We start from the raw sequence: 143,673 nt of genomic DNA, 5'->3' as shown, positions 1-143,673 counted from the left end.
CAGTATGGAAAGGGATGCACAGCGATTTTAAAAAAAATTAAATCCCTATAATGACTGTCTGAGGGTGGGACCATGTGGTAAACAGGCATCTCACTCTCCCAAAGGTCAAGAGAAGGTCAACAGGAGAAGCAGTTGTGTGGCCGAGTTCCTCCAACATGGGAGAGACAACTCACCTCAGAAATGGGAGGCAGCTAATAATGGACTGGCTATTTCAGTATCCTTCCTGGTTAACAGAAATGGGTTGAACAATCCAAAGGTGGGAGTGAACTGAGTGATCATTAAAAAAGCCAGGTCACCACGATAGGAATCGTGGATTTCAGGAAAGGTACGGAGCTGTTTGGCTGTTATCTGGGACAAAAGTCTAAAGGGTAAAGGATGACTGGCATTAAGATACCATATACAAAACATGCTGGTAGACTTTCCTGATGCAGCAGCCACCTGGAAAGCTTTGTCTGAAATGCCCTGCAGACCCTGGAGATGAGTTTGGTACAGACAGGCGCAACCCCGCTTCAGATGTGGCACAAACTCAAGGGTGGGGAGCAGTTCCTTGGCAGCAGCAGACCAGAAGGACCCAGCTGTGAACAGGGTACTGAGGATGTCCAGTGGCAAATTTGGCCTTCAGCAAGAATGACCAAACTCTAAACAGACTTGTGCTATGTTATGGGCTCTCTGGATTTGTTTGTGTTTTGGGATTCCAGCACGTTGTACTTCGAGTGTTTCATGTCCGCAGGAATGTGAACAGCATTAAAATCAAGATTAGGGTGATTGATACGGTGCTGTTTGTTTGCTAACCTGGTTCCAAAAGGTTATTCCGCTTTGTAGCGTGCTCTGAGTTATAAATGAAAGTATCCTGATGTCTGGGTCTGCTCTGAAACGTTCACAGTGAAGCCAAAGGTTCACAGTGCCCTGAGCAGTGCTGATGTTCTGGCCTTTGTGCATTCTGGGGAGACAAGGGATATTATCTTGCCATAATGATATTAATACTAATGAAAAATAAGAGATTTGAAAGAGATCTCATGTAATTACCAAAGCCCTGTGATTCAGCCAGCTTTGTTGTCTTGCAGCCCTCTTGCACTCTAAGTACGTTCTGTTAGCTACTGCTAGAGGTTCCTTTTACTGTTACAAAGCTGGAGCATGAAGAGAAGTATGTGCCATGTCCAGCTTTTCCTGTTCAGGGAGTAATTTTTTCCATGACGTCTAATCTTTTTCTTTTGCTGAACTGTCAGCAAAGCCAGACCACTTTGGCTTGGCATTTTGCCCACATCCACCTACATATTTTTCTTAACAGCAAACAAACTAATTAAATGCCTTTATCTTATGAGGCATTCCTTTCTCTCAGGTAGTTACTGATTAAAAAAAATAAATAAAACTTCTCACTATTTTGAGAAAACAAGAGATGAGTCAGTGTGTTCACAGTCTGGTTTATTATTAAATAACAAGCCAGGATCAAAAAAAAAGAGCAGGGTGGAAAAAAAATGTTAGTGCTGTCATACTGTGTTTGTGGCCAGTGAAAAAAGATTGTTCTCACTCCAGTGAGCATTTCCAATATCTGTTAAAATTCATGAGCAATACATTTGCACATGAAGGTGGACAGGGGTACATAAATGAGGCAGAGGTACCTCTCATGTGAAAGATTATTGTAATAAAATGTAAATTTTATAAACCGAAGTTGATATTGCTTCGTGTTCAATAGCCCTTTCAGTAATGCCAGCTGGAAGTGGAAAGGCAATTATTCAGAATCAACAGAGGTTCTCCAACTCTGATAGATAACAGTGACCTTAAAAAGGAGACAAAGCTTCAATTAGTAACTTTAAAAAATTGTACATTTTTGAAGTGAATTAATTGGGAATGGAAAAATTCAGACAGGTCATCTAAGCCAACATCTGCTTGTGGAGCATGGAGGGATAGTAGGATGTGTTCTCTGGAATTTGTAGCTCCCAAGCAATTCCCCTGATGATTTGGATAAATTCCCTGGATATATCTTGCCTAGTGGGTGCTGTGACACATCTGTGCTGCAGAACAGCACAGGACAGCAAGGGAGCCAGAGCAAGGGACACAAAGCCTGGCTGGGTGGTGCCATGGGAGCAGTGGGGCTTGTTCTGAGATGGTTTCTCGTGCCAGGACTGAAGAGCAAAGGTGGTGATGATGAGGGCAGGTGGCTCTGGTGTTAACCTGAACTGGTCCTTGTGGACCTCCTGGGCTTGAGTGAAAAAGTGCCACTGTCTGAGCGCTGACTGCAGCACTCTGATCAACCCAAGGCACCAGCCAGGCAGCGAGTGCTGAACATGTTGATAATCTGCCAGGACAGCAGCCACTGTAATGCTCTAAGCTAAAGTGAAAACAACAATAAAGAGGTCTTCAGTTGTCTCCTTCCCTAATATTAAGCCCAGTTCTAGGCTTGCCTGTGTTTGTCTGGAGAACAATTTGTGCCCCAAGTCAAACCAGGAGACGCTTGCTGCTATTACCAGCAGCCCTCATCCTACCTTGGGAGGTGTTGCAAAATGTGTAAATCAGCTTAGCTTTTCATCCCTTGGTTTTCTTAATCAGGCCTTCAACTCCAGCCTTTGATGCAGGCTTTACTCACAACAGACCTATTAAGTTATTTGCTCCTGCTATTGTATATCCAGGAGATCCACACATGCCCCACAGTTACATAGAAGCCATCCAGACTGACACCAGTGTTTATGCAAATCTCCAGGATTTATCGTTTGGCATAGACTTTTGGGATAAAGTGCCAACCCTGTATTTAAAAACTACCATGCCATGGAGCAGCATCCCAGCCCCAGAAAAAAAAAAAAAAAAAAAGCAGGAGCTATTGGCTTCCAGTGGCACCATCTCTAATCCCAGCCTCCCAGCCCTGAGTGATTCAGAAGCAGACTGAGATCTCCCATGCATGGTTTTGATCCCTAATCCTGCCCAGTCTCCTCCTTTGATATGCAGCAGATGGCTGCTGTTTTCCAAGGGGTGATTAGGAGACACCAGATGTTGGAGGTTTGGTAGCACTGGGCAAAGTGGAGTCAGTGTGGCCTGAAAATGGAGCTGGGAAGGCCCCATGGGTGGAGCTGATGGTGAGTTTGGCCAGACAGTGATGGTGAGGAAGGCTAAACAACCCTGACACCAGCTCCCATCCTGCCTTCCCACTGGGCCAATTACAGCAGGAAAACAGGCTCTGCCGACCCAAGCATTAAGTGTGTGCCTGTAGACACAAATGTGGGAGTCCCTGCCTCATCCCAAAATAGCCCAAAAGTCATTGGTTCATTTTAATGCCAGCCCTCCTCCTGCTTGTGAGCTCTGTGGATCATTTGGTCTCCACCAACCCTGCTGTTCCTAATCTTGGCCCTCATCTTAGCACAGGACATCTGGGAGCTCATTCTTGTGAAAACACTAATCCCTTGAGGACGCTGCGCAGGCTCTCATCCCAGGCTCCTGGATTTACCTCATGGTAAAACAGGAAACTCCTCAGCTCCTGTTGAATGAAGTCCTGGCCCTGCCCTGAGCTTTCTGGGGCGTTTCCACTGCCTTTGGGCTTAGATTAGCACTGGTGCCCATGTGGGTGGGGGTTTGAGGCTCCTGTGTCTGAGGGACCATGTGGAAAACTAAGGGACTAAAGAGTTGCACAGTATGTTTGTGTGCCTGCAAGGCCAAACAAGCAAAAGCAAGGGTGTCATCCTGAGGAAAAACATTGATCTGTGATTTGTTCAGGTGTGTTTTGAAAAAAAAACATCGCAGAAAGGATGGTTAGGGCTTGGTTTGGCATGGGCTGAAGATCTCTTGGGCTTCATGTCCTGCTCTGCTGTGTCCTGATGGACATTTAAAACTAGGATGGCTACCCTGTGGTTGGAGAGTCCTCATTCATTTTGTGCCAACTCAGGGCCTGTAAGTGAGAATATCACCCCATCATTAGGGCTCAGGCTGCTCACAAAGCTGTAATTTCTGTTCGGTTCTTGTAGTCCTGTAAAACTGAAGAGTCAGCATCACCTGGGGCAAAAGGGTCATAAGTCACTTAGGTTCAGCTCAACGTCACTGGATTAGAGTGTGGAGAGCAGAGGTTGAGGAGTTTGATATAACATGAGCATCTGCAGGGCCTGTCTGGCTAAGATAAGGGCTGATTTATGTGGAGGCAAATTATCTTTGATTGGTTCAGAAGGCAGATGAGATTTCTTTGTAAGGCTGAAACAAGTCAGTGCCTCCTGGAGTAATCCAGTGTCGATTACTCTGGGCCAGATTCAACTCATTGTGTGTGTGTATATATATTATATATACACTGAACAGGTATTATGGTTTGCACCTCATGAAAAGCAAACTACAGCGTAAAAGCAGATGGGGTTGTGGTCTAGGCTTAAGACAAGGGGCAAGATGGGCACTGGTCTCAGAAAAGCAGAATATTTCCTCATTGTGAGGAGAAGTGAGTGGCAAACTTGGCAGATCACTGGTGCCAGGAATGCTGAATCAAATACTTTCATTTAGGACAAATGGATGTTGAGTGTTACTGGAAAGGCTGGAATAAGTTATTTGTTTCTAGGATGACCACTGGCTTGCAATCATCTTCTAGGTAACGGTGCTCAGGTTATTTCTTTTGATCACAAAGGAAGCTTCTAGCAGCTTCTCATAGAAGCCACCCCCATAGCCCACCCCCATCCTCCAAAATGCTACCATGAAAACTCAATACACCCAAAAGATCATCTGACATATGCCTCCAGCTCTGAGCCTTCCCTACACCCAGGAACCTTCAGCCAATAACTTCAACCTTTCAGAGACTTTCCTCCATGCCTCATTTTCTCAGCTCATCTTCTGCAAGGCAGCCCTAAGCCCCAGCCCTAACACAGGAGACCAGTGAAGCACTGTCAGCTCAGGGTGGATTACACAATTACCCCTGGAGACAGCAGCACTTACTGGAGGTCTCTAGTCCTTGCTTTTCGCAGAGTGTTAGACTCAGCTCTTTGGTTCCTTCTGGACTTGTGTCCATAGGCATAACCCAACCCCAGTGTCAGCCCAGGAGCCTGGGCAGCTCAACCCAAACTTGAACAATCAGCTTTGCCAGCAATCTCTCACAAGCAGCGCTCTCGCCAGGAGGACCCATCAGAGGAGATACCTGGCTCTGCTACTCCTACATGCCTCAGCCTCCCTCAAAACGCAGGCATGAGCCCAGTGCTCCATTTCCACACCAAAACTCTCTCCTAGTTCCAGTGATACCCTGAGGTTTGTCCCAGGAGCTTCTCATCACTGTGGCTGTTTTAACAACAAAGTGGAGGCAGCCTGGGTGGGATTTGGCTTTCCTTCCTTCGGCCAGCCCAGTTCTCCTGGGCTCACCTGGGCTGTCTGCTCTCCTTCTCTGGTCAGTGCTGGGCACTCAACTTACCCAGAGGCACAGCCCCATGACTGAGAAAGGTGGGATGAATAAATACACTGTGTTTTCCTCATTTTCTCTTCACTCGTTGCTGGGGGAGATTTGGCACACTTGTAGGGACACCTGAAGCTGGGTGTGCTGCATTCCAGCTGGCTATGAAAATTTATGTTAAATGAGCAACCTAAACAACAGTTATTGAGCACTGCTGAGCAGCCTTATTTGCCCTGGTTTAATAGACTCTGACTTGGTCACTTATTTCCAGCCCTTGCAAATGTGTGTTTTGGGTCCTCTGTTGGTGCTCTCAATAATTATTGGTAAGTATGTTACCTGCTGTGGTCTGAGTATAGCCCCTGACCGGGGATGTGTGGGAGGAGACCCTGTGCTGCTGCCTGGTCCTGCTGTGGGAGGACTCCGAGTCCTTGGTGATGCTGAGACCCTTGGTGCCATGGATTTCAGCTCTGTGGAGCTGGCATTCTGTGCTTAGGCCGTGGGCTGAGCCTTTCCTTGGGATCCCTGTCACTTCTGGAACAGCCTCTGAGACCACACATCCGTGTTCATCCAGCACGTGCTGAGCAGGAATGCATGGCACGAGGAGGCCAGGGAGAGATGCAGCAGTCTGAGGAAAACAAAACAAACCCCAAACCTCCTTTTTTGTTAGGAGCTGTCAGAAAAACACCTGGTGGAGAGCTGATTGCAGCTGTTATCTGACACCAGGTGATATGGTGCTGTCTGGGGTGGGGTCTGCAGAGAACAACTTTGGTACAGGAACATTAAAGATGTAATGGCTGGTTCAAACAATGGGAGTCAAGGGAAATAAAAGAGGAGGAGGAAACTGAAGATAGGCTGTGTTGGAGGCAGCAAAGCTCTGCTGGGTTACCTGCTGCAGGTGTTGAGCTGTAATGGCAAAGTATCAAAAGGAAAAATTAAGAGTTGTGTAATTAATACCCTATGAATAATGCAAATAGGTGCCCTCACAAGTAGTTGTATAACTGATTCTGTTACAGGGATGCTGCATATTTCCACAAGTACTTTTCATTTCCAGCTCTCTTCTTTATGTTCTTCCTCTTCCTCCACATTTCTGTTGCAGGAGCTGGCTTTCTTTTCACTGACTTCCTAAGTTTGCCATGTCTGTCCTCATTTTGCTGCTGATAGGGAGAGATCCTTAATAACTCAGCCCAGCTAAGATAGGAGGAAGTGAAAGGAGGAACCCTCCATTGTTAGTGGCAGGGAGAGAGAGAAAAAACCTGTAGTGACTGTGCTGGGTGACAGACAGGCCGAGTTACAGAGGATGTTGGCAGCTGTACTCCCAAAAAAACAATGGAACAGCTTCTCCAGGGAAGCAGACACCTGCTGTCTCCAGCCTCTGGAGATCACAGTGCAGCCCTGCAGGATATAGATGGGAGGAAAAATCTGCACTGGAGGGGGCTGAAATACGTGGCTGTCCTTTGTATTCATTTCTCTCCCTCCCCCCCCCCTGCCCTGTGAGTCACTGAGGATTCACCTTTCAACTCTGGATGCATTAATTCACCACAACTCAAAGGGCAGGGCCCAGAAGAGGAGCAGGAGATGAGGAGAGGCTTAAGCACCCTTCCAGAGGCAGCTGGCAAACCTAAGGAAAGGAAGGGCAGGCTGGACCCTCAGCATGTGTGGTGACTGCAGGCACAGCTACGTGCCTGGGAGGAACAGCTGGGTCACCCTGCAGTGACAACACCCCTGCAAGTGCAGCTTCAAGGGACACCAAACGTGGGCATCTAGGGCTTAAGGTCTGGTGGGTGAAATTTTCAGCCAAGGGTGAGTTGAAAGAAAGACAGGACAGATACATTTGCAGCTTAATGACCTTTTTCAGACAAGGCATCAGCACTTAATGAAGCCTAGGTACAAAGCAGGCACTAGGCTAGAGCAGCCATTCCTTGGAGAGCCTCATAACTTCTTATTTGCATGTATGTTAGAAAATATCTCACCTGGATGTGAGCATTGTGGTGAGGAAATCTTCCTGTCCCAGGTTCTTTTAATGGCTTGATTGAAGGATGGGATGTCAAATAGCACTAAATTTAATCCATGGTTAAAGGATTATTACTTGGCTCCTCAACAACAACATATTCTGTGGAAACCTGTGGTGATCTTATGTGTGTCACAATATACTATTTATATCCTTATTAGGTATTAATCGTGTCACAACTTGGATCCGCAGACAAACTCTGCTGGCATCAGAGGTGTTGGTGCTGACATCTTAACTTCCCTGCTGTCGTCCAAATGCCTTTTGGGCAAAACTGGAGGATTGGATTAGTTGTTCAGGAAGAGCTTTAAGGAGTTAAAAGCACTGGAGGGGGAGCCAAACCCAAAAGCTGAGGCTGGCTCTGGCCTTCTGGCAGGTTTCTCCAGCAGCAGCAATGACTTCCCTCTTCCATTTCACTCAAATCTTATGGTCTTTTGGGGAGCAGCAGAGCTGCCCCCAAAGCCCCAGCATCTCTCAAGAGCTGGGCTGTGCCTCTCCCAAAACAGTCCTCTCCAGAAATTAAACTTTCTGCAGAGCTGAGGTGCTGGGGCTCACTCTCCCTGCACGACACCCAGTGCCTTGCCCAGGAGTGAATCTTCTCTGCACCTGGGTCTGCTCCTGCCACTTGTTGCTGGCACAGGAGCTTTGGTATCTTATCAAGGAAGATAATTGAAGCCTCTCAGGAGACCTTCGAGGAAGCCATAATCCTCTGGCATGACAGTGTGGCTGGTGAGGAGTGGCCAGGGCTTGGCACAGAGCCCCTGGCACTCACCAGGCATCGGAAGGGGGGAAGGGGACGTTTTTAGCTGAGGGATATAAACCTAACTTTGCTGGGAGCCTTGATCCACTTGGCTGGAAGTTTTTGCCCATTATACCTTGGTCTCTGGTGAATTTTGTTAATCTGGGATACGTTCAGGGCCTTAGAGCAAACCTAGGGAAACAAACAGAGCTTGAGAAAACAGCAGAAGGGCAGGAAGAGGCTTGGTAAAAAGCAGTGTAGCTCTGCAACTGACCACTTTGTGGGTGCACATGTATGTCTGCAATGGAGCTAAGAAATACTTGGTACATACCTTCTTTATGGGCCAAAAAATGACCTTTAGAGGAGCAGCGGGTATTAAAATATGGTGGAGAAGGCAGCTGGGGGACAAAGGGAGGAGTCATAGAATGGTTTGGGTTGGAAGGGACCTTAAAGATCATCCAGTTCCAACCCCACTGCCATGGGCAGGGACACCTTCCCCTGGACCAGGTTGCTCCCAGCCCCATCCAGCCTGGCATAAATAAACCACAATAAACCACTGCAAAGAGATGAGGCCAACAGTAAGTAAGTTACTTGCAGCTCCTTTAGTTTTTGGTGATGCCAGAGCAGCATCACCACGTACCATTTTGGACCCAAGTCCTTGCAGCTGGGTTTGGATTTAGTTTGTTGGGATAGGATGGGGTTGGAGCTGTTGTCAACAAGTAGCGTTGTAGAGGAATCAGGAGGAGTTTGTATCCTGCCTCATGTGACTGCTAGAGAGACGATAAAGATACTTTCTCTGCGACAAGAGGAGGTAGAAGCTGAATCCAAAGGCAGGATGTCTTTAGACAGATCAAATAAGTGCTTTCAAGGTTTTTTTTATGTGTGTGTGTATACATATGTGCACACACATATATTTATGTGTCTGAATATGTGTAACAATACATATGTATCTACAAATACTTTCTGAAATGGTAACTGAAGAACAGTGTAGGATTCTGGAAACATTCAAATATTTACTATAGATCAAGTGGACACTGTGATAAGTGACTGGGATATGGAAGGCGTTTTCCCTATGAGCACTGTACTTCCTAACTGCTTAGAGAGGAATTATGCTTTGATTTTTCACTGGTCTTTTAACACAAAGGCAAAACTGAATTTGAGGAATGCTGGTCTGACCCAGACTGCGCTTTCTGGGTTGGGAACAACCATACCAGCCTCCATGGCTAAGGAAGTGGATGTTTTTTCCTCTTGCTTTTGCAGATGGAATTTGATTTCTTTCTGACAGCAGCAGCATCCCACGGGAGTGGATCACGGGATTGTGGCAGAGCTGTGATGTGTCTAACTCGAACCTTTGGCAGCCTTGAGGGACACACCCTGAGGCAGCTTTTAGCCATGTGGATGCTCTGATAGACCTCAGGGAGATGGGATGGAGTAGCTTAAGGGGAGAGCTGCAAACTGCTGTAGGACTGAGCAGTTGGTGGGATCAGGTCAGCGAAGCATTGTGCAAGCAGAGATGAGTTACTGCTGTCTCCTTTCTCGTGTTTTAGTCTGGTCCTGAAAGCAAAGAGTGACGGCCCTGCCTGTGAGCAGCTTTTGCTGGGGGGAGTTTGGTGGATGTAGTGATCTGAGAGCTCCCTGCCTTGAGAAGTGGCTAATTTTCAGTGCAAAAATAAGAAATGAGCGTTGCGTGAGTGAGTGCGTGTGCCCAGGTGTGCGGGCGGAGAGCGGGCACGTGTGTGCCTGTGCAGGGAGGGGCAGGTGCACCCGGCTGTCCCTGTGAGGGCAGTGAGGAAAGAGCCACGTTAAAAAGCTGGAATGGCTGGAGATCCCATCCCTATTGTCTCCTACCTCGCCCAGCCTCACCCTGTGCTGTGTCCCTGTTGATTCCTCACAAAGAGCTCAGATGCAGTGGATCGATGGGTTGGGTCCTTCCCTGGGAAGTCCCACTGCCTTGTTGTGACCCTCGTGCCAACCTGTGACACTGGGAGAGCCCTGCCTGCAAGCTCACAGAGGGGACCGAGTAGTGGCATGCACTGGGGGCCCTTGTGGCACACCTCAGAGCAGAGTTCTGGGAATTTTACATGGAAACAACATGACTTTAGGCCTTTTTCTGGATGCTGTAGAGCACTGGCTGGAGCAGGGTGCTGCGGTGTGGGGCAGGAGGGAGCAGGGGAGGTGGCATTTGAAGGAGCGGTTCCAGATGTCTGCAGGCGTCAAGCACAATGCTGGCCAAGTCCCATAGGTCAGCGTCCCTCTGGTTTTAATGGGAGTCAGATGCATAAAATCCCTTGGAAACAGGTTGCTGTTGTTAAAGGAATGACAGCCTGCCCTGGAGCAACTTTTCTTGGCTTGCTTCAGGCTAGAGAGACGGTCAGCACAGTCCTGAAAATACTTTGGACAGAACAATCCCTTTCCAAGGGTGAGCTGTGCCATTGGGGACTGCATCCTCTGCCTGACCCCAAGCCAGCCCTGCTTCACCACTGCCCTTCGGCTGCCAGCATCCATCCACCCCAGTGGGGGAAAAAAGGGAACCTCCTCTAGGCACACGCCTCTGCCAGCAGGGAGAAGCCGGTGTATTCCTCCTCATTTGTTGGCCTTTTAGTTTATTTTTACTTTTAACTCCTCCAGGAAGGAGCAAACTAATTGAGAGGTAAGGGAAGCTCAGAGGGAGGAGGGGGATGCCTCAGCTTCCCCAGTGGCCCAGGCTGGTTCTGAGCCACGATGACTCCCCAGCCCTTTCTCTTTGCTGGGTGCGCTTGCCAGCACAGCTCGTTAGCAACAGCCATCACCATCGGGCTTCACCCTGGCTCAAGTGGCTGTTTTGGTTACTAATGAGGAGGAATGAATGGATAAAGTCCAGTGGCATCTGCAACGCCGCCTCCCTGCCAAAAAGCTGGAGCTGGAGCCACCTGTGGCGTGGTGCTTGCCGGCACACGCCGAGCCGGCTGCCGCCCTGGGCACAGGGCTGCTGCAGAGCTGCCTCGTCCTGGCAGGCCTTTGGGGAGGAAACACAGGCTGCTGTGCTGAAAGCGTGTCTGGGGCTGTGTCCTTGGCACGGCCGTGGGGATGCCGGGAGCAGTTCTGCAGCTCTCTCTTTCCCCAAAGCTGGCAGAGACAAGGATGGGGAGTGACCCCCTCAGTTTCCAACTCTGCAAAGATTTTTGCTTTGCAAAGGAACCAGAGCTGGGATGTTTTTGGCAGAGAAAACACTGCCCTAGTGAAAGGGAGGGAGGTGCAAGCTGTGGGTTGTACCTGTGGCCAGAGAGCTTGTCTGCATCAGCACTGGCTGCCCTGGTTTGCTGCACTAAAGCAAACTTCTTCCTTGGGAACTGGTGCAGTCAGAAATGTGTCAGGAGCCCAAGGGATGAGGAGAGAGCAGAGATGATCCTGAGAGCAGTGTGGCTTCATGAGCAATGGAGCAGTACCACCTTTCTTTAATATATCACCGTCAGAATCTGGATTTATGTCAAGACCTGGGGAATAAAGGCTTTTCTGCTTTGGGAAGTCGGTGTTCAGGCTAAGTTAATCTCAGGGCATCCAGCATGTTCTTCAAGCTGGGATGGCTAGTCTGCTAAATAGATTTTAAATTTTTTTTTTTTTTTTTTTTTAAAGGAAGATGTAGATTTTTGTGAGCTGCAGAGACTGGCGGAGGTTAGGCTGAAGTCAGCCTTTATATTCACCACAAATGTCTAGACTTTGATTTTGTAAATGCCTAAACCCCACTGCACGTGTGCTTTTGGATGTAGCTGCTGTGATAGAAGTTTCCAATGTTGGTTATAATTGTGGCCTGCTAAACCTCCTACAACGCCCCTAGCTAAGCATCTTTGCAAAAGCAAGGCAATGCTGGGGCAAAGCCAGCCTCACTGGGGGTTTTAAAACACATGGCAGACATCAGTAATTCAGCACAGGACTTGGCATGTTTTGCCTGTTAGTGGACTAAGAAAAGCAACCCTATTTAAATAGATAAAAGGGAAATGTATTGGATCCGGTCCCTGTTGAGGCAGGGTCAGGGCATGAACTCATGTGAAAACTGGCTCTGCCAGGGTTTATTTCCTCTGATCCGATCAGGCAATGGAGACTGGGATGGGGGAGACTCGTCAGGCAAATTTCTCTCCTTATGCATGTTCTGAGTTGGCCCGTGGCCCTTATTCCTGTCACGGTCAAGGGTTACTCTGTGCCCCTGGGGCAGAGCAAACGGGCTCCTGCCTGCTTTTTCAGGGGAGAGTGCAGAGCATCTTTCCCCTTCTCGTTGCCACAGCTGTAGTATTAGTCTTACACTTCTGCATGTTTCTACTCGAGTCTCTTAGACAAGGTGTTTCTGTGTAGATCACAAGTTGCTCTTTGTTAGCTTTTAAATGGTCTTAGTTCTACATCACTGCAGAGCAAAGCCTGAAAGCCTCTCCCACAGTATGTCAAAGACACCAGGTAAATAAGCTAGTGGTAGCACTGATTTTAAATCCTCTTCTTCCTCAAGTGCCTGTTCAGTGTTTCTCTATATGCTCAGGACATCTCTGGTGCAGCAGTGAGGGTTTTCCAGCTTAGCTGGGTGTCATTCCAGCCTCTCCAGGGTGACAGTGTCCCCAGGGCACAGCCTCCCCACCCTGCTCTCCATCACAGCTCGCTGCCCTCCCGGCCCCGTGTCTCACTGCCGACAGCCCCTGACGCTCAGCCCGACGTGTTGGGATCTGCCTGTGCCACCTCCCTGGAAAGGGCTTCCTGTGCTCTTACCCTGCCCTGCTTAATCAGCGCTCGCTCTGAGGTGTGAGTCTCTCCCTGGCTTGGGTCTACAACAGTGGTGGACATGGCAATGATGGGTAAATGCTTGGACTCGATGGTCTTGGAGAGCTTTTCCAGCCTAAACAATTCTGTGATTCTCTAGGAGTGCCTGTGTTCGGCATTTTTCCACAGCCCTGGATTAAAGAGTGTCCCAGAAGCATGGAGGGGGAGGCAGTGGAGCAGTGCTGTGAATGATGCATCCCTCTCCAGTACCAAACTGGTGTGGCCGAAGTGGTCACAGGCTTCATGCAGAGACCTGGGTGCACTTGCAGGTGGTTTTGGCCAAAGAGCAAGACAGGCAAAGTGCAGCTGGGCATCTTCCCTCAACCCCCTACCCCCAGGACTGGTGTCTAAAGAACCTACTGCTCTGCCTTCCTTGCTTGTGTGGGTGTCCTTCAAAGAAACATATCAAAAGTCAAGGAAGGGGGGGAAAGGCTGGATTCTCCCTCCGCAAGGCATAGGGACAATGGGCTCTGCTCAACAGCTGAGCCCACAGACAACCAGGGAGGTAACACAGGTTTGCACCCCATGAGCACTTTGGCACCTGAAGGCTTTGCCTGGGATTTTTGGAGACAACCATGAACTGGTCTGCACCTTATGCCACCCAGCTGGGGTTAAAGGAGTGTGGAGGAGAGGAAATACCCCCTCCTCCAGTCCTCTCTGCTAAGGGAGGCCTTGCAGAGCAGCTCCCACATGCCTTGTTTTTCTTGCAAGCCTGATGTTGAGTGGAGCCAAGGTGGTGCAAGAGAGGAGAGGAGGCAGGAATGAAAGGGCTGAGGTTTGCCTCGGGGCCTCTTTGCAATCACCCAGCAATTCTCTCCCCTCTCCGCCACCGCCGAGCAGCGTGTTTGAACCGCAGGCTTGTCGAGTCCTCTCGAGGCCTGTACAAACACGGCACTGAGCAGCAGGTAAATAAAGCTGCCTGGTGCTGGGAACAAACTGCTGCAGAGACAGGTAATGCAGCAGGGGCTGTGCTCTCTCTCCCCCGGGGGCAGAGGCTGGGATGGAGGAGTGAGGAATGGGGATGGTGTGAGGCACCTTCCCCGCTGCTGGGGCTCCTGCACAGGGAGACGGCACCAGCGGGCGCTGGCAGGAACCCAGACTATGCCACCGGAGCTGTGCAGGCAGAAAAACCACACCTAGAGATGAAAAGGTGAAGGTGATGGTCACGAACATCATTTCACTGTATCTTTTTTTCTTACGTTTCTCCCTGGGCTGAAATAGCCACCTGGGGCCACAGTCAGAAGCCCTAAGGGGGCAGATGAGCACAGTGTCTGCAGAAACCCCGCAAGCAACCTCTGCCTGATTTTGGAGGTCAGCAGGAAGAGCTGATGTTCATCTTTCAGCCCTCTCTACTGCAAGGGAGCAGGTGGGGACCTGGAGCAGGCCTGGTGTCACACCACCTCAAACCCACCTCCCAAGCCTACAGGGTTTTTTTTAAAGAACACACCTTAGATCGGAAAGAGACAAAGAAATGCCTGAAAGCTTTAGGTCAACAGCCAGAGACTTCAGCTAAGTCAGACAAGTGCACATATGACTAGAAAAGTCGGAGACCTTCACAAAACACCAATTCCTAATTGCTGCATTAGTGCCAGTTTAGCACCCCCACTCACCTCTCCTGCCCCCAAGGAAGGCTGGTTCACAGGGAAAAATACTCCAATACTGGCAGCATGTCATTGCAATCCTTTGGGGTTTTTTTGTCTAGTGCCAGCTGTGTTGCCTTCTTTGTAATGCATAGCTGGTGCCTGCTATTGTGAAAGACAGCATGGAAATAGAGACTCATGAGTGTGGCCTCATGTTTAATTAGAAGCTAATGTACTATTATTATTAGGCACTGAAGGAATGTACTGGTGAAGCAGTGTTTGAGCTGTTTTAAAAGCATTTTATAAGTGTACTTTCCCCTTCCCTTGCTGGTGTGAACCACCTTTATTAGGAGGTGCAAGACTGCTGTTACCTGGCCTTGCAGCTCTTTTGCAGTTCGGGCAAGTACTGGAATTTAAGTGTCCTTAATCTCACTGTTCAGGAGACTCTGAAATGGAAGGGAATGCCAAATGTTTAAGCTTGAGAGACCAAGTGGTCTGTGGTTGAATTTGCTATACTGAGACACTGATTAAGCACAGCTTAATGAAACATGGCCACCTTATTGGTCTCCAAAGACATGGAAGGAAGCAGTAGGAAAATGACAGGTTTTTCTTTTTGCTGAAGAAGTTTCACTGTCAGCACCTTTAGGAGCTTACTGGGATTGCCATGCTCTAAGAGAGGTATTATTTGTAGCCACCATGTAGTGGCATGAGTGTGGCTTCACCATCTACTTTTTAACACTATTTCATTCTCCAGGAACAGCTACAGCAGAAGAGGAAACCATCTCAGTTGTACATCGTTGTGTTACAGGCATGAAGGTCAGGTTATGTGAGGCTTTATTCTACATTCTTATTCCGTAAATAACAAACCCCCCATTCCTTCAAGCTCCTTACTTTCTGTAAAGCTGCAGGGAATGCAAAAATGAGGGCAGCTTTACATGTCAACAATTTGGGCTTCAACATCATTCAAGGCAAGGCTGGATGGAGCTCTGAGCAACTTGATCGAGTGGAAGGTGTCCCTGCCCAGGTCAGGGGGTCTTTAAGGTCCCTTCTAACCCAGGCCACTGTATGACCACTAAACAGTTGTGTTCTGCTGCTGCTGGTCAATGGGTTTTTAGTTGCTTTATCGACTCCAAAATACAGACAAGTTGTGGAACATGATCTTTTATTAATAACAGGCCACATTTGTACTTCGAAAGGAGTGAAATTAAAAGGTGTATTAAAACATACCCACTCTAAGCAATCTATTTTCTTCAGTAGAAAAAAAAGCATACAACAGGTAGAAATCCTATATACACAGTATATCAGTTCTAGTCATCAGCCCCTCCAAACAGTGTTCTGCAAATTGGTACAACGGTGTTAGAACAGACCATCCAGTTCCAGTTCAGTATGAATTTCAGCTTTTGACTTGTTCATTTAAGACAAACCACTAAGTACCAAGTCCAGTTTACTGATCTCAGGATACATACAAGGTAGTACTGTACATGAAGACAGCAGTGTTAGGCTTTTACTTCTGCTTATTATTTTTGGAATCCTTCCTTGTTATTAAGTCTGCCTCATAAACTTTGAGTACATGGAAATCTGTAATCAATGTCTCTATTAAAAAATGTAGCAGAAACCTGATTAACTGTACCTTAAACAGCCCTTTCCTCAACTCCTGCATTTATTTCAAGCAGATTGGTGTTGTACTCTATACACTGGAGGCTTTCAGCCCAAAATATCAATCACTGCAATGAACCACGAATCTATGCCATCTTTTTTTCATTTTGTTTTGAGGAAAATAAAAAAAAAGCATAATGTTAGTTCTTAAATTAGTTTGGCAAATTAAAAAAAAAAAAAGCAGGGGGAATGCAGAAATTGCATCCTTCTCTCACAACGTCCTTGGGAGGGGAATGTCTGGATCCATGCAGGGCTGGCAGGCATAGAATGAATGACACAGACCACGGCGTGGCAGACTCCAGCTCTTGGCCTTGCGCCTGGCCTCAGTCAAACACCTCAGTCCAGCAGCTGCCACCGCTGGTCAGTGCACCCCTGCACAACTGGAGAAGGCCCTGAAGAGCCGAGCTCCAGCAGCCTCCTCACACCAGGTAAAAAGGCACCACTCGGCACCTTCTGATTAAGTGTCACTTAACAACGCGGTAAGTGAGCTATTCCTGCTCTGCTGAGCAGGCGGGAGCAGGGTCTGACATCTGGCTCTCGGCATGTCAGTGTGAGCCCCGTGCTTCAGGAGAACCTCCACTGTTTTCGCGTACCCCCCTCGCGCAGCCAGGTGGAGAGCTGTGAACCCCTCACTGTCAGAAATATTGATATTTTCTGCACTGACAAGTTCTTCTACTACTTCAGAGTGCCCGTTTTCTGCCGCAAGGTGTAATGCTGTCCTACTTAAAGGGCCTTTGGCTAGAACACTGGCCCTTTCATCCACCAGCAGCTTTGTTGTGGCTAAGTGGCCGCTGCGAGATGCCAAGTGCAGGGCCGTGTATCCTTCTGCCGTGGCAGCCTCGATGTCTGCCCCGTGCTTGAGGAGCAGCCTGGAGGTGCTGGTGTGGCCAGTTTCAGCAGCTATGTGGAGAGCAGTCTGCAGGAGCCCGTTCCGGACGTTGACGTCCGACTCCAGGTCGATGAGGAGGCGGGCGACGCGGTAGTGACCCCGCTGGGCGGCCAGGTGGAGCGAGGTCCTTCCGTCCACGGTCTGCACGTTGACGTCGGCGCCGCGCTGCTTGGCCAGCAGCTTCACGATGGGGAGGTGGCCTTGCCAGGCAGCGTAGTGAAGGGGCACCCAGTCGTCCTTTCCCTTGATGTTCACGTTGACGCCTCTTCTCAGCAGGATCCGCACGATGTTCTCCTGGCCGTACTGGCAGGCTATGTGGATGGGGGATCTGCCCTCAAAATCCACCTCGTTCAAGGATGCGTTCTTATCAAGCAGCATTTTGGTGCTGAAATCATCCCCATTTTGGGCAGCAAAGTGAAGAGCAGTCCACTGGTCCTCATCTTTGGCGTTGACGTTGATTTTCCTGGCCATAATCAGCTCCACAATGCTTTTAAATTTCTTCTCAATGGCTATGTGAAGAGGAGTGGACCCTTTCTTGTTGGTGAGGTTAGGGTTAGCATTGTACAGCAGGAGCCACTTGACACATTCTTCTTGACCTGCTTCAACAGCCAAGTGCAGAAGACTGGAGTTCCCATCTAAAACAATGTCAACATCTTGAGGCTGGAGGATCTTCATCAGCTTGCTGGTATCTCCAGATAAAATTGCCTCCGTTAGCTTCCTCTTCTGTATGTCTGTAGTACCAATATCTAAATGGATAGAAGGAAGAAAAAGATTTTTGAGGGTGGTGAAACACTGGAACAGGTTACCCAGAGAGGTGGTGGATGCCCCATCCCTGGAAACATTTAGCTTCATCTAGTTGAAGGTGTCTCTGCTCATTAAAGGTCCATTCCAACCCAAACTGTTCTAAGATTCTATGGAAAAGACAGCATCACAATTCTGATACTCGTCACACCTTACCTGTCCGTGTCTTAGGCAATGAGCTGCCTGCAGAGCAATCCATCCCCCCACCCCACAGGAATCCCAGAACATTTTCAGGTCAGATCTGGGCCCCCATTAACTCTGTTTCTTGTGGCATGAAGACTGAAGGATGTTGTGGTTGATCTCCCTGCACTAACCATTTTTTACCTAACTGGAAAACAAATGTCTGGGGTTTGCAGCACTGGACTGAAAAGTGAGGGGCTCTTTATTACAGTGGTCATTGGGGCTGCTGAGAGGGTGGCTTGAGTCCTCTCAAAAGCTAAGGTGCTCAGGTTTAGGCTTAGTATAACTGAAAAAGCCACAAACTCAGCTGACCTGACTGGGCAGTGGCTTTAATGCCATGTCAAGTGGGATGCTGGACTAGTAACTAGTCACCTCCCTTCCAACCAACCTCTACATGACTGATTCTGTAATTGCTTTAATGGGAGTTTATTCCTTTACAAAAGTAAATGGGATTTACTATTTCTCATTAGATCATATTTGGGAACCACACAATTTTTTTAATTTTTATTTTTTCCTTTTAAATAACTACCTCCAGTAAACAAATTTGTAGTGCTGACAGCAAGAGAAAGCAAGGCTAACAGTAATTTCCAGAATGTTATTCTACTCTCCAAACCATTGACTCCCATGCCCCAGTCCAAACAACTACAAAGGAAAACCTGACCATTACCTGAACTCTCCCTTTCAAAAGAAAGGGAAAGAGAGCCTCTGGATGAGAAAGCTGAATCTACAGATGAAACTCCTGAAAGGCGCTTGTCACTGGAGGCAAGTTTGGACTCAGAAGAGCTGCGGCTGAGATCCTCAGGGCCTTCCATAGTCTGTGAAATCCCTGAATCCAACTGGGACAACAACTCAGAGAGACTGTAATCCTTAACTGATGGTAGAGCAGGCTGCTGTTTCTTCTGGGACAGTGCACAAATCCCCTTCAAGAGAAGCACACAAGCATTTTAGAAAGGTCAGCAAACAAAACTGAGCACGAGACCCTACAGAAGAAACATAAATTTGTCAGTCTGCAGGTAGCCTTTAAACATTGTTTGTATCAAATGAAACCTATGAAAAAGGTCACAGATTTTTCAGAAGAAGGAGGGCAGCTTTCATCAGTACTCACAGAGCCACTAAAGCCACGTGGCTCTTCTGTCTACAGTGGTTTTTAAGATCGGTCACACCCACATAGTTCCAGCCTTTATCTCCTAACTGTCCTGCTCTCCCTCCACCGAATAAGATGCACTTGGAATTGGTTCTGCCCTGAGGTTTTCCTGAGCTGGTCCATGCACCTGCTGTCATTTGTGCATTCCAGTCCTTTACCAAGAGTCGCTTCTACCAGGCAAGATCGTGCTCAAAAGCAGCAAAGAGAAGGTTGCTTAGGACCTTCCAGGTCATAAGAGCAGCCTATTCCTCCCAAAACCCAGCAAGTTCGAACAAGAAGTGAAAGAGAAAATACCTCAGGCTGCTGTTCTGGGGCATTCTTGGTGTCCAGGTCCTGAGTTATCATCTCTTTTGTTTCATCTTCTGGCTTTTCACAAAGGGCCTCTGTTTCTGAAGTGATTTCTTTGGAGAAAACAAGAGGTGGTTTTAGTGCTCGTTTTTTTTAGAAGACTTTCTGAGATGCCCTGTTGCCTGTCTCTATCAACAGGACTTAAAAAAGCTCTGAGATACTGTGGGAGAAAGGTGCCAATCCTGACCATTCCATCTAGCAGCTCATCAGTGGGCACAAGTGTGCAGCCAAGCCAAGGGTACCCAGGGCTGCCCAAACAATTCATTTTCAGTCACACCAGACTGGTGTTACACAGGGGCCACACTGAATTCATAGCAGGTGCTTTGGGCAAGTTCAAGCCTTTAGCTGGCAGAGAAGTGACTGTACAAACTGTTTCCTTACAAGAGAACAATTCTGTTTCTCAACATACAACAGTAAAAATTTAGAGAGCCAGGTCCTTCAATGTTTTGGTACACTGCAAACCACACCAACTCCAGCTTGGCCTATACCCCAACACACACAATCAGAAATAAACATAATTTCTGGCTAAATGGACCAACTGGTTCAGTACAAGGTTTATTCTTGGCGTGTTTACATAACACCGTCATGGTCAGACATGTCCTCAGATAATCCCTTCCTCCACAAATGAGTAAGTGGCCTGTATCATTGTCTCCACCACACAATGTGCTCTATTTATTCTGTCACAGAGCTTCTCAGCGTTTACCCCAAGGATTAACAGAGTCCTGAGCAATAACATGACTCATAGAAGAATAAATGGGCAGCCAAGTTACAAGGAAATCTTACCTTGAAATGTTGGCCGTTCACCAGGATCATCTTGCCAACATTTTTGCATCAGTTTGATCAAGTTATTACATGAATGAGGTCTGGATTTGGAAACAGCAGGTAGCTCTGGGCGGTGGCCTTTAACTACTTTTACCATAATATGTAAAATGTTGTTTTCCTCTGTGAAGCAAAAGCACACAAATTTAGATGTTCCAGCAAAAGGAATCACTTCTCTTTTTTCTAAGAGCATTAGGCTGAAAATTTGTTTTCACACCCTCTTTTCTAGATTTCTTATCAATAGGGGAAAACAATTTTTGGTTGTCCCCTCCAAGGAGGTATTTTTCAATGCAGTAACACCTGCTTCTCATATATCACTTAAAAACAATTTTCAGCGAGTGCCTGTGTTCTTTTCCCACCCATTAAAGATAAAGAACAAAAGGGAAAAAAACCACCTCAAACAATTCTTTGCTACCTCTCTTTGGATTTTCCTATCTGCTGTAAGAAAACAGAACCTTAAGTTTTATTTAGACCAGCTACCTGAACTATTCATAGAGGTGAAGGAAGAACACAAATCAAGAGGTGCAGTAATGCAGCTCCTGACTGTAAATCAACCACTGGGCTGAACGGAATCTCTCACTGGGAGAGAAATTAATAGTAGACTGGAACTTGTTGGGACATGTTTGCTATACATAGGCCAGTCACAGACACAGGAAAGCCATAAAGAATAAATAGCTGCCTGTTGAGCGGTGCATTTACTGCAGGGTGGAACAGGGCTTATTCTCACAGACAGCTTTTTTTGTTTTAAAGGAACAAATCTGTACCCACAATCTACAAATAAACTACAGAACCTCTCTACAGAGAAGCTGTTTCTGAACAACAGCAGTTGCCTGCCAAGCAGGCTTTGCCAACACATCAGAAGTCTGTGCAGGCCACACACTGATCTGGAGCTGTGCAGCAAACTCCAGTAGAAGCAAAAATGTGCAGACAAGGGCTCCTGAAGCAATACAGGTTCTGACTTCATGATGTAAGACAAAGGAAGACTTAAGCTTGTGATCAGAATTTGAGAGTTTAAAAGTGCTTACCACATAAGATTGTCAGAATTTGGAGGTCATGCACAAAATCTGGGGCTGGTGGGGCAGGAAGCATGCTTATCAATGGGAAAAAGGAAAAAAATCCAAGATAACACACAACTTACCTGCAAAAGGCTTCTTCTGCGTAAGAACTCCCCAAACCACAATGGAAAAGCTACAAAAAAAAAAAAAAAAAAAAAGGCAAAAACTTTATTTCCAGGAGTTTTTTTAAATAAAACTAAAAAATTCACAGAAGTGTAATTTGTTTTCCTTGTCCCTCCACTTTTGCATCTAAATTCAGCTGATGAGCACACACACACAGAGAAAGATGCAACCAAGAACCATGATTTCAAAGTCTAGCTTTGGCAGGGAGGTACCTGAGGCAGCAAACACAGGGACTTGCTGGAGGCTGCCAAGTTCTTGGTAGCATTTACCAACCACTCCACATCAGCACTGACAAAATCAGAGAAAGCATTACAGTGGATTTAATTTAATGCTTCTACCCTGCAAGATAACTTTAAAGGAATCCATTTAATTTAGAATAAGAGATATCTCTTTAATCTACAACTGTAATTTCCTTTTCCTAATAATTTTGCCATGAAAGAAGAGCCAAAGACCTAGTGATGAAATCCAATGAAGATAACTCAGAATTTTGTCACAGACTCAAAAAGTAGGTCAGGATGTACCTTTAGAAGGGAAATTAAAGGTGGGCAGAGTGCCTCCCATTGCCAGTTGCTAACAAGTAATTTCAAGACCCAAGATCACCTGCAGTTTTTCTAAATGCCTCTACCCTGCAAAGACTTTGCAAAAACAAAAGCTAAAGTGACACATTGCAAGATGAGGCTCAAACCAGATTTAGGGGTTTCATGCTTAAAAAAAGTAAGGACGGACTCATTTTACAGGGTTACTAAAAGAGTATTCAGGTGTTTTCACAGTTCACTGACCTGTACACATCATGTTTGGTGTCAAAACACCTGTTTTTCTCCTTGATGCGCTCTGGAGGAAGGTAGGCAATAGTGCCACACAAGCCATCCATGCTGATGTCATGGGAATGGGACAAACCATTGCACTTTGCAAGCCCAAAGTCAGAAATCTGCAGGAAAAAAAAAAAAAAAAGGAGGAGGAAGAGGGTGAGAAAAGTGCATGGTACCATTAGACTTTCAAGGTGTTCACAAAATACTTTCTGCACAGAACAAGACGCAACCCAACACATACAGTGAAGTGCTGTTCAGAAATATTAAGCCAATAAAACATCTCTGGAAGCATAATGCCCTGGTAGGCTTTTCTTTATGGTTAAGCTAAAAGAAGAAGAAGAAAAAAAAATAAAGGCAAGCAGTTTTTGCAAGCAGCAGCATGCCAGCCCATTACATAGCAAACACAACAAACAGTCAAGACAATTTATTGTAATTTAAACCAGTTGAATTTAGTTACTGCAAACTACTTTAATGCAATTATTGGCCCTGCCACCCCCTTTCCCTATGTAACCTCACGTTGTACGATGTGTTTAAATGTCCTGGCTCTCCAATGAACTCTGGAGAATCACTCTTTCAGGTATCACTGTTGAACTGACCATGCCAACAAGGACCAAGCCCAACAGCAGAGCCACCAAGTGCTACAAAAACCCAAATGGAAACACACACACACACATACACACACACCAAAAACCCATACAGGGAACTCTTTTTGGCAGCCAGGAGATACAGCAAGTTGGTGCAGTGACGCAGTGAGCACAGCTGAAATGAGCACAAGTGACAGCAAGTTTATAAAAAGGACACACCTCCACTTTAATATGAAGTGTCAAGCAAATATGCATTCATTTGCTCTCAAAGGCATACCAATCATCGAGCAAACAGATAGGCCAGGAATTTCCTTTGTCTTACTTATTTCCCACTGGACAAAAATGTCTATTATGCCCAAGTGGAAATTTCAAGAAAAGTCAAGTCTTTTTGGACCACTGAGCTCACTGATTTTAGTCTACATGTTAGATAAGATACCCCCTCCCCCTAACTTATACATTCCTTTTATCTAATAAATACTCAGGTTTTTCAATGACTCATTCCCCTTTTGATCTTCACAGCTTCTCCTTTGAGAAAGTTTTCCCTCAAAACAACAAGCATAATTAAAAAAAGCTTTTCTTTTTTTTTTTTTTAAATAGGCTCCGACTTTACACTTTGAGAAGTTTCTCTCTAAAGATACCACAAAACTAGTTGCAACATGTGTCCATTACTGGAAAGGGAGAAAACTGCTGCCAGCTTCAGCCTCCTGGAGAACAGGCAGGTTATGCAGCCATGCAAGGAATCTCCCTTTGCCATAAAACAAACAAAGCAACCCACACAGCTTCAGCAAGAACGTCTCCCATGGACAAAGAGCTCAGCAGTGGCATTCTGAGAAGCTGGAGAAGTCCTGCATTCTAGAACACAGGTATGTCTGACCTGTTGTGCATCTGTATCTTTAATCTGTAGGGTAGCGTGGGAATGACTTGAGAACAAAAAAAACCAAAAAAACAACAAAAAAAAAAAAAAAACCAAAAAAAAAAGGGGGGGCGGAAAAAAGGGAAAAAAGCAAAGTCATCTGGAGGAATAGTTTCTCATCCCTGTAGAGCTACACTCTCAGAGAGGGACTGCTGGACTCCTCAGCAAGCCAAGCACTGGAGCCCAGGAAAGCAGCCAAGTAGTCAAGAAACCCCCATCCACAAGCCAGGTCACCATGGGAAGAGCCAAACTGACCACCCCAGGAAATGCTGCATGAGTCTGGGGTGCTTGGTGCTCCACAGGAGAACAAAAGCACAACCCCAGCATCACACCAGGCTGTGGTGTCAGGTTATATACGATAATATATAAATAAATGAACCGAACGCTGCAAGTCTGAACGGATCCGGTGAAGCACTGCTCTCCTTTGATTAATGTGAAGCACAGGCTTGTATACACCTCAAGAAACCCAGGCATAATTAAAGCCACACACCTCCCTCTTTGTCTAAACAATGCCGTGTTTCCTACTGCGTGTGTTAAGAAATAAAGATGAAATGCAGACAGCAGGGTGACACTCCTGTGTTCGGAGCCACCAGCTACGGTGTGTGAATCTAAGGCTGGGGGCCAAGGCAGAGCTGAGAGCTCTACACAGAAAAAGTCACCCTACAAACTAAGAAACAGCTAAAGTACACAGCATACACCCTCCCTGGCCTAGCAGGAGCTTCACCTTGTGGAACTGTCCCAACCTAGTATGAAGGATTGGGTGTTATGCCAATTAATAAAAAAATCACCTGTAGAGCAGGGCTTCGATCATATCAAATTCTGCAGTAGAAAGCACTGGAAACTGAGGAATTGTTATCTTGCAGGCTGCAACAAAATAGTGAGATTCTGCAGACAGCTTTTCTGGCTTTTGCTAGCTCCTCTAGGGTGAATTTTCCACACTGCACGGTGTATTTAGTCATGCAAGTTCTTTAAACACCAGTGGGAACTGCGCAGTGGGTGGAAGATACAGCCATTTCACTTGCCTGTTTTGCCTTTAAATTGCTTGCCAGGCACCTCATTCTGCAACACCCTTGCTGGGGAAGGCAGTGGAAGCAGAGCACCCCTTCCCCACTCCTTCCTCCACATCCTTGCTGGTCCTTGCAGCCCACCCCGGGCTCTGCCCTTCCCCACCATCCGAGGGAATCTGTAATCTCGCTCCTCACATCAGTTATTCCAGGTGGGTCCCACGGCGCTTCAAAAGCGCCCGTGGTATGAGCAGGGGAGACATGGAGGCGACAGACTGCTCCATGCAAAACCCGTGGTGGGGAGGTAGGAAGAAGAGAAAGCAGCCTTGGCCAAAGCCCACGCAGACAGTGGGATGGTTCATGTTCAGGCAGCTCTGCTCGCTCAAGGGCTGCACGAGAACAAACACGTGAGCGCCGAGCAGGGACGGGAGCTGCGCGTGTTTTCCTGCCCGCTTCCAGCAACACTCACTTTACTGAAGGATCCCAAGATCTGAAGATTTGTATTTATTTATTTAGTTTTAGGTTTAGTTTAGTTTGTTTTTAACTCATGCGTGCAAGACTTTCTCTGCTCCTGCCTTTTGTGGATTTTTCCACTCCAGTCCGTACAAAAACATTCACTCGCAAAGTTTTAGATGCTTTGAGAATTTTTTGGTGATTTTTTCTCTTTGAAAACCAGAAAATACGCTCACATAACTACAGTTACCACAGTCAGCTATTCCCAAGCACTGCAGGAACAAAATGAGTGCTTGGAAAGTGCTTTTTTTTTTACTGATCACTCCTGACAGACTGCCCTGAACTCTGCACTAAGCTCCTGATGCTTTATGTCATTTTTCTGCAAGCAAAACTGAAGAATGCACTGCAGTGGACTCAGGGACGGAGTTCACCAAAAGGTTTTCTGCATCAAATCCATTGGATTAATTTTTAATCACTGCTGGAACATCCAGTATTTGTCTCTGTACAAAGTCTCTGCACTGGGATATTGAGTGCCCCCACATTTGTCTATGGGGTATTCGGGTGTCTGGCGGTGGGGGAAGTTTCCCTTGTTTGTTTTTTCTGGGGGTAGGGGAAAAAGGCTTTTACATTTTTGTTAAGAAATGCCTGCAATTTTTAAGAAATTTGCACAGGTGACAGATTTGGACTACTAAAATTTATGACTAAAAATTAATTCCAAATACCAACACAATCTGCACTTTAAATCTATGTCTTTACTTCAGTGATTATGAACGCACTTCACTTAGCTTCTAACAAGAATCTTTCTGAAACAGACTCTATTTCCATCCTTTTCCAACCTGCCCTGAAACTTTTAACTCCTCCAAACCCGTTTCAGGTGGGACATTTGTGACGCTCTTTTCAGAAGCAGCACAAACCAAAGCCAAACATCCATTTTAATCCATCGTGAATCTGCATTACTGTAACAGGGATGGTTTTGTTCCCTCCCCTGTGCCACCACAATTAGATCAATCAGAGAATTGATCAAGGTGCAAACCAGCTTTGTTGGCTGGGATTAAAGAGCCATGCATCAACAGCCCTGCATGGAAACCTTGATCAGGAAGGGTGGCAAACAGGCAGAAGGGATACACAAAACAAAGGCTCCTCATCTGTAATAACAAGAGAGCAATTGCTGCTGATAAAAACGTGGCTGTGCTACCTACACCAGGCAGTCTAATAAAAAGAGACAACTGCTCTTTACCAGCCTGGCCTCTGGGTATTACTGGGACCTACAGTTAACAACCTACATGAAGAAGCTTTCTGATCATCAAATTTGCCATCTGACTAGGCAGCTTCTAACTGCATGCTCAGAAATTGTGCAGCCGAAACAAATGAAAGTGAAGCCCATGGAGGCAACCTATCTATCCAGACCATCAGCACAGTACAACACAGCAGCAAACTTCACACTGGTTTAAATTGGAGGACTGGGGAGGGGAGAAAAGCAACTACAGTGAGCTTAAAGCAGTGCACAGCTGAGAGCAGCTCGTTCTGCTTCAAGTTGTTTAAAACCAAAATCTGGGAGATGAAAAATAACTGGTCAGGCTTGTCTGTGTGTGCATGAACCCACACATATATGCATGTGTGTCTGAGTGTGTATGTGTACAAATATATATGGCAAGATGAGGAGCTGCAAAAAAAACCCAACAAACTCAGGCTGGATAGTGGGAGAAACAAGAACTTAAAAATAATGTTTCTGCCCAAAAGTATTAAGTGGCAAGTTGGTTTAATTTTAAACACCTGAGCAAAAATAACACTCTTGACCATGAGATATTGGAAGACAGAAAACCTGTGAAGCAGCAACAGAGATCACGAGGGCATGGAAGCTGGCAACAAGCTGGGCATGAGATTTCTGCACGTGGTGGGGTGTTTATTCTCCTACCAAGGGCCCTGGAGAGAGATCACATCGCAGCAGGGAAGGAGCAGAGTCACGGCCCACAGGGCAGCGCTGGAATGTGGCATTGCTTCCCCTGTGCCAGCGATTGCCACATCACAGTAGCTCAGGGGACACATCCAGAATGTGTGTGGAGGGCAGGAGAGCTGAAGAACGACCTCAAAAGATGTGGTCCAGCTGAGCAAAGAAATACATGTTGGACAGCATGTAAATATTGAAAGATTGAATATAAGGAACACTGGAGAAAGGAGCAAGGGAGGCTCTTGTTGGTACAAATAGAAGTAAAACATTGACATGAAGGAAGAAAAAGCAGGCTGATCCCTGCTAGCAAAGCCTGCCTGGGTATGGAATAATCCTGCCAAGGAAAGCAAAGCGTTTAAGGCAAACAAGAGGGAGCAGGACATGGCAGGGAAGGCAAGGGAGCTCCCACCACCAACTCACAAGGGAGGATGGATGCAACCATCTTCCAAAAACCAGCAAAGCTTTACCTTCCACTGCACTATTACCCACAAATATTTCAAATCCCCAGAGAATCCCCCAACATGCCTTTCCACAGAGTTAATATCTGTCTATCTATATCCCTGTTCAGGCCAATCCCATCCTCCTAATTATCCTCCCAAGAACAAAATTCAGCACACGCTTATGTAATGCACAGGCTTTATGATATGGAGGCACCCACTTGATGATAAGTTCTGTACAGCAGCGCTGCCTTAGTCACCAGCCTTGCTGAGGGCTTTACAGTGAGCATGGTGCTCATAAAAGGAGCAGGGTGTGTTTGCATTTAACTGCAGGATGGCACAGCAGCATTTCTAATGCTCTCCACTGGAAGACTGTTTCCTGGCTCAAGGGCAAACAGTTTATAAAAGTCCTCCCTACCTCCAAACTCTTCTTTCACAGTCTGCAACATCTTTTCACTCACCTTAGGACTCTATTAGGGACAGGTCACCTACTAAATTAATGCCAACATTTAAAAACACTTCAATCAGCAGCTCCATTAGCCTTCCAGCAAGAAAATGCACATTAAATCAAGCTGCAGGGTCTGAAATTTAATTATAAATTTCACGTCACACCAAAAGAAGGTTTGGGGCCACATTTTTAAAGTGAAGGCACCTCACAGAATATGTTCATCTCTTATTTTGCATACAGGTTCTTGCATCTGCTTTCCTTCCTGGAGGGGTTTCCAAGATGCCTGTGGATGTAGAAGACTGCTGGCTGGAAAAGGTTTGGATTAGACCATTTCATCCTGAACTCCATGGAAAGGATCTGAAGACCTTCATGTGTTTCCTACAGTTCAGAGATGTCAGCAGTGACCTCACCAGAGACTTATTTATTTTTTTACATTTTGCACTTTGCCCCCTTGTGTTACATCACCACCCAGATATAGGCAGAACATCAGGCACTTCAACCTCCTGAAACAGTGAGAAAAACACAGCCTTCCTATCTTGGCTCATGGATGAGTCAAGAATTAGGAATTTAAGAAGTTATGCAAGCAAGCCCGAACTTTTAAGTAAATAAATACTTAGCAAAGGCCTCTGAGCACTAGTGTGTGAGAACAGACTTTGAATAGCTCAAATCCTGATGTTCCAGTCATAATAGCATGACCCCCTGTAGATGCCTCCTACCTCAGAAAGAAAATCCTTCTAAGAAATTAATCACTAAGAGGCCTAGTAAAAAATCTGAGACCATCACAGGTGTGATTTCATTAGTGGCACACTCCTCTTATGGTTCCAACCCTCTCATGACATCAGGAGATTTGTCTTTGTTTAATGAAAACTTCATGTTTAGAATGGTGCAGGCAAGACCAAAGCCACTTGATCAGCAAGGGGGCCAGGAAAACAGGGAGCAGATGGACATGGCACTGCTAAAAAAAAAATAATTGAACACTAAAAAAAAAAAACAGGGAAAAAACTTTATTTCAGTCTCCTTCCTCTCTAAAAAGGAAGTTGAGAAAGCAAGTCCAGCTCTCAGAACAGAACCTCCAGCAGAGAAGGCTAACAAGTTTGCCAGCTTACTCTGGAAATGGATAATGAAAAGAATTTCATGCTGTTACAGCCACAAAAAAATTCCTTTCAGTGACCTCTGGTATGCATGAACCGTCAGGACAGAGATACTTCCTCAGTGCACATGCCCTGAGCAAATGGAAATGAGTTGCCTCTGGGAAGGTTTCTCCAGACTCCAGCTGTAAATGAGATCTCTGCATTTAGTGGTGCAGACAAAGACCTAGAAGGAGGCAACCACGGGAACTGTGAAGTGGCAAAGATGATTTAGAGGTTCACGCCTCTTTTCTCTCCCTGTTCTCACCTGCCTCACGACCCTACTGCAACAAAATTTGGAGCAGGACCCATTAGGTCTCAAAACCAGAGTTCATTACATCCTTTTAATATTTCAGGAAGGTTCTCACAAGTTCCCTAACCGTACCTCTATTTATGTACCAAAGTGGTGCATAAACCAGGTGGATTTATTTAAGGGCTCTATTTGGGTGGATTTTAATTTGGGAATCAGAGGGGTTGGGTCAGTGGGCACTTCTCTAATTCTAAAGGAATGCTGCTGGTTTCTCTCAGGCTTTTTGCATCTGGCAGGAGCCGTGGTGGAATGTCCAAAGGTGGGTCCCTAGCACAGAGTGTCCGATGCGTACCTTGACGTGGTAGTGGGCATCCAGCAGGATGTTTGCAGGCTTGAGGTCCAGGTGGAGCAGTGGAGGGGACATGCAGTGCAGGAAGTTCATCCCCACCGCTGTCTCGTGGATGATGCGGAAGCGCAGTTCCCAGGGCAGAGGCTCGGAAGCCAGGAGCTTTTCCAGAGACCCCGTCTCCATGTATTCCATGACCAAGCCGACCGGCTCTTTGCAGATGCCATACACAGGAAGGATGTAGCGGAACTTTGCCATTTCCATCTTCCTGGCTTCTTCCAGTAACTCCATGCGCTCCCTGGGTGGAAGAGAATGGGACATGAGGGATGGAGCAGCTGTTTCTCCTCACGCCAAACACGCACAGAACATTTCTTATAAAACCAAACACCACATTTCACCATCATCCCCTGACTGACCCACGCTGCCCCTCGCCAGCCTGCATTCCAGGTGTATTTCCACATTTAGTAACGTTGGGTTTTATGCTTCCAATGGTAGGCAGCTCCCAGCTGCAGGACCGCAGGGGAGTCCTACACTCCCCCAGTGCGAACACCCCGAGTGCGAAGCCCATCTATGTCCCTGCTTTGATGTTTAAGCTGTGCTGTTCAGAAGGAGGATGATACACCTAGAGCCCAGGTTTACCACTGCTGTAGCTCCTTGGGCTGAAGTCATTAACTTTTTGTGAGTCATAAGGCTGTGCTAATCAGAAGAGAGGCCGGACAGCATCGCTTCAGCAACCCTGTTGGTGCATCCTGAGTGTACACAGACCCAAACCTTGGGAGAGGAATCCTTGGGACCCACCATTTAGGGAAGCAAACTGCCTGCTGTAGCCAGGAAGACACAACAAAAGCCTCCCCAAAACACGGACTTGACAACTCCTCTCCAGCAGGTGCCAAAAACTCCCAGCACACCACTGTCAGTGATGTAACAGGCCCAGTCCCGGCAGCTGTAATGAGCACCCCGGGTGGTTTACAGGTCACTTCAGCCTGACCCTGCACAGGGTTAAGTGTTACTCAGTCTGAGCTGCAGCCTCCCAGGTCAAGACCCTTAATTGCTGTGCCTCTCTTCTGCACCTCCCTCACATGCTTCTGCAACAGCCCACAAGGACTCAAGTGGCATAGAGGAAACAAGGGTCCTCTCCCCGGGCTGGCTGTGCCCACTGAGAGGGGCCACATGTGATGGTTTAAAGAACCTTCAATCTGTAAAAACTGCATTATTGGTGATGATGGACTCTGCCCAGAGCAGCTTTGGGCCACGGGCACTGACACATCACTATTGCTGTCATAGATTCACAAAAGAGGGCACAGGGAGGTCAGACAGGTAATATTTCCTGAGCAGACCCTCTCTTATTACACAACAGCTCCTGCAATGTACCCAAAGATGTGCACACTATCTAATGGACAAGAGTACCTGAAGTAATAGGACCAAGTCTGTGCCCTGTGCCACTAACAAGGGATGCCAGTTACCACAGTGGGAGCCTTGTGGCAGAACCTCAGCTCCATCAAACTGTTTTGGTTTTTAAATTTTAAATCCAAAGCCAGCTAGAAGCACTGTCCACTTCTAAAAAGAGAAAACACCCAATCCAGCCTTCACACAGCTAAGTCTTTTCTTCCCGTGTGTCCCCCACTGCCTGGATGACCTGGGAGAAGCTGAAACGCAGCTTATGAGGGACCCTCAGATTTCGGGAGCTGTCATTTGGCCCTCAGACTCGGCAGTAGGACACTCCCCAAGGCTGGCAGTGTGCTCTGCTGCCTGCTGCTCACCTGCTGTGGCAGCCTGCAATAACCTGGTGCAGGTAACATTTCCCACCAGGGCCAAGCCAGCAGCAGCAAACCTATTTCAGAGGCAAGACCAGGCTGAAAGATGGTTTTAAAGAGGGACAGACATGCTGAGAGAGGAAAAAAAAAATAGATAAGGGAAATCTTTCCTATTAACCATGTTGGCTCCTGTTGCTCCCTACAGCAACTTTCTTGTGAAATTGCCTTTGCAGACAAGTACCCAGTTTGCTCCTTGGCACGCTGGAAGGGAGCGCCCATGAATAACACAACCAACTCCTTGCCCCCGAGCCACACGCATAGCCGGCATAATTCACCGGGCTGAGCGCTGGAGTCGGGGATGTAAAACACCCGTCTGAGCCCTCCCAGGCAGAGCAAGAACGCAGCAGCAGCCAGCGCCTAACAAGAACCACTGACTCCTCGGGATGGGGTTCCAGGGCTAACAACAGCCTCAGAGAGCATCACCAAAAACACAGACTGGCTGCAAGAAATGGGGCGTTTTCTACAAAACCAGAATTTTCCGTTTCAATAAAATAATTTTTTTTTAAAAAAGCTCCCTTTCTGCTTGAACCAGCTCCAGTGAACTGAGTGAAATAACAGACTAACAGGCGAGTGCCCTCTATCTAATTTGCCTGATTAAATAAAGCCCCCGTGCAACAATTACCACCCTGAGCACTTTCCCATACCCAGAGCATTCAAAACTGAATCAGCCAGAGGCCTGGTACAGCCGAGGGAGGCTCGCCGGCTTTCAAACAGCTTTCAAAAAGGCCCCTGCCACCTTTTGAGAACAGAAAAGGAGAGAAGACAAAAGAAATCAAGAGAGCCAAAGCAGTCATTAGCCAAGTGCTGGAGCGCGCTTGCATTAATCGTATTAACACAAACAGCTCGTTAAAGCAAGATCTCCTCCATCAGGCAAAGATCAAAGGTCTCTCCCTTCCCTCTCCCCTCACAAGATGCCACCGGCGCTGGGCGCAGCCCGAGGTGTTCTCGGTGCGCCCATCGCCTCGATACGCGAGTGCTGATGCTGCAGCGAAGGGTGCTGCAGGGATGGAGCCTCCAGCTCGCATGGAACAGATCAAGCATGGCACGGGAGGGGCTGCGTTGTGCTGCTCGGCTGCTCCGGTGCTTAGGAATTATTCTGCACTATCCAAGCAAAGCTCCTGGTGGGGTTTCTCAGTGGAGAGCCATAGGTTTAGCCTCTGATATGATAGCTTCTTATTTACTGAAAGGGTCAGAATTATCTTCTCTAGGCACCTCGGCTCCGCTCCCCTCTCCCTCCAGTACTATATCCTAACTTTATGGTAATAAAGGAAAAAGGAAAAGGGGAAAGAGGGGAGAGAAGAAGGGAGAAGAGGGAGGAGAAGGGAGGGAAGAGGGGGGAGAAAGAGCGGGGAGACGAGGGGAAAAAGGGGGGAAAGGGGAAAAGGGGGGGAAAGGAGAGGAAAAGAGGGGAAAAGGAGGGGAGAAAAAAGAGAAAAAAGAGAAAAAAGAGAAAAAAGAGAAAAAAGAGAAAAAAGAGAAAAAAGAGAAAAAAGAGAAAAAAGAGAAAAAAGAGAAAAAAGAGAAAAAAGAGAAAAAAGAGAAAAAAGAGAAAAAAGAGAAAAAAGAGAAAAAAGAGAAAAAAGAGAAAAAAGAGAAAAAGGAGAAAAAGGAGAAAAAAGAGAAGAGAAAAGAAAAAGGGAAAAGGGAAAAGGGAAAAGGGAAAAAGGAAAAAGGAAAAAGGAAAAAAAAAGAAAAAAAAAGAAAAAAGAAAAAAATTTAAAAAAGAAAAAAATAAAAAAATTTAAAAAAAAGAAAAAAGAAAAAATGAAAAAAAGAAAATGAGTGTACACACAGGACAGCTGGGGTCATGTAAATCACAGGGTGCACACACCTTCTCCTGTAAGAGTACCAGAAGACAGGGGCCCACACATCAAGAGCTCCAGCACTGGGTCCAGTGCCAAAGAGCATCTCTGTCAGAGAAGTCAGCACAGATCAGCCGTTTGCAAGCAACCAGAAATATTACATGAATGGGAGACCTCCAAACAGCTGTCTGTTTCCACTCCAAGTCAGACCCCGAACAGATAGGGCTGCATTCCTTGGATTCTCCTGCAGAGACAAGGGCCTTGCCCACTGCCCCCGTCCCCAGGGCCCAACCCTTGTCCCACAAACCCTGCCACAAGAACAGCAGGAATTACGACTGTACCTGCATTTGCATGCACCCAATCTTTATGCCCTAGAGATAACACTGCTGTAAAACTACAACCTTAGACTCACCAGGCAGTCCTTGCAGTTTTATATTCCCCCACCACTACCACCACATTTCCCTAATGGAGTCTGAGAGCAGTTAGAGTTGCTCCAGAGAAACTCAAAATTTGTCATGGGGCCATTTGTGTGAGCCACCTCCAGACACAGAGCAGCCAGGCTTCTCCCAGCCCAGGGGAGATCCAGCCCTGCTCTCCAGTCAGGAATTCAGGCTTCCTCTTCACAAACTGCTGGTGGTGCAGATGGAGGTCCACAAAATTACACCACCCTTGAATTTCCTCAGAAACTCTTTTCATCTGCATCATGACAGAGGTTTTAAGAGCATGCAGTGGCCTCTGTTCTGCAGGGTACGTTTTTAACAACTTCCACACTGCTGACTCTCAGAGAAGAATGTGAATATGAGAAGACATGAAAAACCACTGTATGGTCAGGGCAGAATATGCTGGGGCAGGGGGAAGGGAAGAAAACCCCTTTTTCAGGTTAACAGATGTCAGCCCTGCTAACAGATTTCTGCAGTGCAGCTCTGGTACCAGAGGATTACAGGCTAACCCCGACAGCCAGGCTCACCCCTACTCTTTTAAGGAGCACAAGGTGAATCTTAGGTTCTCCCTACACAGAAAAGACGTTCATTCACCTTCACCACCTAAATAAATGTCCACTAACAGCGAGGCATTCCTAAAACCTCCTAAATGTCTAAGTCCTGCTCCATTCCCAAATCCAGGATGTGCAGAGGGAGACATATGTAGGGCTTTGCTCTTTTTTTTTTTCCCTAATCAGGAATTTTTTTCCACCTCCACACCCTGTCGTCACCCCCATGGCCAACGCCTCCAGCAAAGAGCCCTCTCCAGGAAATGTTACATCCCTACGATCTGCACGTTTACGTTCAGCAGAAGAAATCCACACAGGATTCTCTCTCTCCCAGCTTGCCACGCTTTTTCTCCAGACCACACTTCCATTCTGGCCCACACGGGTAAAGAGAAAAGACTTCACCCTCTCCACTGCACGTCCTGGGGGAGAGGCTCCTGCACCTTTCCGTCACACACTCTTTTGTTTGGATTCACATTGAATCTCCCATCTTGAGAGCATCCTGAATCCCATGTGGGAAACGAGATCTCAGGAGCCAGGAAAGCAGGAGCAAATAAGGTGTTAGGAATGGAATTTGGCTGGATCGTCTGAGAGGGCTTGGGCTTAAAGATAGAAAACACTTCTGGCTCTACATTCAGTTTTTCTTCTGCTTGAGGCCACTTGGCTCTATGATGTGATAATTGCCGAGGGAATTACTCCAAATCTCTCACTGTCTGCAGAAACACCGAAAGAGAGACTACACAGAGTATTACCACCACCAAGCCATTACAAACAGGGTTTTAATGTGGTACCAAATAAATACATCAGAAAAAGCCTCTGTGCTTTTCAGTTAATGTTTCTGATACCACTGGCAAGTCTTCTTACTCTTCACAGGGTTCCAAGAAACAGCTAGTCCAGTTAATCTCCTGGATTAACAACCTAATTACACAGGCTTGTTGCAACCTGCCAGCTAAAGAGGCAGTGTTTGATTCTGTCTGTGCCCCCCACCCACCCCACCATTTGAATAGCACAAGTTTATTAGAAAAGTTTTGGGTGAAAAGCAACCAACTTCTGAAACGGGGTTGGTAGAGCAGCCCAAGAACCAAAGGAGAAATAAAAAAGAAAATAAAAAAATCAGTGTAGATTTATTTTGCAGGAGCAGCTCTTTCAAAGGCCAGGGATACTCTAATTTCTTATCAATGCTCTCCTCAAGCATCTGAAGCACAAATTCTGCAGTAAATAAATTACTATTTCAAGAAGCAGTTTATTAAAATCAATGAGAAGCTGCGGGAGCCCCATGCCCTCAAGGTTCTCCAATTCTAAAGGCATTTTTTGCTTCCTGAGCTGCATGTTTGTATGGTCTTCCCGTATTTGCACACCTCATAGCCACGGAGGGACAGCTGGCTCTCTACTGCACATGGAATATATTGAGATTTGATAGCAAATCTCAAAATTAATTGTTCATATTAAAATAGGCAACAGCATCCTTTGTCTCAGAGCAAAAATCAACTTTCTGAGTAAATTTTTAGATGTACACTGCAAATGAAAAGTATTACAAATGTTCTAGCTTATTTTTAAGACATGTTTTAATCTTAACTTCAAAATTAATCAGGGACAGTACTATTTTGATCAATAACCATCAAACCTGAAATCTCCTTTGAGGTTTTAGTAGTAGGAGGGCTTGCAGGTTAGCACAATAAAACTCACTCTGCAACTTAAAGGTCTTTTCCATTTTATTCACAGGCAGCACAGTTACCCTATGCATATAGTAAACTCTCCTTCCGCAAAGGACATTTAATTTCATTTACTATACTCCATAAGCCATGCCTACTGCAAAGTCAGAAATTCAGATAATGGAAAAGATGCTGCACTACCCCAGAAATCCTGCAGAAGATGGGTTTACAAATAGTTTTAATCTTATCTCCCTCCTTCTGCAGGAAAGGCAACAACGGGAAACCTTTTGTGACTGAGCCAATCCACGTCTCAATAACTGAGCTGCAGAATCGGCTTGTGAGCTGGCAGAGATCCCAAAGATCAAGTGGAGCTGGGAAAGCTCCATCAACATGACTTGTGCATATACACCTCCCTCTGCACAGAGGCTGAGCTGCTGGAAGCCACTACTGTCCCTACAACACAAGGATGTTTCTAAAGATGCATCTGACAGCCTTATTCTCCTAGGAAAGGAGACCTGCCCTCGATAGCCCCCACCCCTGGAGGTGTTCAAGGCCAGCGTGGACGGGGCTTGGAGCAACCTGGTCTAGTGGAAGGTGTCCCTGCCCATCGCAGCGAGCTGAACGGGGTGATCTTTAAAGTCTTTTCCAACCCAAACCGGTCTATGATTCTGTGATCACACACAGACAGCGTGAGCACAGCACAGCCCATCGTCCTCACCAAGGACTACCACGAGTGACACAGGCCGAGGGGCCGGGGAGTCCCACCGTGGGCCACCTTTTCCTGCAATCCAGCACAGCTGCACACTGGAGCCCCGAGCGAGGACTCACCCCGAGCAGCCGGACACACAGAGAAGCGCTGTGGCTGAACTGGAGCCGGACACATTTCCCAGCACGTCTCCCTTCAGCACCCGCTCCCTCAAGACACCGAACCCGCGGCTCCAGCGCCCACACCCCAACGCCCCCCAGCCCGAGCCCGCTGCCACCACACGTATCGCGACTACTACACATGCGAGCCAAAGGCCTGGCTCTTCCCAAGCCCCTGCATCCCCTTTCCACTCCTCCTCCTGCCCGTCCCGTCCCGGACTGCGCCCTGTGCCTGTGGGGCCGCAGCGGGCCCGCTGTGTCAGTGCAAGCCGACACAGGCACAGCCGGGGCTGGCAGGGCAGAAATGCCTTCCGAATGGCTGCGAGGGAACAGGCAGGACACAGGGAACATTTCACGGCATCTGTTGTTGCTGTTGGTTGTGAGACGGGCAGGGCTGCACACAGGGAGCTCTCAGTCGCTCCGCGGCTCCCCGGCTGCGCATCCGCGGGGCGACTGAGGGCTCGGAGTGCCTCTGTGGGAAGAGTCCCTTGTCCCCCCATTGCCCTTGTCCCCCCCTTACTTCTCATCCACATGGAGGCTGGGCGAACACTTGATGGCGAGCCAGGTCTTCCAGTGGAGGTGCCGCACCTTATACACCTGCCCAAACCCCCCCGAGCCGATCTTCTCCCAGCTGCTGAACTCGCTCTCCTCGAAGGTTTTCAGCAGCCCCATGGCCCAGGGGGAGCCGCCGTCCCTCGCCATCGCCGCTGCTGCGCCCGGACACCGCCCGGCTCCGCGGAGCGCAGCGCTGCCGCTGCCGCCCCGTCCGCCCGCCCAGGTGAGTCAGGTGTGCCGGGGGGGACCGGGCTGGCGTCACTTCCTGGGCCGGGCGAGTGGGTGGGTTTTGCACAGGTCCCTTTTCTCTGCCGGGACAGGCGAGCTGGGCAGTTGCCGGGTTCCAGCTGCCCCGGGGTGACGCTCGCGTCCAGAGCTTCCCCCGGCCAAAGCGCTGGGGCGGGAGGGGAGCGCCGCGCACGCTGCTGAGCTCTGACAAACAAGCTGTGACAAACAAGCTGTTAAATAAAGGAGAGGGAAGCACCAGCCATCGTATTCCTGCCTTTTCTTTTTCCCCTGCCCAGGGAACCGCAGCAGGCCCCCGTCCCTCCGTCCCTTGACCTGTGCATCCCGGCCCGGTGTGTGGGACTCCGGCCAGCCCGCCCCAGGCTGCTGTCTGTCCAGCCACGCTCTGAAGCAACAATTTTTAGGCTCCGGGAAGCTATTGCCGAGAACTGACACGTCTCTGGGTTTTAGGTGCCTGTGGGACTAGAAGCTTTGATGATCCCAGCGCTAGATTTCCTGGATCCTTTTGTGGATCTAATTGCAGGGACCACAGGACTCCCAGAATCGTTCTGTTTGGAAAAGACCTCCAAGATCATCAACCTCTGACCAATCTCCACCTCGTCAACTAAACCGTAGCACTAAGTGCCATATCCAGTTTTGTGAACACCTCCAGGGATGGGGACTCCAGCCCCTCCCTGGGTACTCCTTCCAATGCCTGACCACCCTTTCAGTGAAGAAATTCTTCCTAATTCCCACCTGAACCTCCCCTGGTGCAGCTTGAGGCTGTGGCCTTTCATCCTGTCCCTTGTTCCCTGGGAGCAGAGCCTGACCCCCCTGGCTGCCCCCTCCAGTCAGGGAGTTGTAGAGAGTGAGAAGGTCCCCCCTGAGCCTCCTTTGCTCCTGACTAAACACTCTCACCTCCTTCAGCCACCCCTTACAGGACTGACTCTCTGGATCCTTCGCCATCTCCTTTGCTCTTCCCTGGACACACCTCAGTATCTTTCCTGCATTTAGGGGCCCAGCACTGGACACAGCATTTGAAGTGTGGCCTCAACAGTGCCCAGCACAGAGGGACAATCTCTGCCCTGGTCTTGCTGGTCACACTATTTTTGATACAGGCCAGGTGCCATTGCCTTTCTCGGCCACCTGAGCACACCTGGGCTCATGTCCAGCCATGACTCAGACCAATGGATACGGGGTCTCACTCTGTCACTGAGATGCTGCACTTGGAAGGAAGGAGCCTGCACCCTTTGGTATGTAACAGGATGGTGAAGAGATTGCTCTGATCTGCATCGCGACCTTCACACCTATCACAGGTCTGAAGGTTAGTAAAGCTCGTCTTTGTTTGTTACACTGAGTATCAGACTCGAGGTGATTGTTCTAGGCAGCCAGTGTGTGTCATTTAATCTGGCAGGTTGGGCAATAGATAGAGGACAATGTGTTTTAAAGCCAGGATAATAGCTGTTCTTTGCAAAGATCCGTTTAAAAAAGAGTCTACAGAGACATTTAATTACTTTCAAAAGACACAGGACATGAAGCCTGTTCTCAAAGCTTTATTCCACATGGATTTCTTCCTGCTTAATTTACTCTGGATTAAACTAAACAATGGCTTACTCTGAATGAGAACATCTATGTATAAATAAATCAGGAATAAGAAATCGCTGTGTGTAGAGACAAGCTCATGGGTCACCTCTATGACCCAACAATACACCTTGATCTGGTCATCTTCTCCTGGATATCATCCTGACTTGTTCCTTGCTTTTTTTTGGGATTCAGCTCTCAGTGGATCAGCCTGGAGAGTGTGCCATGCTCTCAAGGAGCTCTGCTTAAACTGAAGTGATTTGGAGAACCAGGGGCCTGGACTTTTCGAAGAGTGCATGACTTTATTCCAAATAGCACACCAGATATTTAATTCCTCTAATGATGCATTGTCACTCAAACTCCTGTTTCACTGGGAAGATGGTGAAAGTTAAGCAAGACAAAAACCAGCTTGCACTTAGCTGGCAGTTAAGTTTAACCAGAAAGTAAAACGTGTATCTTCTGCCTCCACTGTGATTTGAGAATTAATTCAACAAACACCAAGTAAGAAAGGAGTCAGAGCTCATGACAGAACACGGAAAGAGCTCATCTGAGAGAATTTCAATTGCTTAAGTGCTTTCAAAAGGGCTAGGCCTAAATAAAATTCACATTTAAGGTGCTTAGAGGACTGGCTTCCCAGGCTCTGAGCTTTTTCTTGAAGAAGTGTAGGAAGGCTAGGAAAGGACACCAGATGAGCTTGTCTTCAAGAGGCAGAAAAAGAAGCCAGCAAGTGAATTCCAGAGCAGTCAAGTCACTGAATAAAAATAAATAAATAAATAGATAAATAAAATAAAAATTAAAAATATCTTAATAGTTGGCCAGGCTGACAACAGTCAGTACTAGGTTTATTGAGAACAAATCTTGTGCAACCAACCTGATTTCTCTTTTTGTGGCAAGGTAACCAGTCTCGTGTAATTCCTTCTCTCCTCTGCCTGTATGTTAGCAGGGGCACAGCAGAGAAACTCTTCTTACTCTGCATTGGTGTCTTGCAGTATTTCCCGGTCCTTTCAGAGAACAGGATTCAATCCAGTGCTTCAGCCTGGTCTTTTTAGAATGAAATGTTTCTAAAGGGTTGCTTGGCATGAGTGAACTCAACCAACCTGGTGCTTCAGAAGGTCTCAGGGCAGCTTTGTCCTGTATGTTAGAGCTAAACTATTTTGCTTTTACATTCTGTGAGCAGACAGCAGCTGGCAACGAGGTAACAGCTTTAAAGTTGATATAAAACAGCACTAATTTGCAAAACGATTAAACAAAAATCCATCTATTTGACCACTCTGCAAATATTTAGCTATGTTTGGCTTTTTACACGCAGATGGTGCAATAGTGCAGCTGGATTAAGCCAACCCAAAGCTCTGAAGGAGGCTGCTGTCCCCTTCTTGTGCTCGTACTCACACGGCTGTATTTGCATTCACGTGGTTGAACGGTAACTGAATCAGCTCAGTGATCTCACTGAAAAAAAACTCCCTTGGTTAGTTTTTAGACAGATCAGAAAGCTGGCCTGCCTTACCAGGTGCTCCTTAATGTCAACAGCAAGGGAGGCGAGTGGGCTGGAAGGAAACTGCCTCCGGAAGAAGGTGATGAAAGGGACACGGTTGCACATTGGAGAAGATGCTGGAGTTCCTTGCTGGTCTCACTTAAAGCACCCTCACGAACCGTGGAGAAGTGTGGTGTGGAGATGGAAATGAGCAGTAGGAAGAAGGTGGGAATTCTGAAACCAACTTTTACTGAAGGAAGTATTTTAAAAAGCAAGGTGCAGATAATCCTTCTGAAGTCAATGACACACTGGACTGGACTGCTCTGGGCACATGTGTGAATTTTTGTGAGTTCAGAGCTGAAGGTAATGGCAGCTCTGCCTGCTAAGCACCCCAGGAATTCGTTCTTTATAAATTGATTTGAATGCACAGAAGTTAAGCCAGGAATTAAAAGGCAGTTTGGGGACCACGCTTGGGCCTTCAGCAGAGTGGTTCTAGTGCTCGCCATAGCTGAACAAATGAGAACACAGTTTAATAAAAACCTTGTGGCTTCCTTGTAAAGATGAGAACTCTTCTTTAGAGGCAGAGAACTGAGGCACATCATCATTTGCTGGAGATCACATAAGCTCCTTGCTGTAGACAGTAACAGAACAAACTCTGTATTTGATGTGATCTAGAAAGAAAATTACTGGTTTGGGGCTTTAGGTAGGCTTTGCAGATTGCTTTTAACATGCCTTATTTCATGGAATTATATGCTAAAAACCATATCAGGGCAACCACTCCTCTCCCAGACACTACACTTTAAAGCTTGTGCAAAATAACAGCACTGCTTAGTGAACCAGCTTTGAGATTCTTTTTTCCCAGAGACAAACACTGTGCTTTTTCACTACGGCTTTATAGAAACTACTGAACTCTCTTTGCTAACATTCTTCCTCTGTAAGAATAATTAAAAAGCCCTGCATTCAGGAACCTAATTGAGAAGTATTAAACAACCCAAATTTTTACATGCACCTTGTTATCAGCTCTGTATATGATGGCAGAGACCCTGTACAATGTGAAAAAGTACTAATTAAAAAAAAAAAAAAAGATTAATCACATTTGCGTTAGCAGCAAATGACTAGCACGGTTGTTTGTGTGGTATTCGGGAGAAGAATGCCTAGTTTTACATTTTAATTCTTAAACCTTCTGAGAACAGCAAATACGTTCTGCATGATTTCCCCCAGCTCGGTCTCGCTCTGCTCCTCGGCAGCCGCGCTCATTTTTCGGGTACATTTTTTCCCCGCTGCCGGCTGCGCTGCAGGGCACCACCTCCGAGGGCACGGCCAGAAGGGCTCTTTGCCAGCACGGCGAGCTCCTCCTGCCTCCACAGAGCCCAGGGCTGGGCTGGTCGCACCGAAATCCCCAGGGATCCCGTGCCAGAGCCGCAGCCAGACACCGCGCTGGTTTTCCATCCTGCGCCAGCTCCTTATCTGATGCTCCGGCTCCACGAGAACCGGTCCCGGCTGACTCACGGCCACCTCAGCCCACGAGCTGGTTTTCAGGCTGGATCCCACAAATCCCGGCAAACGATGCCTCGTTTGTGGCAGAGCCGCTTTCTCCTGGGAGGCACGGGGTGAAGTGTGCGTGGGACAAAGGGATTTGCGAGCCACAAGCCCCGTGTGCGCTCCGAGCGCTCCGGCCGCAGGCGCTCCCTGCCCTCAGCGACAGCGCTCAGCCCTTGCTGCGGAGAAATCGGCTTCAGAATCACTTCGAAAGTTAAGCACAACCAAAGTTCTACTTTTCAAACCCCAAATGGGTTCACGCACAGTTGGTTCAGCACCAAAAAAAAAAAAAAAAAAAAAAAAAAAGGTATCAAAATCAGGGGGGAAAAAAAATTAAAAAAGGCTCTGCTTGTCACCAAAATGCTTTCAGCTTGATCTTTTATTTTGTACATTCACAGCAGCATCTTGGGGTGCTAATAATCTTAATTTATTAAATATTTAAATTAATATTTTAATATATAATATTAAATATGGTTAAAATCGTAACGAAATACTATTAAGATCTCAACATGAGATTATTAAAATTTTAACGTAAGATTATTAAAAAATTCGCCATCAAATCTGAAAAACCCCTGAAAAAAACCTGAAATTCTTCTTTGCTAACTACTGTTTCTACTAGATACACGGGTGTTAGCAAAACCTCTATATACAAACTAATACAAAACTGTAAGTTACTACTGACTAAAAAAAAAAAATGGATGTAACTTCTATCTTTGCAAACCCCTTGTGTGAATGCAAACTCTGTAAATAATAATGACATAAACCAGGTACTTAAGCAACAACAGAATAAAACTCTAGAGTGTCATTTAGCAGCATAACCAAGAGCAATTATTTAAAAAAAAATTTCAAAAACAGTTCTTCACGAATAAGTTATCATCCCATTCGGTCTGACCCCACAGTTAATTTTACCTTACAAAATGTAAGTGGTGGGAATTTAGGACTTGCAGGTCATATTCTTGCCCAGCAAGTGCAGCTCCACAGCACAAGTACAAATCAAATAAATGCCGTGTTTTAATCTGCCCTGTGAAGCCCTGAATGGCCTTGGTGTAAATTAACCTTGCTACCTGCAGTGCAGCCTGCACCAAAGGCAGCGACCTCCCCATCAGGCATGGGGAGTAAAATGTGGAATATTGGATTAGAGACTTCAGGTAAGCCGTTGTAAAAACCTGGAAAAGGCTCCTGTGTGTTCTGGCTGACTAATACTTTCCATTATAAAAGACTCTTTCTTTGGGAAGCGTTAACACCTCTGCTGCTTGTTGCAGGCCTTTGATATTTAGCAGGGGAAATCCCAGAGGCTATAGTGGTACCAATCCATTGCCCAGAGAAACGTGAGTCAGTTTTACCTGAGCTGTAAAGTATTAAAAATGCTGCCTCCCTGATTCATGCACTAAAGCAGATTAAAATCAGGCTGACACCCACATGTGTCTGGCCTTCCCCCTCTGCACAGACGGCTCAAGTGCTCTTGAAACATCATTTTACAGCCCAGCACATTTAATAAGATTCAAACCTGAGCACAGAGATCTCAGCTGCCTGCAAAGCAGGAGCTTTTAAGACAGGAACAGCCATGGGGGGGGGAGATTTTTACACCTGACCCTTTTATTCTGACTATATTTGCAACGGAGCTTTTAAATTCCTTTGCAATATTTCCATTGTAGCAAGAAAGTCTCTCTAATAGCTCCTGAAGTGTTTTTGAAGTCACTCAATAAAGCTAAGAAACCTGCCAAAATTTTTGTATTCTTATCTACATTTCACAAACTATTAGCTAATTTCTAATAAATAACATCATGGGCTAATAAAAAAATGGGACTTTTTACCTACCAACTCAAACTCTTGTGCATTGGCTCAGCATTTTCCCCGTGGACTGTATTTTTTTAATAAATAACTGAACACATGCATATGCTATATGAAAATACAGAACTTAAAAGTTTCTTCTCAAAAAGGGTACAAATGACCTTACTGTATGTGCATAACGTTGTGTGGATCTTGCATCTATTCTCCGACCACATCCGAATAATTTTACAAGAAAGCTGAGAAAACACAGTGTTATATACGAAATTTGACAAGGATAAAAGAGAAAACTTTGAAACTTGCTTTGTTTAAGGAAGCAAGCCTCTTCCAAAGAGTAAAAAACTTGATTATTTTTCATAGTAAAAATCCAATAAAAGACTGTTTTTCTAGAAATCTACCTGAATTCCCAAGCGCAGTTGCATTTCTACCAAGTTTTCCACCACGTTGATTGGTGTTGATTGGTGCTGATTGGTGCTGAGTGGTGTTGTTGATTGGTGTTGATTGGTGCTAATTGGTGTTGCTCATCAATTTCAGAAGTAAAACACGTTCCCAGCAAAGCTTGAAGGTCAACACAAACTGTCTCTGGCAGAGAAATGTTTGTTTCTACCAGGACATTTTCTCCAGTAGCTGGTGATGGGAGCTGGAGCTTGTTCAAGTGTCCCCTCTTGTCTTCCAAAACTATTTTGACTTGGTCAAGATTTATTTGTCACCATCTAGAGATCCTGACCCAAACCCTTGGCTGCATCCAAACGCTGATGTCTTTCATTGTCATCTTTCTGTCTGAGGGGAAAAAAAAGTTGAAAATAGTGAAAACATAAACTACAAACGTAGCATTTGCAGCAGAAAATAAGAGTAACATCTAATTAGATTGCCAAAACTGATAATGTCAGCAATTAAAAGATGAATTGTGGTGTTGTTTACTATGTGGCACTCAAACAAAAGGCACTCTCTGGGATGGAACACCTGCCAAGAGGGTTCCAGTAAGTAGATTTCATCAAATAAGCAGCATGTAAGAGAAAATAGGAGATACATATTCATAATAATATTTAATTTGTTGGATTTTCCGAAATGGAGGGAACAGCTTGTTAATGCTACAGAAGCTGTTCATATATTTCTATACTCTCTTTGGTGGCTACAATTTGCAGGGTTAAAAAATCGGTTCCAACAACACAGGTGACAAGATTTTCACAGCTGTAAAAGCTACAAAAGCGAAAAATGCTTTTATTTCCTTGGTTGAACCATTTTAAATTTCACTATCATGATGGAAAACCTAATGTAAAGTAGTAAATTGTTTCACACTCAGAATGTCTAAAACAGAACCTGAATTAAGAAAACATTAAATTAATTATCTGGATCGCTAAAAGAGAATGTTTTAGAAAAAAGTACTTTATGATCTGATCAAGAATCTGCTGGCAACATACCTGAAATGAGAATGGCTGCTGAGTTTGTGAACTTCTTGAAGATGTCAGGTCAGTGAGTAACTCCAGGAGAAATGTTTTGACAGGTATGGAGTTTATATTTCAGAATTACTCTTGGAAAGAAAGATTGTTAAAATCATGGGAGGTTTGCACGTATATATGGCAAAAATTAATCCCCTGTTGAAAAGGGGAAAACCACACTAAGTAACTGAAGAACTCTTGGAGTAGCTTCCTAAAATATTTCCAGTTTGTGGTTATTAGAACTTGTCTGATTAAGGAACCCCAGTGAAGGTGGAAATTCTCTGCACTGGCCATCAGTACTGCAGATCTCCAAGAGCAGGGTGACAGCAGATCCCACTAAAATACATTCATTTTACAGTGCAGCAGTGATCACAGCTCAGGAAGCTGAAGAAACAGGCAGCAAGCATGCATGAATTATAGCAGCCCAAAGTGAATTTTAATGTGTGACCACACTCACATGATTAAAAGTTTCCCTATTTTCAGGTAACATATTAGTTCTAAGCATGGAGCTCCAATACAGAAAGGTGATGTTGGATTTTAATCCCTGAAATACTTTGCTGTTGAGATTAGAATTGGCATGTGGGGTTTTTTCCCCTCAAAAAAAAAAAGGAGGTGGGAGGAGGTTGGCCAGAGTTCAAGACTCTGAGAATGCAACTGCATGTATCTTACAGAAAGCACTCAAAAGGAACAATCAGGTATTTGCATAATACTTGCAAGAGTCCCAGGAATGTGTGTAAATAAATGCTTGATTTGATGAAAAATAAAATATTTCATTAACTCACACGGAACCAAATGCACATAGATTTGAAACTTTAGTCTCATTTACAGAAATCTATTTTATCCTGCTGTTTAAAATACTCACCACATGCTCTCTCTTGCAGTGCTGTCTCGAAGTTCGTGAAGTCCATGAAATAAAACCACATCCTTCAACATCACAGCTGTAGGCACCTGAATCACTGTGTGTTTCAACATGTTTATGTAGATCAGAGGCACTCTTAGAACTGAAAACAAGGTAAAACAAATAACAGATATAATAGGACAGAGGAATAGCCTTGTGGTTAATGTTTAGGACTGGGAGGTAGAAATTTTTGGCTCTGACAATGACAAGTGAAAGCGGGATATGTGTAAATTGCTTCTCTGCCTCAGTTTTTCCACCTGTGGAAAGGGGATAGTACAGACGCCTCTTTGATGTGCTCTTAATTTCTTTTTCCATTCCCTCTTTCTTCCCACACATCCATACCATGCCCAAATCCACGTTATTTTTCCACAACCATCACCCTTTCTTTATGTTCACATAGACAAAATTCTTGTCCATTACCACTCATCCTCTCTGGTCTAGAAATTCCAATTATTTCCTTCTATCCCCACACAATGTGAACTCAAAAATACTTAAAATATTGATGCATTTTACCCCATTTCCAGCACCCAAAGGCTAAGCTTCTCATCTTCTCAGGGAAAGTTAAAAATAATTTGCCAGTGCTGATATGTGCAACTTGGTTTGTCACATCTCCATGCCATGAGCCTCAAATTTTGTCACCTGCTGTCACAGAGGAGACAAAGGAATTACGGTGGGGAAAAAAAAAAAAACACATTTTTTCAGTTCTGTATCACAGCTTCACCAAGATACTTTCTTCTACATGACAAGAAAAAATGAAAATACCATATTAAAACTGACATATTATAATACAGTTGGGAATAAAATACACAGAGAAAGAATGAGATCAAAATGAAATGCAGATCCAATAAAGAGGGTAGTGAAATAATGGTCGATTTGCAGCGTTTCAGGTTACTTCCAAAAAAACAGATGGAAAGATGTAGAGGATCATGTTTCACCCTCCAGGCCGTCACAAAAATGATGATTATTGTTTTGCCCTTGGCACTTTCAGATGGTTTTTAAGAGGTGGACGTTGTCTGGAGGCCTCCTGACAGACAAGCACTGGCAAATTGCTTTTGGTGTTTGAGGCATTACCACGCTCACAAAGGTGGCAGGAAGAGTGTCCATCCTTTGCCTCCCCCTTCCACGGTGGGATCCATTTCCTCGAGGCACAGCCCTGCTCAGGGCTTGTGAGATATGGGATTGCTCTGACTCTGGAGCTGGGAGAACCTCTGGCAGAGGGGCAGGCAGGGCTGGAAGGACGTGCCCTGATTGTGTGTGTGAATCAGCAACCCATAAAGAATGCTTGAATTTGGATAAAAACTGGGGTTTTTAGGAGTTTGAAACCATGCATTGTTTTATGATCAGCCCACTGCTTTACAAATGTCCTGAGGAAAACAGTCAAGTTGTCTCAAAAAAAAATATAATCCATAGCAGCTACTCCAGGATCACTCCCTGCACAGGTATTTTTCCTCATAGTTTGTCTCAGGCCAGGAATTTTGTTCTTGTTTTCTCCCTAACATAAATAGCTTCATGCGGAAAACCCGTCTGGAATAACTTAATCTGCAAAACTGTGTCAGTGAATTTAACAGGCTCTTGGAACGGGAGTATCCACGTTTACTTAGTTGTCTGCCATGTAAATGTGTCTATGCAGGGAGGGATTTCAGAATATCTACAGCATTTGCATTCACATCACAGCTTATTTCAGAATAATTTCTTACAGGTAAGCAAGCTCTTTAAAAGAGAATTTCAGTATTTATCAGCAAGCTGTTACGCAATACGCCGGGGTAGGAATATGGGAATGTCACGTCTGCACTGGCATTCTGCATCAACATGCAGACATGTGTGCTGCCAGAATTGCTAAAGAAAGCTGAATCATGAACCAGGGACGTAACAGGCTTCCAGATCTGAATGGATTTAGGTTGTGCCTGAGCAGCTGGACCCTGGGATGCCTCCCAGCTCCCTCAGCCAAGTTCACTTACACAGGTTCACATCAGCCTTGTTCCTACTCAAGCCTTGAGATTTTCCCTGGCTGTGCAAGCAGGACACAGGCAGAGTTATCAGGGGACAAGGACAGCCAGGCACATTGTACAATTCACAGAGTTTTAAGTGCAGCCAGCGTACTGAGAAACAAATAGTTCAGTTAGCCAGGTGCTTTATTTAATATATCAGATCTATCTTAATCTGCTACGCTTTAATTAAAAAAAAACCAAAAAAACAACCAAACAAACCAAACAGCGTATTCAAACAGCTTCACGAGTTAATAAAACAGGAATAAAAATCTCAGTTTGGATTTATTTCCAATTTCTTTCCAAAAGCACCCTGAGTCTAATCTAATGAAATGCAGAGTTGCTAAGCATCAACGTGTGGAGTTGTAGTCAGTGAAAAATCACATTTCCTTAAGAATGCAACTAGAAAGCAGACTCTTCCCCGACTGAGCAAGTCTGCACAAAGCCACTCGTGTGTTTATACAACCTGAATGTTCCCAGGTCTGGCTGCATGGCTGGAATATTCCCATTCCCAAGGCAGAGACCCAGCCGCGCCTCTGCATTTCCTGTGTGTCCGACAGCAGTATCACAGGTTTCCTCGTGCTTAGATGCACCAGGATTCTTTCCCAGACAGTCATCGCTGCCGTAGTCGGCCTTGTGGGAATCTCTGGGGACCCGAGGGAGGTTGTGGTTAGGTCAGGGAAGGACTGGGCTATGTGAGTGAGGCTGATGATGTGCTGCAGGGCTGCAGCCCAAGCTGAAACACACCTTGGGCTTTCACCCAGCCCTGGGTCGTGAAAGCAAATAAACAGAGGTGCAAGAGGAGAATAAACATCTGCATGGGAGCCACTGCAAAAGAGAAAAGCCCCCTAAACTTTTTGGTTTGAAGGCACAAAGGATGGAATTTCCATGCCTCAGAGGCACAGGCAGTAAAGCTCTTACTTTTCCAGCATTTGTAACACAGCTGACCTAGGTTCAGATATCAATTTTCTTAGCTGATATAACAATGCTTGTAACTCTGTTGTTTTTCTGACCTGTAGTTTATCTAACCTTGAGAAAAGTATGTTTCATTTTAAGAAGCTCTAACTTACCGTGTTTCCTCATGTGATCTTGTAGCAGCCTTTCATTGGCAAAATGTTTCCGACTTTTCTGTCAAGCAAATATTTTCTTTGAATTTAAACAGGAACTATTTAGTGGCAATACAAATAACTTAAGAAAGATTTATTCATTAATAACTTGCTGCTGCCAGATTCACTAATATAGTAATATAGCATTGAGACAGTTTCAATATGCTCTGTCACTACAAATTTAGTTTAGGCTTGATGAAAAGGATTGTTTATCAGTAAGTAAATATCCTAAACAGAATAACAATCTGTTCAAAAAAACAACAGATTCAAGTTTGAGATCTTCTGTCAATGCACCTACTTTCTATCACCAAAACATCCACAAATCCTAAATATATTCTAAGCACTTAAAACCAGAACAAAAACACCACCTGTCCCTCCCTTTTCAGCTTGCAGGAAGCACACCACGTAATACACGGTTGAGGTAGGGAGTGTTCTGGTGAAGAAAACATTCACCAAACATGCAAGGCAAGAGAATTTCTGTGCTTCATGAACATGACAACCTTCCTGGAGCAAACCCTGCTTTTATGCAATTGACTTCTCTGTCAAATAGAAATATTTATTAAATTACACATGCACGTTAAATGAAAATCTTAGAAATATAAACAGAAGTGAGATCATAACCCCTTGCTGTTTTCTGACACTTGATTTTTGCATGATCTAAAAACTTGGTGTTGTTGGCCATTCCTCCACAAGTAGGACACAACCTCTCCTTTTGTGGAGGTTCTTAAGTGCTTCCACCTACATATACAGCTAAACCTATGCCTTCCTTTAAATACACCTAAACCATCTAAACCAACCAACCCAAAATAAAAACTGCACAGGAGGACTGTGCTTTCTTATGCAGAAGCAGAAGAGCCCGTCACATACTTATGTCTGACTGTTATATTTTTAGAGATACACAAACTACTTCTTAAAAAAACAAAAATCATGTTAGCAGTGTTGCAAACACCACAGGACATTTAACCCTGCAAATGTCCATGGAACAGGATTGTGTCCAGACAGTTCTGGAATATCTCCAGTCTTCATAGTCCCTGGAGCCACCAGGGTGATGGGGTAGTGAATAAGTGTCAGCTGTACATCTCCAGAACTCCACTTACTGACTTTTTTTTTTTTTAAATCTTTGCACTTTCTGTTTTTACATTTACATTCACATACTGGTTTAACCACAAGCAATCAGCAAGCCACCAAACAATCTTTTGCATTTGAAAAGCTCTGTCCTCAGATCTCTTGAGCTCAGGAGCTCTCTGATACTGTGGACACTAAGCAAGTTTTAACAGCAGCAGTGGAAACCTCTGACATGTTGACATGTGACAAGGGGAAAATCCCAGGTGGTTTTATGTTTAGGTGTAAATAGAGGTAAAAACTACTTTCAGGTGAAAACTTCAGACCTATGTAAAGGAATATCCTGTACTCTCATGCAAGGAGGAGCCACAAGTGTCTCTCATCTACCTAACAAAGGTGACAACTATGCAGAAATCTCCCTTTTTAAAAAGGTGAAATCATAGCCTGCACCAAATCAAAGACTCTTCAGAATTCAAGAGGACTAAATGCAAATTCAAGAACAGGAGGCAAGGAAGAAAATATTCTTGATGATAAGAATAATCAGGTGAATCAAACTGAATGACACTTTGGGTATCTTTAGGTCTCAGCAATTAATACATAAAATTCATTTACCAGAAAGGATTTGCCTAGCTCCTGTAACCAAGTAGGGGCACCACGAGTCCATTTCTGCTCTTCATCAGGATGTGCTCTCAAGAAGAACAAGAATGTAAAACCTTGATCACAGCCCACATCCACTCCAGTGGGTGGAATACAGGCAATTTCCTGGTACAGAGTTCTGAGCTACAGATTCATGTGCTTAGTAAAGGGACAGAACCATAAAATCCTTATTAAAAGACAGGAAATCCTGAAACCTCACCTTGCCTACAAGAGATCTTGCACCTCTCTTGTAACTGATGCCCATTAGGTCTCTTTTCTAGCACAGACATGCAGAACAAATAGTTTCATTTTTCCTAAACATCTTTGAAGACACACCATACTCTTTTTCTTTCACGTCTGACTTTTCCCCTTTCCCATATTTAGGCTATACAGCCAGAGGAGTCCCTTCACCTGTCCTAATGGGCTTTATTTCCTAAAGTTATGATCACAGCGATGTGTGACTTTTGTTCCTCTTAAGGACTAGAAATTTTACACTGTCAGGTCACTGGAGTGAGTTGAGTTCTCCAGACAACAAATAATCCATCTGTCAGCTAATGTCCAGAGGGAAAATGAACACATTTATGTTGCCTTGCATCCACTGATGGGATTTTGTCATTAACAGCTACCCCAAAAAGCAACTTCAACCCATAAATTGAAGAGACACATATCTTGGGGCTTCACCAAGAGGATTCCAATCAAATTTGAACGCTGTTGACACATTTTACAAAACAAAGCCAAACCGATCGGTTTAAAGCAAGCCCAGAAGGATGTGTTCCAGGAGCAGAGTCCCACAAATTGCCTTATTATCCTTCAGCTTTTCATCTGGAGAGGCTCTGCTCCTACCCTCCCTAGGTCTGGAGCTGAATGGCACGCACAGCAAATGCAGCCCATAGTTTAGCCCTTACTCAAACAATCAAGGCATCTGCTATGAAAGACTGTCAATGGAATGTGGCTGCTCCAATACAGCCAAGGGCAGGACATCACCTTTGAAGCCATGACAATAATTTTAACACAAGAGGTAGCTTGCAATATAGGGAATGCATTAAAAATGGCTCTTTCTTACCACAGAGATGAGAAAAACTGGGGCAGCAGTAGGTGTGTTTCCCCTGATTTGAACAGAAGGAAGAGTAAGCTCACCATGAAGTATTATTATGAGGGAGAAAACCCTGATCCTGACTGGTAGAAGTAAGTCAAAAGTCTTCTTGAATGGTTTATGAACTGTCACCCACCAGCAGAATCATGAGGAAAACCCAACCCTGTTCAACTCCCAGTTACTCCAAGTTGAGAATTGCCCATGGATGATAGGAACTATCCCATTAAATCATGGTGCCCATAAAGTAGAAATGTTTTTGCAACTACTTTAGATAGGTGAAAATACATCTGAAGATCTCTCACAAGTTCCTATGCAACATAGAGCACTAAGTGAATTTTATAAAAAACATTTATATGTGAAATACTTTTTGAGATAGTATGTTGTAAATTTTTTATGAACTCCCTTTCCAGTGACAATAAACAACTTTTTTTTTTTTTGATTGGTAACAATTTCTTCCTCCTTATCACAGGCATGAAGAGCAACATGTTCATAAAACCACACTGTACTGAAGGTAACATAAACCAAAATAGAAGCATAGAAAAGGCAAGATCATTTTGGCAGGAAATCAACTGACAGGAGCATAGAATTAAGTGTTTTTAAAAACCGAACAGACACCAGTAAATACTGCAGTAACATTTAATTAACTCCCTCCAACACAGAGACAATTACATCAGCTACAAAAATGCAGAACATTTTGCAGTATCCACAACACAAACCAGGTCCTGAATTCTCACCTACCATCTCATAGCTGAAAAGTCTGGCTAGACTAATTGAGCGAATGCTCCTCATTCTTTGGAGCAGGCATGTGTCTGTTCATGCGTTTCTGTTGATTTATTTCTCTGTGTATTTTTACCTTGTCCCCTCCCTTCACTTCTCCCTGCTCCTGCTCAAGGTTTACGAGGGCAGTGCAGGTTAATTCCAGCAGAAATGGGGAGGCTGCACAATGATTGAACTGAATTAGGTGTCAGGATGCAGCACCCCACGAGTCAGGACTTACCTGACAAGGGGGACTAAACCTTAATTAGCCTCTGCCTCAGTCCACAAAAACCCCACACCTGGAGTGCAAGTGGGCTGCAAATTGCATTTTCTGCAGTGTGAAACAGGGTGTCATTCAGCAGCAGTCCAAATTCACAGTGCTCCCCTCAGTTCCCCACAATTTAACCCTCAGCCCCACTGCTGTGCTGGCACAACTTTGTGAGGCTACACATGGAATTTGGGGCAAGGAACTGCTTTCAACCAAATCAAACAGGAAACGGGAAATGGGTGAAACTCCTTAGGCTGATAACGTACAGCTGATTAAAACATAAATATCATTCAGGCTGTTTAAAGAAAAATATGTACATTTAAAAACTCCATTTTTATTTAGGGTTACCTGGTTTTAGTCATTCTAATCTTGGTAGAGTGGGTTAAACTAAGCTGATGAGCATTCCATGTGCAGAACAGAGCATTCCCACAAGGAGTTAAGGCAGGCAAACTGCTGCATTTTAAATTCACACTCCAGTGTATTTCACAATAGCTCCCTGAGGGAGACAAGCCCTTATTTCCTCGGAAGGGCTTGAAACAGGATCTGAGAAATCCAAGGTCCTGTGTATATGGAAACATAGAGGCACATAAAGGTGAGTCAACTAAAATATTGAGCTAGACAGATCGAAAACCATTTCACTTCTCAATCAGAGCAACCATACGGGGCTTAAACTCATTTTAATTCCTTGCACCAAAGCTTCGAGTGTTTCACCAGAACTTCCTTAAATATTCTTTATGTGTAAACAGGAGAGGAGCGAGGTTTTTGGAGCTGTTGCCTGAGTCACAAGCTTTACCTGTGGGGAAACTGAACCTGACCCAGAGAGAGAGGTACCACAAGTGTCGGGGGAAGCTGCATGGGTGATTTTCAAAGGGAGTTCTGTTCATTACTGTGGGAACATACTTGCAGGAGGGTGGGAAAGGTAAGCAGTTTTCCTTGCCCTCAAAGTTCTCCTCTTTCGCAGTGTGCCCTACCCCACCTCCTGGGGCTGGTGGAGCCTGCCTCCTAAGCTGGGAAACATTCTTCTAATTAATAAAATTCACTAGATAGTTGGAACTTGAAAAAACACGTATGAAAAAGATTTAGCAAAATGCTGCGGACTCAAGGATTCCGTCAGCCCCAACTGCCCACTTACAAATACAAAAAAAATGGAACGTGAAATCAATTAGCTGGGGTTTAAGCACGTTCTTCAAGCAAAGACTGTGCTTAGTGACAGAGGCAGCAAAGTAAAATGCTGAGGGCTTTGAACTTTTTCTGATCCTTCTTCATTTTTAAAATAAATAGACCAATCATGGCAGTATGTGAGTAAAGACTGATTGGTCTGTATTAAAGGGCATTAGTATCAAAAACAACTACTGCAAGCAGTATGATTCCTGTAAGATATCAGACATAAGGGCAATAGGGTTTATTTGTAAACAAACTATGCAAATAATCCAAGAGTTATCATAAATAATCATCTGTGTTTTAGGCTTATAGCTTTAAAAAGATGACAGTGGGGTACTTCACAATGTGTAATCCACTTGTAAATAAAAGTTTTTATTTAGAGGTTCTCACAGATTGATTTAACTACCTCCCTCTATAAACAGAATTTCTTTGCCGTTCCTTATTTCGTATAAGGAAAAATTAATGAAAAAGGAGGTATCAGAGCATTAGGTGAATAAAGACATTCTAAATTTTAGAGTCCAAAAGGACAAAGACATATTTCTGGACATCCTATCTGAAATGTTAAGAGCAAACTGGAAATTATTTTAGACCTAGTAAGGCAAAGTTTAGCAAAGCAAAGCATTGACTGTAGGCACCATCAGAAAACAGAAGTGACTTTGCTCCATCACTGCAGTGCATTTACTCCAGTAAATACTGATCATAAATGCTCCAATACACTCTGGTTCTAATTCTAATACAATGCACATGAGGGATAAAATATCTTTGTGAGGCACCACCCTTTGGTCTGACATTGCCTTGCATGGAAATATTTTTATCCTCATTAGCGTTTGTTCTTAACCTGAAAATTATAATCTGTGTCATTAATTTTATCACAACCTTGATATGAAAAAATCATAGATAATAGAGAAATGGGATTTTAGGACGGTCAGCTATGAATCTTTGAAAGGCATAGAGAGACATAAGGACAAAAGGATCAAAGGCCTCTGAAAACCAAAGTTTTTGTATTGATTCACTATTACAAAACCTGCATCAAATTTGTCCATATGAGGTTTGCAAAATTGTTTAGTTTTACAGTTTTTCAGTAACTCAATTCAGTTTTTTCTTCTTTGCCATTATTTATTCAGTTGTATCACTTAACTCAAATGAAAGAGCAAAACTCATGAAACATGAAAAAAATCATTGTAGACCAGATAAACAATTTTCCTGCACTATTTCTTTGTCTAAAAACTATCTTGCTCAAAGAGTTACACCAAGGGAGATGGTAAGAAAATGTCATCCCACTCATGGGTGCAAAGCTATTGCTCACTGGCCATAAATAAGAACTGAGGTTCTGAGGCCAGGAGTGACAGAAAGTGCTTCCCCATAATGTCATAGCAATATGAAGCCACTTCTGATCAGGAGTGAATACCCTCAAGGTGCAGGGAAAAAAACCCATATAGGCATCAGTATTTAAAAAAAGATAGCAACTGCTCTTGTCTTGGGTTGCTTGGAACAGAAATAGCACAGTCAAGACAGAAAGGATTAATGATTTTATTTAACACAGGACACCCAATAGTGGTCAAGGTAAAAACCATTTTTAGTTGAAACTAATCTTGGCAATGTTTGAACGTTAAATTTATATGAAAAGCTTGTTGCAAATGTCTGATTTCTAACTGATTAAAATAAAAAAATCCCAAACATTTCAAACTAACCAAGGGAACATCAGGTTTGGTTGCCTTTATTTCAGACCAACAATAAACACTCTGGATGTGGCTACAAACTTCAAATTTATCATTAAACTGGGTGTATTAAAGTTTTTCACAGATGCTCTTAAAAACACAAAAGAAGTTGCATCTTTGTCAAAAAGACCATTTTAGTCCCGAGAAAGAAAACTTGAATCCAAGGTAACAAATGTTATGCAAATATCACAGGATGGGTCAGGTTGGGAGGGACCAGAGTGGCTCACCTGGTCCCACCTCCCAGCTCCAGCAGGGCCATCCCAGAGCACACGGCACAGGATTTTGTCCAGACACTTCTGGAATATCCCCAGGGAGGGAGCTCCACACCCTCTCTGGGTGATCTGTTCCAGTGGGTTTAATTTCTGTCATTGCTGCCATAACAATCTCGTGTTACTTACAAAGATAGTGGGACACGTTGTTCAGAGGTAAGACTGAGCAAAAACTCCCCATTGGGAGTCAAATCCAAAGAATGCTGAAGTTAGGGGAAAAAAAAAAAAAAAGCCAATATCAAGCCAATTTCACATCACAGTTCTGCCAGCAAACTGCTCTGAACTGTAATAACTTCATCCTCTGTGAGTAGCCTTAGCAGAGAAGCTGCTAATTGCTATCTCCTGATAATGCACCAAATAAAACCTGCAAATCTCAGTGGCAAACAGATTTCCCACTGCCTCACAGCTGCAGCAGCACCTGAGTGCTTTGTACCTTAAAGCACAACTTTCTGCACAAAGGCACTTCATAGATTCCATAGGAAAATTTTGTACAAATCAGTATTTTCTTAGGTGTGTATACTATGACACTCTTCGGCTTAGGTCACAGAGACATTGCTAATGTTGGTCCAATTCTACTTTTTTCACCTTTAATTAAAACTCATTCACCTTTAATTAAAATGTCTACACCTGTAATTACACTTGATTACAGTGTTAAGAAGAAAGAGCAGGATACACAAGAGCCAAACCAGCTATATTAAACAGTCTGGTGTATTATTGCTATTACATCCACAGAGTCTGCCTGTAATTTTCTGCAGAATCGGATTTTTTTGTTTTCCTTTTGAGTACATTTAAAAACTGTAAAATACAATAGCCATCATACTAACACCAGTGTATTAAGGCAAATACTGTAGAAACAATAAAAGTGTCCCTTTTCCTGTAAAGATTCATACAAATCCTAATTTAAACTTAAAATTCTTATCCCTGAAAGGGAAGAAAACTCTGCCATTGACAACAATTTGTTAAAATCTGCAGCTGCTGAGGCCCTCATCTTAGAAAAGAAAACCTCAGCAGACATTCTCATGACATCACCTCTTCACTCTCCTTTCATATTAGTAATAGCTGTCAATACAAACAAAAATCCAGGATAACCAGCAGTGAAGGAAGAAAATCAGGTATAAACCCTTGTTGAAGGGCTTCATGCAGCTGGGGCTTACCAAAGCTCAGGTGCAGGTAAACTGAAGTCAGTATTATTTTCCAGGTAAACTGGAGTCAGAATTACCTTGCAGGCTTGGAATGGTCTCCCAAACTGCCGCAGGATCTGTGTGAAAGGTGAGGCAGGAATGACCTGCTGTTCCCAGTGGGTGCTGGAGGTGCTCCTTCAAGTGTTCCACGGTGTGATTGCAAAATTCCCCCGTGCATTTCCCTACAAAGCAGCATTCTTTCCACTCACACATGGCAGTATCAATCCAGTGCTCTTAAATTTGCTTCCTGGGGCCATTGCCTAAAAGTTTTAGTTATATTACATTTCTGTGAGTTTCTCTTGTAAAAATAATAGTCAAGATTCCAGTCTCCTCAATGACGTGAACATTTGTATTTTTTTTAATTACTGGATACCTTATTTTAAGTATCTAAGGCCGTATTTTGCGAACATTTACACCTTGCCAGAAGCCACAAGTTGTAACATTTTCATTACAACCACACAGTAAGAGTCCTATGATCACCATCCCAAACATCTGCTGAGGGTGCCTTTATTGTAATTTAACTCCACGGCAGGGCTGTAAAACCTCTTTCCACACAGAAAGCCAAAGCAGCCATTACCAGGAGTGCAATTCCAGTCACTGACACCTGTGTGGGATCCCACTGAACAGGGCTGGTTCCATTTTCTTGTTCTTCTCAGGACCCAGCTCTGGAATTGGCTCAGCTGCTAAATTAGTGAGAAAATTGATGAAGAAATTATTTGCAGCTGAAAGCTGGTTCTTGGGGGGAAATTATTATTTTTTTTTTCTGCTCAGCTGGATGCGTGTTTGTATAAAGGAAGCCACAGGAATGAAAACCAATGAGAAATAGTTCCACTGGTGTTTTGTTACTCTGAATAGATACAGCAACAGCAAACTCCATTTAAAAAATCCTCCTGGCCCGTTCTCCGTGGTTTTCCACCTCCCTCCTCTTCCCTGTGTTACTAGCTCAAAAGATCTGCCAGATCAGCTGCTCCGAGAACCACTCCCTAAAGTGCTTTATTCCCAGCACTCGGGATTAGTTTTAAGGGTTTCAAGAGCCTCGGAGCAGATCAGCTGACGGAGCTCAGTCAGCGGCAGACTTCGGGAGGAGGATGGCAACAAGCAGCTGGGAGGGAGGAGGTTCTTTGTGAGTTCTTCATTTGCTCATCCCGATCTGGAAGACAAACTCTGCCCAGTAGCCTCAAGCATCAGTGTAAAAGCCTGACTGTGTCTTCTCTGATGCTCATGCTGATCCCACTGATTAAAAAACTTGGGTGCTGACATAATTCTGGGCTGAAAAATCCCAGTGTGCAAGTGGGAAAGCGTGCAGGAATCGCCGTGCCAGCTCCACGGTGTTAAGCAGACACCATCCACACGATGGGCTTTGTGCTCTTTGTACATCCAGCAATTAAAAATACCCCTCTGGAAGTGTTCCCCTACCAGGAAGTGAATTACTGGAAAGCTTCCCAGAGAAATGATGGTCTGGTATTCCAAGTGGCACTCTCCTCACGTTGTAACAGTTCAATCCACACTGCTACAACCAACCTTTTCCCTGAAACAGGAAATCCTGGTGTCCCTAAAGACAGAGGGAAAGGCAGGAAGAGTAGTGTTTATGCTGCACATTAAATAATCCGTGGTCAAGTAACTTTATTAAAGTTATTCCAGCCACGGTATTAATACCACTGGAACAAAATATCTCAAGTTGTAATTATTCTAATTGACCAGCGCCAGTATCCACAATATCCCAACGACTAGAGGCAAAAACCACCAGAGGGAAAACTGTGGGAGAGACTTTGAAATCCTCCTGTCCATTATGGTACAGCCCCCCTTGTCTGCACATCCCACCTGAACCTCCCACATCTCCTTCCTTGTCTGCACATCCCACCTGAACCTCCCACATCTCCTTCCTTGTCTGCACATCCCACCTGAACCTCCCACATCCCCTTTCTTGTCTGTACATCCCACCTGAACCTCCTACAGTGCCCTTTCCTTGTCTCCACACCCACAACTCTCCCCCCTTCTCTCTACACCCCACCCACCCTCTAATCCCTCTATTTATATTTATATAAATATATTTATATTTATAAACTATATATAAACTATAGTTATGGTTTAGGCTCAACCCCACTATTTTCAACATCCTTCACACCAAACACAGGCACCTTTAAAGGCAATGGAGAGCTGGAAGGATTCTGGAAGGATTTGCAGCCAAGCACAGACCATACACATTTATTTGCTGCTTCCAGGCTGATAAGTGTCCTGTGCAACCAGAATTTGTGATTTCTTGCAAGCATTAATTGATAGCAGCAAGTTCTTGCTCTACTTGAATTACTCCTTAAACCACTCTTCATTTCGATAAAACGCTTACAACTTAATTTCTAGACACTTTTCCAAGCAGGCAGACTCAGAAACACTGGCTGTACTGTGAGAAGACAAAGTAAATGAAGAAGGAAATGTGTGTTTTGTGTAATTAGAATGACAGCTATCCCTTTACTACCTACAGATGCTCTCAGGGGTGAGTGCATGACTTTAAAACAGCAGCAGAAAACAGAGCACTCTTTTCCAAGCTCTTTCTGCCTGGAACAACTCATATCTCTATTCAACCCACTTCTTACTTAAATAACCACACAAGTATATCGTGCCTGGAGGAAAACTTAGTGCATGTTGGGATTTGCATGTATTTCGTGGGAAAAAAAGTAGTGAAAAAGGGAGGAGAGTGAATGAGAAATAGGTACATTTGCCTTCAGGACAAAGTTTCCAATTTTTCTCTTTGGTTATGCAATATAAGATCTTCTCTTTTTTTTGTTTCTGCGTCTTTAAAAATGGTGCTTTGTCACTGATTCCAGTCTCTTCTGCAAAAATCTTCTGCTTGCATCAGCATGGACTTCACAGGGGGGCAAAAAAGCAACTGTTCTTTACTTTTAAAGACACACACAGCCCCAAAAAGAGCCCACTCCTGCCCAAACACCCCCAACATATATACCCATATTTGCAGTTCAACAATCCTGAATTTTAGCCCCTAACAAGGGCACAGGTGCCACCTGTATGTCAGCCAGACAAAGGTATTTATTCCTTTGAAAGCTCAGATTAGGGGCAGAGGTATTGGTGTGGAGAGCAGGGAAAAGGAGTGTGAACAAGCAGTTTATTTATTTATTTTTTACCCACCAGCCAGTATAACAGACTGAGAGCCATTCTTTTGTATCTCCCTTGGCAGAGCAAGGATCTAGGGTTAGTACTTCCCCACCCTTTCCTGTAATGAGCTGATTTGATTTTTTAGAGGTTTTTTTGATTGCAAAGCCCCCCTTTCCTCCAGGGTCACCCCCCTGACAACTCTCCTGTGCCTGACTTGCACACAGGCACCACAGAGGTTTATTCTGTGTGTGAGAAAGGACAATCACCCTTGAGAAAACTCTGCTCACAACCCCCCTTCCACAACTCCAAGTGATGCCTTTTTCTGGTCTTAAAATCAAGAGTCAGACACGGTTAGAAGGGGAAAAGGGATTTTACCTTGGTATTTCTTTTAAGGATCCTTAGGTGCACACATCCAGGTCATGTGCATCGAGATGCACCCTGCCGAGTCTATCTCCCCAACATTGGGTATAACATTATGGGTTTTACTAATTGCAGATCTATCAAAGATTCCCCAATGAGAGGCTCAAGGGAGCCCCCCTCCCCAAGGAACCTTCCCCTGGATGGTTCTATCTTGGTTTACAGAATGTGTTCTGGAGAGGACCTTGGGCTCTGGGGCACACTGATCCCTAATTACAAAGCTTCTAAAATGTTGAGTCTCTCAGCTTGACAAACAAGTCCAAGAATGTAGGCAAAAAGCACTAGGAGTACAGAAGCTGTAAAAAGGCATAACAGGGGTATAAAAGAAAAGGCAAAAACTCATCATGGCATCACAAAAGCCACGAAACGTGGGCCCTCTTCATTCTCTTATCACTGGGCATCTCACTGCTTGGTTTCTGCATGCTGCTGCACATAACAACACACTGAGCATGTGAATCCCAACCTTTGAGCTTAATTTATGGTGAATTCACACACTGAGCACACCCCAGCACCTTCCCCTGTGCGGGAACAGAGCACAGATTCTGGGCAATAATCACTAATTAGTGAACAGCCCTGCAGCCAACCCCAGCCTGCCATCAGTTCAGCACAGCAGGCTGAGGTTGTGTTCTCTCATGTGTGTTTTAGCTGTGGTACCGATGTGCCTCGTTGTCCCTCAGGCCCCTCTTTCCCCTCAGTTTTGAATCCATTTCTTGATGTTGAGAATGTTGGGGCTGTTCAGCTTGGGGAGGAGAAGGTTGTGTGGGGAGACCTCAGAGGAGCTTCCAGTGCCTGAAGGGGCTGCAGGGAAGCTGGAGGGGCAATTCATCAGGAACTGGAGTGACAGGACAAGGGGGAATGGGGACAAACTGACAGAGAGTAGGGTTAGATTGTATGTTAGGAAGGAATTCTTTGCTCTGAGGGTGGGCACAGGGTGCCCAGAGAAGCTGTGGCTGCCCCTGGATCCCTGGAAGTGTCCAAGGCCAGGTTGGACATTGGGGCTTGGAGCCACCTGTTCTAGTGAAAGGTGTCCCTGCCCATGGCAGAGGGTGGCACTGGATGGTTTTTAAGGTCCTTTTCAACCCAAGCCATTCTATGATAACCAGGAACAGGACAAGAGGAAATGGCCTCAAGCTGTGCCAGGGCAGATTCAGGCTGGACATCAGGAAAAATTCCTTCACAGAAAGGGTGGTCAAGCACTGGAAGGAGCTGCCCAGGGAGGTTTGGAGTGCCCATTCCCTGGAGGTGTCCAAGGAAGGCCTGGAGGTGGCACTCAGTGCTCTGGGCTGGGGACAAGGTGGGCATCAGTCACAGGTTGAACTTGGGGATCTTGGAGGTGTTTTCCAGCCTAAAATGATTCTGTGATTTTATGTTCACTAAACATGAAAAATACAAGTCCTGGAGACTTTGAGGTTCCCCTGAGCTCTGTGTAAAGCTGTGCTGGGAGAGACACTGAAACGAGCACGTGGCTTGAGGGGAAGGCTGGCAGAGCTGGCTGGTGTCTGCTCTCATTAACAACACCCTGCACGTCAATCCTGACGCGAGTAACCCTGGCAAACGAGCCAGAGCTTGTGCTGCCTCCTTCCTTGAGCTTCCATCACCCATCACGGCAGGAACCTAAGGCTCAGGTGGGCAGGAGAAGGGTGGGAAGCTGTAGAAAATGAGCATCACTTGTTTCTCCTAATTTTAACTCCTCATTTTGCCATTACTACACTTTTTGGTTTTGTTTTTGCGCTACACTTCTGGGACACTTTAAAAACCTTCTAGAATCGAAATCTGCAAGTAAACAGAAAAACACAGGAAAGCACTCAAATGACAGCAAAAAGATGTTAGGACTGAAAAACTTGGCTTTAGATGAAATAAACCCCCAAAGAGTAGTTTTTATTGCTTTTCCTATCAGCTGCTTTACAGACATTGCACCCAATAATCAGCTTTTCAGAAAGTGTTAGCAACTAACCAGGCACTGTAACTGGCCAACACAGCTCCTGGGTAAAGCAGGAAGACAAGAGCATTACACCCCAAATGTTGATGGAATCCTGACTCTGGGGGTGACACTGAAATCTCCAGGACAAGGCTCACTCTCACTGCCCCTTTCTGCTCAGACGTTGGGAATTTAGCAACAGTGAGCTTGGACTCTCTACATGAGTAATCCAGCATTTCATCTATCAGCAGCTGTGCAAGAGAGCTGGAGAGGGACTTTTTATAAGGGTATGTAGTGACAGGACAAGGGGGAATGGGTAAAAACTGAAAGAAAATATGGTTAGATTTGGTATTAACAAAAAATTCTTCCCTGTGAGGGTGGGGAGGCCCTGGCACAGGGTGCCCAGAGAAGCTGTGACTGCCCCTGGCTTCCTGGAAGTGTCCAAGGCCAGGCTGGATGAGGCTCTGAGCAACCTGGGATATTGGAAGGTGTTCCTGCCCATGGCAGGGGAGTGAAACCAAATGATTTTTAAGGTCCCTTGCAACCAGAGCCATTCTGTGATTTAAGATTCTGCTGCAGGGGCTCCCTTGGACTGAATCCTGTCTGAACTGAACTGGCAGCAGGACAGATGCAGAACAGCCCTGCAGCACCCAGGAGGGAAAATAAATCCAGAAGAGCTTTCTCAAAGCATCTTAGGGCAAGAAACATCCTTTCCAACCACAGCTGCGCTGATTTTTTAACAGCTTCCTGCCACGTGCAGTGCAAAATCAATACTGAAGACAATCAAGACAAGTTGATGAGAAACATGATAGAAATACTCTTTTTCCTTTATCCTGTTACCACCACGAGACTTTGGGTTTGCTATAGGGCAAAAGCCCCTGTGTGGAAACAAACCAGGATAACTAATCTGAGATTGAAGTCACTTGGCAGCCCAGTCTGTCTCCAAAACTGCTTTTCAAGCAGAGCTTTGCTGTGCCTCGTGGTGTGGATGAGCAGATCCTCCTCCCACGTTCATCTCCTTTCACACCAGATGAGGCCAACTGTGAGAAGGCCCAAAATACAAGGGTTAAAGGGTTTCCAACAGGTACACCCAAATCAATAATAAATGTCAGGCCAAAAGGAATCACAGTGATGTTATTATTACTGTGAAGGAAATCTCATCACTGACCAAGAATTCACATGCATTTGCATGGGGTACCTATAGTTTGTACACGACTGGCACTCGGATGTGTGGTACTTATTCCATTCCTGGTTTTCCAGATGAGGAATTGAGACATCTTTGTGTATGCAGAACAAATCACTGACAAACTGGCAGAGAATTAAGTTCTTGAAATAAATCCAACTGTTACCTGGCTGTTAACTTCACACAATCTCTGGAACAATAAAAGAGTAAGAAATGTGGCTCGTTAAGACTGGCAGGAGACTGGCTGGTGGTTTTCTGCAAAATTACTCACTTTTCATAGTGATACAGTTAAAAAGAATAAAAATTAGTTTTAGAAAGTATAGTAACACTTGATACAATCAATCTCCTGAGAGAACTCAGCAGAGAAACCATGAAAGATTCAATCTCTTCTGCTTTCTGTTATTACCAGTAACAAGCCAGAGAATAAATATTTTAGAATGCTACCCCGTGCTTCTGTAATTTGGGATGCACAAAGTTCTACGAGATGAGGGTTAATCTTACTGCTTTGGGGGCAAATCTGCGAGGTTCAAAGGAAAAAATGTTTTGATATCTTAATTAAGGAACAGAAAAGAATAACACTGGCAGAGAAAGAGTTCTGTACCTCGATGCTCCTTTACTTCAGAGCCTGTGTGCCACAGACAGCATTCAATTAAATAATAGTCTTAGCAAAGAACAATGACAATACACAGAACACCACACAACATCACTCCTTTGGCTCAAAGTAATTCCAGTTTGTGACTGAACAGTTGTTACGCAAAAACCTCCGACACGTGGCTGAAAACAATAAAACCTTCACATCCTACAGCTGAAAAGGCAGGGAACAAATTGGCAGAGGAAATTTAGATTGCACATCCCTTATGGAGTAGTTTTATTTCTTGTGCAGTTTGAAAACAGCATTAAGTACAACTTTGGTATTCACTTGGAAAAGGCTTAGCTGGGAGAGCTGCTTGTCCAAGGGAAGCTCTGTCTGAAAAGGCAGCAATTTCCAACATCTCCAAACAACAGAATTTGAAACAAAAGCAAACAGAATAACTTGTTCTCAATTTTTTTTCTTTCATGGTGCAGCACACCCAAGATACAGTTGTTTTCTCATAGGGATGTTAATAACAGTAATAATAATAAAATCATGCTGGGAGATGATGAGGCACCGCAGCAAGGGCTGTGGTGAAAGTCACGCTCCTGTCTCAAAGCAGTGCTCTGGGAAGATCAGCTTTTAGAGAGCTTTCTCGTGCCTGGCCTAACAAAAGCCTTTCCAGTGGTTATATTTTCCTCTCCTGAACATTATTTAAGGTAATTTTTACAGTAAGAACAATCACCCACTGGAACAACCTTCCCAGAGATGTGTCACTAAAGGCTTTAAAGACGCAAGCAGACAGGATGCTGGTTAATGATGATTTTATGATTCTATCAGCCCACCTACGCTCCATTTCCCCAAAAAAGGCCAGACCAGATCATCTTTGGAGGGGCCTCCCAGCTTGAGCTGTTCTATTATTTTGGGGATACTGAGAGACTGAAGAGGGACATTTCTATGTGACCACCAGCATGCAAGCAGTTACATGCAAGTACTTACTGATCATTCCTTCTAAAATCACCTGGAATCAACCACTGCCAGAAAGGCAAGATCCTATTCCCTGGATGGGGATATGGAGGCCAGGCAGCAAGGGAGGGATGCCAGACCCCCTAAGAGTACAGAAACCCAGGGGATCACATTAGGATACAGAGATTTTGTGAAGCCAGAGAGGTCTCTAATGGTTGATTAACTCTGAGTGCAATTCTTATCAAACTGGAAATTATGTGTTAAAATGATACAGGTTGATTCAATGCAGCACAAATGCCACTGTCAGTAGTATCAGCACAGAGCAGATGGACTCTGCTAAGGCAATAAACCTCTTCTTCCCCAATTAAAAGCTTAATCACCATTTACATGCATCTCAACAAAACTTTGATCTTGTAGAAATCCTGTATTTACCACAACAACTCGACCTAGGAGTTCTCCATTTGCTTTCCTTCCCTTTTTTCCCCTCTCTCCATAGTACCCTGCCAAAAGATAATGTGCCTTTACCAATTAGGCACCAAACACAGGGGAAAAAAAAGTTTCAAGTACATAAACAATATATTTCATAAGTAAAACCTGGCTTCCTCTTGCCCAGTGGGTTTGGTGTGAAACAGAAGCATTTGTGGATAGGACAGAGGAGAAACTGAACTAGCTCAAGCCAGTGGTGAAATAATCCAGGAACTGTACTCAGGATATTGGAAGGCTAAAAAATTACAGGATCTCACAGTATTTGTGTGAGAAGTACCTAAGGAAGACAGAAGAGGGTAGGGAATGAAAAATTCTCTTCCCCACACAGCTGAAAGGTACCTCCTCTTTCTGATATGCATCCCTGTCCCATCAAATACTGGTGCCTCCCATGCAGCTATTTTATAGACTTGTTGACATTTAAATAAAAGTAGTTCTGCTCCTCTGACACACAAAATCTGTCACCAGAAACCCCTTTCCTATCCATGTCCTGCAGCTTTACACAGAACCTGGCATACCAAGCCTCTGGACACAGCCATGGCACCAAGAAAACCATCGGAGGTTAATTTTAATATCCAGACATTTATACTTTGGGAGAATGTGTTGTAGAGATTATAAGGCAACCTTTAGGGGTCAAGTAGTCCGTGTTAATAGAGACTTTCAAAGCTGAAGTCGTTCCTACTCAAGTTTTCACTAAAACATAGAACTTTTTCATAAATACGATAGGCACAGACAGGATTTTTACAACCACCAATCCATCCTCCCTGTCAGACACAGCAGCTGCTTTATCCTCAGGAAAAAAACCCTTCAGCACAGTTCTGTGGCTCAATCTGCTGCCCCAAAGGACCTTGTTCTCCAGCCACAGCTGGGTTTGCCCTTCAGGATTCCAGGCAACAACATTATATATATATATATATATATATATATATATATATATATACACATACATATATATATATTTAGTTTATTCCTTTCTGCTATCAGCTCATTTTCCCTGTGGGAGTAATACTATCTTCTCAACATGCAAAAGGCCAGACTGCACATCCATGAGTGGAGAATGGAATGAAGGTGTGCTGGCAGCAAAGATGTGTCTGACCCAACCCACGATCTGCATCCCCAACAGTCATGCAAACCTCGCCCATTACACTGGGGCACACTGACTCCACGTGGCAGGACACAGAATATGCTTCAGACATTCCTTTTTCTTGCACTTCACACAATCTTGTGTGTGGCTGTGAACTTTGGAAGTAAGTTTTGGGAACAGAAGGAACAGAATCCACATGTTATTTCTGTGAGAAAGGGCAACACGGGGATGAAAAAATTAATGGATCGTATTGGCAACAGTGTTTTTCACACAAATACTCACCAGGAACACACAGTAAAGTACAAAGGCTATATATATATATATATATATATATATGTGTATGTATATATATATAAAAAGAATGCTTTCTCAAATGTTTATTACACGATGAAATAAGTCTAATTGAAAAAAAATTCACATCCTGAACTTCATCAAAGGGGACCAATTGCTCTTCAGGTCTATTAGCTAAAAGCAAGATTGAAAGAGCAGGTTTGAAAAATTACATAAAACTGTCTCACATTCTTCTTTCAGTTTGTAATTGGTTTGATTGGAACTGGACTAGAAGACCATAAAAGTTTGCTTCAGCTTTAGACCAGGTCTCTGGCTCAAGTAGCACTAACACTGTAGGATGGGTACAGGGTTTTTCCCATGACTAAAATGGAAATAACTGGTAATATTTTCTTCCACACCACACTCATGCCCACCCCAAACCCCCAAATTCCACCTACTTTACTGATGTTGTTAGATACAAGACCTAAAGAAGATAAGAAACAAAGACAATTCTTGTTTTGCCCCTTTGTGTCTTCACATTTCAGTCTCTACCAGCTGACCACAAGTACATTCCACCCACTGTGAACAAGATCTTCAGATGTCATTTCCAGACTTCGAAAGAAGTGACAAGGTATGGCTAAAAGGGTTTTTGTACATCACAAGTGCTGTAAAATTTAGGATTTCCCTGCTTTGGTTAAGGTGTGTGATGATGCACCTGTCAAATCTCAATCTTACTGCACAACTGCAAGGGGCTACTAAATTTGTGGTGAGATTTTTGTTTTGTTTTGGTTTCCTTTCTGTTATTTTTAAGACAGTGCAAGGTCTAGAGACAGCGTGAGAATCTCAGACCAGGGTGTTGCAGGGCGATCTGCCAATTTCAGCTTAAATTTCATTGTATAAACATTTTCCCATCTCTGTTTGGTATCCAGCAAACAATCCTATTAGAAATGTTCCAAAGGTCTGTGTGGTTTTTTTTGTCTCTGAGTACTGTCCATGCCAGCACTTTCCCAAGTATAAATTAGTAGCTGTACATCTGCTGCTGCTGCTCTGTCTGAACCGGCTGCTGGCCCGGCTGCTGCGGCGTGGCCGGCGCCGGGGGCTGCAGGACATCAGTCTGAGGCACTGACCTCCAGGCCAGGGGGTGCTGCTCTGTGATCTGGTTGCCCAGGGGGGCAATGGAGTTCACCAGGGTGGTCAGGTTTATGAAATGGGCCACGGACTGGGGGTTGGGCGCCTCGGGCTGCGGCGGGAGCTGAATGTCACTCTGGCGGTTGTGCAGCATGGCCGAGCCGCTGACGGTGTCGAAGGTGACGGTCAGGATGGAGTTGTCCAGCTGCAGCTGGCGCTCCGGGGCGCTCAGGTGGCCCACGGCCACGGGCTGCAGGTTGGTGAACTGGGTGCCAGCTGCCGTGGTGATGGGGGTGACGGTGATGTTGGTGAGCCCCACGGAGCTGGACGGGGCTGTGACGTTTGGGTCGCTGAGGGTCACCACGACCTGAGGAGAAACACAAAGGTAACCTCAGCCTTGTAGCTTTCCAAGTGACCACCAAAATCAGGGAAGTGCTGGTGGGCTCAGGCGATGCCAGCAAGAGAAGTCCTACATTCCCATCTGTGCCTGAAACTTGGAATGTAACAGTTTCCACACACAGAAGAAAGATGGTGATGGGAGAGAGGGATATGCAAGATTTAAAACAAGCAGCCAAATTAACTTTCAGTCTTTTAATCACAGCTTCAGCCAGTTACTTGAGAGCCAGCAAACAAGTTGATGCTAACACCAGAGGAAATGAAAACAAACAGGAGGAGCTTGGAGGTCCAACTTCACGGGTTTTTAAAGTCTCTATTCATCTTTGTGTTACCACAATTTGTCCAATCAGCTCCCAATGTTCCAAACACTCTTCTGTGATTTTTTTTTAACCAAAGGCAGGGTTATCCCTTTAATCAATGCCACCCATCACCCTCCTCCTGCAGCTCACCTGTTGGATGCTCTGCACAGCTGAATTAGTCTCATCTCCAACATTCCCAGTGAATTCACCTTCCTTCTCTGTGTATTCACTGAAGGCAGGGTCCTCAGGCACTTGAGCTTCCTCCTCTTCCCCAGACTTTTGTTTTCGTTTCTGGCCACGTTTGGGAGTTTTTATGTGCTGCTTCCCTTCTGGTAGCTCACCCTGTTCCAGGGCTAATTCCGGCTGGAGCAAACATTTCCAAACAAAACATCAAGTCCTTTTAGTGAGTTCCAAGAAAGAGACAATCACCTGAAGCTGGTTTACTGTCAGTTCTCAAGAGGAGAAACAAACTTTAGCAAAATCCTGACCCCAGGGATTGAGACCTCGCCCTGTAATTATGTTTTGCCAGCACCCCTGTTATACAACCAAGCAGATCAGCAGCTTGTGGCTGCTTGGACATGTTCCACTGGGGTTGACTCTCTAAAAAAGCACATTCCTCACCCATCAGCTCACGCCCAGCTATGCTATGTACCCAAAAAGTGATGTCCCACCTCACCCTCCAGCAGGCCTGGAACCCACCTGAACAATCCCAATTGAAGAGGCATCAATGGTCGTTGTCTCTGGCAGGGGCTCTAAATCATCAATCCTCACTGAAAGGATCTGAGCACAAAGAGGTGTCAGCTGGAAAAGTGCAGCAGTGCAAACCACAGCCAAATAGCACAGCATTTCCCTAATAAACCCTGTCACCAAGCAGAAATGATGTAATCTAACATTTTACACACACTATTTAAAACAGGGAGTTAACTGTGGCTTTTTTTAAAATAACCTTTTGGCATATCATCTTTTCCTTTTTGCTGAAATCCAGCAAAACGTAAACACAATAAAAGAACATGTCCATTTTCATATTCTAGACAGAACACAACCCTCTGGGAAGTGATGAATTCTACAGAAAACAATGTGTTTGGAAAAAAAAAAAGTATTATGTTAGCATTTCAATTTATAAACCTATCAACTGTGTCCTACTTCATTCTTTTCAGATGAATCTACACAGCTCATCAAAGAATAGAGACAAATTGCCCTCTGGACTTCAGATATGTAGCTGCATTTTAAATCCCCAAATCAATAAACAAAGCATTTTGTTGACTTCCTTCACAGTCATCATGATAAAACAGCAAAGCAATGCTAATGATAAATTGGTAGTTAAAAAAATAAAAGCAGCCTCAAAGGGAACAGACAAGCCTTAGTCAAACCTAAACAAGAAATGCTGAGGAGAAATACAATAGCTATTCAGAAATTTAAAACACAGAAAAAACCCCATTGGGGTCAGACAAAACATCCCTCTAATCCAGATTCTCTCCAGTCGCATTCATCTTTTAATACTGAGAATAATTTTGTGTCATCAGCAGATGCTGCCATCACCTCTCTATTCACCACTTCTTTCAGATCATTTCCGAATACAGAGAACACAATGTGGAAAAAAGAATCCTTTATACTCACTAATGGATGGAGACAAAACATGAAAAAACATATATTTAAGCTGAGGCAGAAAAGGAAAAGAGATTTACATAATCAGGAGAACTTCATTTTTAGGGACTGAGAATCAGATATATTTACTACTAAAACATAACACAGTGAAATGGCCGATTCAGTTCAGTCCATGTTTCACAGACACTATGTAAAATTGGAAAAAAAGAGAGAGAGGAAAACAAAGTAATTCTTTCCAAGTCACCAAAGACCACAAGCATTCTTTAAAAAAAAAAAAATTCCCACCATCCACCACACAAACTCCCTCACCTCTGGGTGTTTACGCCTCATGTGTCGACTCATGGACGCCCTGGTAGAAACCTTTGTCCCACACAGCTGACAGCTCTGGGCTTCCACCTTGTCATGGGTGAGCTGGATGTGCTTCTGCAGCATGTAATCAGTGACATACTTCTTATCACACACTGAACACGTCCACTGTTTTCCTACTGGTGGCAGAAGGAAGGAAGGAAACCCAATGGATGAGCATCGTACTGCCAACACCTCAACGAGAGGAACAATTTATGTTTGGTAACAGGATGTGGAACACTAGTTCCAAGACTGGCCAGTCTAAAGCAAAATTAAGGAGCAGAATTAAGGAGCAGAATTAAGGTATTTTTGCTGGATACTGTTTTTTAGGGGGTTTACCTGTATGAATCAACTTGTGAGTCTCCATTGTATTTCTCTCACTGAATGTCTTGCCACAGAGCTCACACATGAAATCTTTGATTCCTGCATGAAAAGCACATTTGGCACCTGTGAAAGCAGCCTAAAGCTATCTGGGACAATTCTGAGTCTCTTATTAGTAACATTAAAAAAAACCCCAGAAATCACAGACTAGAAAGGCAGAAGAAGCCCAGCCTCAGCAGCTGTTTTTATCTAAGTCATTCCACTGTATCTGGCAGAACATAAATCCAAGAGAAACTGATGTGGGGGGTAAAATTTTGTTTTAGGAAATGACAACCTGAATTTAAAACAAACCCAACACTCTAGACCTACCCTAGACCAAAAACCTAAAAAAAAAAAAGGTGAAACTTGAAACCAACTAAACTGCATTTATTTGCAGAACAAGTGGTCCTGGCTGAGGACAGGACAAAATCTCACTTTTCAAAGAGCAGAATATGCATATTTGATTAGTTTTTCTCATACTTTCTGACTGTTCTATGTAAGAATTCTCATAGGAGGCATTTAACTGATCCAGTGCAACTTTTGTCCATCTTTGGAGTCCTCACCTGTGTGTCTCTTGTAATGCTTCAGCATGTTGACTTTCTGTGCAAATTTTCGGTGACATTCCTTGCACTCGTATTCCTTAATCCCTTTGTGAAGCTTCATGTGGTGACGAAGGGCATGTTTTGTCTTCATTCCTGTGCAACAGCAGGTACAGGACACTTAGCCCATCACTCCCACCTTCAGGGGAGAAACTCAGGCTCATGTTGTTAACCAACAGCTCTATTTTATATTTGCTGCAAGTCCACAGTTGCGTATTTTTAATTGTCTATGTAGCAGTGCACATTATCATTATTATTTTAATTCCAGAAAAAAGCTCTGGTAAAATCTGAGTAACCACTGACAGAGAAGCAAAACAGCAGGGACAAGCAAAGATAAAACATCCTCAGAAGTGTCAGATTGACTACTGCCTTTCACTAAAATACCAATTCAGATTTGTTCAAGTTATAACATGAGCAATTAAAAAAGTCAAAGCGACTTTTAAGGCTCTTACAGAGAGAAATGACTCTACTTCTTAAGCCTGAAAACAGACCAGAATGAAAAAACATCAACCTGCATTCACTTTTGTGCTGCAAATCAGGCATTCCTCAACCTGACAGAAGCAAATGCTGCTAAAATCAGTGCTGTCTTACAGGCCATGAAACCAAACTGTAAGAAATTAGGGCAGCTCATGCAACCATAATGGCTCCTGATTAATACAGTTTCCACCTCGCAAAAATGCAGGATTTACAGCACTGCCAGTACTCTCAGCATGGAAGTTGTTTTAATTCAGATATTCACCTGCTACTCAGTATCACAAGGAATGGAAAACAAGGCATCAGACATACCTTTGCCACATTCTGCACACAAGTATTCTCGGATATTATCATGGACTCGCATATGTTCTTTTAACATGTCTTTTCTAGCAAATGATTTGCCACATTGCTCACAAGCATGACTTTTTACACCTTGAAAATAAATTTAAAAGACAACGTAAACAAAAAAAAGATGTTAATGAGTAATGTGCATCTCCTAAAAAACTGATTAAAGAGGTGAATTAGAGGGCAACAGCCCACCTGTGCTGACAACCACACTTTTCATGCATATTGTAGCCCAAACTAAATTAGAAGACTTCGAAGAGAGAAAAAAATTGGCTTTGTGTGAGAAAAAAAAAAGATAAAGCCTGAGGTAAGAGAAGACTAAATAGCATGAAATAGTAATGAGCTGTTAAAAATGATTTTGCAGTAGCAGGTTTCAGCCTGTGTAATGATGAGAAGGTGGCATGGATAAGAATTTGGGGAAGAACAGAATACAGGGATTAGGTGAATCCTGCAACATATTAACTAGGAATTTGGATTGTGTGTCCAGATCTAATCTCTTCATTACTATTACCTGCTTTAGAATACTGGTTTACTCTAAAAGCATAAATATAATATTTACCATATATATCTATCTGTAACTTAGAGTGAAAATTCTCTAGCAAAAAAAAAAAAATAAATAAAAGGGAAGCACTGGCAACAGAAATTTTTCTTTAGTATTGATAATTATAAAGAAAGACAACATTTTTACCTGTATGTATAAGCTTGTGTCTTTCCAGATTTCCTATACTGTTAAAAATCCTCCCACAGATTTCACATGGATGGATGTATCTGAAACCAGAGACCAAAACCTGTAATTCTTTTCTTGAGGCAGAGGTGATTCTCAGGCATCTCTGCCACCAAGTGTATTTCATGTGCTAATACTAATGACGATAAAAGTTCCTTGAACTGTACGTTTTTTCAACCAAGCCATAAGAAATGCCTAAGCTTGGCAAATGACTGCAAGCTTGGAGCAGTCTGGCATTACTATACACTCAAATTTTTTTAAAAACATTTATTAAAATCATTGATTTATACTTTGCAAAGCCCAAACCAGGGGGCTGTAGACTCATCAATCTGTGTGTAGCCAATCACTAGTGACACGCATTTCAAGCTTTTAATAAACATTTTAACCCCCATTACACAGCTATTTTAGTACAGCCAAATTCTCTAAAAATACCCCAGCTGGCAGAGCCATGAAAACTCCAAAAAGACAGCTCTTCTGAGTGGAACAAGTCTTACTTCTGCACGTTGGGGTCGGGCAGGTTCTCCCTGTGGATGACCATGTGCGCGTGGTACGTGGCCTTCAAGGCGAAGCGCCGGTTGCAGATGCTGCAGCCATAACCCTTCTCCTTGTGCACGTCCATGATGTGCTTCAGGTACTCCTTCCCTCTGCCGAAGGTCAGCTGGGGAATGAACCAATAGTGAATGGAAGGGGGAAAAAAACCCCTCGGGCACAGCAGTGAGCAGGTAACACGATGCCAGGATCTCACGCAGATGTAAGTATCCCCTGTACCACTAAAGATCCTGTGTGCCACTGGCTGAAAAATCTGTGAGAGCTGGATTTAGGCCTGAAACTCTTTGAACATTATAAGCACGCTGCTACAGGACATCAATTCACTCTTTTCTCTAGCTGGAGATGGTATCTCCACTTCTGCACAAGAAGAAGACCTCAAGCTGTTTGTGCACTGAGGAACAGCCTTGAGGGAGAGCCATGTTTAACCTCCACCAGCTCACCTTGAGTACTGTGAGCAGTTTTGGTCACCACAATATAAAGAAGATATTCAACTATTGAAGTGTCCAGAGGAGAGCTACAAAGACGGTGAAGGGCCTTGAGGGGAAGCTATATGGGGAGTGGCCAAGGGCACTTGGTCTGTTCAGTCTGAAGAAGACCGAGGGGAGACCTCACTGCAGTCACAACTTCCTCGTGAGGGGCAGAGGAAGGGCAGGCACTGATCTTTGCTCTGTGGTGACAGTGACAGGATCTGAATGAATGGCCTGAGGTTGTGTCAGGGCAGGTTTAGGTTGGATATCAGGAAAAAGTTCTTTCCCCAGAGGGTGGCTGGGCACTGAACAGGCTCCCCAGGGCAGTGGTCACAGCATCAGCCTGACAGAGCTCAAAGAGTGTTTGGACAGTGCTCTTGTACACATGGTGACTCTTGGGGATGGGTTCTGTGCAGGGCCAGGAGTTGGACATGATGCACTTTGAGGATCCCTTCCTGCTCAGAGTATTCTGTGGTAACAAGGATGTCACAGATGGGGAAGATGTCTGCTGGGCTCTAGGAGCATGGTGAGCTCCTGTCTGCACCATCAGCTTTGGCAGCAGCTCCAGAAGGGTTGGAATTTCCAGGCACTGCAGGGCAGTGACTCTGGCTCAGCTTCTAGAAGTGCTGCAGCTACGACAGACAGGTGCTGCACTACTGAGCTCCAGATGTGCACATCCAGATGTGCTCCAGCATATCCATATATGCTCCAGCATGTCAGGGTGAAGTGCCATAATGACACGACCTCTTGCTCCAGTTTTGGAACTAATCAGGGTATTTCTGACAGCACTGTACAGCTTGGTGAAGATGTACTTTGAGACCAGAAAAAAAAATAGATTTTTAAGAGCTCAGAAGAGAGATTTCTCCAAGTCTTATCTGTATAATTGTTCTGCTTTTGGCTGTTCAGTGTCCCCATCTTCTCACATCAAATCCCATTTCCCACAGCTGTTCCCTTACACGATTTACTTCACAAACACCTGCAAAAGCACTAAAAAAACCCCAACTTCCAAAAAGATCTTTCTGATTTGAATGGTTCAACTGCCCCCACTTGGAAGCACACAATTTTACATAGTTTATGTACCCATGAAGTGTCAGGCAGGAAAATCAGCACAGTGAAAGCAAGCACATAATTAACAGCTGTGACACCACACCTTCTCATGTTTACTGACATAAGCTTAAAATCAGTTTGCACTTAAAACCAGCTCTCAGATAAGAACAGAAAACTGAAATATTATTATCCCCAGGTCTTAAAATGAAGATAGAGTAAACTTTCACCACATTTAAGTCTGGGCTGTGAAATAAGCTCTGATTTCCAGGGGTCAGTTCAGTGGCTAAACTACCAAAATTCCCCTGTCCCTGTGTCAGTTTTGCTGTTCTCACTGACTGGTTTTGCACCCACCTGCCCCAGCCCAGTGTGCTCACCCAGGAAGGGCACAGAGTCCTTAAGGACTCTGTTATTTCTTTACAAACTGGCAAAAGCCACGCAGTGAGAGGTTTAAAAAGTCTTCCCCTCTCAGCTGACAACTGAGTAAATTATGTTCCAGCAGCACTTCCAACACCATCCTGTTAGTAACAGAGTAGGGCAAGAAAAAGCAGTCACACTGGGCATAAACAGCAGCCTTACTCCTCCAAACTGGAGATCCACTAGAGGACCATCTGGTCTCATAAAAATTAATCCTTTTGTGGACTCTATCAATCAGAAATGCTGTAACCATTTTAAGTTGCAGATAATCAAAAGGTAGTCCAAGATGTGAGTGTTCCTTTACTGATCCTTCCTCCAGTTTTGCTTGATTTCTTCCACACAGGAAAGTGAATGTATCTGTCCTTCTTTTTTTAAGTGTCTAGCATCCCCCTAACTGGATACCACCTCAATTCTTATGGAATAGCCCCAGTTCACAGATTAGAGGTAACAGCACTGCAGAAGACAGCAGACCTGTGGACTGGACTTCCCTTTGAGAGCCCTTAATGTTATTTAAAATTCTGAATGATTTATAGACCCTCCACTCCCTCCCCCATCCCAAAACAAGTTAATTTGAAAGTATTTAAAGCTACCTGGCACCTTTTGCAGCTATACTTGTGAGGCTCTGAATCTGCACTTTCATCAGAGTTGTCATCGTTTTCCTCTGATGAGATTCCAATTTTACCAATGAACTCTTCCCTCTGGTGATCATCCATTAGGGCTATGTCCTGTGTAAAGTGGGAAAGAATATTTTGTTTTAATAGATTAAACTTCTTCAGAAGGTAATACCTGGTCACCTTTTGTTGCCATGCAGACTGCTTTGCACTAACTGCTGTAATATTATTTATTTAAAATATCCTCCTGCCTCATTCAAGCCAGAGCTTCTCTGTCCAGGACCACACAAGAAATAACTGTTTATTCAAACAACTAATATTAATTTTTTTGCATATAAAAGGAGCTTTAATGTAAAGAGACTCAGTTGGTACAATATTACATCTATAAAAGCATCTTTATGAGCACCACTGAGCAATACAATTCCCCTTTAATTCCTTACAATTCAGGGTTGTCAAAACAATCTGCCTTTACTAATTGATTATTAACAGAATACCTTAAAATGGACATGAATATGATCTCTCAACACATCCACCCTGAAAAATTTACGCCCACAGATCTCACACGTGTATTTCTTGTCTCCATGTGTTAGAAGGTGTTTGTTCATATTGCTCCTACATGAAAACACCTAAAAGGAAAAGAGAAGGAAGATTTTTGGATCATGTCCAGCAGGGCTACAGCTCTTTGCAACTTATCCAATGGACAGCACAGAACACACTGACTGTCTTTTTCATTAATTCTGGCCAGAAACACGCAGGAGCTCCTGTTAACCAGCCAGCAGTCTGCCTCGAAACTGCTGGCATGGCAAAATCCAGGGGCACAGTTCCAAGGAACTGACTGAAACTGGCCATTCATGAGGGGTGGACTTCCAAAAAAAGCTGCAGCAAAATTACACAGGGCAGAATTTGGAATATTTAGACTGTGGTTTTTGAATCATGAATGTTCCATCTATCTCTAAAAAGATAAAGCCACAAAATCTACCTTGACTGAAATGAAACATATACAAAGCATCAAAACCAGAGGTCTACACAGCAGCTTAAGAGTTCTTGAGTACCTTTTGCACCATGAATCATGAAACATTTATAAAGTCACAAGTTAAACCCACACTCCTTGTGACAAGAATGACTTAAGATCATGAGTGCTGAACATCCAAATGCAACTGTGTCATGACTACACCATGAATTCACTTTTATTCCCCATGGAAAAGGATTTCCAATGCACACAGTCAGTTCCAGCTGCTTACAACCACCCAGAAAAACTCCACTTTAAATAACGTAAGCCATGAGATTCCACTGACACACACAGTGGCCATGTGACACTCTACATTGTGCTGCATGTCCTGAGAAAAGTTCAAGCCTGAAATGCACTTTTATCTTTGTCCTAACAGCTCCCACCATCCATGGCCACAGTGGGCCTGGATAAATAATAGAGCTACAGGTGGTTGAAGAGGAATGTCTTGACTGGACTCCACACCCTCCCTGGGCAGCTGTTCCAGAGCTCTGCCACCCTCAATGTGAGGAATTTCTTCCCCATGTTGAGGTGGAACTTCTTGTGTTTTATTTTGTGGCCACTGCTCCTCGTGCTGTTGCTGGGCACCACCAAAAAGAGCCTGGCACCATCCTCTGACACCCCTTGGAGATATTTAAATGTATGGATGGATCCCCTCACTCTTCTCCTCTCTAGACTGAACTGCAGCACCCCTGGAGCTACAATGCAGAGCCTCTCATGGCCCAGCTGGCACAAGCTCATACCTTCCCACACACAGGGCACCCCGAGGGCTCCTTCTTGTAGCGAACCATGTTCTCCGTGCTGTGCTCAAAGTCTTCTCTCTTCACACGCCTCACCCCTTAACACAACAGTCCCCATCAAAAAAACAAAACAAGAAATAAACCATGGCTTTCCACTCCAGTCTGCAGGCCTTTTCAGGAGGAGACTGGGAAGAAGAGTGAAACACTGGAAAGGGCCTCAATGCAGGGTTTAATTGCAAATGAAAGGGTGGTTTCTAAATTAAAAGAGTGTTTTGAGATTGCAGAAGCAGTCTGCCAAAGTGATGTATTACAACTTAGTGGTTATTAAACCAACTGTAAAGTGTCTGAAGACACTTTTTTCAAAATCATTTTTGTCAACACCAGGAAACAGGCAGATCTAGTAGGCCTTGGCACTTCAATCTGGTATGTGGCCCAGAAATTCACCCTCACTGAGAAGGAGAGGAGAGGGAGTCTCTAAGGAGAGATACAACCATCCAGCATCAGCTTTAATGCTCAGAGAGGATTTCAGACCTCTTTCTCTGCTACTTCCAGGAGGGCAGAGGGATCCAGCTCCTCTGTGACAGCTAAAAATGAGACACTGCCAGTGTCATACAACCCCCTGTCCTCTGGCTCTCCTCTGGTTCATGACACAAATTAGACAATCTGGCTGCGTTTTTTGAAATCACCTTTGGTTTTATCATCTAGATCACTAAAGGCATTCTAATACATATTTACCATCTACCAACTTTTTCCAGTCTTTGAGTACCTGTAACATACTTAGATGCTTGAGATTTTGAACAGTAAACTCTCATATTCTCATTTTCATGTATTTTCAAGTGTTTCAAAGACAGCATTCTACTGACACTATATTTATATAGTAGTCACTCTCAGCCGTACATGGCAAGTTAACTCTCTGCCTTCAGATTTTCAAGCTGCTACATAATATTTTGAAACAGAAAGAATAGATTGCAAAGAAAGAAAAATACATAATTAAAATCACCCAGTCTAAACTGATGCATAATAAGCCATGCAGCTTTCACATGACTGTTAGTAGCACTGGATCCACTACTGATATTTTTCATAAATGTCACATTTTGCTGAAACTTGCAACTCTTGATCAGGTAACTGACAATAATAATAAGACAGCCACCATCCAGAAGAATCTAGGCACACACTCATTTCCTTAACCTGCCCACCTCTACAGCTGTTTCAAGAGTAATAATTAGGTTGATCTGCAGTAAATTTACCTTCCAAGTGCCGTCTTTGATGGTCCAGCATGACATCCTTCCTGTAAAACATCTTATTGCAGATCTCACATGCAAACTTCTTATCCCCGTGCTTCTTCTTGTGTTTCGAAAGGTTGCTGTTTGTAGAGAAGAATCTGAAACACATCTCACACTGGAATGTCTTGTCATCTGCAAGCAAGAGAAACCATGCAGCTCTTTACAGCTGAAAACAGGCTTTGTATGTTTGTGAGACAGGTGGTTCTTTTGCTGGATCTGGGTTTTAACATGTACTCCATCACTATGCTCTAAGGGCAATTACCTGGGTGATTCTGGACTGAACATTATTGGGGGGCATAGAAGTAACCAGGATGTCATTTTCTGAGCATAAAATCACTCAGCATAAATAATATGAGTAACCACAAGGGATGGCTATGGGAGAACAGGACAGGTTGTAGTGATACTAAGAAAAAAAACATTTAGAGACTACTGCAAGTATAAAGCAGGAGAAAGCTGAAGAAAACTGTAATCCCTGAAAACTGCAAACTATCAATAGTACTGGTCCCCTTTCCAGTTCCTCTGTTTCAGAGGAATGAGGAGGAACTTAGTTGCAGGGGAAAAACTTAAACAGAGATGATGACAGAGTACCTGTGAACAAAGGAAACACCAGTGAGGATATTACACAGGTGAGCAGGAGATACTGAAAAAACCCAATTCTTAAGTGGATGTGTTGCTCTATAGATGATTGGTTACACTTTTCTGATCAAAAAAACAGATTGCTTCTTGTGATGATGACAAAACCCTAAATCCCTACTCCCCTTCTGTAGTTTCTCTGCTGAGATGGATTTGGGGACATCTTCCCAGAATGGAGCAGGGATGCCACAGGAACAGTTCTCCATTCTCACCTGTCCTGCAGTTGTGGAATTCCAACGCACTCTCTATCCGAAAGGCCTTTTCACACGTGGTGCACTTGTATCTGTACTCACTGTCCACCTGCAGGTCACAAATAGGAGAAGTCACCTCTGACAGAGAAATTCTAAACCTCAAATACCGTTTCTGTTTTCTGTTCTTTCCAATTTTTATTTCTTCAAGAGGGCATTTAACCACACAGTGGTGCAAAATTCTGATGCTGTATCATCCTGCCATGTGAGCTACAAAAGAACGCCTAAGGCCATGCACCTGTGTGGATATAACAGCTTTCCTGATATTCCCCTGGTCCAACACAGAATGTTTGAGAAGGAAGATGTGATCTGACTCATCTTCCACAAGAGATGGCAGCAATCTGAGAGTTAAGGACCCTGATGCCAAGCAACAATGGGAATCTTCACTAATAAGGTGCCACTACAGGTGTGTTTAATATTTCTATGGCAGCAGCATTGAAAGGCAGAGTTCACACATTAAAGGAACAATAGGTGGGGAGAAATGAAACAGGACAAGCAAACAAGACTGGAACAACCCTATCTGGAAGCATAACTCAAGTCAGATCTCACCTCTGTATCATGCAGGTCCAGCTAATTCCAGCTTGTCTTGCTGGAAGTGATGCCTGAAAGCAGTTTTCTACAAGAAAAGGGCTTGCATATGCTCAAAAGCACATTTCAAATTCATCAATTATTCTAAGATAAGATGTTACCACTCCCTCTCTGTCCTTTGTCACTCACATGGGATACCTGCTCACATGGAGCTGCCCAGCTCACACCTGGAATCTCACTGTGCCTTTCCACATAAACCCTGCAAGAGCCTGAGAGCCCCTTGCACTCACTTCGTTCCTGCTGTGCTTGTATGAAACGTGCTGCTTCAAGCTCTCCTTCCTGCTGAACAGCTTTGCACATTCCTCACATTTAAACAGTTTGTCACCTGAGGGGATCAACCAAGATGAAAGGGAAGTAGTCAGTGATTGATAATAACCAACTCCAGGCAAGACAGCGGAAACCAAAGCACAAGCAACTGCAAACAAACAGGCTAGTGATGAAAAATTTAGTAATTCAGGAGATCTAAGTTGTGGATTTTAACCATTTCCAACAATTTTGGTTTAGTTCCCCCACCCTTTTTTCAGTGATGATTTTTCATGGAACCCTTACAATAGGACACAGACCCCTGGAATTGCAGATCACAGGTGGAAAAACACTCAGCTGACATTCACACAGCTATGTCACCCATGTGCCTGTGAAGGTGGGGGTGATATTTATGTATATATTCAAAGGCAGTAAGAGCTTTGGAAAAAACATCACATCCTTGCCCTCATTTAAAAGATGAACCTAATTCAAATTTTAAATACTTTTAACTTCAATTTTGCACTACTATCTTCTCATGCTTTGGTCTGAAAAATTAAAATAGTTTCCTAGAGAGAGTTAAAAGAAAGAAAAAAGCAAAACCAGCTCTCTTATAAATATGTATCACAATACCTAAAACGAGCCCTGCTGTTTAACTCAAAGGTGAAACCAAGACACAAAATCAATGCCCAGGCAAGGGAAAAGCCAACCCACCGTGAGAACGGATGTGCCTGCTGAGGTTGCTGCTGTTCTGGAAGATCTTACTGCAGATGCTGCACTGATAGACTCTCTTGTGCTCCCCCAGCTGCTTTATCAGCTTCCGCCGAATTCCGTGTCTACTGGAGAGAATTAAACTTCTTTTGAGGGACATGGTGTTTTGGTGATGAACAAACCTACTGGATTAGAGAAAAAGGCAGGGACTGAAAGCTATCCCACAGGTTGCAACAGAGTACCACCAGCTGGCAAAAGCTAGAGGAGTGCTCAGCTCAGCTCCTGGCAGGAGGGAGGGGGCCTGGATGGAGCTGCCCCAGCTCCAAAGGTGCCCCCCTGGCCACCCCCTGGAAGCTGCAGATGTCACTCCCTCCAAATTATCTTCACCCAGCACCAGCAAAGCAAAAAGCAGCAGCAGAGATTCTCTTTGCAGGCCCCTCAGAGGAACAGAAAGGATCCATTTTGCTCGTCCTCTGAAAACATCAGCACTATCTCAGCTTAGGAAGTTTGGCAGCCCCCACATAAAAAGTGTATTTGAGCAGAGGGCAGCAGGGTGCCAAGAAGCACTGTGCCATTTCCCAGCACAACCACCTGCTGAAATGCCTTTTTGATGGCTCTGTGTCTGCTAAGGACTTCAATATATACCATTACTAGCTAATTCTGAAAAATTGAGGGGTCTATTATACAAAAAAAAAATTCAAAAGGCCAATTTTACCAAGACAAAAAGGCATAAAAGGATCTGAATTAATCAAGTGATACTTAAGAGTCTCCCTGAGGTTCTGTTATACTGAAGTTTTCCCCTCCCACTGCTCTAAATCTGAAGTATCACATGCAAAATCAACATGAAGTCATTCATGAGCTAAGATGACAAGCAAGACTGAATAATAATAATGATTAATATATTCTGAAAGAACAAATCTCTTTGCCTGTCTTATCACTAACATTCAATGGGAGTAAATTTCACCTTGCAGCTGCAGGAGCCTTTTGGAAACACATTGAATAAAAGCAGTAACACGATGAACAAAGAAATTTTCATTTATGTTATGTTCCAAAATCCTACCACCGTCTTCCAGCGTACAAGTGGCACTCAAAACCACCTCTTGTAGCAGCAGCAGCAGCAGCACACAATTTTATGTTGGTAGAAAAGAGCATCTGTGGGCCCAGAAGTCAAGCAGAACTGTTGCATGCTACATCATCTTAGCTACAACTTAGAGGAAATTCTGCATCCCAGAACACTTACTTTGTCACTGAGCTGATGCTGTTTGTGGTGCTGGGCATCTTTCCTAAAACCAAATCCATAATCCTCTCTTCTGGAGCTGGAAGCAGGGCCACCTCTTCTGGAGGGACCTCAGTGACAGCGTCAGCCACGCGTTCCACTGCGAACACACCACAGAAATAAACAGAGCAGAAATGTGGACAGCTGGAAGTAAAACCTCAACCTAAAAAATGCAGCATTTGTAATAAGATGTGGCACTGGACAAATTAATTGTCCACAAACACATTCAAAGAAATCACTGAACAGTGTGGGTTGGAAGGGAGTCTTAGAAGTCATCTAATCCAACCCCCCGCCTTGGGCAGGGACATCCCACGTTTTTGTAACTTCTTACCTTTCCAAGCTATTACTGAAGGGTCAGTTGACCATGAATCATGGAATTTCCTATTAGACCATCCCTTCAAGGAAGGTAAGGCCGTTTCTAGACTAAAATTAAGGTACAGAGAGAAAGATTTGTCCTTTTGAGAGGAAGGATGCTTCCTCTCCTGTTCCTTCTTGCAGGTCTCATAACCACTCACAGGAGAATGTAGGTGATCTGAGTGAAGGTGTTGCAACACCTACAGCAGAAAGGCCCCCAGAAATAATTAACAAAACTTGTGAATTGGCAGCTTTAGTGATCTAACTAAAATCCTCCATCTTGTCTCTCTGCTGCTTTTTAGGCCTTTGTGCAAAGCCATCGACACGGATGTGTAAGTGGATGTATTGCTTAGCATTTTCTAGATTTATGTTTTACCTTTCTCTTCATCAATGACAAGAGGTGGTTCTACTTTTGCTGTTTTGGCCTTTCTTCCCCTCCTGGCCTTTCTCCTCGAGTCTGTGCTGGCACTGGCTTCATCACTTGCCACCAGTTGATCTGCTGGTGCAGCCTCTGCTGCTTTCTCTGCTTTCTCAGCATCATTTTGGCTGCCGGGGGGGGCACCTTTGGCTTGTTCCAGGTGACTCAGCAAGTGCTCTGGGTGAATGGAAAGAACAGAAGAAAAGAAGAAAAAGGAAGAAATTATCCTCAAAATGCTCAAATGGAAACAGCTGAAGCTCATCTATCAGGTCCATCTCACTTTGCAGAGACTTACTTCAAATTATTTCAAAAGCAGTCACAGTAACTTCACAAATCAAAGCATACAGTTTATTAAACAGTCATAAGAGATTTGTTGATACCACAGTAAGAAGTTTGTGTTTCTAATAATGGGTACATTTTTCCAAATGCCCAAGTTATTTACCGACCTAAGTCCCCTTTTCAAAAATGATTCATCAAATGGCCAAAGCTTCTAAATAATTTTAAATTCTTCTGAAAACTGCATAAAATAGCTGTGAAAGAAATGCAGAAAAACATAGGTACTTCATTACCTTGACTTAATCTGTGCCACAAATACCAGATGGACAGTATCACAAAGTATGATCTGGCATCACTGACCTTTACACTGCTCATGCTCCCTGTCCTTTATTTTCCTGACAGTCACATCCTCCCCTAGATCACAGTTTTATTTCTTGTAGCTTCAACACTACAGTTGTTTGTCCAGAGACTGAGTGCTGCCATGCTCAAAACATCCAAAATATCCCTGTTCTACCTTCCCTACTACTCCTTTCCTTAAGGGAACATGGAATTTAAAACTTCTATCTTGCTGCACCATGGATGGTGCCTGGCTTCACAGCTGTGGAAGAGCAGAACTCTGCTGATGATTCTCAGTGCTCTCCCACGAGTTTCTAGCACTTCCTACCTGTCAGCAGCTGGGGCTCTTGGAAAGCAGATGAACACACTTTACAGGTCCACTGGTTGGGCTTTGCTTCTGCTGTTCCACTGCCTTCTGGAGTGTTCACTAAATCACAACAAGAAATACTGAAAAGCTTTGAAAATGGGAAGGTGGTAAACCCCTGTAGCTTTGTTTGTCTTGCAGTAACTCCCTGAGAATCACAAGGTACAATTTAAGCAGCAAGAGTCCCTTGGGGGGCAGCTGGGACCACTTCAGGATTTTCCAAACATGGAGAGTTGAAACATCAGAAGATATAAATGATGCCAGGAGAGAGTATCAATGATCTTGTAAAGTCCTGAGGGTCCCTTTATCACTTTCTAAAGAATTGTGCTCATAAAAGGCATGACATAAAGCAATTTTTAGCACCTTTAAAACCAGAGTTACCAGTCTTCTTCTAGGTTAGCTGAGGACAGAAGCAGGAGAAGCCTCCTTGCTCTCTGTGAAGGGCATTGCAGAACAAGAACATTTGGATTAATGGAAGTAAGGGTGAGGACAATGAAAACCCAGGTTTGAGCAGTTTCATTAATTTGATGTGCTATGAAATGACCATATTGATACTTTAATTAACACATCAACTCAAGAAAGGTATAGAAAATGAAGAAATTAGGGCAAAAATGGCACTGGAATAAAGAAAATAAAATGGGAAAAGTCACTCTGTTCACAGTCCTCTGTATTTCAGTCCTTAGATGGTATCTTTGGATTTGTCAAGAGGATCTGATAAATCTGGACTGATTCAGATACTTTTTTGGCACACAAAAAGCTGAATATTCCACAGTATACCAGACTCTTCCTCCAGAGGAGGATGACATTCAAGTCAGGGTAAGTGAATGGCAGCACAGGGAATTCAAATTGTGCCTCAGTTTCTGCCACACATTTCCTGGATGATCATTACATGTCAGTTCAACTCTCTCTGCCTGAGGACCCCATCTATAAAGGGACAGTAAAGTTCTTCCTTCTTTTCAGTGTTGGCTCTTAAACCAAAATAAAAGATTCTCTGAGGCAGAGGTTGTTTCCTGCTACAAGATACATTCAACACTCTGCACTACAGAGGTGTGATCTCAGCCACGCTGCAATAAATAAATAAATAAGAAATGACTTGGCAATGCAGCAACAGAAATTCCTTCTTCACAGGCTACATAAAGTACTTCTTGAGGGCTCTGTCCAGGAGGACAAAAGCAGCAAACCAAGATTTTGTGTAAGTTAATTGTCCCTGACTCTGCACTTCCCTTGCTCCTTGCACTGGTTTGACAGGAAAAGTCAGGTCCTTTTTAAGTTCCCACTTCCTCAGGCTTCCAGGGCAGCTGCAGGGCAACCTGGCTGACTTGGAACCACACATCTGACAGCTGGCAACTGCTTGGTATGACTTGAGGTAAACAGAATCAAAAGAAGAAAATTTTGTTTCAGAAGCACCAAAACACTACATCAGTGGGAACACTTCAGGGTTCCCAAAATATAACAGGCAGCATTTTGTTTCTAATGAAGTTGGGCCTTTCAGGCAATAGGGTGAAGGATGTAGGAGGGGCTACTCCAATTCTTCATGGTTTACCCCCCAAAAAATCAATAATGCCAAACTGAAAGCCAACTCTCCAGTCAACTTCACAGTTCAGCTGTGACAGAATCCAAGCTGACAAACGGATCCTCTGATGAATTGTTCTGTACACATCTGCAACAAGTCCCCTCCTCTCCTCCTGGCTACCTTTACTACCAGTAAGCAAAATTTAAGAAAATAACCTCTTAAAGAGCAGACTCAGAATGGTTTTCTTTTGATCCTGTGTACTCTTGAGTATACTTTTTGTACACACTTGGTGTTAAGTGGGTTCTTAATTTTCCTGTTCCACTTAGCAGAGACTGGGTGGGGGGAGCACTGCTTTGTAATGAATCCTTGGGACAGAGCTCCTATGACACTACCAGGTACTTCCTCAGCCATAGGTGCTTTGCCAAGAGGATATGTATTGCTTCTAAGTTTATTTAGATTTGAGTTTCTATAATCTAGAACAGTCTGAACTCTTAACAGTGGCATATACTGTGGTATTATTGTAATTTGGGGATGGCCAGTGTTCTTGCCATTTCCAAACATTTACCCACAGTCTCATGTTTTCTTCTAGAACCTGGCCTGATCATTTGAATTACTACACTTTGCACAAGAAGAATGAAGATTTTCTTTGGAATTGCCCCCACCCTAACACTCACCACCCTTAAAGTCAGGAGCACTTGTGGTTTTCATGAAAATCATCTGCCTAAAAGTTTATTGGCCCCTCTGTGACTTTTTAACCCGTGTATGTACTTTAAACACTGTGCCCATGAAAACAAAAATCCAGGCTTTCAAATTCTCTCTAAATCAGTATTTGCCAAAAGTTATTTATCCATAATAAATGTGTTTCTACACATGTGTGTTACACCTAACAGATCAGTAGATCTGTATCTGTCCTCTATCTCCCTTAAAAGCACTGTAATTTTGCATACCTGCTGGATCAGCTGCTAGTATGCTGGATTTCTTGTTTTTTTTATGGGGTAAGACAGCAGATGAAGGTTTTGAAGAGACCTTGTTATTCCCCTCTTTATCAAATTCCATCGCTACCAAGGATGTATCTGTGAAGAGGAAAAACAGTTCATTTTTACTTTCTAGACCCTTTGACTCTTGCTCTGTGCTGAGGGCAGTAACCATAGTCAGAAAGTTTTATTCTGTAACAGGCCTGCAAATAACATTCTCATGTAAAATTTTAACCAGGGCATTCTTATATCTGAATCTCATCCACTGTGCCTTAAATATCCCGGAGTGTACAATGGAAGTGCTGAACAGAGAAGGCAGGGCATATTTAAACACTATTTTTAAATACCCATAACCCCACAAAAATACATGAACAGGTTAAACTGAAGAGGGAAAAGATGAAACCTCTCAGTTAATACCAACTGGAGGCATCTCAGAGTTCAGAAGTCTGTCAACCTGTGCATTGGTTCAGCTGCAGCACTTGAGACTCTGCTTAGGATCAAGGGCAGCCATAAAGCTGACACTGGTGGCAATGGCCTCTCCCCAAGCATTTGTCACCCCAAATTACACCCAGCAGAGCAGTAATAACATCCAGGGAGTACTCCTAGCTCAAGAGCAGGCAGAAAACACCCTTGCAATGCTAAAGGATCTTGCCTTTCAGCTGTAGAAATGGAAAAGTAGGAGAAAACAAAGAGAAAGAACAATGGACTTGTGGCAATTCTAATTCAGATTCTAAAATATCTGCTGCCTTTCTTTCCAATGCACAGCCACATGGATCTTACTCTAGCAGGTCCCATGTGAGGTTGACTAAGACAAATGTAGTTTTTTAGACCTGTGTAACAGTTCTGTGCAAAACCAAAACATCTTCCCTGCAACTGAAGACCGGCTTCTTTAGCAAATCTGCATGCTGATTTCTCTGAGAATTGAGCTCCTTTGCTGTTCTACCCAGAAATGCTTTTGATATGACCACCAACTCTTTAGTTAAGGACTGTTTATCCAGTTTGTGCACTCTGAAGAGGCTGAGCCATTAACTAGGCCACCTGCTTGTAAAAACCTGGCTGTATCACGGTGAAGAATCTACGCTTTCCTCTTGCAGGGCACCCACTGTGCAGGCTGGCCTGACTCTGCAGGATAAGAGCCTACTGGATAAACAGCACTATCAACTCCAACAGCCAGGGACTATCAGTCCCTGCCAGCACTGGGCCCTTAGGAAGGAAGAAAGGCCCCCACACATACCATTGGCAACACTAGTGACCTGCTTCAGCACTGGCTTTTCCATTTTTTTGGCGTAAAAAGCTGCATACCACACTCGCAGCTCAGTTCCTGGGGGGATGTCCTGGGAGGTGGTGAAGTAAATGTCGTTGTCATGCTGGAAGGCAGTTAAGTTTTGATGCTCATACTCGGTGGCTGGGCGCACCATCATCATCCAGTTGCAATCATCTTCGTTTGTGGTGTCAAAATACACCAGGGGCCCTTCCTTCTGGAACACCTGCCAAGCAAAATGTGCATAGAATAAAAACCTGGAGAAATGATACAAAGTTAAGGAAAAAAAAAAAAAATTATGTGGTGCTTTTGCAGTGGTTTCTTTTCGATGTACATCGGGGATGAAGCAAGGCTCAAGTCTTGCATGAGGCATCTTTCACTTAGTCACACGTTCAGATGAGTAAGTCTGAGACAGACAAGATGTGAACAAACTCAACTCCTATCCCAATAATTCTTGCTACAGCCACCAGTTTCTCAAAAAATTATTGGATACATGAGTGGAGGGGTATCCAAACAGCCATCAGCCCAAGGCACATTTCTAAATCTTTACTTCTGAGCTAGGTATTAGTGGAAAATAAGACTGAATTCCGTTCTTAATGTAGCATTTTTCCTACCAAAACTTGTCAAGAGAGGAATAAAACAAATGCAAGAAAAAAACCCACTTATTCTGCATATTCCATAAACCTAATGCACATGTGGCTCATTAGGCAAATTCAATCAAATTGAAGAGACTCATTAAAAGAGCTGAGCTTCTACTTTGGTTCTTCTGTACCTTGCCCAGAGAATGTTTGTTTAGCTCATCTCTTACAGGGCACACCTAAAAGATGTTCCAAATAATCCCCCTACACACATCTTTTTTTCCATAGTATTAGATGGCATTAATTCACCACAGGTAAAACTGACTCCTTGCTATTGCTTTTCATGTTCTGTGCCTTACCTTCAAGGGAAAAACGGATTCTTTCTCCAGCTTGAGAACTCTCTTGCATTCAAAGGGGCCAAACTGGGTACGTTTCACCAGCTGAGTCAGAGCAAACACTCCCTCAGTCCCATCCTCCAGCTGTCTTATCTCCAAATTAGAAGGCAGAGATGATCTAAAAAAATTAAGAGAGATTTGAGGAAAACAAAAATCGCAGAATCAATTAGGTTGGAAAAGACTTCTGAGATCATCAAGTCCAACCTTTGGCTGAACATCACCTCATCCAGTAACAGTTACACACTGGACAACACTGCAGAACCCATGGAAGAAAGAAATCAACAGGGATTTCTCCAGTCTCTGGGAACAGCAAAGTTTTCTGCTCAACACACCCTAACTTCTGTGAGGATTTATAAACAGAGGGGAACAACACTAGCAGTGCAGGAGGGCCAAATCAGTGATTCCTTGCAAAAGCTCAATCCTGGTATCCCATCTAAACCTTCTCTCAGGCCATTCCCCCTTGTCCTGTCACTACAGTTCCTGTTGAAAGGTTCCTCTCCAGCTCTCCTGCAGCCCTCTTTACACACTGAAAGGCTGCTGCAAGGTCTCCCTGAAACCTTCTCTTCTCCAGGAGAGCACATAAAAATGAAAAAAATGAGCAGTTTAGCTCATCTTAGTTCTTACTGGAACACCCTGAAGCCTCTTCTAAAACAGATTACCCTCTGACTCTACAGATCTTTGGTTGTGATTGTGCTTATTTTAAAAAAATAACCTCTATCCCTCCCCAAATTAACACTTTATAGCCTTATGCAGATCATAGCCCTTAAGATAGAAGTCCTGGAAGTTTCCCTTCTGTCTTGTTACAAACACTACCACATTGGTCACAAGTGCTTCTGTGCTGCCAGCCTCTGTCTTTTCCCAAACAAGCTTCTGAGAAGAGCTACATGTAGTAAGTGTTGTTACTACATATAATACACACAGAATATCTTCCAAAAATTCACATGACTGGCTCTACCGTATTGGTTTTACAGACCAAATGCAATTCTGTTTTTTCAGCTCTGTGCTAACAGATGAAAAGCTAAAAATAATCAGACAGGCTACTGACTACCCTGTAGAAGTTGACACTGGCAGAACTGCTTTACTGCCTAGACAAAGAGAAATACAAAAACATTGCAATCATAGTGACAAGCAACTGAATTGGGGGGGGAAAAAAAAAAGCTTTCAGTTTGAAACCTAGAATAAGCAGTGTCAGAGAGAAGTTCAGGAGATGTTTCTCAACACTTCTAACCATAAAGCATCCATTTTATCTATTCAGTAAGACAGAGGGAACAACAAACATGTGGTTAAGTAAGGAGACTGTTTTTAAAAGATTCATATTCAGTTTGTGGTTAAACTTGCCCTCAACCTCAGATAACTCACTGTCAGCTACTGTTCGCCAGATGTAGAGGCTGCAATTAAATTTCTTCTTTCCTTTTCTTATCTTACCTGATTCCAGCTGAAAACTCTTCAGGAAAATAAATACATTTATCTGTAAAATAGTCAATTTTAAATTCTGCTTTCAAGTCTACGGTCCAGCAGCCCACACTTCCACTAGGGAAAACTTAGCATTTGCATGTCAAAAGGAGACTGAAAATTAGTGCATACACCACATTTGCAAATACTCCCAGTTGGAACATCAGCACATTAAATTGCAAGGCAAAAACCAGAAAAAAACTGTAGGAAATAATAGTTTAACTTGTCATTGAATCTGTGTAGTACAGGCTGGAGATGTACTGCACTGCCCGTTTTTTCTGTGTAGGAAAAGCACCTCCCTCACCAGCTTCTATTATTCCAAGGGGTATTTTTAAATTACCCTCAAGCACCTGTAGTGTCAGGGCTGTTAACCATTAACAGCTTCTGCAAGGGATCATCCAAGGCAGGTTCCCAGGCACAGGAAGGCAGTGCCTGGCAGGAGCTGCAGGGAAATTCCTCTTCTGGGAAGGCCCAGACAAGCAAGGGACAGCTCCTGCCCAGGTGCAGCCACTGTACACGGTGGGACACCAGGAGCATCCTGCCCAGGCCACGGGGTCATGGCACCCACGTGGCAGATCCAGCACACCCAGGATTTGTTCCAAAATGGTCCTGGGAATACACAGCACAGCCTCCGCAGCCAGGATGTGCCAGACCTGCTGCCCACGTGCCTGTCTTCTGCTTGCAACTTCCCAAGAGGAAATATGGAGGCCCTGCATGCATTATATAACACACAAAGCCATCTGAGCACTTCCCTTTTTGGGTCTCTACTACATCTTCACTACATCAATAGTTAGTTCTTTTCCTTAGCCTTATATTTTACACCTTAATAGGAATATTGCTGACAGTGCCTGATTGTCTTTCCCTGTGAAAATCACTACTCAGTGTTGTTTTCTCCCAACTAGATTGAGTCTGTTTGTTTCTTTTGGCAAACATGAGTGTTTCTGCTGCGCTGTCACAGATCTGCTGACAGAATTATTACCCCTAATCATTTGCAAAGACCCACAATAATGAGAACAACTTGTTTTGCTCCTTAAGTGGAGGAATGAGAGAGTTCATAGCAAGCAGGAGGACACAACCATTTACATGAACAAGAAATCCTCACACACTTCTCTAATAGGGTGCATCTGAGGGGGATAAAAGTGGTAGGTATTCAACCACTATAGAAGTCATCACCCCATCTGGCACCACCTGACTTCTTGCCAGAAACCTCAGCAAAGAAACAGAGTCCCGATGAGCAGCAAGTTATTTTTTTGGCTTCAATTCAGTGCAGCACTTAAGTGTGTGCATCAATTTTTCTATTTAATCAAGGCCATGTGCTTTCCATAGATTTCTGTCATCCTCTGAGAGTTCACTTTCCAGCTGTCAATGTGACATCCCCCACAGAGCAAATATGCTTTAAAGGACTAACATGGGCGTTGGGTTAGTCAGGACTAACACAAACATTTCTTACCTTGCCCTGCTCAATACAAAGGAGTCTTTGACTGTCACCACTGGGCCCAGCTCAGGGCACTCTGAATCATGGTACTGCCCACAGTCCTCGCACCCTGCAAGGAACCAGACAGGAAAGGTTGGTGGAAAACACTTTTGTAAGACAGTTTCCTCCCTCTTTCAAGAGAAACCGAGCACCAGGCAAAATACATATGTAGGGATGCAGATGTTTATTTATATTGCTTAAAAGAACATGAATAATTGAACACTGAGCTGATAGCTGGCACCTGTGTAGGTGAGATAACACACACTGTGATCAGTACCATCAGAAGACAATTGTTTAAATTCTCTCTCAAAGGAATATAATTGCCTTATATCCACAGTAAATATTCTGCTTAAAGATGGCATTATTCTCCAGATAAAGTGCAGGAAGACGCAGCAGCTAAAGAAAACCACATCACTGCCTTCCCCAGGAGCTGGGCTGTTACGAACAGCTTGTGCAGCATGGTGTTTCCAGTGACAGGAGGCACAAACCCAGAACCAGCAGCAGAACTGGCACAGGGCTCAGCAGGGCATCAGCATGTTTTGGGAGCCCAGCTCTGCCTGGCCACACACATTTCTCACCCACAGAGCAGGACAGAGACCTCCACGGTACCTTCTGGTGCCTTCCCAGACACATCAGCTGGCTGCACAACACACCCTGGCCACCTAATTCACTGTCAGCTTAGCTAAATTAACTTTTAGTTTAAGTGGCTGTAAATTACCCAGAATTGAGTGGTTCCTAAGAAACAATTTTCAGACGAGGATAATTTGAGGTTTTCTAAAATAAGCTAACTTAACAGGATTCCAAATGCTTACACATTGCTTCACTGTGAAAAAAATAGCTGTCAAACTGCCCTGCCTGGTCAGCTGCTGACACAGCTTCAGAAGAGATCATCACACACAGGGGTTATATTGCTGTGGTGCCTTTTCCATCTGAGCTCCACGCTCACAAGGGCAAGTCAGGAAACCCCAGAAAGGTGCTAAGTAAAGGGTCATTACACGGTTTTTTGGAAAGACATGAAAAAAGCCATGTCATTCCAAGGCATATCCCTCTGGTAAAGCTACTCTGTGCTCCTAACTGGAAGCCTCTCCCCACCAGGTATTTGTCCCAGTGAATAAAAGGACTTCTAAAACAAGGGATCCCAAACTGCTTCACGTTTCTTCTGGCAACAAAACCCACTGAGCAGTAAAAAATGACATGTATTGGACAAACAGCATTTCTGGCTGGTGCAACCCCCAAGCCTGGTCACTGCCTCCTGTTTGTGCTGCCTTCTGGTGAGCCAAGGAATGAAACAACCAGCTCTTCCCATTGTTTTTCAGCAGAAGGAATCTCCCAGTCTGGGTTGCTGTACAGCATCACACAGTTGTTGCAGCAGAGGAAAGGATCCATGGGCAAATGCTACCCAAGCACCAAAGCTCAGCCTACAGCTGTCCTGTTTACTGTTCCACCATTCTCCTGCTCTAGGCCTGCCTGTAGCCCACACTGTGCTTAACATTACTGAAATAATCTGGGCTAAAAGCAGATTTCTCAAACCAGAGAGGGCGGAGGAGCCACAGAAGAATGTGTAAACCAGACTGCTGAAAAGAAATGGACTGTCATCTGCAAAGGGTTGTCATAACCAATGGGGACAGGAAGGAAAAGCCAGAGTTAACAGCTTCTCCAACAGGCTTTGCTGTCCAAAGAGAAAAGCATTTGTCATTTTCCTTATCTCCTGACGGCATCAGGGCACTCCTCACTTCTGCAAAGATAAGCCTCTGAAAGGTGCAGACAGCACCATCCACAACCACAGGCAGGAATAAGTCACACATTCCTCTGACTCCTTTGCAAAGGAATGACCAAAGCCAGGGGAATATGACACTGACATTGTGTGGCATGGCTCAATATCCAAGGGATGCCCTACAGCAGCCATTTCCCAAAGCTGTTACACTCATCGTGTGACACCTTCAAGGGAATTACAGCCACAGGAGAAACACAAAAATGAACATGGGAATAATCGTAAGATACCCCAGGGAGACTATATTCACACACTTAAAAAAAAAATATTCCATAATTCTCTTGTCTATGAAATACGTATTCAAGGATATTAATTATGGGAGTGCACAGTGTCATTTATAGCAACTCACTTTTTCAGGACATAACCAGTCCCCATATCCTGTGGGAAAAACCAATTGCAGAGAGCACAAGAAAAAGCTCAAGATATTCAGTAGGGAATACAGTATCATACAGTCACCTCAGGACACCACAGCCTCCACTGGAAGGGAGAAAATCATCTTGTGTGACACCTTTTAATTAGAGAATGGCATCACATCCCTGTTCTTTTTGCTGTCCACCAGAATCTTTTTAGGAAGGGGAAGATAAGGTAACCCCTATATGGTATCTGCATCTGAGTAAAAATGCCAACAGTCAACATTATTTTTGAACGAATCTGTGGTAGAGGGAGAGGTTGAATGTTCTGATAGAGTTGCTGTAGGTGCAGCTGTGGAGCCATCAGGGGTAAAATACTGTGGATCCAAAACCCAAGGACATGTGCTCCATTCTGCTCTGCCCTGACTGGATCCACAATATCTGGGCCCTCTCTGCTCACACAAGGTGAGTGGACTCTGCATCTCTTAACTCTTTTCCACCCTGACACCAGGTCCTGCATGTCCAGGCTGGTGACAAAGACGAGGGCTGAAGTGGGACCCAGGCCTGCCAGCCAAGCTCCAGCAAGCATGGGACACTGCCCAGCCTGGGCACACCACTGCTGCAGCCTTCCCTCACCCACCAGCATCCCAGGAGCCCAGATCCCAGCCAGAGCCCAGCCTGGCACTCAGGGTTACACAGAGGGCAGAGAAAGAAGCACAGGCTGTGAATGCCACGAGTGACACCTGCCAGGGCAGCTGGTGCATCTCAAACTGGGCTTGTTCAGAAGAATTATGAGTCTGCCTGTCTCTCCTGTGGAGGTGCAGATCCCCAAGTCAGGGCAGAGGTCAGAGTTATCCCCAGACACCCCTGGCTGCTGAAGCTGGTTGTGTAAACAAAGGGCTTACCTGAGTGTTAGACCTTCAATCTCACTCACTTCAGCCATGAAAAAGCTGTGCTGCTAACTCACGTTCAGAGGTTTCACTGTGTGTTTGCCAACAGTGTCAGAATGTGTATGCTTAAATTACACAACCTCCTCTCTACTCATCCATTAGCTGTTTGAGCCTCCTTTACATAAAGCAAATTTTCTAAATAAAATCTTAATCTGTTTCAGTCTTTAATTTCAAACATTCTGAGTAGACAAGTCACACACCATGAGAGTTAGATCCTTTTCCTAATACTTACAAATAAACATAATCTCCTCACTGCCATCTTCAGCCATTTTTTTTAAACCTGCCAAAATGCAAAAGACGAAGTTAGTTCTGAATTGACTTTTATTTTCCATGTAATATAAACATCCCTTTGTCAAGTAATGATGCTGACTGACCCAGAGCACACCCAAACACATTACTGTCCTTGCAGGAGTGTCAATGCAAAGTTAAAGTAATTGAAGTTGTTAAAAAGCCCCAGTGACTGCTGTATCACTACATGAGCTGCAGACATCTCTACCAAGAAGCCTCAATGTCCATGGGTTCTCAGGTTTTTCTCTCTGAGGCAATGCTGTCTCCTGTTGTTCCCCATCTCTCACCAACTTCCAGCCATCCCCTGCTACAAAGCTCCTGTGGAGCCTCAGAACACGCAGGGCCAGAGGATAATCCAGGTCAGCAGCAACCACTACAAGAACAAGGCCCAGTGCAACATTTTATTGAACTGTAGCTTAAAAAAATTATCTCTGAAAGGCAGATTACTTATTTAATAAACACAGTAATCTTAAGAACCTAAAAATTGCTGATACAGTTGCAGATCTGTTCCAGAGGCAAAGGTATGTTGTGGTACTGAGCACCAGAAAACCTGGGGAAATACAATCCTGCCTCTGTCACTGGCCTTCCAAGAAATGGTAACTGACCAATTTGATTCCACAGTTAAATAAGGTTAATCTATATTCACTTCATTAGTGTCAGTCTGCATTAAAAACTTATATGAACATATCTATTGCCCCTCAACAATTAAATTATGGTTGGCAAAAAAGTCTGATTATATATGGCTAAGACCACAACATGAGCAGGACCTAGAAGAGAGTTTTTCCCTTTTCTAGCCAAAAAAACACTCTCCTCCTCAAATAAACAATTTTCCCAATGCCTCAGAAGAGAAGCAAAGCAACACAAAGATGATGACCCAAGTCTGAGAGAGATGAGGCTGCAGAACAGCAAGTGGATTGGCCAAGAAGAGGACAGGAAGGCTAAGAGGTAAGAGCTGAACCTGTGAGAGGGAGAGGAAACATGACACGCCAAACCAGCAGAGCCCTGTTTGAAAACACATAAAGCATTTGCTACGACAGCAACAAAAGCCAAGCCAGAAATGTGGGAGCACATCCATTACTTGGGATCTGGACTCTTCAAGCACTGCCCTCCCCAACTCCACTTGTCAGCAGCAGGATCCCTCCCGAACACTCACTGCTGCAAGGGGCCAGCACTCCCCCTCCCTGGCACAAGCTGGGCCTTTCTTGGCTACAGTTTTTGGGGATAAAGCTCAAATAAGAAAACAAACATTTGAACAAAAGCCCCATGCTGAGCACAAACAGCAACTCAGGACATTTCCCCAAAAGCTCTTATCCTGAAAGCAAGGTGAACGATGCAACAGGTATTTATGGGAGCCCAAGCACAATGCTGCAAAACAAGCGGTGTAAGCTGATGTCAAAAATGGTTTGGTTTGCTTTTTAACCAACGCTTTTTTTTGGATGCTTTGCACTATTTCAAGAAGCTATTTTTAGATAAGATTTTAATCATAAATACGGCTGAATTAACAAATAAAGGCCTCAGCCAATGGTTCAGGGGCGCAGTGCAGCCAGACCACCACAGGCATTTGCCCCCAGGACGTTACTGTGTCGCATCCTTGGCAAACAGCAGACTGGGGACAAGTGACACCACAGGAGCAGCAGCTCCGTCTTGTTCCAGGGGCCGTGGGATGAGAATAGCAACAAAGGGGCGGAGAAATCATCAGTGCTCTTCAAGGTGACGGGGAGGAAGCGTGAAGGGCCCTCACAGGTGCCTCGGGCAGCCTCGGTGATCTGCATTAGCGCAGCTCCCATCTCTGCAGCAAGGACTCTCCGTGTTCGCAACACTCCTGATCCGTCACCCCTCGCTCCCCCGCTCAGCGCTGCGCTCCGAAATAAGCGCGGTACCTGCTCTACAATTCTGATTTACACGCTTCTCACCCATGGGCTTCCAAACTCCTCCTCCCAGATCTCGGCTGTGTTTCCCAGGAGTTTTTGAAGTACATGACATGATGCCACCCGCTCCAGCTGGTAAACAGAGTCACGATGTGCCACACAGGCTCACATGATGGCACTGAAGACAGCCTTCAGAATTTTTTTTTGCCCTCATCTGCTGTTGCTCTGGCCCATGTCTGATTTTTTTTCTTTTCAAACATTTGTACCAGAAAAATCTTCCATTAAGTCACTCATCCCACTGCTCCTAATTCTGCTCCTGTCTTGCAGGGATAATCAAAGCTTCTGGAAGTTCCAGGTACTTTTTACATAAAACAGAGAGCAATCATTAGCAGTCAATCATCAGGAGAAAAGCCACGCAGAGGAAATTAGACCAGGCACAAAGCCTAACTCTGATGGCAGTAAACGAGCAGAAAAACACTTTTTTTTTTTGTTTGTATAATTAGACGAGTGACTCTGTGCCCAAAAGTAGAGCCACACAGCTATGCACAAAAATTCCAGCTGCAACACAGGCCTCTGAACATATCTGGAACTTGAGGGAGCCCAAATGAAGACACTGAGAGGCTGCAGCATCACAGGTACCTGCTTGCAGCCCATGATGTGGAAAGATACTGTGAAGGAACCACTTGAGCTGTAAAAATTTAAGAACTGATTTAAAATCACACTTTCTCCTTATAAACTGCTGAAGAAAGAAATCAGGCTCCAGTGCGAAGTTGAGCCATTTTGATCTTGCTAATGGATTAAAAAAAAAAAAAAAAAGGTCATAAAAATCTGTATTTAATGAACTTAATGACCAAGAAGGTAGAATTAAAGTTACCCTTTCTTCAGTTTGAGAATGGGCTTCCAGGAGTGTGAATAACTTGAAACCACAAGCAGATGGGTGCTGCAGATACACGTGTGGAAGGATGCGCTTAAAATCCAGTTTTCCTCATGATGTAGTAGAACTTTTTCATGCCACCGCTCAAAGGAATTGCAGAACATCTGGTAAACTACAGTGAGGCCTTGTATTTCTCAAAAAAATTAGGGCTGTTCTATCAATTATTGTCGGGGCGGGCGGACGATTTTACGCCACTCGGGGGGGCACGGAAAAACAGAGCGGCTGGGGGGGGTCTGCGCCACCTGCCCTTCCCAGCACTTCCCGCGATCATGTGAATAAACTACATGCAAAGTTTAATGGCCCTGAGCAGAAAACGAGCGTACTGCAGAAAATTCACGTGTGCGAAGCCCCGCAGACCGCGGCTCTCCTCCTTTTGTCTCCTCGGGCGCCCACCGCACCTTCTCCCACAGGGCACACGCCGGGGCAGGGCAGGGCAGGATCCCCGCACCTCCCTCCTCCTCCTCCTCCTCCTCCCAGCCTCTTCCCTCTGGATCACGCCCTCGCACCTGGGAGCTCCCACCCCCCCTCCTTCCCCAACCCCCCGCGGCCAAGCCGAGGCGCTCCCCGCTCCCGGCCCCGCATCCCCGCGGCCGCGAAGGGTGCGTGCCCTGCCCGGCCGAGCCTGCGGGGATCCCCCCGCGCCCGCTCCGCGCCCGCCCCGCGGGGACCGCGCCGCCGCCGCCCGGAGCCCGTCGGGGCCCGGGATCCGGGAGCGGCTCCGCCGGGTTTTGCCTCGGACCCGCCTCGCCCCCTTCGCTACCGCCCTCCCGGCCGCTGTAACAAAGAACAGGCGGCCTGGAGGAGGCGGCGGCGGCGGAGGAGGAGGAGGAGGCGGCGGGGCCGCAGCCGCCGCCGCCGCCCCGGGAGCGCTCGGAGCGGCCGCCGCGCCCGCCCCGGCCCCGCCGCACGTCCCGGGGAGCGGCGGGAGGAGCCGCGGCGGGACGGGCGCGGAGGGTCCCGGGCGGGGGTGCCGGGGAGGGCGCGGGGTGCGGCGGGAGGAGCGCGGGGAGCCGGCGTTACCTGCCCCGGGAATGGCCAGACCCGGATCGGATCCGCGCTCCGGGTTCCGATCCGCTCCGGAAACCACGCGCCAGCGGAAGCCGGCGCGGGCGGGCGCGGAGCAGGGCGGGAAGTGTAGTGCGGCGGGGCCGGCCCCGGCCCTGACCCCGGCCGTGTCCCCTCCATGTCCCCGCCCGGGGTGCCGCCAGCCGGGTCCCCTCCCGGGCGGGTCCCACCCCCGAGCCCCCGGAGCCCTTCCCGGCGGCTCCCCAGGCCGGAGGCGGGCGGTGGCCGCGCTGAAGGTGGCGGAGCACCCGGGTGGCTCTCGCCGGGTTTCCCGTCTCTGCCCGGAGCAGGCTGGCGGGAGGGTTGGCAAAAACAGAATCACAGGATTGGTAAGGTTGGAAAAGACCTCCGGGATCATCCGGTCCAAGTTAAGACCCAACACCACCTTGTCCTTCAGACCGCGGCACTGAGTGCCACATCCAGTGTTTCCTTAAACACATCCAGGGATGGGGACTTCACCAGGTCCCTGAGCAGCCCGTTCCAATGTCTAATCATCTTCTTCTGTGAAGAAGTCTTTCCTGATGTCGGACCTGACCCTCTCCTGGCGCAGCTTAGGTCATTTCCCCTCGCCCTGTCCCTTGTTCCCTGGGAACAGAGCCCAGTTCCCATCTGGCTGCCCCTCCTGTCAGGGAGATGTAGGGAGCAGTAACATCACCCTTGAGCCTCCTTTTCTGCAGGCTAAACACCCCCAGCCCCCTCAGCCACTCCTCACAGGGCTTCTGCTCCAGACCCTTCCCCAGCTTTGTTGTCTTTCTCTGGACACAGACCACATCAGCCCTGTGGTGTTTCCTCAGCCAAGCCCTGGCCATGTACCCGAGCACCTTTGCCTCCTTATCCAAGCCTCACTGAGGTTCAGTGCTCCAGGACGAAAGGACATAGTCTCAAGTTGCACCAGGGAAGGTTCAGGTTGGACATTAGGAAGAATTTCTTCACTGGAAGGGTGATTAGACACTGGCACAGTCTGCCCAGGGAGGTGTTGGAGTCCCCATCCCTGGAGGTGTCCAAGGAAGGCCAGGACATGACAGTCAGTGCTCTGGGCTGGGTGACAAGGTGGGTCATGGGTTGGACTCGATCATCTTGGATGTCTTTTCCAACCTAAATGATACAATGATTCCTAAATCTCATCATTCTGGCATCACCAGGATCTATCAGGGCTCGGCCCTGCTGTTCCTGACAGCACAAATCATTTAGAGGGTTTTAAACCTTCAGGTTATTCCACCACTTCAGGCAGTGGCCAGGGCCAGAAGCATGCAAGCTTTTTGTATTCAAGCAAGATGCCCCAATTTTTTGCTCTGCTGAGAAGGGTAGCCTGCAGTGGAGTCCTCCCAAAGCCTTATGCAGTGCTCTCTGCCACCAAGGTGTGACTGGTCCGCCTCCGCTGTAAGAACACCACTAGAGAGCAAAAGGTGGTAGGAAGCAGGCACCAGCTCTGTTTTCTCCAAGCAATGTGCTCCTCTCACATCTGGCTACATCTTTAACAGCTGGCCAAGGCCTTTCTCAGTTCTCACCCGCCCCACAAACCCTTCTGCACAAGTACCAGTTTCAAAGACGTGTGGAGAGTATCTGAGGATGGGTCAGGCTGGAAGGGACCACAGTGGATCAGCTGGTCCCACCTCCCTGCTCAAGCAGGGCCATCCCAGAGCACAGGCTTGTATCCAGGTGGTTCTGGAGCATCTCCAGTGAGGGAGACTCCACAACGTCTCTGCACAATCTCTGCACAATCTGTTCAGTGCTCGGTCACTGCACAGGGAAGAAACTCTTCCTCATGCTCAGGTGGAACTTCTGTGCATCAGTTCCTGCCCATTTCTCTCGTCCTGTTGCAGAGCCTGGATCCATCCTCTGGGCATCCCCCCTTTTAGATATTTATACACACTAATGAGGTCCCCTCTCAGTTGTCTCTTCTCTAGACTGAACAGCCCCAGCTCCCTCAGCCTTTCCTCATAGCAGAGATGCTCCAGTCCCTTATTTTGTCACTCTCCACTGGCCCTGCTCCAGGAGCTCCCTGTCCTGAGGAGCCCAGAGCTGGACACAGCACCCCAGATGTGCCCCATCAGGGCTCAGTAGAGGGGCAGGATCCCTCCCTGATCTGCTGGAAATGCTCTTCCTGGTGTACCCCAGGGCACCATTCATGGCCATACTGTGACCATCTTGTCAGGTGCTTGGGGAAACTGAAACAAAGCAGCATTTGAATTTTGAAAATACTGTACTTGGCAAAACAGTGTTAATTTCAGCATGGGGAACCATTTCTTCTTTCAAAATGACTCGTCGGCAGATTGAAATGACTACAGGAGTAGTAAGGGGAATTTTTTCAAGGATCTAACTGCATGTGAGAAATGAGACAACTCTTAAAAAGATTAATTTATTGAAAACAGAAAAAATTGAAAAATTACAGAAATCAGAAAAATATAAAAATTTGGGATCCTATGGCTCGGTAGATGGTATGCCCCAGGAGCGCAGGGATTTGAGATCTTCTGGCTGAGACAGCACTAGACCTCAGGTAGAGAAAAAAACTTGCAGTGCTGGGTTGACTTAAAAAAATTACTAAAAGCCCCTTAAAAGGGGTAAGGCTTTTAATGCCCAGCACCGATATCTCCCACAGCTAGTCTGGAGAGAGTAAGAGGGGAAGAGAGAAGAGGGCCCGCCTCTCGGCTTCGTCCTTTTTATAGTCTTTGCTCCGCCCCCAATCCGCCCACAGCCCGCCCCTTCGGTCCAAGGCGATTGGTGCTTTCCCTTTGATGGATCATCTCTGACCACCAATGGCTCATCGTTGTCAAGGGGGGTGGTATCAGTTAGAGATAAGGGAATACAATACCTTCATTAAAATTCAGGTATTCAGGTTGCCATGGAACTTGCCTGCAGAGTAATGGCTCTGCAGCTAGAAATAGCTGCTGGCTATTAAGACTGGGTGGGGGGGTTTTGGCCTTGGAATCAGAATGCAAGTGAAACACCTACAAAAAGTATTAAAATACATCCAACACACCTCAGAACACTTGTAAAAGTATACAGTAAACACAGGAAAGGTAACTCTTATGGTGTACCAGTGGTTTGTAGCTTGAAAAGGGGCAAGTTTGTGATTTTTAACTGGGAAAATTTTAACTGGGAAGGGTGCAACTCTATTAATAAACCTTAAACAAATAGAAACACTGATAATGGAACTGGATTTTTGTACCTGGGCTGATGGGTTAATTGTAACATTCAATTTAAAAATAATTAACTCAAAATTAATTATTTAAAGCACTTAATATGCAAAGACCAAGCACAAATAGGGATTTCATGTATGACAATGTACAAATCGTTTGCTTTTTCAAAGACTGAAGCTGACTGGCATTTTTTGTATAGTCTGCTTTTACTTATTTTCCCTGTATATTTCAGTGCATAATCCCATGGACTTTTGTCTGGTTTTCTCCAGCATCCAGCACTTCAGAGTGGTTTATCCTATTTGCAGTGCACTCACTTTATCAGAGTAAGTATAAATTAATTCAGAATAGTCATCTGTATGTGTACAATGCATGTGAGCCTGGATCCTGCAGCTCCAAAATTATTTTTTTTTTCAGTATTAACTTCAGACTATGAAGTTGCATCTTCTGCCAGTCTCACCTGGGTACAGAGATGAAAAATTGAAAATCCTTTACATTTATTGTTTAAGAATGATGAACTGGAGGGAAGAGTACAGTGCCACACTTGGAGCTACATCCATTCCTGCTCTCCCTCTGACAGGTCCTGTCACTTTTGCTGGCATCACACAAGGTAAAAAACATCACCCCAGATTAGAGCAGGAGGGAAAAGGATGGAGGTTTGTTAATAGGAGACTATCAGGAAATCTGAGCTAAGCACTTCAAGAGTGTGAAATAAACAGGCATGTAGATGTGGGCAGTAACTCCTAGTAAGGGAATGTAACATTTCCTTGTAAAAGAGGGTACAGCCCTCAGCTTTGGAATGGAAATAGAAGCATTATTGTGGCTATTTTCATGTGAATGCCTTTTATTTGTTTTGTTGGTTTTTTTTTTTTTTTTTGTTGTGGTGGTTTTAATGTTGGGGTTGGGTTTTTTCCCCTCAGTCTGGTAGGGCTTTGTGGCAGCACTGCTTTATAACATAAACCTTTTCAATAAAATCATCACAAAAGAACCTAATTCCCAGGCTGTGCTCATTTAGTACTGGTGTTTTCTCCATAGGATCCAGGCCCTAACACTCCTTCCCCTTTGCCCCCTAATTCAGGATATTACAACATAACTGAGAAAAAAAAAAAAAAAAGAGTAACCACAATGAGCTCCACAATTCCTTCTGCCATTAGATTCCCACCCAATCCACATGCCAGGTGATTTCTCAAGCAACAAGGGGCTACCTGATAGGCTGGGGTTATCAGGAACAACCACAGTGTCAGCACAGCACAGGTGGAGAACTCTGCTCCTGAACAAACAGGTAAATAAATGGTCTGTGTTAAGCAACAGGTCAAATTAGTGAAGGAGAGTGGAAAACCATCTGTTACACCTGGGTATGTAGGACAGCACAGCACACAGAGACAATTGGCTTTTATTGTATGTACAGCAGGTGTTACTTCTTTAAAAAATCCTCTTAGGTTTTTGTAGTGAGATAATAAATCTGTACATCATAGATTTCATAATTGCACCAACTTAGGTTTATGTATGCACAGAAAGAAAAACACACCACAGAAGAAGTGACTATGACAGCTGATGCTAGAAAAAAAAAAGTTTTATCCCACCTGGAATAATACAGAGCATAATACATCATTGGGAAATACAGAGTTATAGTACTGGAAAGACCTCAGATCCATCCTTCCCAGCTATTTTCACACCATGCCAGCACCTTGCATGGCAGCAGTTTGGATAGCCTGAGTGAAGTGGTATTACTCACCCTTAACTTAAAGTAATCACCCTTGTTATATAATTAATCTGGAGTTGTTTGTCACCATGGTGGAGGCTTAGCAATGTGCAGAAGCATATGCTGACTCTAAACACATGAATAAATCCACTTAGGTCCTGTGGAGGTCAAAGCATGAGGTCAGCTGTTCCCCCTCACAACAGGAATGTCTTAGCCCGGAGCTATGGCACAGTTAATTCTGCACCAGGGTAAGCACTTGTCTCAAACCTCAGCTCTCCAGTTCAAAGCCTGCAATAAACCCAATTGAAAAATCCAGGCAGCTCTCACCTTGCTCTTTGTAACACCCAGAGCTACCAGACCTAAAAAAAGTGCTAAAACAAGAGCAAGATTCTTATTTTGCTTCCCCATCCACATTTGATAGCATTTTATGCTTTCAACTTTGGTTTTTCCTATGACATTTTGCACATCAAGAACACCAAAACTCTGCAAGAAATACACAGCAGGAAGTTTTCACTTGAAAAACACCTAGAACCAGCAAGGAAATGCAGCACCAGGAAATGCTGTAAAATTCCACTGATGCCCCAAACTGGTGTAACTGCCAGGCAATTTCACCAAAAAAGCAGCACTCTTAAGTCCAGTCCTTTCAAGAGCAAGACAGATACAAGGTCTGTATGGCCTGGGGCCCCAGCCTGCCTCCCAAAGAAAGAGCAGGGAAAAAAAAAACAATCTGTCAGAAAGCGTAAGAAAACCCAGTATTTATGCCTGCACAGTGTATGACCTGTCCATTAAGTTGTTTTGCAAAGGTATTTCACTTTCAAAATGAACTTTTTCCCACCCTGCATTCCTTCTGCCTCAGATTCCCAAGTTTTATGTATTGTTAGGAAATGACTGTAATTTCTTCCTGGGCAAGTAGGATATGAAATACCAGGGATCTAGGGATAAAGTCCTCCCCTCCTTTCTGAAGTGACTTTGGAAGTGATCTCCATTACTTTATTAAAGTTACTTAGCTTGTATTCCCACTGGAGATATTAGGTAGTTTTATTGCTTTAATCTACAAAGAGCAGTTTAATTCTTGTACTATTTACTCAGTCAAAATTCACACTAAAGCCAAGGCAGATCTTGGTTAGGTGAGGATAGGTGTTGTCTCCATCAAGGCAAATTTAAACACCATAAAGCAAAACAAACTACAAACACAGATTAAGAAGTTTCAGCTATGGGCAGGAAAATTCTTTAGGAAGGAAAAGCAAGCCTTCATCTCTTAGTCCTCATGAAATAAATACCATGCCTTCTTTGCTGTACAGAACACCCAGAAACACAAAACTGTGAGAAAAGGGACAAAAAGGAATTACTATTTCACAGGTTGTTTCCAATCTACTGTTCTGACATAATTAAATTGCAAGGCAGTAAATAAGTTTTCAGGGTAATAGTATCATGTAAAGATTTTATATATGGGTCAAGTGGGTGGTTACTAAATTCTTTATAATTTTAATAACCAGACATTTGAACAATGGATCAAATTACAAAACACAGATGAATCCCTCTGGCATCCTTCACAAAACTGCATAGGACACATCACGGTGTTGTTTGTGCCAGTTGATAAATCCAGTCTTTCTGACCCAAACCTGCAGTGTGGATCCTGCAGGTTGTGAGGATCCAGCTCACACTGACCCAAATACACAAAAAATGTACATCCTCAGATCTCCTGATCTTAAATGACAACCTAAGGAGGGAATGGGATTCCATATTGTGGGTCTTTGGGGTTGTCGCGACTGAGCAAATCAATTGTCCCTTTGTGTTTAGTGCCTGAGCTTGTTTTTACAGCAGGACATAAATTATTTGCAGAGGAGTAAGAAGTGAGGAACACACCAGCCAGATACAGAGATCCAACATCAAACCAAACAATGTTTATTTTCCTGAGGAGTGATGGCAAGTAAAAAACAAGATTCCCTTTTCACACCAAATGCCTTGCTCTCTTCATCTGAAGAATCCATTCTCTCTCAACACGTGAGCCCAAACCTTCACACAGTTTGCAGTAAAGAATGTTCTTCATTCCCACCATCAGGGCAAGCATTCAAGTGATCATCAAGACCTTAAGATGAACCAAACCCCCACTTTTTTCATGTGTATCCATCCTCTGGGTTAAGCTACAAGCAAACCCTACTCCTGTATCCTGCAAGTTACTCAGTCCTATTTCACCCCATTCTACAGCATGTGCTAAAGCTTCTGTAAATTAGAATCCCAGCTCAGTAATTTAAGAAGACTTCAAGTAGGTTATATGCTGCCTCTACATTCCCAATTCCACAGCTCTTTGTTTTTAGTGTATGGATGTGCTACCCATGGAGCACAGATTCACTTGGATTTCTTGAACTCAGTGATCAGTTGTGGTTTTGTCCTTCAGCAGCAAAGACTGAGCATTTAAAAATAGCAGGGACTTGACCCCTACCCTGCCCCGTAACACAGAGAGTTCCTGGTAAAATCAAGAGGAAAAGTGTCTGTTGAGGGAACACGACATCAGGGGTTTTAATGCTCACATCATGAACCACTGTAGAACAAATGAAGAAACAAAACTTCTACTTTGTATTAAATCAGAAATAAACAAAACTGTTCAGGCACATTCAAGCTGGACAAACCTGTGTTACTGAACTGGGATTTGTAAGCACATTACAGCTCCAAAAGATTAATCTGTAACCAATTTTCAAAATGAGGAACATTAAAATGCCTTCAAGTGTTTCCATAACAAGCAGCATGCTTAAACGTACAACTATTTGATAGTCTGGTCTACTGTACAACCACAGTGATCTTAGGAGGTGACACATAAACAGTATTTTTTAACAGTTAAAAGATTTTGTCAGTTCAGTTCTAACATTTTCTTGGTAAAAAAGAAACCAAAGCCCCTCTACTCTGATACTGATTTACCAGGGAACCTTGAGTCCGTCAGAAGTTTGAAATGTACTTCTTCAGTGAGTTTCTATTTTTGATGAATGCTTTAAGTTGAAAGCCAAAGTGTTGGATAGCTTAAAGAGAGGAAAGGGGCCAGGGAAAAAAATCACTGTTGGCAAAGTAGGCACAAGGTCTCTCATCCATTTACATCAGTAATTTAGTCGGAAAGAATGGATATTTTTCTTGGCTGAAGACAACAGGCTTGGCCCTTTGTCCTCAGCAGGAATGTAGATGATGGAAAAGTACAGGTAAAGCATGAAAGATGGTACCTGTGAAATACTGACATTTTACTCTTCTTAACAGCCAAAATGAGAACTTTGCCTTTACTTCCATCAGTTTTTCATTTTAGACTAAAGGAGCCAGCTGCAGTATTTAAGCAAGGAAAAAAAGGTTAAAAAACTCATCTGACCAACCACTCAGCACATGACAACACTGGTAGATCTAGAAACTGAACTAAGGGAATTACTATTTTCTCAAAAGCTTTCTTCACAATTTTGTTTTTTAAGATCTCAGTAAGTGTTTGGCAAGTAAGACAAGCTATCCAATGAAAAGCACTGTAGGGTTAACTACGCTCTATTCACTTATTGCTCCTAGCTTTGCATTTGATATGATGGTTTATGTACTTGTCTAACAAGCACTGGGGAGAAGAAATTAGAGCCCCTAAGATGAGTTTTTGCATCAGCAATACAGCTTCTCACACAGGGAAGAAAAGCTACATGTAAGACTTTGCAAATACTTTGTTTTTGCAAGTAGACTCAAGTAGATTTAAAAAAAAAAAAAGTTCTGGTTTTTTAAGCCTAACTTTTTTTAAGCAGAACATTGAACAATATGCTAGTATTGGTATTTGCATAATTTATTGATTTATGGCTAATATCAAAGGCATCTCTCCACCTACACGGGCTGAGCAGTGATTACAGCAGGCTACAGTTATTACAGCAGGATATCAGAGTCAGCATTTTCCTTCTGCTTCTGAACATTTACCCGCTTCCAAATTACAACACAAACTGGATCTGGGCCCCTTTTTGTTTTCCCTTTCAGGCTGACCAGAAAAATCAGTTGCTACTGTTGCAGGCTGCAGTGAGGGAGCACAGTGGTGTCTTCTCTCTCTGTAGAGGTTCAGTCACATGAAGAGGGTGTGATGTTTCAGTTCTGAGCTCCCTGTTGATGTAAACCAGGTAATCACGTTTGGGTCCTCCCCACAGGATCAGTCGGGCTGGAAGTCACAGTGGGCTCATCTGGTGCCACCTCTCTGCTCCAGCAGGGCCATCCCAGAGCACAGAGCACAGGGTTGTGTCCAAACACTTCTGGAGTCAGTGAGGAAGAATCCACAGCCTCTCTGGGCAATCTGTCCCAGTGCTTGGTCACTGCACAATAAAGAAGTTCTGCCTCCTGTGCAGGGCAATTGCCGGGCTCAGGCCCTGCCCGTGGCTCTGGGGCCGCTGCTGGGCCCCGGAGCAGAGCCCGGGCCCTGCCCTGAGCCCTCCCTGCAGCCAGGGACACCCAGGGCTGAGGGCCCCTCTCAGCTGGGGCTCCTCTCGAGGCTGAGCAGCCCCGGCTCCCTCAGCCTGTGCTGGGCACGGAGCTGCTCCAGGCCCTTCCTCAGCTGCGCAGCCTCCGCCGGCCCCGCTCCAGGAGCTCCCTGGCCCTGCTGGGCTGAGGAGCCAGAGCTGGGCACGGCACCCCAGAGGTGCCCCCAGGGCTGGGCACAGGGGCAGGATAACCCTGACCTGCTGGGAATGCTCTTCCCAGTGCACCCCAGGACACCAGGTACCTTCCTGGTCCCCACCTGCACCATTCCCCTTCCTCCCTCCTCTTCCACAATAAACCACACTCCTCCAAAAGCTGTCGGGACACATTCAGCACTGCTCATATTTGGAGGAGCGACTTCATCATCAGAGAGAAAAAGCATTTTGGAAAAATAAACCCAAAAGACCACTGTTAATAGTGAACATCCTTTTATGCAAGTCATCAGCCATATTTGTATTCTCTAGTACTGCTCTGTAAACAAGTGCTCAACTGGTGAGCAAGGATCCCATCGCAGAGGGTTCGGGTTTATAGGTACGGCTCTCCTGAAGCACCGTTCAGTTTGCTCTTGCTCTTGTTCCTGGAAAGGAGCTTCTTGCTCAGAATCCGTGAGAGTGTCCCCCCCTTCTTGCGGCTCTCCTCTGACAGAGGCTGCTGCAGGTACACCAGGTCGTTGTGGGACTGGCTCATTCCCGGGTCCTTCTGGTGATGCTGCCGGCGGAAAAACAGCTTCGCGCTTTTCTTCAAAATCCCACCTGCGGAAGGAAGAAAGTACAGGACACTTTAGACAGAACAGGCTGCTGTCCTCCTGAAGCTCAGCTTTAATTGCAGCATGACTGAGAAAAGCTGATGCTTTGATTTAAGCCAATCTTGTGGAAGTCTCCTTCCTTACACTTAGTTCCAAATGCTTTCCTGGAGGCCACGCTAGTGGTCATACACACATGCACAGCGACTGGGGTGGGTTGTACCCTGGGCTCTCACATGTGAAAGAGGCACATCCAATCTTTCCAACCAGTAAGGTAGAAAGGATTTTATAAAAAGGATGAAAGAGAGGAAATAATGTTATTCTTTGTTGTTTCAGAGATCAAAGGAGGTGAAGATCAGCCCATGAGGCACCACGAAGTGAAGGTGGCATTTTAATTTGAAGTGCAGGACAACAGTACCTGGCAGTAAACCTGTGTGCAGTGGTTCTGTACAAGCCAGGCAGTAGGTGTTCTGTACAAATTCGGCAGCACCACCCAGAGTAACACTCACAAAGCATTTGCTATTTTAAAATCCTGTTAGGAATAGCAATGCATTTCAAACAGATTAAAAATAATATTACATCTGCTTCCAACAGGTTCAGAAGTCTGCCCAAATCCCTCCTGCGGTAAATTAAGTTGCTTTATTTTGCTGTGTTCCTTCCCTTGACCCCATGTCAAACCCAGCATGCAGCCAAGGCAATTGCAGCTGTCATCTCACCAGGGACTCATGTTGCCAACAGCAGCTCTCACTACTCCTCTCTTTGCAAGCTTGGGTTGTTTTTGCAGCCATTCTGCCAAATTCCACCCTCCCTTTCCATGTGTGCCCATGTGCCTGATGCGCAGCTGGCAGGGACACTGCTCCAGGCTACCAGCACCACTCAGCCTGGTCTTGGGACATCAGCTCTGTGTTAAAATAGCATCAGTTTTGTATGGAATTGGGCAAGGGTGTTGTCCCAAGTGGCAGGAGCCCGTTTGAATGGAGGAGGACCCAGGTGACAATCCAGCCCAAGAGCTTCTGGCAGTCAGACTTGTATGTGGGGACAATCACCTTCCTAGCAAACCTTCCACACCTCCTCCCTGCACCACTATCGGGTTTCCTGATCCTTTCTCAGTTCAGTTATTAATTCCTCTCATAGCATGGTCTCGATTCTGCTTTTCCTCCCATTGCAAATGGACACAAAAAGCAACACACAGAGCAGGTCTTTCACAGGACACTGCCACTAGCTAGAATTAAATGTTTGTCCCCCAAGGACCTGACAAAGCCTGCGTGTCACTTTGCACAGTGACAGCTGCAGAACAGGTACTTGATGGCAGCCAGATGCTGCTTTGTGCACACCAAAGCAGTCACAAACATGTACTGGGTTTATTACTTTGTACTTTCAGGGCTAAGCACTCAGCACCTGGGAAGATATTCCAGCCTGTTTGTTCTGGCAGCTGCTGAGACTCTCCTCACAGGGCACAACGGGATGGGAAGCAGAAATCAGCTGAAAACAACCAGAACTCGTGGATTTGAATCTTGACCGCTCTCCCATCAGCCTCTGATTGATCTTTTTGGCAAGGCAGTACCACTTCAAGCTGTTGTCAGCAGCATAAAAGAAGCAGTGTTCCAGCCCAGGACACTGACAGTTGTTGATGTGCAGAGGCTGGGGGGATGCAGAGGCCTCACTGCTGTGCAGCTCCTGTTTGAGCAGGCAGCTGTTCTGCCCAGCAGCCCTGGCAGCTGCAGCTGAAGCCCTGCCAGCAGCAGTAGGACATGAGGGTTTATCCCTAAGCAGGTTTTTAGTCCCATCCATTCTGTCATTCAGACTGATTTGCCACACCACGAAACAGCACCAAACTGAGAATGTCCCAAAAATTGTGCCGGTGGCCTGGGACACCTCCCTGCAGCTGAAACACCGTGGGCAGCACTTCCCTGAGAGCAACCCAGGCTTGGCACAAGCAGCAGCCCCCCGACACGAGAGCTCCCTGGTGTTCAGTCACTGCTGCCTGGAAGCTTGCCACATGCCCATCAGTCTGGAGCCAGTCTGGAGCGTGCTGCCTGGCAGTGGCTCCGGCTGCTGTGGAGACATGCAGCCCTGGGAGGGAGGCAGGGCAGGGCAGCAGCCTGGCAATGCTCATGCTGGTTTATGTGCTGGTTTATGTGCTGTTTGCATGCTTATGCCTCCAGTTCAACAGGATCCATGTGCCAGCCCTGCCCCCAGCACCAGGAGATGAGCAGAGAGCACTGTACGAACTCACTGCACTAATGTAGGGTGTTCTGAAAATGCTTGTGGGGATGGGATCACTTCTGAATCTCATTTGTGCTAAGGGAGGAAGATTTCCTTCCACATCTACAAGGATATGAAGAGAGATCACTTTCCATTCCTTCCCAACTTCCAAAACAGTTTTTACACAGGTGGTTTTGTAAATACCTGCTGGTTTTGTCAATACCTGAGATCCCGGTAGCCCTACAAGTTAGGCTAGAAAACCTTCATCTAGAAAACTGTAAGCAGCAGGTTTTTGAATAAATTCTGAATAAATATCTATATCCAGTTATGGGTTTGCATGAGCAGATTTTGACTGATTACCAGATACTACAGCAATGGGCATGATGGAGAGAGATTAGGAATGTAGAGCATCCCTCCAAGCCATCCTTGCTGCCCTCTCTGTGTGACCCTCCTGGACAGCATGACCACCAGAAGGATGATTTGCCACAGCAGACTGGTCTGCTAAGACACCTGAGCACAGGAAGGTAATTCTGGAAGGAGAAAAGGAATGGATGGGGGAAGAGGAAAATGGGTGCCAAACTAATTTTTGCTTCAGTTTTTACAATGAGTGTCTCATTGTAAAGCTACATTTTCTTAGGGATTAAAAAAAAAGAAAAGACATAAATAACTTACTGTGTAGGTAATTAATTCTGGCTGGCATAGTAGTCATCTTAAGTTTATAAAAGGGACCGAGTAAGAAAGAGGAAGTCAGAAAGGTAAAAAACCAACCAACCAAAAATATGCAAGAGTAAAAAAAAAGTGCTAACTTTAAGACATAAATACACACAAAAGGCTTTTCAAAGCAGAAGGGGTTTTGTTTGGGTTTTTTGCTGTGTTTGGGTTTTTTGTTGTTGCATTTGCGGTTTTGTGGTGGGTTTTTTTGTTGTTTGTTTTCTGGGGTTTTTTTAAGGGAAAGCATTTGACAAACAGAAGCCTTGAACTATTCACAGCTCACTGAAGGCAGGGGGGTTGAAATGTTTTCCTATCTTACTCCATAAAAGCTACTCAGCTGTGACAAAGCAGAGATTCAAGGCTTCCACAAAGACATCTGTGTATAATGAAAGGGATTTGAGACAGTTTTTTTCAAGTATTTTTTCAAGATGGTACAACTCTCTCAAATTAGAGATATTCTGTGGTTTTAGCAATCTTACACTGAATTGTGTGAAAAGGATCTTTAGAAGTCTGATCTCTTTGCACAGGGAAACCCAAAACTAGACAACAACTCACATACAAACTTCCACTTGCTTGTTTTAGAATAACACGTTGAAAACAGTCCGGAGGTTTTGCAGTTTCTCACGCAGCTTCCTAAACCTCTCCAGGCTCCAAAATGAGACAAATCCCTTGACAACTAACCCACTCCCCTCACCCCAAACACACCCAAGACTTTCCAGTGCCTGAGCATGTGTGTGGCAGGGATTGTTGCAGTACCCTCCTCATCTGTGATGTGGAGCAGCACAGCTGTGGGAAGGCCAGAGAACTCGATGCTCTAACGGAGGGTCCTGACAAAGAGCTCCAGTGTCTGCCCTGTGTGTGGGGGGGTGATAATCCAGTAAAATTGGGAGGTTTTGTAGTGAGCCATTTTCAGGATCTCTGGATGAGGAAATGATAGAAAATAATAAAGCAAAAGAGGGGTGGATATGGGTGAAAAACGCAGTATTTCTGCAACTTTAAGGTGGAACCTGTGTGCCTGTTTGGGGCACAGTCCACGGTACTGGCCCCTTTGTAAGACTTGCTAATAGCTCCTGAGTTTACCACACAGCCACAAACCACTGCTCAGAAGTTACTGGATTTATCAAGTGAACACAAAGAACCCTAAGACATTTTCAAACTGCAGCTATTCAGGTGTGTAACTACCTAAGAAAAATGATCTGAGGCCTTATTTACTTATTAAATTACCTTTTATTCCTTTTTCTTTAGCAAATTATGGGAGAATCTGTTCACCAGGCAGTTTCTGCTTCAGCTGTGGTGCTTCCTGAACACACTTTAGTGAGGGCAGGGGAGCCTTGTCCTCAGAGATGTGAAGGAGGAGGAGGAATGTATTGGAAAGCAACTGAGGATCCCTGCATTTTTCACCTTGGTAATGGGGCTGCTAATATAGGGCAAGTCCTGGGTTACAGGAACACCATTTTCCTTGAGGAATTGATAACGTGACTAGCTATTTCTCTCCTAAATAACTGAGTTGGGCATAGTGAGCTGCCAGCTTCTAAGGGTGAGCTGTTTCCTCGTAGAGGGGAGGGTAAGAAAGCCTGAGCTGGCTCAGACCTGCAAGTGAAACAGCTTCAACCAACACCACAGTCACAAGGAGTTTGAAGGACAAAAAATCAATAAGAAGGATGAACTACTGCAGCCAATTCTGTAGAGAAAGCAGTTGCTGAAGTGGAAGTGAGGATGACGTACCTTTAGACTTTTTCATGCTCCCCGTTTCTGAAACACTTAATGAGCTCCCAGATATTTCTTCAGAGGTCTGGTCTAAGAGTGTGCTGGTGTCCCACTGCTGGCTGCCATTCTCCAAACCCCAGGCCTCATGGGTGCTTTGCTGTGGGTCGGTGTCAGGGACTCTTTCTGAAGCACCCAATGACTGCTTTTCATCAGAGGTGATTTTTGCAACAGCTTCCTCCACAGTGGGTGGATCTGCTTCCCTGCAGGAGCTGTCCATGGCTGCAGCATAGTCCATCATCAGTGAAGCTTCACTGTCCTGAGATAAAGAGGTCTGCCCAGTGGAAAGAAGAGACAACACTGACAAGTCATCCTCCTGGAGAAGAACAAGCCTCCCTGCAGGAGTTATTTTAACTCTTTACACTTGTATTGCTCAGGACCATCAGCAAATCCCTTGAAGCTTCCTTAGCTCTACTAAAGGAGAGGAGCATTTAGCAAAGTTTTAATCATGTTGTAAAGGCCAAAGGAGTGAAAAAAAGAATTAAGTAAATGCCTTCCACCTACCCCTGGCCCCACTACAAATAACAGGACTGCCTATATGTGCTGCTGTAATGAAGTGTCAGCATACAGAGAGAATCTTTTGGTCCTTTTAAGAAAATAAACATCAGAGCATTTCATCTTGTTTCCTTGTTTGCCCACCCTCTGGAACAGCGACCAGAGAACCAGAGTTTTTTCAAAGGGTTTTAACAGCTTTGAAAAATAAATAGAAAAATCTCTCATACTTTTTCTGTGCATTTTTCCTACATGGCTGAAACACACAGAAGGACTGATTATCCTCTCTTCTCACCTAAACTGATTTTCCCAAATCCCTAACACCACTCCTATCCAAGGACACTGTGCATTTCAGTGAGGCTGTCAAATCTAACAATCAGAACCCAACACCCTGATTTGGCTTAACTTGAAACAAGTTACAGAAATAACCTGGCACACAAAACTGGATTCTGCAGAGACAGAAGAAGCATGTTAACATTGCAGTCAGTGCAGAAAAGGCTTTACAGAACTAAGCATTAACTCTAAGTGTTGTTTTCTGCTCTACCTTGGACACCCCTGATATGATAATGGTGCTTTTCTTTCGAGGAGACTTCAGCTTCTGCTTCGCAGACTCGCTCAACTGCCGAATGGCTGCTTCTGCCACAGGGTCGGTGCCATTCAGTACCAGCAGCTCTGAGAAGAAAGGATTATTTCAGAGGGGAGAAGGAAGAACAGGAAAAAACAGAGCAGAGACAGGCAGAGTTTGTCCTTGACTTAAAATTCACAGAAATGGCATAAACACCACAAACGTCTTCCAATTCACCACCCGGCCATCAGGGCTTGTCCTTCCCTCCTGTCGCCCATTTTTGGAGAAAAGGTACTGAAGTGGCACTTACAACCCCTTTCCACAAGAACAAAGGAAGTTCTGGAAGCCTGGACAAAACATCCCATTATTTCAGTGCATTGCTGTCCTGTGGTGACAGTGGGGACATCATGAGTTACCACAGTCATGAAGAACTGTAGTTCTAACATGGCACAACGCTGGCACATGATGCTACTTCCTCAGGTAGTTTTTTTGTTATTTGGCTCCTTTTCCAGACACCCCCCCTCAGCATTTCCAGATTTGCTACGACAGTGTGATAGAATGGGGAAGGCAAAGTGGCTGCCTCCAAAACCTGTCAATTCTACCCCCTTTTCCTCTCCAACCACTGCACAGGAATATAAAATCTTCTGTGTAAAATGCTCTTTAGTGACAAACACAAGTTTATTTTTAAGCATGGCCCTTTCTGGCACCTAGGACACAGGTGCTTTGGGCACAGCAAATACACACTGATCAAATTCATCAAGCTCAGGAACAAACAAGGCTAAGAAAGTCAACAAGACAAAAATCCCCATGTTCAATTGCCTGAGGTGGACTTTTCTAGCAAGACTTTTAACAACAACAAAAGAACAGAGGCAGAAATAGCACCAGTGTTAAGTAAATTGAGCAGTGCCTTTTGTGACTGGGACATTACTGCAATGAAAGATGAGGCCTGGAATTTAGGTGTACGTGTGCACAAGGGGTGTGCATGTCTGCACACTCATCTCAAACCTTGACTTCTTCCATCTCCTCAGCCCCTGCATTAATTCTTATTGTTGTCATCACTCAGAATTATGGCACAGACACAGCATATTTCCAGAGTGCTTGCTGCTATTTTGCCATGATGTTTGTAATAACTTTTACCCGACCTACTGCCATACCAAAAGCTTCTTTGTATTTCTTTCATTTAGCTTTTGTTCTAATGAGTAATTCTTCCTGCAATAAACACTTCACAGAAATCCCCCTGCACTCCCAATAAGAACATTGTAACAATATGGAATAACCTGTCTCCAGATGGGTTTTCCAGTAAGTGTTTTGTGTCTTTAATACCATAAACACTCAAGAGAGTCAACTCAGAAGTCTTGCACTATCTTAACATTTCCCAAATTGATGTAGTAATACCACACTGCTTCATGGTATCTGAGTATTTCTTATCCTACAGATAGGAAAAGATCCAAGTGCTGTTACAGCTATTCATGGTTACTGCTTCTTGCCCTTCCCCATATTTGTTGGCCAACACATTTCTGTCTCTCAGAAACCTCCAGACTGTGCCAGGAGCAGTCCAGATCATCTCCAGATTGTCCCATCCCCACTCAGATCTGTACATAGCAAACTGAACTCCACCCCAGGTGCCCCTGGCAGCCACACTGGGTCACAGCTGTCACTGCTGCTGCCCACAGAGCCACTGAAAGGTTCAGTGGTGACCACACACAGGGCTGAAAAATATGCTGAAGATTTAGAGCTGCAACTTGAAAAGGTAAATTCCCCAGAGTCAAAATCAGGTCTGTATACAATTCAAAGTGAATTTATAATTAAAGTTATTGTCATGTCACCTGACACTCTGAAGGGACTTCAGCTGTATCCAGGTGACTTAGGAAGGTGGACAAACAGGCACAGCAACCCCAAGAAAGCCCAGTGGCAGAGCTAGGAAGAGGACTGAATCTTCCTTACGTCAGTCCAGCCTCTGCCTTCTCTTCAGACACAGGGGACTTAGAGGTACATGTCACAGAGTTTTAATTTAGTGCAGCATCCCCCATGCCTTTAAGAAAGGAGGCATCTTTCATTCAAAAGTAAGAGTAAAGACTTACTTTTGGCTTTTCTGCAGTCACCTCCCTGCTCCAAACCACAGCTCATTGTTATTTATTCAAAACCAGTAATTTAAATTGCCTATTAAAACCAGACTTTTACTGCAAGGCTGCCATACCCCAAACCACAGTGCTTTGTGACATAAACATCTCAGTGCTGCTGACAGGCAGCAGCTGTATGGGTTGGCTGTTATTTTAACAGGATCACATTTATCCCACGTGCAGAACAGAGAAATGTTCTGCTTAGCAGCTTCAAACATTTTTATTACCTGTATCTGAAGATGACAAAGTTTTGCTGACTGGAGCACCATGAGAGTGGAGGGCTTCAACAGTGATATCCTTTTCAGTCACCTTTACTTTAACTGGAGTTTTCACAGGAGAATCTGAGGACCAAGTTTTTTGGTTACTTGAACTGGTCAAGACATTTTTTATTACATTAATAAGAATTTATTGTACCAGTTCTGCCTGTTCAAATCATAAGTGTTTGAGAAAATTTTTAACAGAAATTCTCAACAACACATGTTCTGTGGCAAGCCTGACCCCAAAAGGCCATTGAAGTGTAAGAACTTATTGTTTTTTAAATTTCCTACTGTAATACATTAGACAACACCCACTTAAGTAGAAGATTTGCTTTAACAACTTAAAAGAACACAGATATTTGTGAGACTTCACACCAAGACTGTTCACAGCTTTTACTTCTATAATTTTCCCAAGAAATATTGGAAAATCTGCTCCTGGAGGACAGGCTGAGAAGTATTTTGTGACCAGGTTAACACCAACCTTCACCAGAGATGGTAATATGGATCAGGGTTAGAAGGCACAGGATGGTCTGTCATCAGCAAACCACTGAGAGTGATGTAACCAAAATCCAGGCCTTCTGCATTATCACACCATGGTGATGATCTACAGCATGTATTAGAAGAAGCATTAACTGTTCCTCTTGTAAGAAACAAGTTTTCATGAAAATTAAAAACCTGATTCTGGAGAATACGAACAAGAACCCCACCCCAACACATCAGAGCACTCTGGAAAACAGCGCCTTCCTGACATCCCACTCCCCAGTGCTTCTCCCAGTGCCCATGGATAAGCCTGGCAGGGAACACAGGAAGATCTGGACATGCTGACCTGTGCTCAGAGGGGATGATCTCCCTTCCAGACGAGGTTTGGTTCTCACAGCAGTGACAGTGGTGACCACGGTCCCACAGGGCATCACAGTGCGATCCTTTTCGATCTTGGTGGCCAGCACTGGAGAGGAGACCTGCCGTGCCTTCAGCTCACTGGGTTCTATAAAGGAGAACTAAGGAGACAGAAAAACACCACCTCAGAAGCCCAGTCAAGCAAGAAGGACACGATTTCTAGCTGATATTCCTTTAAGGTTTTTGCTGAGCCAAACTCAAGAGTCAATTCTTTTGATAAGACACAAATATTCTGCAAGCAGAACAGGCTGTTCTGATTCAGCCACAAGTCCAAAGCACGAGATGAGCATTCCCAAGCACTTCCTGAAAGTAAAAGATCCACCCCAAACCCAGCAGTACCTCTGCACTAATGGATCCCAGCCCGGGCCCTGGCTCCGAGCTGCTCTCCCTGGCCTCGCTGTGCAGTGCAAAGCTGTGCTGGCCAGAAGGCTGTTTCCTGAACAGGTCTAGAGGTACAGTCACCTTCCCAGAAAAAGGACCTGGAAGAATAAGATCAGCAAGGTCAGCCTACATCTAAGCTGTCAGGATGTGTAAGGGAGACAATATGGGAAGGGAGGAGGAAAATTCAGACAGATAATTGCAAGAATTGTTTCTACACCACGGGGCAGAGAAATGACATTTTACACCTTTCTTTCCATTTTACAACTATTCCTCAGCCTGGCCTAATACTGTGCAACAGGAAAGAATGGACCCATGAAATACTACTTATTTACTGTTGTTTCTGGCCATTATTTTTCCCCTTTACATGCAGAATGTTTAGGGAAAAAAGGAACAACTATTAGGTTCTTGGACAATCTCCATAACCAGTTTCTGCATCTTTCATTTCAGAGGACGATCTGGATTCCTGGTAAACTGGTGCATCACAACAATAGTGTTTCTTAATTTGAACTTTAGCAGAACTTCAGCAGTTCTCTTGCTCCTCCTCTGACTTATCAGCTCCACTAGACTGGAGCAAGCCGTTAGCAAAGGTACTGTACCATTTCAGAGATGAAATTCTAGTTCTCTGTGAAAAGTAGAATGTTTAAAAACAAGGAATTCCTACACTTCACTGGCCTTTTGTGGTCAGGTTACCACAGAACGTGTGCTGAGAATTTGTATTAAACAATTTTCTCAAACACTTGCAATTTGAACAGGCATAACAGGTATAATAAACTCTTGTATGTACCTGTATTATACAACTAGGGATCTACATTATATTCACATAACTCAGCTCTCTGCTTACTAATGTGATTCTGAGTCTTTTATTTAAATTTTTGGGAGAAGAACAGCTAAATTTGTATGGAGGGGCAGAGGGGGAGGAAGAGAATTGGCAGTGCAATCCACTGGGACCTTTTTTCTTCAGGAAACCAGGCTGAAAGTTACACTCTCAGTAGGATGTAGAACAATCTTGGTGTTTGATAGACTAAAGATGCTGAGGTACAGTCAAGACTAAACTCTGTGCAAGAAACAATACAAATTTCCTGACTCCATATAAATCCCACATTATTATTAAAAATAAAGAAGAGCATCCATATCAGAGGAATTTTTTAAAGCTTTCGCCTACATTTGACTTTCCAACCCCTCCAATAACCACAGATCATAAGCAAGGTATTGCACAACTTTGTATATCTAGATTATTAAAAATAATTCCAAACCAACAGAATCGAGTTGTAAAAATGTTTGAGCCCCTATGTTTTATATTTAATCCAACATAATCAGAACTGGAGTGTTTTACACCTGATTGTGATTTTTATACCTGAACTGTTAGGCAGTCTCTGGGACTTGAAAAGGAAAGATTTAGGATTAACCCACATGATTCCCCTTCAGCCAGAGAAAGAACTCAAAAGCTTAACTTGAAACCAAAAAGGTTCACAGTGGATCTGTTAGATGCTTAGAAGGCTGCAAAGTATAGGATTATCAGCACCTGGAAGACTCAGTGTGTTGACAATATTGAAAGAAACTCAAAGATTCTCCAACCCAGTGCATGACAGAGGCACCTGATCAGTGCATTCTCCTTCCATCTGTGACTACTGATGGATCTGAGTTCCTCTGTGGCCATCCAGAAATAAAGGAGGACTTACATCAACACTCAGCAAAGCTCACACACGCTGATCATGCAAAATAATTCAGTCTTAATACTTACTATCCAACTTTCCATCTTCTACTATTTGCAGTTGCAATGCTTTTGATTTGGCACTTAGTTCACTGTGAAGGAAATAAAACCATGTTAGGTTTTTGCAGGCCAAGCAGATTTTCCTTCCCACGTAGGTTTTCCCCTTTCCCCAGCTTTTCTCAGCCCTCTCCAAGCCAAACACTGCACCTTGCAGGTGGGTAAGACTGACTAAACAGATCACAGTCAGAAAACCGTGGCCTGGTTGCCTCCCTCACTGTTGCACAGGTTCAATTTGTTAAATTTCAGAGGCTTTTCTTCTCCCCAGTAGCTGACAAACGCTGCCCTCCAAGCTGAACATGGTTCCTAGTCTGACTGCTACACCACAACACTAAAAAGCTTTGTTTCTCCTGGCAGGATCAAATTTTTAAGTCAAGATGCTGGAACAGGTTCAATCAATATCCCTGTCAAAGCAGGAAAGTGTCCTGCAAAAACAGGACAGATCCAAGGAAACAAAAGTAGTTGCAGCTTTAAAGGAGAAGAGTCAGTATCACTTTTCCAAAATAGTACTCAAGGATGCTGCAAGCCAACCAGAACGAGTTTCTGTGGGACCAAACCCAGGTGAACTACTCTCAGAATTGCTATGTGGTACTTCCTGAGATGGACTAGAGAACAAATACAAAACCTTTCCTCTCACAGAGACAGTGAAGCAAACTGGGTAGCTACTGAGTAGCTCCAGTAAAACTTTATTTTATAACCTTCTCAGCAGGTGTTCTGCCAAAAACCCTGAGGGCATGCAAACATGTATTTCATTTTGCTATGTCTCTGTTTCAGGATGGTGTGATCCTGGCTGCAGACACCCCACCTCCATTCGATGCTGTGGGACATCATCTATGCAGCAGATTTTAAGTTTTTCTCTGCCACTCCCACCCTTCCTGCACCTCAAAAGTTGGAAAGGAGCACCTTGATGGTACTACTGCTGCTTTGCCATGAAGCTGAAGCAGAGCCTGACATGGTGGTCAGTACAATGGTGTTCACAGTGGAGGATATTTTTGGCTCTGAAGAAAGGAGAGGGCAGAGGAGTGTGTGTGTGTGAACTTGAAGAAGTTCTAAAAACCCTGCCAAAATCCTAACCATTTATTTGTAAAAGCCCCCAAGCTTACCTCATGCACTTCTGAAAAGCAGTGTAGAAACCCCAGCACTAATCCTAGTGTCAAGAGCAAATTCCAGTCAAGTTAATCACATCCTGCCTGCCCTCTCTCAGCCCTTTCAGTTGGAAAAGGGTATTATTCTTACAAACTTCCTGTCCAAAACTGCTGGGAACTTGTCTGCTCTGAAACATTGAACAGGGGTGCTGTTCCACCAACAGATGGCTGAAGTGAATCACAGACCCACTGGCTGAAGCGCTTTGTGATACTTCAGAAAAGAAAGTTCATCAGTGACTCCCCCCCTTCCCAAACTCATGCATCACAGAAGCCATTGTTGCTCTGCTGTCAGAAAGTGAAAATGAAAACAGTTTTAGAACTGCTCACTTTTGACCTTATTTACAGCAGCTCTGTGAATCACAGAACACCGTGTAGGCTGCCCAAAGGCTGCCCAAAAGTCCCTTTTTTTGTTCTACAGGAGAAAGAAAATCTAGTTAAGTTTTACACTCGCTTTTTAGTTATACCCACCATCCTTTTAGATGGTCAATTGTTTTTGCACATTTGCTTCTTCCACTCAGGGGAGAGAATGGAGACACATTCGATTCCCTTCAATGCAGTTTTCACAGTAAAGTGACTTCAAAACCCTGCTAACACTTCTTTTTTGGCACTGTAGGAAAGCATGAGGTGATTTATTATGCTTGAGACTGCTGTCATGTACTAGAATCATGTATCTACCATGGAACATCTAGAGACCTGTATCTCATATCCAGGCAGAGGGTAATTAGATATCCTGAAGTTCCAACCAGCTCCAGATTTCTCTGAGGCCACACAGAGAAATACCAAGAACAGACCTGTTTCAAAATGCCATTCTTCTCTCACCGCAGTTCAAGTAAAAAAAAAGGTGCTTTAGTGTAAAAGTACTGTCAGTAGGCAAGTTACTTACAAGATAAACTCCTCCTTCCAAAAGGGATGTGCAGCATTTTTGGCTACAGAGCTGGAAAACTTCTGCATAGGGTCATTCAACTGAACTATACACACAAGGTCTGTGCTGCCTGTAAGGGCAAGAAAAATCTAGTTATTCATGCTCCATCACCAAGAGGCCACTTACTGAACAGAAACCCCTTTCCTTGCACAGTGCACCTTTAAACAGGCTTTTGCAGACGCTTTCTCACTCTCCCAGAGAACAAATGCCTTCCCCTGGTTTGCACACTGAGGACATTCATGGCAAAGGTCAATATTGCATCACTGTTGTCTTATGAACTGTCCTACAGACTGTGAAACGTGACAGCCCAACTTAAATCCTGCCATGAAGCAACCAAGTGCAGGCATAAAACAATCCAAAAAGATGGGGAGACAAAGAAACAGTGAGCAGGTGATGTTGTGGGTGTGAGGCAGGGAGGGAGTAAAGCTGCTTTCAGCTGTTTTTAAAAAAACAGAAGTTTTCTAAGTTCCTCCTGGCCACAGTCACAGTAGTTTATTTGGACACAAAAATAAGCTTTTTCTGCTGGCAAGTGACTGATGACAGCAGTGCTAATTCACAATGGCTTGTGCACTGTGGTTTTTAACAAGTTTTAAAGCACTGCTGCAGACTTATCTCTGCCTTGATCTTGGAATTTGATAGCGTTGCAAATTGGCATATTAGGAGTAGTTATACTGCTGCTCCAAGGGGAAACAGTTTGCCAGATCTGTTCCTCTTAAAACAGTTTCTTTAATATGGCTTTCACAGCATCAGAAATAATTCAGACCCAGACTTCCAAAGGATCAAGGAAAGCCACGAAAAGCTCAGTACTGACTGTGTGCAAAGGAAACAAAAGATGCTGCCCCCAGTACTCCAGAAGAATCTGGGTTTGTATTTGCTATCAGCAGCTCTCAGTTATCCTCTGGGGATGCTCTGGGGCCGTGGCTCAGCCCTGTCTCAGGCAGAGAGGCAGCCTGGGCCTGGCAAGGTGATTAGAGGAGACATAGGACTGTGTACACACAGCTTATTTGGGATCCAAGATGACCCCAGAGTAAGCAGCTGAGCTGCTTTCACAGCAGGCTGAGCCTGAGCTCATGAACCTGGGCTGGTTTCTGCTCACCCAGCCATGTGTCTCTGCAGCCTGGTCCTGCCAGGCCAGGGACTCTGCACAGCCCTGCCTGGAACCACACCTGAGCCACACACTGACTGTATCCAACAGGGTATTGCAGTTTTTCTGCCCTGGACACCCTGCTGTGAACAATTAACTACTTCTTCCTTACCAGCAGAAATCACTTTCGCCCTAAATGATTCCCTGTGGACCATGTAGTACAAAATCTAGGGTGATCTTTGTTTACATACATAAACTAAGGAGATAAAAACAGGCACAGCCTATAAGCAGAGACCAGTTCTGCTACTGGGTGTTCACCAGCTGAACTAAGGTATCTACAGGAGAGCTACGAGCTCCTATAAACCCTGTCAGCATCCATCAGTCAGCCATGGTTTCATCAGACAAGCTGCCCCTCCCCAGCCCCCTGTGTACCTGTGCAGGTTACCCTGCAATACTGCACACCCTCATGGAGCCTGAATTCCAGCAGGGTAATTCATTATTGCAAGGGAAGGCCAGGAAAAGGGAAGGGAATATTAATTAAAAGTCAGCAAGTTACATCCAGAAGCCAGCACCTTTCCAGCTGTGCAGGATTCCCACTGGATTTCAAATGTACCAGTTAAAGCCTATTATGAAGCTTTATTTCTCATACTCACTTCCAAATATTTATACTCCAGGAGCTGCTGGAGAAACAGCAAAAATCCCTCCATCTCCTGTTAGAATAGCAAATGGGGATTTTGCCTCCCAACATCTGTGCTCCCAGAACAGAGCACAGGAATTGTCTCTTCTTCTTCTCATTTTTAGGCAAGGTGCAGAGGTTCTCAGAAGGCGAATCTTCTGTTCTATGCACCATATGCACATAAAGGTATCTCATCTCATGACTTTTAAAGGCAGGCAAAATGACCCAATCTTCTGGAAAGTTTAGTTTGCACTATAAAACTGTAGAGTAATAGCAAACCATAGAATGGTTTGGGTTGGAAGGGACCTTAAAGATCATTTCATTCCAAATCCCCTGCCGTGGGCTGAGACACTTTCCACTAGACAGGGTTGCAGTTGCCAGAATAGTTTTATTTATATAGGACATTTCACAGCCCAGAGTTCCAGAACTGCTTTAAAAATAATTTGTTTTTTTAAAAAAAAAAAGCTCTGCAGAGATTTTTAGGGGAATCACTTCCAGCCAGGATGAGGGAAGCAGCATTATGCAAGACTCTAGGGCAGAAACCTATTACATCTAACTGAAAAAAGGAGAACAGCAAGTAGGATGTATTTATCCAAAACTAGTGCCTTGCCCAGTTTAGCAGCCACAAGCTTCCATTAAAAATACTGTTACAGAATTGTTTAGTGGCCATAAATAACAGAGCCTCCAATCTGTATTTCCACTGACAGAACCTGAAATGTGCCTGCTCATGCCTCAATCAGTGACAGAGACGTGCCTGCACTTGGAGAAGTCTGAATACTTGCAAGACAGGCCTGGTGCTGCTTTCCAAACCCAGCACGAACTTCACTAGGCAGTGACCTCTTTTTTGGCTTCATTCTCCACTTGCAAGAGGAACCTTCTTCCTTTACCTGCAGAGGTACTTCATCAGGAGGAAATATCCCTGACAACCAAAGATCACTTTTGAGGAGTTTCTAATACAGGAGGAAAGTTTTAGATGAATCTGCAAATCACTCAAATGTAAAGAAAAATGCCTGTAAAAATAAGGTAACACTGAATCAAGCCAATGTCATTGCCAGCAGCTAATGGAGAGTTGGATTTGAGCCCCTCATCTTGGGTACAGCCAAAGTGAGAACTTTCAGAAATTAAGACTAAAATCCAGAAAATAATCAGCCAACTTTATACATGTGGTCATTTCAATCTGTTTTCAGCAATGATGGATTTCTGTACAAAAAGAACAAGATGTTTAAATACTCAAATAAACTAAAATATACATTAAGTGAGCACTGGCACAGGGTGCCCAGAGAAGCTGTGGCTGCCCCATCCTTGGCAGTGTCCAAGGCCAGGCTGGATGGGGCTTTGAGCAACCTGGGACAGTGGAAGGTGTCCCTGCCCATGGCAGGGGGTGGAATGAGATGAACTTTAAGGTCCCTTCCAACCCAAACAACTCCGTGATTCTATGACTTTATGAAGTCTATTTCTCAGAACACAGCAATTTCTTAAACCTTTTGAGAGTAGGCTGTAACCCAGAACTTCCACATTATCTCACCTGAAAGCAAAGTAAAAATACCCACCCCAGCCCTGCCTGAAATGGAGCAGCACCACCTGGGCTGTGTTACCTGCAGCACGGAGATCACCCAGCTTCACCGCGATGTTCCTCACCAGCAGCTTGAGGTCATGAGCCCTTGGAGGTTTGGGAGGACTTGTGCCCTGAGGGAGAAGGCTCGTGTTCTGTGCATTCTGCAAAAGGCAACCAGGACAAGGGGCACTGTGCACATGCAAACACCAAATCCTTGTGTCACACTGACACAGGGAAGCAGAGCTGGGCTGTAACACCAACAAGGAGCCGCTCGGGAAGTGTGGCCACAGAGCCTCCACTGCCACGGGCTATGTTCTTCTAAACATGTGTCCCAGTTGTTTCTTGTCACTGAACACTGTTAAACTTACTCATTCGTGAGTCATGAATATATAACAAAAGCACTAAAGCAGAAGGACATTTCTCCAAAGATTTTGGAAGGAATGAGAGTTACCTGAACCTCCTTTGTATCTGCAGGCCTCACACTCAACACTACAGATGGAGAAGCTGAGCTGAAGAGGTTCTTCAAGACATCACTGAGTGTTTCAGATATTGCACATGTCCCTGTTGTCTGTCCCTATGAGGAAACAAACAATCAGGCTTCTCAAAACTCAGAAGAAGGTGAGGCAAAAATTAATTTGGTATATATCTAAACCACCAAAGCCATCAAACATCAGCTTTGTCAGAGAGAGACACATGGTTTTTGTTGCCAACAACACAATTTAACAGATCACGCAAAGAATTACTTAAATTTCTCCATTATGCATTAAAGGAAAGCTAGAATTAAACACTGAAAAAGTCATGTTGTTCTGAGAGTTAGGAAGGCACAGCTGTTATCCACAAAACCAGAAGTTTCATTAACAGTTTTTATCTCATGATGGTGATTTAAAGATTCTGCACTGCTCTGCACTCCCCTAAGGGAGCAGATCAGGTCATCAGATAAGCAGATCGTTATGCCAGCTTGCAACAGCTGAGAAGAAACTAATCCTGTGCTGCACTGAAAAAAATATTACAGCATCTCCTGGAGGTCTTCAACCTTGCTGTAAAGTGCAGGGTATGGACAGAGAGCCCTGCTGCTCTGGAGCACTGAGTTGTAGTTTGCCCATTTAAAACTCTCACAGCCATCTCTGCTTAGCACCACAACCTCTGAGGGGTCAGCACACAGCACAGATTTTGTTTATCCACACGTAGCTTCACATGATTAATTCTAAGGTGTATGAATAGAGTGACTGTCCCTGCCCTCTCTGTGCTCCTGGAAAATGCCTGCTTCCCACAGCATGCTCCTCAGGAATTTTCTTCTGCTCAGTTACCTACAGGGCACAGACTTTTAAATCAAGCTGTCCCAGAAAGGACAGTCTGACACCCAATAGCTCTGAGGGCAGCACAGGAGAAATCTCAGTGAAGTTTCTTTCCTAAAGAAAAGACTGAAGTAGGAGACAAAGATCTGACCTAAGAATAGAGGAGCCATCCATCTTTTCTCATCTGATACCACACCGAGAGACTTCACTGATGTGCATCTTGCACAACAGCCCAAACAGACTGGGAGTAACAGCCCTTTCCCAACTACCCAGGTGTTACAGAAACATTTAGGGTGTTTCACAAAAAATCCCAGGAATGCTGTGTACAGAAATCTCTGTTTTACTGCCTTCTTACCTAACTGGCCTCTGATGACAGCTTCAAAATACAACAGCATTGGCCAGTCCCACAAAAATTCTGCTGCATTTACACCATGTGCCCTCAAATAACCACCAAGGAAACAGGTAATACTCATTCACTTTTATAAAGATCAAAGTAAATTAGGCTTTCTAAAGCCTCAGTAACAGCAATTTCATTACTTAGGTTACTTAAATAAGCAGATAAATTGTGGTTAGTCTTCACTGTTTTGGAGGTAATTTCCCTCCCTGCTCTTACCTAAATTGTAAAATCCCAGTTGCCTCTCATGCTTTGCCATCAGCCTAATGTGACATCTGTTATTTAACAGTGACAACAGCAACCATAGTCACTGGACTCCTGCTCATAGGTATTTTCTGTTGTTTCCATAGTTATTTGGAAAGGAGATTGATTAAAGAGCCTCCTGTCAGCTCAGCCATCCTTTTATTGGAAAGCTACTCCCCACCACAACACCCTTGACAAGATAACCCATAATGGCTTAACTGCCACCCCAAAATGATAAGACAGCAGGTTTCACTTTGGGTTTGACTTGGGCTAGGGGTGTACACCACAGCCAGCCTGGGGCACATCAGCACGTGAAGTCACCCGGTGTAAATCCAAACCCTACCAGTCAGCCAGGTTGCCCAACACAACTCAGGTTCACCCAGCCATTACCAAGAGAAAATGGGTCATTATACCCAGCTTCTGTGATGACAGAACCACCGTGGAGATAATCACAAGTAATTAAAGGTATTTATTTGTACACACAGTGTTGCTTCCGAGAGAGGAAAAAAACAAGACACAAAAGCTGACATTTAAGTTTAGGAGCTGGAGCAATTGCTGAGGTGTAGCTTACTCACAGGCTTTAGCCCTTTGTTTATTGCCTCTCCTCTTCTGTAAGTGCTAATAGAAACTTCAAAGTGAAAATAATGCCCTCTAACTATTAAAGAACTTAACAGGCTCATTGTAAAAATGCAGGCAAAGCGTAACAGGTGCAACTCTGCAACGCTGGACTTGGGCACCTCTCACAAAGCTGATTGTGAAGTCCAGTGACTGCACCAGAGTCATCTGTGTTTGTCAGTAAGGATTTAATATTTAATGACTGTTCAAATGTGGATAATCAACATGCCACCCCAGCATATGAAGGTCATTCATATGCTACATGTGCATGGTAAAACCTACATTAAAATATACTTCAAAAGGCTTGTCTGTCTTTAGTTATGAGTTTCCCATGTTCATGGACAAAAGCTGTGGTAATAAATTACTATGACTGCAGCTCACTCAGTACAGGTCTTTAGAAGCAGCTCTACAATAAACTTATTTTTTAACAAGGCCTTCAGTCAAGAAAACAACTTCACAAAACACAAGCAAGTCTTCCCCCAGAGTTGTAAGAAAGAAACATTTAAATCAACACATTTGTGCCAAAAAAAAATTGTGAAGGGTCAAAGGCAGAAGAGAATCCCACACAAGACAAAACTCTTTCAGGGGATGTCTCAGTAAAACAATCCCAAATGAATCAGTGCTTATATACAAAGATAAGGTGCAATTCCAAAAGCATCAAAATATTTTCAGATCATCCATTATTTCCTTAAATAACTGTATTTTTCACAGCTGTTTCTGATCTACTGTTGCCAGATTTCAACAGTGATTTAAACTAGGGAAGGAGCAATATTGTAATTGCTTTGATAGGAATACCACTACAACTGGGTTTTTTTTATTATTTTAGAAGTGTTCTAAGAGAAGATAATTAAGAACAGACATTTTTCACACCTTAAATTTGGATGAAAGCTGTTTGCAAAGTCATTTGTCTGCCAAATACAGACTCGTTTCAGTAATCTTGAGAGATGCTGCTGGATTTCAGAGACGCAGGTGTTTGATGGATGACCCAGGGCAGATGCTTTACAACACATTTTGGACCAAGGGGATGGAGACCCATCTGCTCTAACATTACAACAAATAAAACTTACTGACTGACCTCCTGCACTGCTGGCTGGATTTCAAAGTTGATTTCATTGGTGTTAATGAGGAACCACTCAACTTTCACATCTTCTCCTTTGTCTTTCACATAGACCTGAAGCTGTGGACAGGAAAAGAGTTACTGGAGAGTGTTCTGGTGTCCTGTTAAGGAAACTGCAGGTCAAACTCCATACTAAGGCTTGACACAGGAAGAATGATACCAATTTTTGAGTAACTTCAAACTGACACTCCAAGAAGGCAGAAGTTGCTTAAGCTTTGAGAGTGCACGCCAGTTAAAAAAAGGAATTGTTCTGTACACCCAAGCAGTCTACCCAACATGTTACTTATCCCCAGTCTCCTGAAGAGGCAGCTTAATTTCTGTATTTACCACTTGCCCCAGAGGGAAACAAAAGGAAGAGAAGAGAAAACAACAGTTAAGACTTTACCTGCAGGTGGACTGGGGACAGCTTCACAAAATATGACTGAGCTTCGGCAGCTGCAGGCGGAGGGGCTGAGACAGCAACGAGGAATTTAACAGAATCTCCCACAACATTGCAAGAAACCACCTGGAGAAAGGAAAAGGATGAGGGGAAATGAAGGGAAATATAAATTAAGTCTTGAGAAGCGTTGCTGAAGGCAAGAAAGAAAATAAGAAAGGAATTTAAGCTAGCAGAAGTTGCACAGGTGGGAAATTTCTAAGCAATTTCATTCATGTCCCTACCTCCCTCTGTACATTCTTCTAAAAGCACAGACCTCAAGCGTTCAAATCTGTACGTGAAATTTAATACCTGCAAATTATGGCATTTTCCCAAACTTCTTTTGTATTGTTACCTAATTCAAGAGTAACTCCTTGCCTGACAAAGACACCTTTCCATTTCACAGATCTATGAAAAAAAATATCCTCAATAAAAAGCTCACAAGGCAATTTTGCAAAAGGGAGACAAAGATGTTTTTTCTTCCTCTCTTCTGCTCTGAGCTAAGTAGCCTAAACAGGACAGCTGATTTACCAAACAATCTTTACTTTAGTAGTATCCTACAAATGTGAAACTTTGGTATAAACCTGCTGCTGCTACAGAAGAGGATTTTGTCTGCGTAGTTCCAGTTCTCAGGGGGATAAGAAGGAGCAGGAGCCTTTAAGAATTTATTCAAGCCTTCGACCAAACCAAGAAAGGCCCTGAAATGTGGTGACAAAGCTAAATGTCTGGGAAAAGTCTGAGTGCCACTTGACTGCAATACACTTTTACGAGCAGTAATTTAACTTGTTATCACACTGAGTTTGTAAACACTGGACAGTTTTTCCTCCCTCCCCTCTGCAAACTGAGCTGCTGGAGCTGCTATGCAAAATTCCTGGAGTGTGCAGAAATTCCTGGAGTGTTCCTGGCAGCGCAGGAAAGCCCATGGGGTGGGAGTCAGAAATTATTCATCACACCACAGAGACACGTTTATTTTGCAAACAGATGTGCTGGTTGAGGAGAGCTGCTTGTCACTGTCCCTCTGTGGTTACTGTCCCCACTGAGGCAAGGACAGCTGGGCCCTCCTTACACTGACTCAGGCAAAGGGAACCAGGTCAATGCAATGCACAGACAAATAATTCCCTGCAAGGTTTGTCTGACAAAAACTCTGCACAGTGCTATTAAATTGTGTTTGTGCACTTACTGCTCCACTTATGGGCACTGGAATTGAAGCTGAAAGCTTTGAAAGGAATCCTGTACCTCCTGGAAGATCCTTATCAGGCTCTCCTTAAATACATTTCATCTCCCTGGGCTCTCTAGGGTGCACTTTAAGGATGGCCAGGGCTTTATCGAGGGCCTGAGTACATCCATTAAGGTAGAGACTTAATTACAGAAGCAGGGGGTGGGGAGGTGGATATGACAAATAAAAATCCTAACCACACCCACAAGCAATAAGATTTGCCTTTTCAGGTATGTCTTCTGCAAATTATAGCTTCGAAGTGGACAAATGAGTTTCCCTCACCTCTCCCCTTCCCAAAGTCCAAATTCCTTCAGAAGTGATTTCCAACCTTAATCCCACACAATCAACACCAACACCCAGTATTATAGTAAAATATAAAGGATTTTTAACAGCTAACAAGAACAAAGAGCCCAGCTGCTTGTTTTACTTGCAGCTGAGTTGAAACAGAGAATCACTCCTTTCATTCAAAGTAATGGATTGACACAGTGACTCTTTAAAGACTTCTAAAATTAAAAGGTTCTTCCCTCTTTTTTGAGGGAAGAGGAGGAAAAAGGACAGGTCTGATGCAAAAACCGCTGACACTTCTATATCCTAAATGCAGTGTTTTATCATCCATACACGTTTTTTCCACACATCCATAGGAAGTTCAGGGCATTGAGAACAAGCTGGACTTGCTGCACATGTGATGCAGAGCCATTCATCAGGAATTTCTGGATGTCCAAGAGCCAAGGTTGCCAGGTATGTGGTTGATTAATGCTTTAAAAAAAAAAAAAAAAGTGTGGCCAGAGAGATGGCAGATGACTTCATGTGCCACTTGTTTCTTAATCATGTTTAATTCCAAGTAAAGGACAGAAACAGACACTGCAGGTGGTGAAACTTTCATTTTTCTTTCTGCATTTTGTCAAGAGATGCTAAATCAGTTTTTTACATAGATTTTTACCTTTCATTTCAAAGCCCAGACCAGTGGAGTTTGGACTTTTAGTCTCCTTGATTAATTTATTTTCTACCAGCAACATCTACTAAGCCCTACTCCCCTTCTGCCCCCACTTCTACTAAAATAACTGTGGTTTTCAGGTACAGATGCCTGTCAATTTTTAATCCAATCATCAAAAGGAGTGGTTCCATGTTTGTAAATGGAAAATAATATGTCTTTATGTCAGGTGAATCCCTTTGTTCTGGGAGCAGGATGGATGATGGAGTCAAAATACTGAGAGAAGCAGAATTCTGGGATAGAATTTGAAGAGAAAGCAGCTTTGTTTTCATCTACAGTGCTGCCACAAGTGGTGAGAAGGTGATTAAAGAGACTGCAAGTGCTGCTTCCCTTGCTGAGTGACATTCCTTTAGAAGTGTAGCAGGTGATTTTGATAGACCAGAGCAGAAATATGTAGGCCATTTCCCCCATGGCAGTCACACAAAGAAAAACACTGAAGCTTCCCTTGCTCTGCTCCTTTTCCCCTGCCTTGTTCCAACCTGCTTCCTCCAATTCATTTTCTCTGCACAGACAAAGAGCTGGAGAAGGGAGGGCCAGGCAAAGCACCCCTTTCTGGTTGGCAGGGGGAGAAAGAGGAAGGATAGGTATCCACAAGAAAACAGAGGAACCTGGACTGATGGGAAGAGAGCTCCCCTTTAATTTCATTTATGTTCCTCATTGTGCCTCTCACTCCTCTCACCAAAGACATCCCCAGCCATCAACACCTTTGTGATTTAGAGTCGAGAAAATCTGACACTTTTATAACAACCTGCTCTTTAAAAATCAAGCCCTGCACAGCAGCTGGGACCAGCTGATTCTGGACTCCCAGAGGGGTCACCTCCCAGCCCTCTTTTGTGATCCCACATCTGGACAAGGCACGTCTCCTACATTAGCAGAAGTAGGGTGAAGTGAAATACAAGCACAAAGAAACCCACACCAAGGTATTTTCTCCCTTCAGCACCTCCCTTGGCACAAACACCCTTCTCTCCATGTGCTTTGGGGATTCTCCCACGGAAGGGGTTCCCAGCACCTCCTCAGGTACCTGTGTCCCTGCTCCTCCTCAGCCCTCTGCCATCCCTCCCCACACACAGCTGGTACTTCATCACCCCAATGCCAAGATGTTATTCCTGCTGTTTCCAGCCCCTCCTCTTCACCCCTGACCACTCCAGCCCATGATGGGATGAGCTGCAATGGCCAAACTCCCTAACCTGGCTGGTCTCAGCTCCTCACATTCCTGACACTGGCACCCAGCTCCCCTGAGCTGCAGATGCTGTAACACAACTTGCTCACATGTACCTAAAATTTTAAGTACAATTATCCTAAAAACAATTCTCTTCCAGATAAACAACTGCAGGAACAAAGGAGACTGAAAAAGCACTGCACTTTGAGAAAGAGTATTTATCTGAGAAAGTCAAGTGTCCAAACTTGGGTACTTGAAGCTACTAAAACCCTTCCCCTTGCTTTGCCCTCCCCCTTTATATCCAGACTTTTTCCCTTTGCAATTCCTCTGGACAGAGCTGCAAAATTTCTGTTTTCTCCTTCCTGAAGTAGCAGCAGAAGCTGCTTAATCTCAAGAAGCACCATGGTGCCCCTGCTCCTCACACATGGTGTCCTCTTGCCTTGAGGTTTCAGTTTTGGCACTGGCACCCCATTAATTTGTGCATTACACCTTCCCTTTTCTTTATTCTTCCCTCCCCAAGTGCAGCAGCAGGTTCCCTCCCTGAGCTGAAGGGCTGTGACTTCAGGGGGAAGTTCTGACAGCCCTGGTGAGGAAGATTTTTCTTCACCTTCCCCAGGCCCTGACCACACCACATGTATGTAAAACCCCCAACAGTACAGGCCCTGAGTGCCTTTTTTGTTTGTTTTCTGGAAGGAAACTGCTTTTACTGCACTTGGTATTTACTTCTAGAAAGAGCAGGTTACTTGAGGTTACTCAGTAGTATGTAAGTAATACAAATATTTAACATTTTCACAAGAAAATCAGAATTCACCAGGAGGCAACCACACAGTGAAAGTTGCCTTGATCTCACTGTAAGATTTAGGACCCTCATGATTTCCCGTATGTCTCCCAGAGTACTACTATGAGAAAGCTCTTTTTTTTTTTGGCATGGAACACTTATCTTGTCAGTGATCTCACAGACAGTCTGTGTGTTTGGATTAAAACCTCACCACAAAAAAATTTTTCAAGTCAAAAACTTCTTCCTTTTGACAGTCATTAACACTCAGCTGTTCAGAAGAATTACATGATCTTCTTGGTTACCAGAGCCAATTTCTTAATTTCTTGAAGGGGTTTCTCCAGCTTCTTCTCCACCCCCTCTTTACCCAAACAATTGACCAAATGACCAAAGCAAATGAAGGGGAGATGACAAATGCAATGTCTAACCCAGGCACAGGTAGGTATGGACTTTTAGGAGCCAGCATCAAACTGAATTTGCCTGTAAATACAGTGAAAACCTCAACCAGTTTTCCAAATGGTGGTAAACACCACGGTGGAGGAAGAGTGAGTGATGGACTCAGTGCAGGACAGAGTTTCAATGTCAGCAACAGAAACAAAGCAGAAGTTGATAGAATGTGTGAATTTATCCACTCCTTTGAGGCCAACAATTCAAATTCAAATAGGTGGGAAAAAAGGGGAGAGAGGAAATAAAACAAACAAGCAGAGAGTACGAGGAGACAGGACAGGAAGAATTTTCAATCCACCTAACAAGTTCAGTGAACATCAAACAGTGTGAGGACAAGAAGAAGTACTTATATTTCATAAAGGGGAAAATAAATCAACACCAGAAATAGAATTGCTAGTTTGGCCTCACTGTTGTGCAAGTCTTTTCAAACCATCTGAGACACAGCACAGCTGAAGACACAGAGACCAAGAGGAGACAGTAAAGCCCAGGAGAGGTTTGCCAGTTTGTGCTGTGGTAGCTTCGAGAGTGATTCACTGCAGAGAGTTTCCCTGTGTCAGGGTGCTAAGGCTTCCCTGATCCCTGTGCCAAGCTGGCAAACGTGGCACAAGCCTATAGGAGGCCCACACATCTGCAGAAGCAGCTGGAAGACAGTGCCAAACCCAGGATCATCTCCAGTGAAGCAAACAAACTCCCACCCGATGTCTTCCTTTGAGAAGGCACTCAGTTCTGAAGAGGATTAGATCATAATGTTGTCTTGCTTACTTTTGTGGGCTCACCCCACTAATAATTAAGCTTGTACTCCATCATTCCCCCATAAAGGTGGACTGGGATGTTTGAAAGGGAGAGGACAGTACAGCGAGCAGGGAGGTGAAAGCTGGAAACAGGTTACGAGAGAGTCTTTCAGGCATTGACCCTACTGCACAGTGGAAGTCCAATGTACCTCAAGAGAAACCTGAAAGAAAACGTGATGCTCAGGAAAGCAAGCTGGGAAGCAGCAACATAAAGGAAGATTAGGTCATCCCACAGGAAAGCTGAAAGACCTTGAAACGTAGGAGAGGAATGCAATACAAACTACGTAGTGCGTGTGTGCGTAAGAATTAACAACTACTGCTCATACAAAGGACATCTTATCACCGGGAGAGCACCTCAGGGAGAGAGACCTTGATGCAACAAGGCACTCACAGCATGAAGCAGCCACAGGAGAGGCAGACTGCAGACTAAAACCCCTCAGGAAAGTACTTTCAGAGACAAAAAGAAGCCATCTCCTTGCATAGTGAGAGCTCCCTGTAGGGCTGTGTGTCCCTTCAGCCATCAAGTTTAAGAACATGGATTTAACTGGAGCTGCTGCTGAGAAAGGGTGCATAGGAGAGACTTAGGAACCAGGACAGCATTGTAAAAGGAGACTTAAGGAGCAACTTATGTAGGCAAACTAAACAAAAGCTGGAAGGAAATATAATCCCTTCATAATACATTTACTGACAGCAAGCACCATGGAAGAAGAGTAAACACATTGAGAAAAAAGGATTATATTAGTGAAAAAACTTTAAAAAGCCAAGGACAAAATCTCCACGGGCCATAATTCCATCTAGGCTTGTAAAAAAAACCCCAGTCATTAAAGCAGCAAAGCTCTGAAATGGCTTTTGAAGCAAAATGAGGAGTTAAAAGACAACAGGAACTGTACATCATGGTCAGGGTAGTTCACCCCACCAAAAATAATCAGAAATAAACACATGTCCATAATTAGGAATGGTCCCAGTTAGGAGTGCAGCAGTGACATTAAAGGAATGGCAGTCTGAAGGAATTTTACCCCTTTCCATTTGAGCACAAAGCAGAAAAAGAAGAGAGACTTCTGTCATAGCCTGCTCCTTCCAAACCCTCTGTGCCAAGACCCCAGCAAGAGACTCCTCATTTTTTGTTGCCTTTTTTGTTGCTGTTTCTGTTGTGAAGTTCAAGTCCTCTGGAAACAGACTGCACTAATGGAAAGGCTGGCAGAAAAAGCTAAGACTAAGAATACTTCTAATGTTTATTAAAACAAAACAACCAATACCACACAATGAAAACAGACCGCTTCATTCTATATATTTAGGCTCTGGCCCAAAACTGGAGTGAAGGCAACACATAAATAGAGGCTTTATCAAGGAGCAGTGTGGTGTAACCTTCAGCCACAGAGCAGCTCTGTTCCTATCACCACAGCTTTGGCCAAGCTGAGAACCAGCAGCATTCCGACCATGGCTGCAGCACTGCACTGTGCAGCACCAATTTCTGTCACAAGTTTGAGTTTGGGCAAGCTGCAGAGAGATTTCGATTTCACATGCAATCATTAAGAGTTTGAAGAGCAAGAAGGGAAAACACAAAAAAAATCCCCCCAAAAACCCAAACACCACCTTGGGATCTTTGGTATTACCTGAGGAATATGTAAGAGACAATTACCATGTAAGAGAACTCCTGAGGTGTTTAGAGAAAGGTATGCATTTAAAGAAGAAGGAAAAGTAGCTACCAGACTGCCACTCTAAGGTTATTATATGCTGTAATTCAAATAAATATTCAAGTTGTACCTTAACTGAAGGAGTAAGAATGATTCAGAGAACTTTTTCCAGCAGCTGTGCACAAGATTATGGAAATGGCAGAGTTCAGAAGAACCCAGTGTATGAAAGCGAACCTGTTTTATTCCAATACATTTTAAAATGTGCTTCTGTTGGTTTAAGCTATTTTGAAACCATGTCAGATTTCTGTCTGCAGTGTAACAGCTCGATTAAGATGCTGAAATGGCTCAACCCAGCCTTGCCTGTCCCTTCCAGCAACATTTTAGACACTGCACTGCAAGACACCAGTTTTTTGTGCTGTTATTTGCCAGCTTTTACTTGCAGCAGCTCTCCCTCAGGTTTTGGCTTCACACACGACACAGCACATCACTTTCAGACCTAGCAGTAGTACTCTCTCCTTACAATTTCCCATCGTGGCATCTTCCAGTGGCACCTAGTAACAGTTGTGCCAACCCTACAGCCCTACCAAGTCCAGTCTCTCCAGCCCCACTGCTGGGGCAGGGACCACTGGTACTGAAATAAATTTTACAAAAAAGAGAAAATAAGTACACAAACAGCTTTACATGTTAATAATCCCCAGCTGCCACCAGTCAGGGTGTGCCTCTAAGTTGTGTATCAGGCAGATAAGCATGCATAGTTTTCAAAAGAATCATAGTAGAGCTGCTTAGCATCTAAATCAGATGGGCAAAGCAAAATAACAAAGCAAAAGTAAAAGAAGAGCATTAGGCTAATTTGATGCAGGTGCCTAAAGCTGAGCAGAGTTCAGATGTAACCAGTACTTAGTCACTCGGACAAAAATGCAGGAGCTATCATTGCTAATAAACATATATAGATTTTTTTTCCCCTTTTAATGCATTTTTACTGTTCCAAGAGCCACGTTCTGCCTTATTTTAATTTCACATGCACTGAACTACCTCCCAGTGGGAGTGGAAGAAAGAAATCACTTGCTCCTCACCGAATACAGGGTCCAGCAGAGTCAAGACTTCACCCTCAGGACTTTGCACCTGTTCCACTGATCCTTACTCAGCTCCCACTTAGGAAGCAAACCTATCATCAGCCACACAAACAGCAAGAGGCAGACAAAGATGTTTGCCTGTCCCAGAAGAGAAATTTCTTTCTTCTCTTTGAAGTTCCCACTAAACATTTCAGCAATAGGATGGGGAACAATCATCAGCACTGTGGAGGTGGGGGAAAAGGCTGCTCCATGAGCTCATTGAGGACGTAGCTATAAACTTGGCATAACCCTGGTTATTGTGCATTTGGTGGAAGCCCTGGAGTACATTCTGCTCATGACTTGCTAAAGAAGTGAATCCATGCAGAGAGCTTGCACAGGTTCATTAGAGAGGAAGCTTCTTTCCTGCCTTGACAAACACAGGTCAAGGGTACATATCTATTGACAAATAAAACTTCCACTGATGCTAATAAAACATTTCCTGACCCAAAGTACACTGAAAGGCAACAAATCCAAAGTTTACCTTCTCTCCAGCTGACTTTACAACACTAGTAACTTCTTTAACTGCTAGCTCAAGTGGTTCTGCTGGGTCATCTTCCTCAAATGTGAGCAACTCTGAATCCTAAGAAAGAAGAAAAAAAAGAAGCATCATTAGGTGACGAACCCATCACTTGAAAACCAGTGATAAAAATGCACTGCCAGTCAAGTTCCTGGAATTGCAAATGTATGTCAAAACTTCCATGTATTAATTGCATGACACCTCACTACATAATACAGGGTAGAGCCTGAAAACATATACTTAGGACATAACTATGGGCCTAATCATAACTCATCTTTCCCTGTAGTAGAATATCAAGGTACACAGTGCAGAGCCAAGTCCATGAACAGTAGCAGGGTTCAGTGAAACTGCTGTTCTTCAGCAAAGATTTATCAGTGCTGTAGTTTGAAAAGGTCTGTTTGGTTTGGCCTAACAGTACGGCTGCAGTAGGCGATGCCAAAACTAAGAAACCCCAAATATCATCTTGCAGAGGTGAGGAAAGAAGCCTTCCCCTGCCCAGCCCTCCTCACCAGTGACGGCAGACAGTGATGACAGCCACTCAGTCTTCACACAGACAGCAAGGAGAAGGCAGCCTTTGGGCATTGAGGTCATACTTTCAGAAGCATCAGCACTGCATTCTCCACCTGCTACCCACACTGAGCACTCAGCCCCACTTCCCTCATCACCCGAGGTTGTTTTGCACGCAGGAATTTCATTAGCTCCGTGCTGCTGACATTGTTTTGGGAGGCTGACAGCGGGAGCAATGCCACGCCGCAGAGCCAGGCGCTCAACTCCCGGCTCCAGCTGCTCACCCAGGCAGGGAGGGTGTGCGTGTCCCTGTCCAAGGGGCTTTGCCCTCTGGTCAGGGATGGGAAGCTGCCACTTGTGTCTGGTTACTTTCAGTTCCCAGCACCTGTGCCCAAGCTGTCTGGACCCTTCTCTTCCACAAGTGCAGGGCAAACCTTCATTTCTTAGCACAACCCACTCTTTTCTCTACTGCACCATGCAATTTGAAAGGGCGGACAAAATATTTTCTTTCCGCTGCCCAACTTACAATGATATTTGGAAAGTGTTAATTTTTATTTCTTATCTTTCACACACACATGTTGCCCCACTCTTCCTTCTTCCCCAGGCTGCTCCCTGACACATAAGAAGGAACCTCTTAGGTCTAACAGGCACACAAATTCAGAGACCCGGGGACATGCCACTTCCTAGACAGTTTATCCTCAGCATTTTGCACTGACATGACAAGGGTTCAGTCCTCAGGACAAGGAAATCAGCTTGCCACAGCCTCACCTAACCTCCTCACCTCTTAGACCGGGGCATACCATTACACACTAACGAGCAGGATGCCACACCACCTTTTTCAGGAAGGGCAGGTTGGGATGAGAAGGAATGCAACGATTTGTGCATCCTCCCTGACCCGCGTTACAGGCAAACTGACCAAACCCAGGCATCACACCCACCATCCAGCGGGCTCGGAGGACAGCAGCCCTTGGAGTTACACCACACACACGCGGGTTCAGCAGGGCCTGAGGCATCGCGGGGGAAGCCCAGCTCTGGGAATTATTTGCCGAAGGACGGGCCGCAGGCCCAGGCCAGGAAGTTTCCATTGTTTCCTCCTCCCCACGCCCGAACAATGTTATCGGCAGAGCGAGCCCCGGCCAGGGGGCTGCGGGGGTCGGGGTTTTCCTTCTTCCCCATCCTTCCCTCCTCCCATGCGTGCGCCCACTCCGTGCCTCTGGCCAGCTTCCTCCTGCAAATCCCTGCCAAGCAGCCACCAAACACACACGTGTAAATATACAAACACATACACGCGAGGGGCAGGAACACACCCGGTATATCCCTGCAGCAAGTCCCGGCGCCCCTACAGCCTACTCCTGGCGGCGGCGAGCGCCCGGAGCCGCGTCCCGGCGCGATGCCCCACGGCCGGGAGGCGCCGGCCCCATCCCGGCGGGCGCGGGGGAGCCGCCGCCGGGCATCCCCCGTCCCTTCCTTCCCTCCCGCCGCCCATCCATCACCTGCATCCCGGCACTCACCGCCCGCTCCGCCGCCTCGGCTCGGAGCGCCGCCACCCAGGCCCGCCGCCACTGCCGCCTCCAGCTGCCCCGCGACAGCGCCCAGGCCAGCACCGAGCCGCCCTCCTCCAGCAGCTCGTCCCGCTGTACCGGGGGAGCGGGGGCCGGCGGCGGCGGCGGGCGGCCCCTCCGCAGCGCCAGCAGCGCGTACTGCACCAGGTACACGGCCAGCGTGGCCAGCGCCGCCACGAAGAGGGCGACCAGCGCGCCCCAGCGCAGCTCGGCCAGCCCGCCCGGCAGCCACGCCATGGCTGACCATAATGGGGCCGCGACTCCGGACCCCTCCAAGGCGCGCCCCGCGGGGAGCGGCGGCCGCAGCCCCGCGCAACGCTAGCTCGACCTGCGGGCGCCGGCGCAGGGACCAGCGCTGCCCTGGGACGCGCCGCGCTGCCCCGCCCGCCCACGGCGCAGTCCCCGCCCCGGGGCGGCGAAGGGGGGGCCTGGCCCCGGACCACAGGCACGGTCCTGGCCAGAGGCAGGGCTCCGGACCACAGGCGCGGCCCTGGAGTACAAGCACGGCCCCGGCGCCGGCTCTGGCTCCTGCCCAGCGCTGCCGGCGCGGGGGCGGTTGCCAGGCGGCAAACGGGGCTGGCGGGGTTGCTCGGCCCGCGCTGTCCTGCGCCTGGTGCCCCGGGGGCAGAAAAGGGGTAGACGGGCTTGGGGTGGGCACCTGGTACCCCCCAGGGGTCAGAGGGGCTTTGGATGAGCGTCTGGTGCCCCTGGGGAGATGACAAGTTCATGATGGGCTCCTGGTAGCTTGGGGTAAAGGGGATAGAGAGGCTCGGGATGGGCACTTGGTACCCTGGGGTAGAGAGAGTAAAGGGGCCCAGGGTGAGCTCCTTGTGCCGCCGAAAGTAGAGTTCAGGGTGGGCGCCTGGTGCCCCCGGGGTAAAACGACTCGGGATGGGCGTCTGGTGCCCGGGGCTTGGAGTTGGTGTCCGGTGCCTCGGAGGGTAGGGGGGACACGGAGAGGGCATCCCAGCTCTCCGGGGATAGAGGGATTCGGTGTGGGTATGGAGCAGGTGCCTGCTCTGTTTCTTTCCTAGTGTTTCTCTTTACCCGTGGCAGGTCTCAGCCAAAGACCCTCCCCTGATTTTTTTCCCAATCCACGTGCTAAAACAACCCTTGACTAAGTTATGAAGGCTGGTCGTGAAATGTCATTGTAAGACCTTGCTCCACTTGGCTTTCAGCCCCTTCAGAGCTTTGTCTAAAGAGCAGGAACTTCTTTTCCTTGCTGGAAACTGGAATTCCAGACCAGTGCAGTGTGTGCCACGGAGCACAGAGGGCAATTCCCGAGGCTTCCAGGGCGCTGTTTCTGCCGTGCCTCGCAGGGGAGCTGTGCAGGTGCAGGTGACAAGGTCCCGAAGCTGAGTGGGCTCCCAGAGCAAACAGCAAAGGCTTCTTTGCTGGACATTCCCAAGCACAGCCCCAGCTCGAAGCAAAGGGAAGAAGAAAAGGGAAGCGAGGAGCTGGCAGAATCCGGGAATGCTTGTGGCTGGAAGGGACCCTACACAGGTGTTAGGATCCCATGAGGGAGAGATGCCTCTGCCCAAATGAAAGTGCAAAGGAGACCATATGAGGACAACATATGGATTTTATTTAATATGGATTTTGTTTACCAAGAAAGAGGAGGTAGAGAGGTGGAAAGAAATAGGAAAGAGGTCAGTTGGAACTAGATGATCTTTAAGGCCCTCCCCTTCATTCTGTGATTCTAGATGTGTGGATGTGTATTTTAATTTGATATTATTATTTACTACTACAACTATTTAATATTATTATTATTATTTACTACTACTATTTCTTTTCTTCTTCTCATAATTCTTATTCAACTTATTATTCTTGTTCCTTTTCCTATTCTTGTTCTTATTTACTACTACTATTTCTTCATCTTATTCTTCATCTTATTCTTGTTTTTGTTTGGGGGTTTGGGTTTTTGTTTGTTTGTTTGTTTGTTTTTTGGGAGTGGGGAGGTT

General features: G+C 44.9%; 3 protein-coding genes across 9 annotated transcripts; all 3 read right to left on the bottom strand.

The window, feature by feature from the left end:
- Window positions 1-16,554: 16,554 nt before the first annotated feature.
- On the bottom strand, window positions 16,555-37,674 carry RIPK4 (receptor interacting serine/threonine kinase 4; the record flags this gene model as incomplete). Its single annotated transcript, XM_082277354.1, has 8 exons — window positions 37,413-37,674; window positions 29,782-30,073; window positions 22,236-22,384; window positions 21,417-21,466; window positions 20,243-20,401; window positions 19,406-19,512; window positions 18,635-18,887; window positions 16,555-17,732 (listed from the first exon to the last, which is right to left on the bottom strand). Exons 1-8 carry the CDS (start codon window positions 37,592-37,594, stop codon window positions 16,555-16,557), a joined length of 2,370 nt encoding a protein of 789 aa, XP_082133480.1. The 5' UTR covers window positions 37,595-37,674.
- Window positions 37,675-67,715: 30,041 nt separating this feature from the next.
- On the bottom strand, window positions 67,716-100,339 carry PRDM15 (PR/SET domain 15). 7 transcript variants are annotated; one of them, XM_082278850.1, is made up of 25 exons: window positions 100,288-100,339; window positions 96,410-96,457; window positions 93,083-93,176; window positions 90,145-90,298; window positions 89,181-89,433; window positions 87,920-88,045; window positions 85,424-85,522; window positions 84,442-84,660; window positions 83,676-83,811; window positions 82,439-82,620; window positions 81,715-81,809; window positions 80,861-80,948; window positions 79,980-80,147; window positions 78,736-78,830; window positions 77,481-77,612; window positions 76,966-77,100; window positions 74,393-74,556; window positions 73,863-73,942; window positions 73,142-73,261; window positions 72,320-72,451; window positions 71,736-71,819; window positions 71,361-71,536; window positions 70,146-70,226; window positions 69,597-69,809; window positions 67,716-69,118 (listed from the first exon to the last, which is right to left on the bottom strand). In XM_082278850.1, exons 2-25 carry the CDS (start codon window positions 96,444-96,446, stop codon window positions 68,642-68,644), a joined length of 3,540 nt encoding a protein of 1,179 aa, XP_082134976.1. In that variant the 5' UTR covers window positions 96,447-96,457; window positions 100,288-100,339; the 3' UTR covers window positions 67,716-68,641. The 7 variants fall into 7 exon arrangements, with proteins under 7 accessions (XP_082134976.1, XP_082134977.1, XP_082134972.1 ...); XM_082278851.1 differs by lacking the exon at window positions 100,288-100,339 and adding an exon at window positions 99,208-99,719; XM_082278846.1 differs by lacking the exon at window positions 100,288-100,339 and adding an exon at window positions 98,379-98,933.
- A 9,621-nt stretch (window positions 100,340-109,960) lies between these two features.
- Window positions 109,961-141,967, bottom strand: C2CD2 (C2 calcium dependent domain containing 2). Its single transcript, XM_082279480.1, has 14 exons — window positions 141,662-141,967; window positions 139,608-139,706; window positions 130,972-131,091; window positions 130,545-130,646; window positions 127,374-127,496; window positions 126,963-127,083; window positions 123,569-123,677; window positions 121,514-121,575; window positions 119,731-119,870; window positions 119,321-119,492; window positions 118,465-118,578; window positions 116,097-116,224; window positions 115,022-115,334; window positions 109,961-110,390 (listed from the first exon to the last, which is right to left on the bottom strand). Exons 1-14 carry the CDS (start codon window positions 141,947-141,949, stop codon window positions 110,164-110,166), a joined length of 2,118 nt encoding a protein of 705 aa, XP_082135606.1. The 5' UTR covers window positions 141,950-141,967; the 3' UTR covers window positions 109,961-110,163.
- Between the last annotated feature and the right edge of the window lie 1,706 nt (window positions 141,968-143,673).

Source organism: Coloeus monedula (assembly GCF_965178545.1).
Source record: "Coloeus monedula genome assembly, chromosome: 3".
Lineage (NCBI taxonomy): Eukaryota > Metazoa > Chordata > Aves > Passeriformes > Corvidae > Coloeus > Coloeus monedula.
The sequence above is the reverse complement of the archived record's forward strand: the minus strand, read 5'-3'. Positions and strand labels throughout refer to the sequence as shown.

Excerpts from the sequence above, each read along its gene's own strand:
- C2CD2 (XM_082279480.1), bottom strand. The coding sequence starts at position 141,949 with ATGGCGTGGCTGCCGGGCGGGCTGGCCGAGCTGCGCTGGGGCGCGCTG. Across the intron at positions 139,707-141,661 it reads CCGAGGCGGCGGAGCGGGCG|GATTCAGAGTTGCTCACATT; the intron begins GTGAGTGCCGGG and ends CTTCTTTCTTAG. Across the intron at positions 110,391-115,021 it reads GAGCATGAAAAAGTCTAAAG|GTGGGATTTTGAAGAAAAGC; the intron begins GTACGTCATCCT and ends TTCCTTCCGCAG.
- PRDM15 (XM_082278846.1), bottom strand. The coding sequence starts at position 98,448 with ATGTCATGTACTTCAAAAACTCCTGGGAAACACAGCCGAGATCTGGGA. Across the intron at positions 88,046-89,180 it reads GGTCACTAGTGTTGCCAATG|ATACATCCTTGGTAGCGATG; the intron begins GTATGTGTGGGG and ends TCCTCTTCACAG. Across the intron at positions 70,227-71,360 it reads TGAGGCGTAAACACCCAGAG|ATCCTTTCAGTGAGGATTGA; the intron begins GTGAGGGAGTTT and ends CTTTGTGCTCAG.